Here is a 139,997-nt window from a genome sequence, read left to right as displayed (position 1 = left end):
AACAGCCTCCAGGGAGAGGACTAGAGAAGGGCCCCTCTCAGTCTTTCTTGTCCCCAAGGCTTTGCACCTGGAGTTTGGATGATGCCAGTGGGCAAATTGAATCTCCTTCAAGGATGATGATTTCTCCACTCCCCTGTGCCTATATTTATAAAGCCTACTTGCATAAAGCTCAGAGGGCCTTGTGAAACATGCACGTTCCCATCTCCCAGCTCTTTGCCCTGGGCCCCCAAAGTTCTTTGTGGGATCTGTGTCTCTATCAAAGATAGCTGTCATCACCTTGGATTAAGTACCATGCCCCTGAGACTGCCTTTGTATTCCCAGCATTCCAGTAAATGGAAAGAAGGAAGGGAGGAAAGAAAGGAGGAGAGGATTGAGGGCCCTGGCCAATGCCATCACCTTGGACTACAAGGCAGCAGTCTTACATTCAAGAAACCTGGCAATGAATCCTATTCTGTGATTGTGAACAAGTATTTCCACATTTTTGACCTTGGTTTCCTTAGCTACAGAATGGAGGTATTAATAGCCGCCCTACCCCACTCACAAAAGATGTTGCCAAGATCATGTAAGATAAAACAAGGTGAAGTGCCTTATTGCGAGCCTAGGACAGCCTTGCAGCTGTGACTGTCTATCGGTAGTTCCTGGTTTTGGTGTGGGCACTGGGAAAGGCAGGAGTGAAGCAGTGGGTTGGTCTTCAATCCAAGAAGACGGGCAGGCCTACGGAATAGGGATAGAGCAAAGCCTTACCTGGAAATCTGTGTCCCACTGTTTCATCTTTACTCTCTGCCTTGAGCTTTGACTCAAAGAGCTGTCACAACTATGATCTTGCTGGGCCACACAACAGCTCTGGGAGGAGAAAGCTTCTACCCACTGGAGCTACATGGGAACTAAGGGACAGGGCTGGGACTAAAACCCATGCCTCCTGGGGCCCATTCCTGCACCCTTCCTCTATGTCAGCCACCTGGTGGGGACAGAAATTTTGATCTGGGGATAGAGAAAGGAAGGGTGAGACTACTTTGGAGAATGAGTCACTTCAGAGAGGGCAGGTGTGGAGTGAGGGATGGCAGGTGGATATGTCTAAGAACCAGAGCCTAGGATGAAGGCCCTGGGTGCCTGAGCAGGAAGTAGGAGAGGAAGTTCAGAGAGTCATTCATTCATTCATTCTGATAGCCCTTCCAGACAAGTGGGAACTGAAATGATCAGACTCAGACTGGTAACTCAGGGGCTGAAGCAGGTCCCAGAGTTGGGTCGGGATCGAGGCAGGGATGGGCTGTCAGAGGCACCAGGGCGAGTCTGAAACAATAGTGAAAGCCAGGCAGGCAGGAAGCCAGTCCGTCACCCCAAGGGGACTGATCAGAGAAAGATCTAGTCCCCAGGGCTCAGGACTGAAACTGGGGGCTCCAGAGCAGGGAGCGAGAGTTTTAAAGGCTGGAGCTGGCTAGGGGTAGGCGGCCAGGGAAGCCCCCTGGGTTCAGGGTTGATGGGGAGAGGGAATCAGGCAAAAGGGGTAAGGACATGATGGGTTTGCATTTAGAAAGACACTCTGGCTGCGGCAGGGAGGATGACAGCCCAGTCCCTGTAGGGATGAGAGGTTAGGAGGCTGCTGAGAGCCTCATCCAGTGACAGCAGAGAGAAATGGGTGGCAAAATCCATTAGATTTGGTAATAAATTGAATAGGAAATGACTCGTGATGGGGAAGGAGACGCCAAGAATGACGTTCAGATTTTCTAAACTTGAGGCTAGAAAACTTAATTCAGGCTTTGCCATTATTTTCAAGCTTTCAGACCATGGGCCGTTGTCCCCTTTTAGGCCTTAGTTTCTACTGCTCAGAATAGGAGAGCTGGTGCAGAGCAGTGGTGTCCTCGTTACGGTCCGTGGCTGGGCCTCCGGGAAAGAGCGCCAGCCGGAGTCAGGAGATTGGCTCACGTCCCGCTCCGGCCTGCAGCATTAGGAGGACACAGCATTTCTACTGTGGAAGTGGAGAGGATTGTTCATTGATTCAAGAAATAAACATCTGGAGCAAAAGATAAAAAGAATGAAACGTGGTCTGCGCCTCATTGGAGCTCACAGCCGAGAAGAGAAGTAGACATATAAACACTGTATGTTTTTATATGGTTTTTATATGTTATGTAACTATGTGGTTGTGAAGGGGCTGGGTAAGTGCCATAATGAGGTTCACTACACAGAGGGAGGTGGCCCAGAGGAAAGAGGGACCAACAACTGCAGCAACTGCACAGACATAGGACAAGGTGTGGCCAGGAGGATCGGGAGAGCGGACTCAGGATTGGTAGGATTAGGTTGGGTCTTGCCTTGCCCACCCCACTCCACCTTCAATTGCCCTTTCTTGAGCCTTCCTTCTGCCCCGTCTTCTAAACAGCAGTCCTCTTCCTCACCTGCAGGTGTGGCCCTGTGGGATCCTTCAGCAAGACTTTCACCCCTTTTGTATTGTTAGTGTCCAGCCTGCCGAGAGATTGACTAGCTCAAAGTCAAGGGTGGACGTGTTGATACTGGACTTGGCCAGGTGGGGCCATGATGCTGTGCTGAGATATCCTGTCCCTTCTCTTGGGACACGCAGGTATCACAGAAGGACCTTCCTCCACCTTCTATAAACATGCATCTACCTAGGTAGACTATATATCATGTGTTCTGGCAAGCAGGGGCTGTATTTAGCTTATAGCTGTATCCCCAGTGCCTCACACAAAGCCTGGCATGTGGCCACAACTAATATTAATAATTGTGTGCTAAATGAATAAAGCTTCTAGAAATCTTCAAATTTCGAAGGGTCATTGCTTCACTTCCCGGGCTCGGGAGTGCAGCTCAGCCACCACACCCAGAGGATGTTCAGACTTAGGCAGATTTAATGGCACCCACCCCAGAAATGGGCAGAGAAGAATCAACACCTCCTACACTTTAACTTTCACTTATTAGACAGGTATACATGGAGCAGCTCCTCTGTGCCAGTCTCTGGGCACAGAGGAATGTGACCTCAATAATGTCACAGCCTAGTCCGGGGACAGACACTGCATTCATAATTGCCACATGGTAGAAGCCCACAGGGGACAGGGTTGGCTCTGGTGCAGGGATCTCGTGGGAGATGGTCGAGCTGTGTCTTGAAAAATGAGTAAGTGTTGGACAAGTGGCTAGGCTGGGAGGCTTGGAGGAGATGGGGGGAACCCGAGACAAGGGAATTTAAGGCAAGGGACGTCCATGTGTATAGTGTTTACAGCAGTGCTATTCAAAGTGCAGGTCCACAATGAGTAAGAAATTCACCCCAGCACTGCTTCCTTCAACCAGAAAGTCTAACTATAGAAAAACTGTCCCTTGAACTAAAGTGTGTTTAGTGACCGTGGATTTACATTCTGGCACAGGTTCCTCTGTGGGATTGGTGACATGGTTTGCAGACAGGCAGCTGGTCTTGGGACTACAGCACTGCTTTACAGTTTACCGCGTGTTCTCACACAGGTTTGAGTCTTTTGCCCCTCAAGAAATCCTCTGAGGTTGTCAGGGCAGGTGTCATGATCCTCACTGTATAGGATGGGAAGTGAAGCTCAGAGAGGTTATAAGGTGCACGTCACGCCGCTGGTGAGCAGTGAGGAGGGACTTGCAGCCAGAAGCACTCTCCCATCCCTGCACTCTTCTCGCTCATCTAATGGCTCGCGAAGGAAAATGAGGCTGTGTGGGGAAGCACCGCTGACTCTCGAGATGACTCCATCGCCAGCACGTCCCTAGAAACAGACGTCAGAGAGGTGTCTGGTATAAGTGTGTCACATGTGTGACCTCCCATGGCATTTCTCATGTTCCTCCATCTCATATTACCGTCACATCCTAAATGGAGGCAGGATGACTCTTCCTTTCCATCCACCCACTCTGGCGTCGCCCCCACCTGCCATCCCAGGGGAGCTTCCTCCAGCTCAGCTCCCGGCTCGACATTTCACCACCTGAAAGGACTTGGCCTCGGCCCCATGCAGGGAGATGGCCTCATGCCTCCTCAGAGACAGCAGGCCTCCGCTCAAAATAGACCTAACTTTTCCAGAGTCTAAAATAATGGGGTGTGTTGCTCTTGTCCTGGCCAGGTGGGGCCATGCTGCTGTGCTGAGCTATCCTGTCCCTTCTCTTGGAACATGCCTCCCTGGGCACAGCCTATTTTTTTTTGTGTTTTTTTTTTTCAGGCAAAGAAGCCAGGAGCATGTGGAAATAGCTACAGGGAGGGCCACATGGACCAGAAGAGATGGGGGCCTCCTGGCCTTAGGAACCATAAATCTTCAGCTGGGATCTGGCCATTTCTCCAGGCAGCAAGCCAGTGGGGAGAGCTTGAGTGGCTCAGCTCTGTGATTCCCATGGCATCTGACTGTGGGCACATTCTTTGAAAGTGGGGCGAGCTGCAGATGGTCCTCAGCTATAACACTTGGCTTCCTGGACCACAGCCATGCTGCCCATCATTGTCCTGGGTTGGGGGGGGTTCCTGCCTGGAAAGGGGCTCAGACAGGGCTCCTCACATCTGCAGACCCTCAGCTTGGGAGCAGTCTGGGTCTCCAGCCTTTTAGAAGCCGTGTTGGAAAAGGCAATGTAGATTCACAATGCCAGGGAGGGTAAGAAAACTATTTGGAGAGATTCTTGCTATATGTGTCTTTCCTTCACCTTGGCCTGGGGACTCATGTTCTCACATGGTACCCAGTGGAGGAGAAGGGGGAAGAACACTGAGGAGTGGCTGTCAGGACGCTGTCCTGGCCTCAATGCCAACTCCCCTTTGGACCAGAGAAAACCCCTCACCCTCCCTGGGCCTCTGTTTTCTGCCACATAAAACAGGGTAGCATTGACCATCACAGCTGCCCCAGGAATGGAAGATGACCCCAGCTAATGCCCAATGGCTTTGAGGAGGCATCAGACTCCAGTTGGCATCTCCCTGGCCATGCTGCCTGCTGTACTGTTTATCTCTCTGTTCTGTTTACTTAGACCCCTTGGTCCCTCCTACCGCTCCTCTGATCCTTCCTCTCCCTCTTTTCTTTAGAACAACCTTGTAGGATCCTCCCATGCTGAGCTATTTCTATCTTCATTCAACTGTGAGCATCTCGAAGCTGGGGTCCTCACCTATTCGTATTCATAGAACCTAGCACAGTGCCCAAATGACCCCGTAAGTGTCTGCTGAATGAACGGTTGCTCTTTCCCCCAACAGAACCCCTATGACTCCAAAATATTTCTTTTATAGTTAACAAGGACTGACATTAAGCTTACTATGCACCAGGCATTAATCTAAGCATTATAATAACTCATGTTGTAGGTATGATTGTTACACCTGTTGTATATATTAACCTCTACATCTCATAATTCCAACAGCTGGCTCTCCTGTCATTTCTCTTATCCTTCTTTCCCTTGATTTTGATCCTTTGTTCTTGATTCCTGGTATGTCTGATGATTTGGGCTTTTGGATGCCTGTAATTGTGTATGAAAAATGGTAGAGATATCTCAAGGCTCTGGATGATGTTGCCTTTCTCCAGAGAGGATTCCTCTGCTTCTGAAGGTCGTGAGGATGGAGATGGATCAAGTGACTCAGTTCTGGGGTGAAGCTGACTCAGGGCCGTGCCTGAGCCTTTGCGATGGCTGCCCTGTTTCCACTTCACCTTGGTCCTGGGCTGTTGCCCTTCAGTGGGTTCACCAGCATCCTTCCACCCTGTGGGCCCTTAACCCCAATTCTTAACTTCCCAAACATGAGTGAATCCTGAAAGCCCAGCTCAGCTGCTCAGCCCCTAGCCACCACTCGCTGCTCAGCTCTTGGGTCCCTTGGCTGCTGCTTACAAGTCAGAAAATAGCTGGAGAGGAAGCCTGGCTCTCAATGTTGGGCTAACATTTCCTTTCTCTTTGGGATTCTGATCATTCAGGTCCTTACTGCCTTGTTCCTGCCAAAACCCTTTAAAAATAATGTGTATCTATATTATATTTAAGGTCATACATATTTATTATGTGTTTATTTATTTATTTTAGACAGAGTCTCGCTCTGTTGCCTGGGCTAGAGTGCCGTGACGTCAACCTAGCTCACAGCAACCTCAAACTCCTGGGCTCAAGCGAACCTCCTGCCTCAGTCTCTTGAGTAGCTGGGACTACAGGCATGTACCACCATGTCCGGCTAATTTTTTCTATATATTTTTAGTTATCCAGCTAATTTCTTTCTACTTTTTTTTTAGTAGAGACGAGGTCTCACTCTTGCTCAGGTTGGTCTGAACTCCTGACCTCGAGGCATCCTCCCTCCTCGGCCTCCCAGAGTGCTAGGATTACAAGCATGTGAGCCACCGCGCCTGGCCTATACTTTTACAGTTCTCAGCAACATGCTTATTCTAATGCAAGTTAGTCCATCAAGCTGGAAAATAAAATACTTATTTCATAGATGAAGAAACTGAGGCATAAGAATGTTAAATACATGTTCAATTACTATTTTAAGTGAAATATACATATTTATTCAAACAATATTTACTAAGCAGCATCCTCCATGTGTTAGACACTGCCTTGGGCATTGCAGACACACAAATTAATAAGCCAGCCCTTGTCTCCCAAGCTGTGTGTCAAGCAGAAGTCACTCATAATTCAATGCAGGCAGTGCAATTGCCGAGGAAGGTTCCGGTGCTCCAGGAGCCCAAGGGAGGGTACCAGCCCAGGTTTATCATGCTGACCTGGACTTCTTTCTCTACATAAATATCTCCCCTGGGACATAGTGAACTTCTTGAGGTCAGAGTGTGTGGCTCATTCCTTTCTCCACCCCTAGGGCCCAGCACAATGCCTGGAACGAGGAACAAGACAGCTGCTCCATAGATACCTGTTGAATTCAGTTGCATTAATTCCCAAACTGGGAGAAGAAAACCAGGACAGGGGGAAAGTCATGAGATAACGGAGAGTACCTTACTTGCAAGTCAGGAACCCCTGGTCCTTCCCTCTGCCAGTACCTCGCTGTGTAAACAAAACAAGTCACCTCCCTATCTGGGCCTCAGTTTTCTCATTAGAAGATTGGGGAGGTTAGACTGTAAAGTGTCTAAGGCCCCTTTCAGATCTGTGTCCCTATAGCTAAGTGTGACCCCAGAGAGGACGAATGACCATCGCCCACCCCAGCGTGTCCCCACGTGCCTTCTCTGGGCTGCACTTGCAAGTCAGATGGTCTGTCACACAAAACCAGGAGGGCTATTCCTAAGCCTGTCTCTCCTGTTTTCTCCCATGGAGAAATGTGGAGTGAAAAGGTTTTCTCTGACAAATGCCAGAAACCTCCAGCAGGATAGGCCTGCCTGAGGCAGGAGGAGTGTGGGTGAACATTTTCCAGCTCCTCTTTCCCTGGGCCTGGCTCCAGCCAGCCTGCTCTGTCTCTCACTTTTCCCAGAACAGAATTGACTTTCCTGTTTGAGAAAATAGTGCTGTCTCTATGGCAGGCACAATGCTTGGGCAGGAAGCCAGTTCCCTCTCCTCGCTGGGCTGAGGCTGAGGGCTGTCTCTCCACCTCCCAGGGATCTGGACATTCTCACAGAGGCATCCGCAGAAACAAGCACACACAGGTTCACACTTGGCTGATTCGTGGGAGGGACCTGCACCCTGCCTCCCCGCCCCCACCCCCCCAGACAGCACCTGCCTCCGAGGGGCTCTGTGCAAGCAGAGAAATGTTGGCATTAAAGGAGCAAGGGGTGGCGACTGGTCCAGCCAGCTCTCCTCCTTTTATGGATAAAAACTTGAGCCCCAAGAGGGCCAATGGCTCTCCAGAGGCCACATAGTCGAGTTGCAGGGTAGAGGACAGAGTTTAATGTCACAATGATACAGCTCAGCTGGCTGGATTTTATTCTTGAGTCACATAATCTACTTGCAGTCCCCCTCTCATCACAGGTGCCATAGCCTTCCAGCACTGCTGGCTGGAGTTCTCCCCAGAACGCTGCCATCTGCCCGGGGAAGCGATAGGACCAGTTATATGTTTCCAAACACGCGACTCCGGAGGCGGGAGGAGGGAGAGGAGGCAGCCAGGGTTATGGATTTGTGGATTCTGCGTTTACTGACCTAAATTTCATATCGGGGTGGGGGGAAGGAAGAACTGCTACAGGTAACACCGACACGTTGGAGAAAGTGCTGAGGAGATGAAATGCTGACTGGGCTCTTTGAAACTGTTGTCGGTTTTAATTGGATGTGTCTCTTCAGAACAAGCTGGTGGCATGCCCGTCACTTGCTCCTTTTCATCAGTGGAATCCACTTTTCTCCACTGCAGCTTCGCAGGGGAGACAGCGAGGGGCAGGGCCAGGGAGGAGGATGGGCTTCCGACGTGAAATGTGGTAATTTGGGAGGAGGATTCTACTTCAAATGGAATTGCCAGGCTCCTGCTTCATGCCTTAGTAAGGAGATTTTTTTTTTGAAGGAGAAAGAAACTGTTGTTTTAGAGCAAGAGCCTGGAGTGATCTTCTGGCCCATTTTCTTCTCTTTTTCTAGAATGTGCATGTGTGTATGGGTGTCCTTTTCCAAGGTTTCCAGTAGTAGAGTCCACTGTCCCCCAGCCCAAGGGGCAATGCAGAGAGAACGGCACATGTGGCAAAGGAGGGAGGGGGCAGGGGGCAGGCAGGAGCTGGAGCAGCCAGAGGCCTGGGACCTCACCCCGGGGATCAGGAGAGAGAATCTCTGGCCAGGGTGAGCCCAAGATGGACCCCAGTGATCATTCATTCACTCAACAAGTGTTGGTTGAGCAGAGCTGCTGAAACTCTCACTTTAATAAGACTAAAGGGTCCCATTTCTGGCCTCAGTCAGGAGGCTACATCCCAAGCTCATGTTGGGACCATGCTGGAGCAGCTCCAAACACTTGGAAAGTTCTCAGGACCAACAGAGGTGCCTGAAGCTTAGATTCCAACCACAGGATAATATCAAAACCCTGGCAACCATTCCAGCCCTGTAGGCAGGCTCTAGGTTAGATCCACTGTCTTAGTCCACTCAGGTTGCTATAGCAGAATACCATACATTGGATGGTTCATAAACAACAGAGATTTGTTTCTTATAGTTCTGGATGCTAGGAAGTCCAAGATCAAGGCACTGGCCAGTTGAGTGCTTGCTTCGTGGTTCATAGATAGCCATCTTCTGGCTGTGTCCTCACCTGGCAGAAGGGGCAGGCATGCTCTCTGGGACTCCTTGAGTACTTATCCCATTCGCGAGGAGTCCATCCTCATGATCTAATCACTTCCTGAAGACCCCACCTACTAATAGCATCACATTGGGAGTTAGAATTTCAACATGTGAATTTTAGAGGGACATAAACATTCAATCTAAAGCACCCATATCCTCAGTACAGCATCAGAGCCAATCAAGATTGAGAGACAGAGGTAGGAAGAACTAAAAAGGGCGAGAGTTTGGGGTGGTTTGTTATGCCACAGTGGATAACCAAAACAGATGGGAAGCTACTCAAATTGTTGTTGTAGTCAAAAAGCAGCCAGCCTGCAGTGCAAGTGGGCACATGCAGTCAAGACTCCATCCACCCAGGACAGCTTTCCACAACCTTGGGGAACTAGCTTGTAATGAATCCTAGGCATTTATTGTCTCTTGCTGCGTATCCATAAATAATAAAGAAAGAAAACCAGCCATAGACTGTACATAAACCATTGGATGTGACTGTGTTCCAATAAAACTTTATTTATAAAAACACATGGAAGGCTAGATTCAGCCCAGCATAGGGAGTGTAGTTTGCCAGCCTGCAGCTGAAGGTATTAAGTGGCAGAGTGATAGGTGCTCATTCAGACGTATAAACTCCTTCTGAGAGCCACGTGGAGGATGGGCTAGAGGGGAACAAAAGCTCAGTGAGGCTGTCATCGGGTGAGAGGTGATAACTAGAAGTGGAATGATCTGCTTTGAAGTCTCTGTTGGAAGTGGTACTGCCAGGATTACTGAGAAAGCAAGGCAAACAACTGATTGATCGTTGCTTTGAGGGAAGAATGCAAAAGCCAGCCCTGGGAACTCAGAGAAGGGCAGCCAGGTTGCAGGAAGGAGGGCAGGCTTCATGGAAGAGGCAACTGCTGGGTGGGAATGAGCCAGGCAGAAGAACTGAAAGGATGATCTTCCCAGCAAGCAGAGTAGCACCTCACAGTGGCTAATTTTGGAGGAATCAAGAGTTCCGGAAATAAGAGGTGACAGAGGGTAAAGACTCCAGAGAGTGGCCAGGGACCGGATCTTGAGAGAACACGAGACCATTCCCTGCAAGGTCAAAGATATGCCAGCTTGCTGACAGTCACTGGTCCTTTCCCAAGGCTTATTCCCAAGGCTTCCTAGGACATCTTCCCCCTGTGAGTTCTGAAGCTTTCCCTTGTAAAGGAGCTCAGGTTTGTTACCAGGAGCCCTGACTGCACGTGAAGGCCCTGTCTATGACACTTGATAGATCCGAGCCATATCACAGGTCCCTCTGAGCCTCAGTTTCCTCATTAGTAAAATGGTGGTGATAAGGACTTCACAGAGTGATGGTGAGGACCAAATGGGAAAATGCGCATGAAAATGCCTTGCAAACACCACAGAAATACAAGGGTTTATTAGGATGACAATGGTGGTTATTAAAACTCAGAATCCTGCCTCTCCTACAGGTTTCTTTTATTGTTTCTTCATCCGACACCATCACAACTCTTTCTCCTAATGATTTTCTTTAGTCATGGGAGAGTCTATTTCTCCTTGCTCTGAGGTTCTATGGGGACATGGCCACCCTTCCCCTGCTGGGAAGAAAGCCCTGTCAGCTTTGCTCACTTCCCCAAGATGTCCAGGAAGCAGCTTGTATGTTTCCCAAGCAGACCTTGACTTGACCTTGAAGTCATCCGCTGCAAGCTGGCCAGCCCAAGGAGCAATCCTCCTGCAAAGTTCTCTCCAGCCTGCAGCCAGCTCACAACTCCTCCTGCTTTGCTCTCAGAGAATGCACTTTTCCCTGACATGAGTAAATGGCCTTGAGTAGCTCTGCAGAGCTTACTGTCCAGCCCTCTCCCTCCTGTTCTGTTTCACTCACGGAATTTCAGAGAGCTTTTTGGAAGGCCAGTGTTCCTGTGGCATTTCAGTTCAGTGACTCAATGCACAGTGTGGCTCAAGTGCCTACCTGAGATAATTTAACCTTCAATGTTGCTTCACCACATGCAGGTGTTCCAAGCTCAGCCCAGGGACACCGTCCTAGGCTCAGTGAGACCCCCCATGCCTGGCTACATGGCACCATAGTGTTCCTGGGGCAATATTCACATCGATGGCAATGTGAATGACACGTCCTCAGGTTGACAGTGTACAACCTCTGCAGCTGTCCATGATGATCCTGCTTACTCTTTCTTAACAATGTTCTTTTTTGTTGACTAGCAGAGCTCAGAATGTCACCGCTTTCTTGAACTGACCAGGCCTTCACAGCTTGACAATTTAATAGCTGTAATAGAGGAGAAAGCATGAGCTTTGAATCAGCCCGACCCAGGTGCTAATCCCAATACCAGCACTTATAAGCTAAAATACTTGAACAATCTCTTTTTGCACATGAGGGAATAATACTAACTTTATGGACTTGTGAGAACAACATCTCAAATATGGAGCAAATTTTACAAATAAAGAAAGTGAAGCCACAGAGGTTGAGAGCTAGCTTGAATTCAGGTGTTCTGACACCAAGTGGCACATGATGGGTACTCCATAAATGTTTGATCAATTGAGAAATCACACCAACAACAGGGCTACAAGTGGCAATTTTGTAGGAATTTTATTTTCTCTGTGTAATTGTGGATGCTTTCCAAATTTTCAATCATGAGTATGAATTACTTTTAAAATCAGAAAAAAATCTAATAAACATTATTAAATAAATGCAAGCAAAAGGGCAAGAGAATCTAATAATGGGCAGAGATGAATTTGACAATATGAATTACGCATGAATTAGGAAATGGCAAGTAATTTGGAGTCCTCCTTTGTTGAACTTGAGGAGTTCTCATGATTTTTTTCCCCACCTAGCTATTTCCTGCCCTAAAGGTGCTTACTGTCTAGTGGAGAGAAAGCCTGATAAGTCAGTCTGTGTGATAAGGACAGTCATTGTGGAAGCTAAGGGGACAGAGGGGATGCTGGGAGACAAGAGGTTCATGGGTCAGAAAAGGCCCCAAAGAGGAGTGGACAGTTGAGCTAACTCATGATGAATGACCAGGAATTGTCCAGGTGAAGAAGGAGGGGCAGGATGCTCTGGGGTCAGGGTGGCACATGCAGTGGCAGGGAGCCTGGCTCTTTGATCCGGCCAAGTCACTAACCTCCCTTGGCCTCAACACCCTCTTCTGTAAAATGACAGCATCGGACCTGCTCTCTGGTTCTCAATCCTGGCTACACAATAGAATCATCTGGGGCACTTAAAAAAAAAATACCAGAGCCCAAGCCCCACCTTGTATCAATTAAATCAGCATTGCCAGGGGTAGGATCCACATCATGGTATCTTAAAGGGCCCAGGTGATTGTAATGTGCAGCCAGATGTGGACCACTGGACTAAAGTTCGCCTGATATGCTTTCATTTTCTCTGAAAGTATGTCGTTCAGTCTGAGATAAGCCTCTTTAATGTTTTTCACTAATAAAAATTTAGCATCAAAAAACAAAAAAAAAAAAACCCTGCAAATTGCTTTCTTTAAACTCATTCACAATGAAATTGGAAAGAGAGTAGTGGGAGAAAAAAATGACCAAAGAGGGGAGCAAGACAGAAATCTCTTATTTCCATACTAGTTGTTACCTGTTGCTCTCAGTTGTTATGGAAACAAAAGATGGAAACTGGCTCATTCGGGAACATATATGAGTGAGACATTCACCCCAGACCACTTATTTCAAGGCTACGTTGGTCTTTTACCAGTCCTGTGGACTCGGCAGCTCACTGATCAAATTCAGAGAAATACGCCATGGTCTCCATCGTAGTAACCAGGCCTGCCTCAAATGGGCCGTGGGTAACTAACTGGGTGCATTAGTTTGCTAGAGCTGCTGTAACAAAGTACCATAAACTTGGTGGCTTAACACAGAAGTGTGTTCTGTCTTGCTCCTGGAGGCCAGAAGTCTAAATTCAAGATGTCAGCAGGGCCATGCTTTTTATGAGGCTCTAGGGAAAAATCTGCTCCATGCCTTTCTCTTAGCTTCTAGTGTTGCCAATACTTGGCATCCCTTGGATTGTGGACACATCCCTCCAATCTCTGTCTCTGTCACCACGTGGTGTTCCCCCTGTGTGTCTTCACGTCATCTTCCCCGTGTATGTGTATGTTTGTGTCTCTTCTCCACTTATAAGGACACCAGTCATATTGGATTAGGGCCAACCCTGATGACCTCAACTTAACTTGATTGTATCTGCAAAGACCCTATTTCTAAATAAGGTCACACTCTCAGGAACAGAGGGTTAGGACTTCTACATATCTTTTTGGAGAACACAGTTCAAGCCACAATACTGACAAGCATGAACAATTTGGTGAAGGCCTTGGGCAATTCAGAAAATCATCAGTCAAAGCAGTCGTTGACCTGAAATACCTGGTTCTTTGAATGAACTGATGAAGCAAAATGAGGAAGTGACTAGGCACAATTTCAATTTTCATAGCTGAAAGGGTGATTAAAGAACAAGAATGCAACAACAATAACAAAAATATGAGCCCGGTTAGCATGTGAAAATCCAAATTTACAAGGCGGAAAAATTATGGGAGGATTATTTCCATTACAGAGGAGGACTGTGATTTATGAAAATGTTTTGTTACTTAGTCACAGATCAATATGTAGACATCACTTTATATATCACTTTCATTTATATTGATCATCTCAGATAATCTTCTCAAAAACCCTATGAAGTAGATTCTATGAACCCCCCTTTTTTTTTTTGAGACGGAGTCTCGCTTTGTTGCCCAAGCTAGAGTGAGTGCCGTGGCATCAGCCTAGCTCACAGCAACCTCAAACTCCTGGGCTCAAGCCATCCTGCTGCCTCAGCCTCCCAAGTAGCTGGGACTACAGGCATGCGCCACCATGCCCAGCTAATTTTTTTTCTATATATATTAGTTGGCCAATTAATTTCTTTCTATTTGTAATAGGGATGGGGTCTTGCTCTTGCTCAGGCTGGTTTTGAACTCCTGACCTCGAGCAATCTGCCTACAGAGGGGCCAGGAAATAGGAGAACTAGGGCTCCTACAGCCTAGCACAGCAGGAGCTCTTTCCACCCCCAAACCCCATCTCAGGGTCTTGTTAAGAGTAAGCTCTCCTCATGCATTTCACATTAGTGAATTTATGGAATGTTGATCAGCAGCTTTGGGGGAACATAGCTACTATGTAAAACAAAACTTGTCTCTGCTTGTGGTCAACTGTAAAGCACTATAAAGAAGAATTGGATTCTTTTGAGAAAAAAAAAAAGCTTAAAAATGTTTATTAAGAGCTTGATGAATTTAGCTCATTCACCATCAACATTCTTGGTGACGGATGGGCAATATCCTTCCTCACCGCCATCTCATGCCAGTCCCTCGGGTGCCGAGGGGATTCCTTGTGCTGTTAAAGCAGCAGACCAGTGATTTGCTATTGACGTTTGACAGTAAAATTGGCATTGAGATGGTTTGTTTGCTCTAATTTAGAAAGATGTCACATTTGAAAAAAGGATTTCATTAAGAATGTCATCTCCAGTATCACAAACAAGAGCCTGTGACAATTATGCTGCTCTTAATCGATTTTCCATACTAAGTTGCACCTCACTGCCTTCCATGAGGGTATTCATCACACACGTGATACAGGCCCAGCATCACATGCACACTCTAAGGACCAGACTTCACGAGATCCCATCGCAGTATTAGGCAAATGCTTTTTGAGCACCCAATGTCCTCCAGATTCTCCCAGTGTTTCCTAGGTGGGAGATAGATGGTAAATAAAATAGAGCAAAATCCCTGTTCTCTGACGAAGGGGAAGAGAGATGATAAGCCCACTAAACAAATAAGTAATATACAATATGTTAGTAGGCAATGAAGTGAGGAGTGAAGACCACGTAGGGCCTTATAATCCAGTGTGAGGACTTGGCTTCTATTACGAGAAATTGGGGGGACTTTGAATAACAGAGGTCTAAAACAGTTTTTGAACAAAGAAGTAACATGTGAAACATGTTATTTATATGCTGAAACATCACTCTGCTGTTTTGAGAATGAACACTGGGGGCCGTGGGTCCGAGGCAAGGGTAGAAGAAAGAAAACCAGTTAAGAGGCTCTTGTATAATCCAGGAGAGACCTGAGGTTGGCGTGGGTCAGCGTGGCAATGGCGGAAGTGGCCGTATTCTGGGTCTATGTTGAAGTTAGAGCTGACAGAAGTTTCCTGATAGACTGGATGTGAGGCATAAGGGAAAGAAAGGAGTTGAGGATGGTTCCAGGATTTTGTCCTGAGCAACTGGAAGGATGGGGTTGTCATCAATGAAGCTGTGCAAGGCTGAAAATGAGCAAATGGAGATTTGGAGACATTTGGAAACATTTCCATTTGAGATGTCTGCTAGACATCCACAGGGATGTGTCTGGCAGATAGTGGGACATTGTCTGGTTCAGGGGAGTCACCAGCATGTAGGGAAGTGTAAGCCTGGGGACTGAGTAAGAGATCGTCTAGGAAGAGTGTAGACACTGAGAGCAAACCCAAGGGGCCCCTGGGCACTGGAATTGAAAGGCTGGAGAAACCAGGAGGAACCAGCAAAGGAGACAGAGAAGGAGTCGCCAGTGAGATGGGAGGAGAACAAAACAATCATGGTAGGTCAGAAAATGCTTCCAGAAAAAAATGGGTTCTGCTCTGCCCAATCCTTTGGAGTTTGTGGATTGTCCTTTGAATTTGTGCAGGCTGTAGTCGGAGAGATTGTCAGCATTTAGGGCTATGCCTAAAGATCTGTGTCCAGAAAATTTGTCAGGAGACCATCAAGAATTCGTGAATTTGCAAATTCTTTTCTATAGCATAATTCTCCCTACTGTTTAATTTGTTCAGCACCTTTTAAAAGCTACCTATAAACACATTTTAAAAATTTCTTCAGTTTTTATCCCTGTTTACAAACTTCAGAAATCACTGGTGCTAGTTCAGTTCCCTGTTCTCTGTTCCATTCTGTTAGCTTAGAACCTGTTTTTGATACCTGCTTTCACTTGCTAGCTGTGTAAATATGGGAAAATTACATCTCTTGTCTCAATTTCCTTAACTTGAAAATGGGGATTTTAATAAGCACGTGTGGAAATTTTATGAGGGTTAAATGAGAAGATATTTGTATGGCATTGATTAGGTGATATTGTTAGTAGGGGTAAACCAAGTGCTTCATCTCTCCGTGAGACCACTGCTTACATGACATGAGCACGGAGGACAAATCCCATTGAGAAGCAGATGCTGTATGGTTGACTAGGACCCCTTAAAATCTGTTAACTACCTCCTAGAAACCTGCCTCCCCATCCATGTAATCCAAGCTGGAGCCTCACAAAATTAGCAAATTTTTATGTCATGTATGTTCTAGTTGCTTGAGAATATTTAAACCCATAGAAATTAAACCCACAAGTACTAAGGATCAACCACATTGAGTATTGTGATTGCTTGAAGGAGCAGGTAGGGAAAGGGGTGCAGTACATAATTCTACTTGAGTGGATCTTCCCAGAAGACCCTTGAATTTAGTCTTGATGACTTAAAAAAAAAAAACAAAAAACTTTTTAAAGTATTCCAGGCCAAGTAAATAGTTCAGTAAGACCACAGCAAAGGGTAAAGGGGCCAGGGTGGGAGTGGGGGAGTGGGTGATGAGCAGGAGGAGGCAGGGATCCCATCAGTGAGGGCCCATGGCTTATCTGAGGGCTGGGCTCTTTCCTAAATGGAAGTGACTAGAGCCTCTGAATGGCTTTTTGCAGGAAGTGACGTGGTCGGGTTTGTATTTCAGGGCTATCACTCACAGAGCAGAATGTAAGATGGTCTATACAGGACAGGACAGTGGGACCAAAGGCTGCTGACATCATTCCTAGTTCCCCCTGTTTGACATATTACATTTCTCTTCAATCTCCATAGATATCATGCAAGTATTCTGCTGTTATGTACTTGAAAAATATCTCAGTTTCAAATGTCATCACTCTATTCTCTTTCCATTATGTTGTTTCTGCTCTTCCTTAGACACCCCTGAAATTATCCTGAGGAAGTTCCTTGACCTTCATTAGTATTCCAATGATTCCCCCTAAAGTTCTGGATAATGGTGGCAGTTTCTCCAACGTCAGTGACTCTGCCTAGAGTAGTAGATGCCATGATGGAAGCCCTCTCCCAGCTAGCTTCCCACCTTCTGGGCACAATTTGCCTGTCACTGGGGACCCCTGGGTGAACGCAGGCCACAGGGGCTGAGTGCTAGATTGGAAAATAAATACCTTCCAATTAAGGCATCCCCATACCATGAAGGAAGCCTAGGCCTCCAAAGAAACTCTCCTTGGGGTTCAGAGAGTATGATTATCTTGAGATAATTCTTCTCAGAACGAGCTTCTTTCTATGTAATGCAAACAGGAGCAGCTTTGGAGTCAAGTGTGTGCCTGCTCAGAGGCCTGCCCCATATTCTGGTGCCTTCTTTGGGTTCCAGAGAGAGGCAAAGCTGTTTCTCCCAGCCTGCACCTGCGGGCCCTTCCTCAGCACACCACCACTGAGAATAAAGACGCATTGTCCTTGGCCTACTAAATAATTTTAGATTCTCTGGACCTTCTATTGAAGATCAGCTCCCCTCATTCTTACCCTCACATTCTTCCTACCAAGTATCATGTATATTCTGATTCTTTCACAATTAGCCAAATGCATGGCCTTCTCCAGAGACATCTGCAGCCAGCTTGCAGTCTCTTCTTTGAGCTCCTCTCTGAAGTTTGCAACATTGCTAATGGCCACTTCTCAGACATGGTCAAGCTTTCTGAGATTCTGGGCTTCTTAAAGCTCATTTCTCCCAAGAATTTCAATAGTTGATTTTCACTGAATATCTTATGGAAATACTGCCTTGATTATGTACTTTTCCAATTCCCAGAACCTTCCGCAATTATATGGAGTAACAGAGTCGCCAGATTGCCTTCTAGAGGTCCTTCTGTTCTTTCTGCCTCTGGGCAGGAGAGTAAAGGTACAAAGTATTTTGCCAAGAACAATAGCACACAATACCGGGCAAGGCACAAAACGTGTGCTTGCATGGCTGAGAGAACGGCTTGGGAACTCACATATAATATAAGCAGTGAATAGAGACAGGCACACGGTCTCCTCTGAGGAGCTGTGGCTGAGCCACAGGACGGACTAGAGCACAATTTGTACGTTTCCAGGTGAATTTAATTTTTTAAAAAAGGGGGGAAGAAAGAAAATACAGTCCTTTTTTTTTTGATATTATTCTCAGAATGCTGTATCTGAAAGGAAAAAAAGAGATTATAGTATAGTTAAAGGTCAGCTTCTGGCTAATATTAAGATTAACTGATTCTTCTTGATATTTACCAGAAGTTCTTACTAATATATACTATGCAAATAATATATAATTGACAGCAAATAACATAGCAAAGTTAGCGCCATGAGAAACCAGCAGGTTAGTAAATTTTCAGATGTGTAAGTGATTAGTAGCTGGCCTTACTGAGCAATGGTTTTGAAGCTCATGGAAGTGAAGGAGGTAGCTAAACTTAACAGTCTTTCTGTTTAATAGCTGGGGCCTCAGACTGTCTTGCTCTTTAAATACCTAAAACCTCTTGATAAAGCACATAGAATTTAGCCTCATTCCAGTATAAATGCCGAGCAACGATCTAAAATATGTATCTGTTTTTGAACAAGGATCAAAACTAGCTAAAAGTAGACTCGCTGAATAATGGTGGGTGGGTATTTGGGACAGAGTGTGCCCTGTGCTCTCTAAATCAGAAAGCCAGAAAGGTTGGCTGTGGTTCTTTCCACCTCTGAGCTGGGTGGAGTGAGGCCCGTTGAGAGTTCCCAACTGCTTACAATTCCCTGAACACTGTTTCACCTTCCATGTCCCCTCATCCTTCTGCTGAATCCTACTGTTCCCCTACTTCAAACCCAGCTCAGACATTTCCCTCCCCCAGTCCCCCAGCATGGTTAATTAGTCACCCCTCCTCTGTGTGACCTCTCATCCCAGGACACACCTCTACTGCTGCACTCTGCAGGCTGTTTCGTGATTTGTCTGGTCACGTGCCTGTTCCTTCCACTAGCCCATGAGATCTTCAACAGGAGCGTTGGACCCTACAAGACTGCCACAGAGTAGATGTTCAGAAAATACCTGTGACCTCATACTGAATCAAAAATTGGTGGAGCCCTCAAATCTCTCACTGTAGGTCTACTCAGGCTGAGTTTTTCTGGCAGCTATTTCTTTTCTTTTCTTTTCTTTTTTTTGAGACAGAGTCTCGCTTTGTTGCCCAGGCTAGAGTGAGTGCCGTGGCGTCAGCCTAGCTCACAGCAACCTCAATCTCCTGGGCTCAAGCAATTCTACTGCCTCAGCCTCCCGAGTAGCTGGGACTACAACATGTGCTACCATGCCTGGCTAATTTTTTGTATATATATGTTTAGTTGGTCAATTAATTTCTTTCTATTTTTGGTAGAGACGGGGTCTCGCTCAGGCTAGTTTCAAACTCCTGACCTCGAGTGATCTGCCTGCTTCGGCCTCCCAGAGTGCTAGGATTACAGGGGTGAGCCACCATGCCTGGGCACCTGGAAGCTATTTCTAAAGCAGACTTGCTGTTGTTGTTGTTGTTGAAAACTCATTGAGTAATTCATCTTAGCTGTAGAACAAATGACTCCTGCTTTGCACAAGCCATATGAGCTGAGTGCTAGATTAGGTAGGAAAGAAAGTAAATGTCAGAGCAGTAATCTCACATGTCCTGAAGCTGCCATGTTTCATTCTGACTCATTTCAAACCAACTCTTAATTACTCTGAAAAGAAAAATGTTCCTCCATATTTTTTCTGAACTGGCCTTGAGGGATTGCATTTGGACAGGAGAAGAGTGGGTCTTATCACCTAGACCTTGCTGACTGTTTTCCCAGGGCTACAAGCTTTGCCAGGCTACAATTCTCGTTTAGGATAATAAGTACCTTCCCCAACCTCCCCTGCAACTCAGCCAGGCCTTACCTAAAGAGCTTCCCTCCTAGACCTTTGCTTTACGTCTCACCCTCTAGTCTGTGCGTTTGGATCTTATGCTTGTTTAAGTCCCCCACAGTCACTTTGGAAAATGACTAGTATATAGTAAGTGCTCGGTATTTCCTGATATTTTTTGAAAATCAAGTTACTTGTTTAATGAGCCTCCAATTTCAAATTGAAATTTCTTTCTCCATTATAATGAGAGTGAAGAATTTTCCATTCAGCACCAAAGAGTCAAAAAATACCTAAGAAACATGTTTTCCTTTGTGTATGAGCATATTGACAACATTGTCGCTGCTATCTGTTAAATGTTTACTCTGTGCCAGGTACTAGCTAGCTTTGAATGCATTGTTTTACTTTTCCTAATAACCTGTGAAATAGGGTTTTTAAAATCAGTTTTTATCGCCATTTGTGATACAGAAGAGGTGATTCAGACACTCAACTTCATGCAGCTACTAAATGAGAGAAGCAGGATCTGAACCCAGCTCAGATTCTACAGCCCAGGTTTTTTCCACTACACATTCCTCAGTGGACACAAACTACCTGCCACCTAACCCCTCTCTTTCCAGTCTGTCACTCTCAATTGTGCCCTGACTCTGTTTATTTGCAAACTCTCCCTCCCTCAGAATTTTGAGGAGAAAATTTATGGACAATTTTTTTAAAAAAATTCTAAATAATTCTGTTGTCACTGACTGTCAGAGCAGCAGGGACTGGGGTTTCAGAAAATGTGGTAAGACTAGTGGGCTTAACACCAAGACAGCAGTTTGAGCATTTTATGTAACATGGCCCTTTTGTGTAGTCTAACGAGTTATTTATTTTTCCTCGCTGGGGAGAAGTCGGATGTCTTCCTCAAAGAGTCTGACCATCAAGGTGAAATATTTCACCTGCTTTCCCGACGCTGTGTGCATCTGTAACAGTGGGATGTTTGAAGAGCTTTTCGGAGACTCTGTTGAGGCCTGGCTGGTTTTCCTTTGTGTTCTAGCTGCTGTGTAGACGGGCTTGGTTTTGTCTTTATTCTCTGGAAAGAAAAGCAAGCACAGGAAGCCTAGCCCGGGAGATAATAAACACCCATGGGAAAGGCAGAAGTCTTTGATCCCTCTGTCCCCTCACCACCGCACGCAGTCAGCCACGAGGCCCAGCTGCTGCCTGCATCCCGTCGCCATAGTACTCACCACTGTCCCTCGGTCGGACGGGCCCGGTAGTTCCTGGTTCATCTCCCTGTTTCCACCCTGGTCCTCCTCTACCTCCAGTATTTCCCACACAGCAGCTAGCACATTCTTTTAAAAATACAAATCTAAATAAGTGGCTGCTCTGGATAAAAACCTTCAAGAATCACATGTACCCTATAAAGACATACAACTATTATGTACCCATAATAATTTAAAAACAAAAATTTTCAAGGCTTCCCATCACTGTTTAAATCACAGCAAAAATCTTTAAGCGGAACCTGAAGGCCCTTTGTGGTCTGGCCCCCGCCCGCCTCCCTGGCCTCACCTTGCCCTACTTGCCCTTTTCCTACCCTATAACCATATACACAGATTTTTCTCTTCCACAAAAGTGTCAAGCTATTGCCTGCATCTGGAATGCTCTCCCTGCTGCCAGTGTGCTGGTTGACAGCTTTTGGCTTTCAGATCTTAGCTTACGTGCATGCGATTGCCTCATAAGAGACTTTCCTAACCCCCCGAACTAGGTTAGAGATCCTTCTACTGAGCTCTCGTACAGCCTTGTCTATCTCCTTCATAATCACATTTTAACTAAATATCTCCGTGGCTGCCTATTTCATGGTTGAGGACATGTGGCGGTGAGCCTGGCCTGCTCACCGCCACATCCCCAGGAGGCAGCACTGCATCTGACACCCGGAAGGCCCTCGGCAGTTCTTTGGGCAAGGCATGAAGGAGCCAGGACTTGGGACTCACCATAAGGAAGGACCCGACCTCCAGCCCTGGTTGTGCCCCTTACTGAGCTGTGTCATCTTGGGCAGGTCATTTACCTTCTCCATTTCCTCATTCATAAAACAGGGACGATGACAACTGCTTTGCTTCCAGGGCTGTTGAGAAAACCAAATGATAAATACAGCTTAAAGCAACCTGGAGGCTGCAGAACGTTATGCAGGTGCCACATATTCTATTATTACTCCTTTATATGTGGGTTGGTGACTAGCGGACTCACCAGCCCCAACACCCAAATCTCATGCCTCCTAGTCTTCATGGCTTCCAGAGAAGTTCTGAATAGCCAGGGGCCTGCCCGTGCCTGCAACTTGGCGGACTCCAGCCAACAGGGGGAGTGAGCTGGGGGAAGGGCTGTGGGCAGGGAGGCAGTGTCCTTCCTGCCAAAGCAGAGTCTCTGCGCGATTTCCCCATGAAAACCCCAAGTCCATGAAAAGATAAGGAGAATCACATCAGGAAGTCATGTGCGTGGGTTTTGTGTCAGGGCCGGTACAGGTTCCCATCTGCTTCCATCCTTGGCACCAGGCATTCCTAACACTTCTTTCTTCCACTTCTCACTGCTGCCAGTGGCTAAGGGATTCTCTCCGGCAAGCCATGGAGGCCACGGTTCCATGACAATTAGCTGAGGGATGATTCACATAAGATTTCAACAAAGGAAATGGCTTAAGTCACAGCTGAAGGATGGAAAGAAAGAAGTAGGAATAGAGCTAATCTGGCCTCTTAGGGTCCCTTTTGACAAGCAGATTGGAGTCATGACAGACCAGATCTGAAAGACAGTGCTGGTGGTCGTCCAAAGGAGAAAGGTGGCAAGAGGGTTATTGGAATAAGAAACAGCTCAGCCGTTCATTTGCTGCATAGCAAATCACCACAAACTTACCAGCAGTTTCCGTGGATCAGGGCTCCAGGCTCCCTGTCTCCCAGGCTGCTGTCAAAGTGTCAGTAGGGCTGAGTCTCATCTGAGGCTCACGTGGTCGTAGGCAGAATTCATTTTCCTGCAGCTATGGAACTCAAGCATCTCATCTCTGCAAGGCCAGCAGGAAGGAATGAGTCTCTGAATCTACACTCTCGTCTTTCTTACTTGACTTATTTCCAGGGCTCACCTCATTGGGCAAGGCCCACCCAGGGTCATCTCCTTATTGATTAATTTAAAGTCAACTGATTAGGGACTGCAAGATCCCCTCACCCGTACTATATTTGTCAGAAGGAGGTTACAAGTCCCTCCTATAACTGAGGGGGAGGGAATTGAATAAAAGTATGGATGCCAGAGATAGAAATCACAGAGGCCATTCAAAAATTCTATGCACCACACTCTCCCTTTGCTAAGCTGTGTGTGTGTGTGTGTGTGTGTGTGTGTGTGTGTGTGTGTGTGTGTGAAATCAACTTGCTCCAACTCAAAATCAGGGGAATTTGATTTAGGTAAACAAGGATGTCTTATGAATGGAGGGTAGTCATGCAGCTTGGCCTGAGGAAGGACAGGCATTAGGGTGTGCAATGCCACAGGAAAATCAGTGTCCCTGTGTGCATTTGCCCCGTCACTGTCTCTCTCTGTGGGTCAACTTTCTCTGCTCTCCAATTTATGCTTTATGGTTCCAGCAATGTCTTCAATAACCATGCCATCTTGTCTCATGTCTCAGGTAGACTCAGTCTCTCTCTCTCTCTCTTTCCTCTCCCCTCTCTCCCCAGTTCCAAATTTTCAGAGAAGGAATCTTGGACCACCTGCTCATCTCTAGTGTGGTCATCTGTGAGCAGAGCGGACATGACACACACTGCAAGCATGGCTGCTGAGAATCCATCTGTGGTGACCAGGCAGAGGGGGGGGATGGAGTCAATTCCCAGAGAAAGAGGCTCAAGTCCCATGAGACGTCCACTGCACCATGTCAGGCATTGCCATCAGTGGCCAATATGTGCATACTCAACATCATCCGGTACATAATTTAGCAGCAACACACTTTGGTTAACAGTGGAGGGAGCAGAACAGGACATGTTCCTTAGTGCCCCACAGGTAGTACCATGGGCTGCATAAACCAGGGACTTGTTTTCAGCCAGAAGTTACTCTTCCTGTCAAAAGGAGTTTGCCACAGCGTTCCCATCACCCCAGCACTTAGAAGAAGGCTGATCCCACAGAAAGGAACCAGCAGCTGCAGAGAATGCGGATCCAGGCACAGAGGGCCCAATTTAGAGACAGAGCCCAGCAGCATCTTACAAACCTTTTTTAGAAATGGCTGCAAAAGAGCCGCTTTGAGCAAGAACTGAAAGCAAAGAAGGACTGGGTAATCAAAAGCCCTGAGGGAGAAAGGGAATGTTCCAGCACAGACTGTACTGCTCATGTTCTGATAAAAAAGTGAGACACACAAAAGATAATCCAGATAAGGCCAGTACTTTAACCTCTGACATGCTGCTTCAGAGCTCTTACCAAATCTTACTTCTCAGAAACTGGTACCAGAATCCTTATGTAAATGCACACAGTGATGTGTGAATTGGGTGTGCTCCTCACCCCAGGGCGTGGGTGCTTACCAGTAAATCTTTCAGTGGCCTTCATATAGCTCGAAGCTAAAGGATGACATATTTGCATAAATATGCATACCGGGACCAGGTGGTCTCTACTGATGACCAGGGCTGGTCAAACGAGGTAAATACTCCCCAGCCCCAAGTACTTAAAGATTTTGGTTTCCTGGAGGCTTATTTATGTCTGGGTGTTCTATGTGTTACAAGAGGGTTCTCAAAAGGGGGGATTTGACGTGGCTGGCGTTACAATCCCACTAGATTATGGGTCCCTGGATGACAGGGGTCAGGGTCTAGTCATCTCTGTGTCATGGTGCCAGCACAGATTAGATCCTCAAAATACATCTGTTGAATGAACAGAAGATAACTTATGATTGCCATAGTGTGTAATTGCTGTAATTGGAATCTGCTGTCTGTCCCAGTAGATTGTGACCCTCTGAGAACTGTACTGTCCAATCTGATCTCCATTAGCCACATGTAGCTTTTTAAATTTAAATTAATTCAAATTCAAATTAAAAATCCGGTTCCTTTGTCACAACAGATACATTTCAAGGGCTCAATAAGCACAGGTGGCTAATGGTACCAAATAGAACTTTCCAGTCATCACAGTAAGTTCCATGGGACCGTACTCCTCTGGAATGTGGAAGCTTTGTCAGTATCCCTCACGGAACCTGTACCAGCGATCATATAACACTGTGCCCAACGACCATCTGTTGAGCTAATGACAGTTACTCTCTTCTGGTAAATCTCAGCCTAGTCTTCAGTTTTGCACAGAGACCTTGCTTGAGTTCCACCTACTCTATGCTCCTGAGACCTGGGCAAACGTCTGTCCTACCAGATTCTGCTGCATAATGAAATGGCCCGTCCTGCAGGCAAAATCCTGCAGCCGGGCAGCAAAGCCCATGACAGCAGGGACAGGCTGTGATAAATCTCTGCACCTCCAGTATCCAGCTGAATGGTTGGCAGAGTGAAGACCCTCAGTCACGGTCATTGAACAAAACCAAACAGGGAGAGTCCATTGCAGGGCCGTTACAAGTCCGTGACAGGGTAGGAGTGAATGCTCTGGGCTGTGTCTTGGTAGCAGGACTCCTACTGGGACATGACTCACATAAAATACAAGCATGAGGGCCTTCATTTTTAACTAAGGTCTAGTTTCTCCAGACATACATCCTAGGTTTAGGGAAAGTTTTCATACTTTTTGGCTTCTTCACTCCTTACATTTCTAATAATTTTTTTTCCTTTTATTGTAGTTTTAGAAATACAAAAATTGCAGAGAAATCCATAGCAAACATCTTAATATCTTTGTATTCAGAAGGGTCCTGACAGGAAATATATGGCAAAGGAGTAAGCAAGGAAAGGAAAACTACAAGAGATAGTGCTGTACCCCAAAGGTTGGAATAAATTATTGCAGTCATGCACTGCACAATGACGGTTTTTGTTTTTCTTTCTTTTTTTTTTTTTGAGACAGAGTCTCACTTTGTTGCCCGGATAGAGTGTGTGGCATCAGCCTAGCTCACAGCAACCTCAAACTCCTGGGCTCAAGCAATCCTCCTGCCTCAGCCTCCCGAGTAGCTGGGACTATAGCATGCGCTACCATGCCTGGCTAATTTTTTCTATATATTTTAAGTTGGCCAATTAATTCTTTCTATTTTTAGTAGAGACAGGGTCTCGCTCTTGCTCAGGCTGGTTTCGAACTCCTGACCTCGAGCAATCTGCCCGCCTCAGCCTCCCAGAGTGCTAGGATTACAGGCGTGAGCCACCGTGCCTGGCCTGCACAGCAACGTTTTGGCAGACGATGCACCACATATGCAATGGGGACCCACAAGATTATAATAGAGCTGAAGAATTCCTATTGCTTACTGATGTTGTAGCAGTTGTAAAGTCATGCAATACATCAATCACATGTTTGTGGTGATGCTAGTGTAAATAAACCTGCACTGTCAGTCATATAAAAGTCTAGCACATACAATTATGTACAGTATATAATACTTGATAATAAATATGTTACTGATTTATGTATTTATTATACTATATTTTCATTGTTATTTTTAATGTACTCCTTCTAGTTTTTTTTTAAAAGTTAACTGTAAAATGGCCTCAGGCAGGCCCTTCAGGAGGGATTCCAGAAGAAGTCATTGTTATCATAGGAGATGACAGCTCCATGCCTGTTACTGCCCCTGAAGACCTTCCAGTGGGACAAGATGTAGAGGTGGAAGACAGTGATATTGATGATCCTGACCCTGTGTAGGCCTAGGCTAATGTGTGTGTTTGTGTTTCCTTTTTTAACAACAACAAAAAAATTTTAATTTTAAATTTAAACTTAATTGTAAAATTAAAAATTTTTTAAGTAAAAAAAGCTTATAGAATAAGGATATAAAGAAAGAAAATATTTTTGGAGAGCTATACAAGGTGTTTGTGTTTTTATCGAAGCGTTTCTCTTTTCCCTTATGATTTGGAAGTCTTTGTATATGTAAAACGTGGCTTGCAACCTAAGACTCTTTAGCTAGCTTGGGAGGAGGTTTTGCAAATATCTGAGTCAAGAGCCTAAGGTGCAAATATCCTCAAAGGGAAAGAAAAGGCCAACCAAAGGCAAAGTGGTTATTTGCTCACATCACTTAAGGAATTTTCCCCCAAATATTGGGAATTACCAGGTAAGTCTATAACAATCAAAGGGAGCCCATTACATTAAAGTAGGGTTGGCATCTCTTCTCTGAGTTACTGTCCCCTTGTCCCCTGGCTCCAAATGCATTGCATAATGAGGGGAAATTTTCACTGTTTTCAGCATTGGCTGTTCTGATTTGAGGAAGTACTGCATGATGCATTGATGCTGTCAGGGAGACAGACACGTGCAGCATTTTAAGCTACTAAGGTGTGTGAACTAAATCCTCAAATCTCCTCTCAGGAACAACTGCATGAGGACAGGGCTCTTTCTGAAAACATGAGCTCTGGTGACAAATTTTACTCCACAGATTGCTACACCTTGTTCTAGAAAATGCTTCTAAACATAGCGAAATAATTTGCATGAGGATACAAGATACACTATAACTGGGGAGAGGTGAAAGAGATTGTGTCCACCTATCATTGTTCACTCATGCAAACTTTCTTGTACTTCTGCTATGTGGTCCAGTCACTGGACAAAGTCCTGGACGCACCTCATTAAATACAGTACCTGCTCTTGAAGAATTCACGGTCTAACAGGGGAGCAGTATGTATACACCAGTGGTTAATATCCCTGGCAGTGTTAGGTGCTGAGGAATGGGCAAAATGACACGAGATCATACAAGGAGCAACCAACCACCCAGCTCCTTCCAGACTAGCTGAGGAATCACCCCACCCCCATGTGTGTGCTCGCCCCTTCTCTCTCCACTCTCCACGGTTCATTGGCACCATCTGCTCCTGTGTCTTTCCCCTCAGCAAGGCTTTAAGCCTGTGTTTCTCAACTTCGGCGTTATTGACATTTGGGGGCAAATGAATTTTGACGGCAGGGAGAAGGAGCTGTCCTGTGCATTGTGGAATGTTTAGCAGCTTCCCTGATGTCTACCCCTCTGTGTGTGCTGCTGGCCTCTACGTCAGGAGCGCGTGCACACACACTAGTTATGACAACCAAAACCATCTCCAGAGTTGGCCAGATATCCCCTTGGCAACAAAATCACCCTGGTTGGAAATCCTTATTTTAAGGTCTTCCAGGGAAGCAACTGCATTTTCTTCATCTCTCAATTCTTGGTGCCCGGGACAAGCCTGGACTGGGAACCAAACAGAACTTTGCTTGGAGGGATGACAGAAGGTTCTACGTGAGTGGCGATCTGATTGGATATTGCAGGCCGAAGAGGAAGAATGTGTGCCAGCATTCCCCTGTAGAACTTTCTGTAATGATGGAAATGTTCTTTCTGTGTCTGCCCTTTCCAACACTGTGGCCTTTGAGCACTTGAAATATGTGACTGAGGGACTGAATTTTTTATTTCATTCGGTTTTAATTACTTTAAATTTAAACTTCAAAGGCCGCCCATGACTAGAGGGTCCATCGTGGATAGCACAGCTCTAAGCATTGAGTAGCCCGGCCCCGTACTTGGGTTTGGATGGTTTCCCCTATAATTCAAAAATATATTTACATTTTCAGTTTCTCCAACCATTATCCAAGCGTAAAGCAACACATTCTGGAATAAATTAAATATCACCATGCTTCACTATCTGGAGATGATAGGAGAGACAGATCACACCCATGACAAAGCAACCACAGATGCCATTACTGAGGAGCTTTAAGATAGATGCTGGTGAAATTCTCAGAATCACTCAGTTTATTTAAAAACAGCCCATCCATCTATTTATGCTTCTGCATTTATACAAATAATGCATATTGAGAGCCTTCCAGATGCCATTGTTCAATGAGATCACAAAATATATGCAAAACAACCAGAGAGAAAAATTTGTACACAACTAACTATGACACATTGACACAGAGCAACAATGGAGTGTGTGTGTAGTACAAGTAGGATACAGAAGAGGGAGATTCTATGTGGCTAAGAGGGGCAGAGATAGCTTCACAGCAGAGCTGACACGGAACTGAGTTTTAAAGCTTGAGTGAGAATTAGCGGAGTCAGTTTTCAAAACTTATTCAAACAACCACCACACAAAGAAAATCACTTGAAGCCTTGTTAAAATTGAATTCTCAAGCTTGTTCCCTGGAAACTCCTGGTATAGAACTTAGAGTTTTGCAGTTTTAGCAAGCATTGCTGGCAAATATTAGAAACGAGGGATAAGAGGATGAGGCCTGTAATTCCCAAGTGCTAATAGGAACAATATCAAGTTTTATTATAGTAAAGCTTCTGGTAGCTGGAATGTATCAATATATCACAGTTGCCATTTATTAGATGGCAGAAATTTGAAAAATAAAAGAATGAAAGAGCAAAGAAAGCAACCCATACACCCACCATTGAGACCTAATCATTGTCTGATATTTTTGATAAATATTCCATTCATCTTTTTCTCTGTGTACACCCACACACACTCTAACACAAAATTGGAATAATACCGTACTGATTCTGTTTTTAAATAAACTTTTTTATTTTAGAATAATTTTAGATTTAAAGAAAAGTTGCAAAGATAGGACAAAGAATTCTCATATATCCCACACCCATTTTCCCCCATTATTAACATCTCATATTAGTATGGTGTCTTTGTCACAATTAATGTACCAATATTGATACATTATTATTTTTTTTTTGAGACAGAGTCTCACTCTGTTGCCGCCTGGGCTAGAGTGCCATGGCATCAGCCTCACTCACAGCAACTTCAAACTCCTGGGCTCAAGCGATCCTCCTGCCTTAGCCTCACGAGTAGCTGAGACTACAGGCATGCACCACCATGCCTGCCTAATTTTTTCTATATATATTAGTTGGCCAATTAATTTCTTTCTATTTATAGTAGAGATGGGGTCTCACTCTTGCTCAGGCTGGTTTTGAACTCCTAACCTTGAGCGACCTCCTGCCTCAGCGTCCCAGAGAGCTAGGATTACAGGCATGAGCCACCACGCCCTGCCTTGATACATTATTGTTAATAAAAATCCATTCTTTATTCTGATTGCCTTAGTTATCATCCAGTGCTCTTTTTCTGTTCCAAGAGCAGATCTAGGACACCATAGTACGTTTGATTACCATGTCTCCTTAGGCTTCTCTTGGTTGTGACAGTTTTTCAGTTTCTTCTTGTTCTTGATGATCTTGACAGTTTTGGGGAGTACTGGCCATCCTTTGTGTAGAATTTCCTTTAATGGATATTTTTCTGCTGATTTTCTCATTATTAGACTTGGAGCTATCTGTTTTGGCTTGATTTATAATTTTAATTTTGGTAAAATCTTAAATTACAAAAAAGAACAAAGAATAATATGATAAATACGCATGTATCCTCAACCAAAGAATTGACAGTATTTATCATTTTTGTAATGTTTAATTCATTTTTTAAAACTAGTAGAATTGAAATAAAATTCTCTTTATTCAGCATCCCTAGCTATAATCTCACATCCCTCCCAGCCTCATAATTTAAGACATCTGTCTTAAATTTAGTGTGCAATCGTCCACTTCTACTTTTCCCTTTTATGTGTGTACATGCACACCTAAAACCCAGGAAAATATATGGTATTTATGTGTATTTTAAATTTTTTCCCCTGAATGTCATCATATACTCATCATTCTGAACTTGATTTTTTTCACTCAATGTTGTTTTTGAGACCAATTCATGCAGATCTACACAGTCCTAGCTAGTTTATTTCTTTCGATTGCTATATAGTATTCTATAACTATAATATAATATATTTACTCCCTTCTTGTACACAAGTGCAAGAGAGTCTCTAAATTATTATATAAAGATAAAGCTGCTGGCTTCTAGGAAATAGGCTTCCCATTATGATTGAACCAATTCACACTCCCAGCAGCAATATTTAAGAGTTTGTTGTTCTACATTCTCAACATTAATTGGCATTAATAGACTGTTTAATTTTATCCAAACTTATAAAAGTGAAATTAAATCTCATAGGTGTTTTATTTTGAATTTCCCTTATTACTGGTGAACTCAAACATTATCTCACATATTTATTAGTTATTTTGTTTCCTTTACTGTGAATTGCTTGTTCACTTTTTTCCGCCCATTTTTCAATGGGGTGCTTTTGTCTTTTTTTCTCATTAACTTAAAAGTGCTTTTTTAAAAAACATGTTTTGGGTAATAATCCTTTTCCTGTTGTATATGTCATAAACATACTGTTCTAGAGGGGGAACAGAGAGTAAAAAAAAGCCCACAAATATGCTGTTCCAGTTGGGAGTTTGTCTTTTAGCATTACTATTGCCTCATTTGTCATTCAGAAGTAGTTTACATTTGGACAGTGTCAAAGTTACCAGTCTTTTCCTGTATAATTTATGCATTTTGATATATTGCTTAAGAAGTTTTTCCTGACTTTAATATCTTAAAAGATATTTCCTATCTTTTCTTCTATTTATTACTTGTTTTTCATGTTTAAATCTTTTTTTTTTTTTTTCAGGTAATGACTTTATTTTTTCAGTTAACATAACCATCCCATGGCACAGCATACTAAATCACAAAGTACAAATCCAAGGAAGGTAATACCTTTACTAAGTCACAAAAATTTGGCAAATCAATACAGTACTCTTTAATACAATAAAATTTTATTTTTGTTGGAGTCATATATTACTTTAGAGGTAATTTTCACTCCAAAAATATTTAAGTACAAAACCAAAACACTGGTTTTTAAAGGTGGTTTATAGCAGAGCAAGTTATACAAATTAATATCTTTTAAAAGTATATAATTTCTCCTTTTAAAGTGAGTTCTCTCATGCAAGCTGTTGAAGTTACAGCAGCAGGGCAATCTCTGCTTTGTTTTGGGGTTGGTCCAAAGCCAGGTAGAGTTCCAATGCATGAAAAGCTTTAAAATTCTACCTTAAGGAGAGTCAATGTCAATGCCAATTTCCAAGTACTTTTAAGAAAACTTAAATTTTCATATAAATACTGGAAACCTTAAAATTAGCCATTTCAAACAACACTAATTTCAGATGATCCCTTTATTTAGAAGCCCTGTATCTCTGTTTTGATCAAGTCACATAGCCTAAATCAGCTTATTAAAAAAAAATTCTACCTAAAATATAGTTGTATTTTTTAAATAACAAATAAATATTGCCAGCTTGGAGAGACCTAGGGCACCCAACGTTATCTACCAACTGGTATTATCATTTTTCTACAAACGCTGCTGCTGCCATTGGAGTCCTTATGCTTCCTCTTGCTGAAGCCGTCAGTTCTTCAATCTCAGCATTTAATTTATGTATTACCCATTCCATTGCTTCTCGGCCTTTATTAGCATTTGAAGATATGGTACTTGCCATCAGTCCTTCAAGGTAACTGCTAAGGCTGACTCCTTTCACAATGATTATGGCTTCTTGAGTCAAAATAGTTTTTTCTGGGTCCTGGGGATGTGGTTTGTATATAAGTCTCTCATCTACTGAAACCATATTTGTAAATGAAATATTAGTAGATTTAAGTTCCATTGTTTTCTCTACAGGATCAACTACAGAATGTTCTTGCACATATGTTTTGGTTCTTGCTGCACCAATAAGAGACTTCACAATGGAAGGCAGTCCCCACTCTGTGCTCAGAAGTCTATGGTTGTGCAACTTTCCGGAGGGATCTGTATGTCTGTCCAAGACATCGACTCCCACCACACCAGGGTTCATAGGGTTTGGGTATTCCTGTATTGCAGCTGTGGTAACAGTTTCCCATGGGTGGTCAAAGACATGCTCCGAAGTCCAGATCTTCATGGTGCGGGCGGCTCACGCGATGCCCGGGTGGTGCTAAGGGACAAGGAAGCAAAGAGGCTACACCTGCCCCTGCCCCTCACCCAGCACCCCGGCGCCCCGGCCGGCCACGCTGCGCACCCATGTTTAAATCTTTAATCTACGTGAAATCTCTTTTTTTGTTTTTCATGTAAGATAGGGATCTAGTTTTCTTTCTATATATAGGAAGCCTAGCTATCCTGACACCATTTGTTGAATAGTTCATCCTTTCCTCTCCAGTCCGTAATGCCAGTTCCATTAAACAACATGTCTATATATGCAGTGATTTGTTTCTGGGATTTCTAATCTATTCAATTGATCTTTTATCTATGACTCAGCCAAAACCACACTGTTTTACTTAATTAGCTGTATGATACACTTTGATATCTGCTAGAATAAGCAATCCTTTCTTGTTATTCTTTTTCAGACCTGTATCATATATTTTTGGACTTTTTCAGCCACACGAATTTTAAAACAAGATTGTAAAGTTTGATGGGAAACTATGTTAGGATTTATAATGAAATTGCACTGAAATTATACATGCATTTGGGGGAGGATCACCATCTTTACTGTATCGAATCTTTCTATTCATGAGTACAGTTTAGTTATTAAGGCCTTTTTATATGTTCTTCAATATAGTTTTGAATTTTTCTCAGCTAAAATATTTACATATTTTTTGTTTTATTTGCTCTTAGATTTCAAATTATTCTTATTGCTAAATTAGAGTTTTTCAATTTTTTGTGTAAATACTGGCTTGTAGGAATACTATTGATTTTTTAAAGTAGTTTTAGATGATTTGTCTGTTGAATAATTTTATTAGGTCTGCAGGCTCTCTTAGACTTTATAGACAAACATACCATGAAGAAATAATGATAATTTTACCCCTAAATCTAGGGACCCTAGATCCCTAAATCTCCATTGCTTTATTGGCTAGAGCTTCTAGCATAGTATTGATAAAAGCTGTGGTAATAGATATCTTTATCTTATTCCTGACTTTAATGGAAAAGCTTCTAACCACTTATTTTATTACATATGATAAAATTTGTTATATAATATAGGTTTTTGTTAAACGCCTTTTTTCGCACTAAGCATATTCAAGTTTCCTTCTATTTATACTTTGTTAGGAATTGTCTTTTTAAATCACAAATGAGTATTGCATTTTTCCGAGTGCTCGGTCTCTACCTATTGCAGTGATCATGTGGATCATCTCTCTTAATCTGCTGTCTGGTAAATTGCATTGAGAGATTTTCTAAAGTCTTCTGTTTATTCCTAGGCTAAATCATGCTTGCTGTTATTTTTAGAACACATTCTTCTATACTGCTAAACTGGATTTGCTAATATTTTACTTAGATTTTTTTATATCTATGTTTACAAGTGAGGTTGGCATGTCATTTTCTTTTTTATATTGTCTTTGACTGGTTTTGGAATCAAATTATATTGTCTCATAAAATATGTGTCTTTGGCTATTATCTGGAACAGTTTGTATAAGATGGGAATTATCTGTTCTTTGGTAAAACTCAGCTGTAAATCTTTCTGGTTCTGTTTCCTTTTTAGGGTGGACATTTTTGACTACTGACAGAATCTCTTGTTATTTTGTTATTACCATATTCACAGTAGGTAACATTTATACAGTGCCAAGCTCCTTTATGATCTAAGCATTTCAACAATTAATACCCATTTAATCAACAAACAGTCTTATGAGCTAGGTGAAATTATTAGCATTTATCTGAGGAAACTGAGGAAAAGGGATTAGGTAGCTTGCTCAAGCTCACTGTAAGTAGCAGAGCCAAAATCTAACCCAGGGAATCAGGGTTATGGTTGTAGAATCTATGCTATTCACCACCACATTATAATAAGTTTTTCCATTTATTTCTTCTGTAAAATTTGTTAATTTACATACTCCTAGAAAATTATACCTTTATTTCAAATTTTTTAAATTATCGGATAATTCCTATCTTATACAAACTGTTCCAGATAATAGGCAAAGACAAATATTTTAGCAAATCCAGTATAGCAGTATAGAAGAAGAATTGGTGGATTGAAAAGATCATTTAGCTTCACATAAAGTTCTAGCTTCATTATTCTTTTCTCCCCGGACTTTAAAGATATGATCCCATTTTTTTCTCATCTGTGCTGATAATGTTAAGCCTACAGTGAGTGTAATTGCTTCTTTGCAGGAAGTTTGCAAGTCTGCATTTCTTTTTTGAAGTTTTAAGATTTTCCTGTTGTATTTGATGTTCTGCAATTTTAGCACAATGTATTAGATATAAAACTTTATTATTTATCCTACTTGTGATTCAGTAGTAAATTGGGAGACATAGCTACAGAAGAATGACAAAGAGTGACTTTTTTTTTTTTTTTTTTGAGACAGAGTCTCACTTTGTTGCCCAGGCTAGAGTGAGTCCCATGGCGACAGCCTAGCTCACAGCAACCTCAAACTCCTGGGCTTAAGCAATCCTGCTGCCTCAGCCTCGCGAGTAGCTGGGACTACAGGCATGCGCCACCACGCCCGGCTAATTTTTTTTCTATATATATTAGTTGGCCAATTAATTCATTTCTATTTTTAGTAGAGATGGGGTCTCACTCAGGCTGGTTTCGAACTCCTGACCAAGAGCAATCCTCCCGCCTCGGCCTCCCAGAGTGCTAGGATTACAGGCGTGAGCCACCATACCCGGCCAAGAGTGACTATTTTTAAAATACAAAAGCCTCACAGAAGGTGATTAAAAAACACAAAAGTTACAAATGACTACTAAACAGTATCATATTATTCCCCTTTACTAATAAATAAATACTAATAAAAACATTAAACTAGCATCTATAGATAGCAAAGATTTTTTTATTTTATCGGAATATGCAGTTTGCTAGGGTGCTACTGTGAAAACCTAAGATGAGTTTTTTTTTTTTTTAAATCAGCAATATACATAGCAAGCACTTTAAAATTATTCTAATTTTTTGACTCAGTAATTTCACTTTTAAGAATCTAACCCAAGGAACCAATCCCAAATACTTAGGGGAAAAAAAACTTTATGCCATACTTTTGTAGCACAGATAAATTGGGAACAGCCTAGAGAAACAATAAAGAGGGGAGAAAATAATTTGTTACATCTGTGCAGTAAAATATTGTCATTAAAACTTTCTAAATTTTTTTAATAAAATAGGAAAATATATATGTTATAATCATAAAAATAAAGTATATAAAACTATGTACATATGGTACAACTGAAGGACTAGAAGAAAAATATATATCAAAGTGTTAACAGCATATACTTCTGGGTAGTAGCGGTATTAGTGATTTTTTTTCCTATCTCTTTATATTTTTCTGTACCTTCCAAATACTCCATAATGTACATCTGTTATCTTTATAATTTTTAAATAAATGATTTTTAAAAATTCTCAATATAATTGGAAGGATCTTGACTCAGTCATAAATTCTTCAGTCCTTTTCATCTTCTCTGCCTTCAAAATAAGTCCTTTCCTCATCTTCTCAGTAGAGGCTGTTGGGTTATTCTTGACCAGCAGGCACTGGGTCAGACGAAAGCACAAAGCAGGCTAATCTGAGCAACAAAACGCAGGCATTTTGACAACAGCTCTCCAAAGCTGTTTACAAGATCTCATGTCTGAGATCTTGAAGTGTGTTAGAAAAGTTTAAAAGTAAATTTTTCCATGGGAAATTGCTAACTCAGAACCCAATATTTAAAAGGTTATGATATTTCTAGGTAAATAGCTTTCTTTTAAATTTTATGTTTTGGTCAATGGAAAGCTTAAGACTAAAATTAGACTTACTTTTATCAAAAATCAAAGAATGACTTAACGGTGAAGGAAATTGTGTCAATTTGGGTCCCCCAAGAATTAGACAAGACATAATTAGACATTCCAGGGATTTACTGGGAGAAACAGATAAGAGGAGGTAGGAGTTAATAGGGTGAGCCTTAAGACCTCGATGCCAGTCTGATGTACATGAAAGGAGAGAGGAAAGGAAGGACGGTTGGTACAAAGCTACAATGCAGCTCTGAGAAAGCCTTGGTCAGGTGCAGGAGGACCACCTATCAAGGACTGCCTGACGGTGCAGTCCCATCATGGGCAGCAACAACCCAAGTCTATCGCCCCTGCTGTGCTCAGTCAGGGGCTGGCAATAGCCTGGGGATGGCTTGGTCTCAACATCACCACTGGGGGGAGGGTCTTGAAGATGTAGCACTTAGAAGCTATCAGTTAAGGCCGGGCGCAGTGGCTCATGTCTGTAATCCTAGCACTCTGGAAGGCCGAGGCGGGCAGATTGCTCAAATGCTCAAAGTCAGGAGTTCAAAACCAGCCTGAGCAAGAGCGAGACACCCTGTCTCTACTATAAATAGAAAGAAATTAATTGGCCAACTAATATATATAGAAAAAATTAGCCAGGCATGGTGCCTCGTGCCTGTAGTCCCAGCTACTCGGGAGGCTGAGGCAAAAAGATTGCTTGAGCCCAGGAGTTTGAGGTTGCTGTGAGTTAGGCTGACGCCATGGCACTAACTCTAGCCTGGGTGACAAAGCGAGACTCTGTCTCAAAAAAAAAAAAAAAAAAAAAAAAAAAAAAAAAAAAGGAAGAAGCAGCTGTCAGTCAATACGCTCCTTGCAGAAGTTTCTTTTAAAGATCTGATTGAGGCACCTCCATGGTGGCCACAGAAGTGTATTTAAAATATACTTTCTTCCAGAGTTTCCTTCCCATCCCCCCCCCAATAAAAGCAAAACCAGAAATATTCTCTATAATAGAGCAAGTGGCAGTTTATACCTAGAGAAAATATTAAGCTTTCCTTTAAACAGAATTGTAGAATTCAGAATCCAGTGCAAGCCTTGGCATGCACCCATGAATATGTGTTAACTAAATTGTGTCATTTGATTCTTTTCCTCTCATCAGGTCTAATAATAAGATACTCTCCATTAAAGCCAGATAGTTTAGATTTATCTAATCTGACATTGTTAGGCATTTTTACAAGTAGATACAATAAGGCCCAGAGAGGTTAAGTAACTTGTCCACAGTCACACAACTACTAAGTGGCATTCTAGGGTTCAAATCCAGTACCTCCCTGAAGTCTGGAACGTGCACCCTCTCCTCTTTGTCCTTGGTAGCTTTAATAAGAAAAACTAGTTAATGTAGGTGCTAGGTGGCAATCACATAACGTGAGAGCTGAAATGGATTTTAGATAGCAAAACCAGTAGTTCTCAACCCTGGCTGAACATCAGAACCATCTGGAGAACTTGAAAAATAATTCAGATTATCAGGCCTCATCGCAGACCAGTTAAGTCACTATTTTAGGGGTTGGGCCCAAGTATCTGTATTCTTTTCTAAAGCTTTTTAATGTGGGAAGTTCTAATATTCCCAAGGTTGAGCACCACTGGTCTGGTCTAACCCCTTCTCATATTACAGATTGGGTAACTGAATCCCAAGGAGGGAAGTTATCACATCCAACAACTAAACATGTTGGAAAAGGAGCTCAGATGAAGATTTCTAAGTCCTATGGTGCCCTCTGGCAGTTTTCCTAAATTGACTCTTTTACTGTTTGTTGCTCATGGCCAAGGTGAAGGAGTCGGCTCATACGACAGTCCGTCAGTGCCCCCTTGTGGGTTAAAATAGTAAGGAGTCATCCGTTACCTCCGGTAGTACTTGGTAAACAAAACGGTGGGCAGCTCCACAGACCTTCGGATTGCCTAATCAAAATGGAGCACGTAGACTTATAGTGATGTTCTACATCACCCTTGCACCTTGATGGAAGAAAAACACCATCAACACAAAAACCAAAACCACCACCCTGAACTGGAGCCATGCCTTGCCTCCAAACACTTGCTATATAATGCCAACTTTAAATCATATAAGGTACTCCCTCATATTAGAACTCTGAGGGAAATTTTTTAAACTTTCAGAGTCTCTTTCATTAACGCATTAGGGTCTTGTGGTTCATCTCACAGGTTTTGCAAGTTGAACAAACTCAAGGACAAATTCTAGCTCCATAATTTATTAATCCCGTAAACTTTGGTGAATCACATGGCATCTTTAATCCTCAGTTTTACCATCTGTAAAAGGGTCATTAAAACCAAATTCAAGGCCGGGCGCTGTGGCTCACGCCTGTAATCCTAGCTCTTGGGAGGCCGAGGCAGGCGGATTGCTCAAGGTCAGGAGTTCAAAACCAGCCTGAGCAAGAGCGAGACCCCGTCTCTACTATAAATAGAAAGAAATTAATTGGCCAACTGATATATATATAAAAAATTAGCCGGGCATGGTGGCGCATGCCTGTAGTCCCAGCTACTCGGGAGGCTGAGGCAGAAGGATCACTCAAGCCCAGGAGTCTGAGGTTGCTGTGAGCTAGGCTGACGCCACGGCACTCACTCTAGCCTGGACAACAAAGCGAGACTCTGTCTAAAAAAAAAAAAAAAATACAAAAAAAAAAAAAAAAAAAAACCAAATTCATACCGTTGTTACGGAGATCAAGTGTGAAGTGCTTGCCTGGAGCTTATTAATGCCCCTGATCCCCTCGTCCCCACAGAGGACCCGCTGGGGTCCCCACCACCCTTTGCTGCAGCCTTCCACATCACCTTTCCTTCCCTCGGCAAGCAGAATTTGGAGCTCTGAACTTTCCGTCATCAAAACATCTTTTGCATGTAGCCGTATTCTCATTCCTGGGGCATTCCGACAGGAAAAAGGAGAAAAGACGAGGAGCCAGAAAGGGAGACTGAGGATGAGTGACCGATGCAGTAGGAGACAAACCAGGAGAGTATGTTATACTACACACCAAGGAAAGAGTGTCTCAGAAGGGGAAATGATCAACTGGGTTGAGTAGGATGAGGACTGAGAGCTGACTACCGGATTTAACAAAGTGGAGGTCATTGGTGGCCTGGACTAAGGCAGTTTTCATGTAGTGGTTGTGGTGAAATTCTAACTGGGGTAGAGAATTGGATACCTCAAGCATAGACTCTTCTTTTGAGATTTTTTTCTGTAAAGAGGAGCAAAGAAATCGGGTGGTAGCTGGAGGGGGAAATGGTTTCCTTTTTAAGATGGGAGAAACAACAGCATATTTATGGTGCCAATGGGAATGATCCTGCGGTGAGAGAAAAACTGATGATGCAGAAAGGAGAGGAGAGAACTGCTAGAGCAGCATCCTTCATAGGTCACAGGGACCGGGATTTCGTTCGGAGCCTGACAGGAGCACAGATGTGGTGTATTTACAGTAATGGGGAGGGGCCGGCAGGGTCTATGGGCACAGATGCCCCTAGGTGAAGAATGATCTAGAGCCTGTGAAAGTTCTCTTTTGATAGCTTCTTTGTGCTCGTGAGTAGAAAACAAGATCATCAGTAAGAGTAGTTGCTATTAAGTGAAATAAACTCCCATCAAGAGAACAAGTGTTAAGTTCAGATTCAGAACAGAACTCAAAGATTGGTGGTGATATGGTGTAATGGGTAAGAGTCTTTGCTGAAAATACTTAAATGATGAAGTTCACATGTAATGTCAACTTAAAATTAAAATAACAACAAGCACATATGTGATGCTCTAAACTTTATTTTCTAATAACTCTTTAAACGACTCTACAAAATGCTCTGTAACTTTATTTAAGAAAGCCTCTGCAAACTTTAGGGTGAGAATTAGACTCCGTTTATCTAACATCAAAATATCACACACTTTTCTTTTTTGTGTCTTTTTCTTTTTTTTTTTTAGTAGAACCCAACTACAACATGGTATAAACATTTATTTTCTTAGAGAATATTTAACTTTGTGTAATTCTTTATAGGTGATGGAATATTTTAATTCCATATACTACAATGAGAATGGACCTCCAGCACATAACTCTTTCAAATAAAATAACATACAATTGTTTTGAACGGTTTCAGATTAAGTTGTTTTGCTTTTTTCCCCCAATAGTTGAGAGACTAAAAGCTCAATCTCCTTTCCCCAGTCACAGCCTTGAGCTAGTGGTAGATTTGCACAAAGTATATCAACAATTCCTTGGATTCTTCGTTCATAGATGCCAGTGGTTCACGTCATCACAGGTAGAAGAGACAATTGGCTAATTGCAAATTTGGTTCTTTGTGGATGCTCTGTGCCACCAGAAAGGTCAGCTTGTGTGCATACAGACATGGTGCTGGGACACTGACCAAGCCCTGAGGAGGAGAAAGTATTGATAATAAGCAAGAAGATAACTTGTTCTTCAAAGTGATTTTTTTTTTCTGAGTTTTTTCATCTACCGGTCACATAGACAATAGAATGGGTTTCTGGGTAAACAACAACAAAACTCAACCAACAAAAGGCAACCTCACTCATTGGGAACTTAGGCTCACCGGGGAAGATGGAGTGGAGGGTCACTCCACCGGCTTTGTGGTGCTGGGAGTGGGGAGCCATCCAACTTAGGGCTATTCTGTTTCCCATGACCTCATGCTCCGAGGGGCTCAGGACAAACCTTGGCCTTAGATCTGAGAGCAGCTCTGGGTCTATAACACACAGGAACACGGGGCAGACCCATGCCTGTTAGCACTTTCCCACCGGGCACAACATGTGCGTTGGTTTCAACTTCCTCATCTTTACCACGTAAATAACAATACCCTGATTTCTTCCCAGACTTGCACAAGATAATGTACATAATAAAGTCCTCTGGAAACTATAAATATTGATCTATTGTAATAGTCGTTGCTATTTTATTTCTATGACAAACTGGGTTCTTCCCACTGTGGACTTAAGTAGCCATTCGTTCATTCATTCCTCCCGTGAGAAAGTCAGGTATTGTGTTAGTACCCAGAGATACACAGGTGAATTGCACACCAATTCCTAGGTGGGAATCCGGAGTATCACACTGACATAAGTAAACAGCTTTCACTCACCGGCCAGTTGTAGTACAGGTGGCACAGTTTGAATGTAAGTCTCTGCATGTGGTCGGGTTTCAAGCCATTGTCATCGTAGATAACGTTATAGTAGGTGGGGTTAACAGTGCCCCGATGAGCTGCCTGGCTGATCAAGTAAAAGTCATACCTGCAGGGGAAATGGCATGAATGTGGGAAAGGAGGCAAACACAGCAAGGACAAACCTAAGCAACACACAATGAATGTTCTGTTAAAAATGGATTTTCCAATGGCACTTGCCATTCCGGACGCGTTGCTTCTGAATCCACAACAGTGCCAAGCGGGGGATTCTGTACGGTGCGGTTCATTTCTGTGAAGAATCGTGGCATGCACTTCTTCCTGATCACAATCACTGACAGTCTGGAGCTTAGAATCAGACAGGCAAAAAATAAAAAGAGGAGAATAGAAACCAATCCATGCGGCTTTCTATTTTTTTTTGTAAGTTTAAAAATGAAATAAATAGAAAATCATTAGAAAAACACTGCAAAACAAATAAAATAAAAATCATCTACAATCCCTCCTTCCCTAGAGACACATGCAATTTTTAAACTTAGGAATGGTCCTCACTTATTGCGAAAGTGTGCTATGCCAAGTCATTTGCCTACTTTATATCATCTAAACGGGGTGGGAAGGAACGGTTAATAGGACTATGAGCTTCAATTAGCAATTTTGCAGAAAGATTTTCCAGAATTATCCATGGAGACCAGATTTATTATTTTCATTAGCAACAGTCACCCTATTTTCACCTTACTCATTCTCTTGATTTCATTTCTGAGTAGCAAAGGGAGAAGCACAAATTCCTTTTACTCCTCAAGGCATCCTTTCTGCATTACACAAAACTCATGCCTGGGGGGACAAATGGATCAAGCAAATATCCATTCTGGCCAAATGCTGAATGGCCAAGTGTTAAGTGTTTTGTAAAGCCAAGGCCAAATCCAAATATTCTTCGCCATCATGGAAGGAACCTCTGGGATGTAAGGACCACTGTGAAGTTTCATTTTAAGCATTATAGTTATTTTTTTTATGTTATGAATGTTTTGATCTTGAAGCTGATGTTATAGTGCAAGAAAAGTAACTCCTTAGCACTGCCAGCTGTTAAATTTGCTCCTGCATCCCTCAGTTGCACACTTGGGATTCTTAATAAAAAAAAATTCACCTGAGGTCAGTGGGGAGCAAGGTATTTTGGCTCCAACAGTGTGGACAAAGCTTCAGGTGATGTTGCCATGAAGCTATTAGGCTGTCCTCCCTCTCTAACAGTAAGACTCAGCTCCTTTGTGACTTACGACGCTTTGGATGATGGTGGTGACAATGGTGTCAACCTACAGATGGAGCTCTGTGTACAGCTTAGAATAAGATACTTTCCAGATATTTTTAGGAACCAATTTAGGATTAGTGTCCTTCCCCATTTACCATTTTTAATATTTTTTCTGCACTTGCCACTTCACATAATCACTGAGGCAGATTTTGTACTGACTCACCAAATTTTAAAATGTAACAACAGAGCAAGGTGCTTGGTGTTTAAGATGATCTGATTTCCATCTGCAGCTCAGCTTTCATGGTACTCAGACCCTTTTGAGAACCTTCCACAGACCTTAAGTGCACATCAATGCCTGGAGTTCAGAGGCTTCAGTTCTGTACGTCGACTGGGGCCTCAAATTTGAAACCACAGCTTGTTTTTTTCCATGGCATATTAGTATGTAAGAAGCATCTGCACTTGCCAGCAGCCCTGCAGGTTTCCTGCTGAATTTCAGTGTCAGATGCTCTGAAGCATGCCTTCCTTCCTTCCTTCCTTCCTTCCTTCCTTCCTTCCTTCCTTCCTTCCTTCCTTCCTTCCTTCCTTCCTCCCTCCCTCCCTCCCTCCCTCCCTCCCTCCCTCCCTCCCTTCCTTCCTTCCTGTTCCCCCACCAGGGCTCCCAAGGCTTACACCACCCAGGCTATTTGTGTTAGACCATCCCAACTACCCTCCAATTTTAGAGCAATTCATACAGCTCTACTGACATGATGCAGAGACAGAGCAAAACTTAATTGCATAAAAAATAAAAGTTATGCTCCCATACCTTGTGTATAATTGTTACACTGAATGTGCTGTAATCAGGAGTGTGGAGGAAAGAACAATAATTGAATACCTGGTATTTGAGCTGGCTTCTGTCACACTGGTCAGCAGCTGTGGGACTTCATATTCAACAAGTGTTTTCAGTTGGCCATCCCCGACACCATCACGGTACACAATTATCCGAGCCGGCAAATCATGATTGTACTTGTACCATTTGTTGAGTGCTCCTGCAGAATTTGGTGTTAGTAAGGAAAGCATGACGTATGCGATGCCAAGAAGAAATAGCATTCCCATATACTGCAATGTTTAAATAGGTTTGGTGTTTCAAACCACTGCAAAATAGGGTAATACACCTTATTTGGGTTATATTTGCAATAATATAAAATTGGGTAACCTTAGGGAGTATTCCTTTGTCTCTGCTATTTGGGGAACCATAATGGTTTCTATGGCATAATATATTCTTAAACTTGGCATATCTCTTTAGTAAAACTTTAATATTTAAGCAATAAATTAAAATGTAATTCATGCAATAGACATACAAATGCCTGAAACCAATTTAATACTAATTTACTGTCTTTAAGTCTTTAAATCATCTCAATAGTTATGAACTAGATAATTTTATGTCACTTTCTTCCCTAATGAGAATAAATACAAAAGCATAAGGGAATGACTTGGCCATTCCTCTGAAAACATCTCTTCACAAAGACTCACCCAACTGATTCCTGTTCTCACAGGAAGGATATGAACTCTGAAAACATTTCCACCCACTCTACCTAGAAAGTCTCTAAAGAGCAGAGAGACCAGACTATAACTTTCACCCAGCAGAAATTTGTAATGACAACTACTAAAAAAAATTACCAAGTTCCAAAGTGAGAGGAAACTGAAAGGATGTAATAATTCTTCTCATGTATATATTGCACAATTATTTTAGAAGAGTTTATTGTCTAGGAAATTCATTTTAATTTGATAGAAGGTAATCATACACATAAGTTCATTATCAACATGCATCACAGAATTTGCTTTTTTAGGAAAAAAAAATATTTCCAACCCCTCAAAGTTTACAGATGGGAAAAAGCAGATCAGAAGAGGGAGGTGCATGCACAAGTCACACTGCTAGAGGATAGCAAAGCCAGACCTGGGCCAGGGCTGGTGAGGAAGCAGAAACCCTAGATCTGTCTGGGTGACAGGTGACACAGACAGGCTTGGGGAGTTTGCTTCCACCTATCTGGTCTGCTATAAGCACGGGGACTTTGGGTCTGAAGCAACAGTCCTTGGAGCCCACCCACATTGCCATATTTTCAGTACCAGTCATGAAAACTCTTAAGCAATCTGCCACATCCGTTACTGTTCTCTGAACAATACAGCGGGAAAACCACCTAAAGTAAGCAAAGGACAAAAATAGAGTTCAACTTCAAAATTCCTGCTATAAACAGTCATTAATAGTAAATTTAAAAATAGACACGATTAAAAATCAACGTTCATAATTTTGTGTATGTTACGTGATCACAATTTATTAAAAAGAGACATATCTAGGTTCAAATCCTGGCCAGGATACTTACCAGCCATGTCACTTTGGTATGTAAACCTAAATCTCAGTTTCCTCATCTGTACCAAGGAGATTTATACGATAGTAAGGCAGTTACTACCTTATAGTGTTGTGGTAAAAATTAAGTTATGAATAGATGTAAAATACTTGGCACAGTACTAATAGTAAATACTAATAAGTAGAAGCCACTATAATATTTGTATGAAGGAATGTATTAATTTAGCAGATCTTCTAATTTCAAAATATTCAAAGATTTCTCAAGTATAAACTTCCGTTTCTATAGGTGAGCCTTTTAAATTTGAAATCTTAATTAAGTTATCTAGATTTCAGAAGAAAATTCTCTTGCTAAAACCATTATTTAATTAAAAGCACTTAGAAAATAAAGGTAATGACTTAGTGGCAAGTATGTGCCAAGATTATTACAGTTCTCTAAACACATGCAACAGTAGTAACACAGCCGGGTGCACATCTGTAGTCTCAGCTACTTGGGAGGCTGAGGCAGGAAGATAGTTTGAGCTCAGGAGTTCAAGGTGCTATGATCCATGCCTGTGACTAACCACTGCACTCCAGTCTAAGCAACATAATATGACTTTGTCTCTAAAAAAGTAAAAAAAAAAAAAAAAAAGACAGTAACATAATTATGATGCTAACAATTGGAAGTCCTGAATGATGTCAGCAAGATGGCAGAATAGGAGCTTTCTACCATCATCTCCTCTTCAGAGCATCAGTTTTGACAAATACTCATGGATAAGAGTACCTCTGTGGGAGTCCAAGAGCCCAATGGAGAAGTTCTAGTACACCACTGAAGTAAAATATCTAAGAATAAATGCACTAAAGAGGGTCACACAAACAGATTCACTTTACCTATGTCACCCCTTCCTGAGGGTGGCACAACTCAGTGCCAGGAGAGACCTCCCCATCTCAGCCCATGATTTTTGGATGAAAGTGAGAATGCAGTAATGAGCACCTAGCTCCCCCAGCCATACAGGCTGCAACCCAAGATGCCCACTTCTTTCTTGCCTCACTCACAACACCAAAGTAATCAGCACAGCTGAGAGGTTGGGAGAGTCTGGGAGCAGGGAAGAGAGGCTGCAGACCCTACTAACCACTCCATAAATGCCATCAAGAAGCTCACCAATAGGTGAGGGGCTTAGGATGCCTTGCCTACAGATGCCGCAGTTGATTCACAGGCACCCCAAATGTTCCATGCATCTCACCACCAACCTTGCCCATGCTGGCTGCCCAAACATGCTCCTGCAGACAGAAAGTGCAAGCATCTCACACAGACAGCTAGCTCAGTGCTGCAGGACTGGGAGAAGGCACACAAATTAGCATTTCAGGGAACTACCCTAGGGAAAAAAATAGGAGCCTCTCAAGAGCTGGCCTGCTTTGCAGGACTGAGAGAATACATGCAATTTTAAGAATTCCCTTCAAGAGGGAACAAGAAGTGTGGAATGGGTAGAAAAGTTGTGAGAGAATCTCAGAATTCCTATCTGGGCTGACTGGTGAAGGCTCTTCTCTCCCAAAGCTAGCCAGTAAAGACTAGAGAAAGTGACATTTTTCAAATGCAAAGACAGCAATGTAAGACTTCAAGGAACATGAAAAAAGTCAAGTAAATACGATGCTACCAAAGAAATACAATAATATTCCTGTAACCAACCACAAAGAAATGGAGATACATGAACTGCTTGACAAAAAATTCAAAATACTTGTTTTAAAGAAGTTCAGCAAGCTATACAGAAACAAAGACCAGTCAATGATTTTAGAAAAACAATATATAAGCAAAACAAAAACTTCAATAAAGAGCTAGAAAGTATAAAAAAGAACCAAACAGAAATTCTGGAGCTGAAGAATAAAATAAATTATATAAATGCAATAGAGAGCATCAATAGCACACTTGATCAAGTAAAAGAATCTGTGAACTTGAAGACAGGTCACTTGAAAATATCCAGTCATAGAAGAAAAGAATCAAAAGAAATGAAAAGAAAGCCTATGGAATTTCTAGGACACCATCAAGAGAGCTAACATTCCCATTATAGGAGTTTCAAAAGGAAAAAAGAGAGAGAAAGGGGCAGAAGGCTTATTTAAATAAATCATGGCTTCAAATTTCTTAAAATCCAAGGAGAGAAGGGGACATCCAGGTACCTGAAGCTCAAAAGTTCCCAAACAGATTCAACCTAAGGAAGAATTCACTTAGATACATTACAATCAAACTGTCAAAAATCAAAGACAAAATATTAAAGGCAGCAAGAAGAGGGGCTTATCATATACAAGGGAATCCCCACAGGCTCTCAGAAGAGTTCTCATCAGAAACTTTATAGGCCAGGAGAGTGGAATGATACATATTTTTTAATGTACTGAAAGAAAAAAACTGCCGAGAATGCTTTGCTTGGCAAAGCTGTCCTTTAGAAATAAAAAAGGTATAAAAACTTCCCCAGACAAACAAAAGTTGAGGAAGTTCATCACCACTAGGACTGCCTTACAAACAAACAAACAAAAAAAGTCCTTTAAGCTGAAATGAAAGGATGCTAATTAGTAACATGAAAACATATGAAAGTGTAAAACTCACTAGTAAAAGTAAGTATATAGTTAAATTCAGAATCCTCTAATACTAAAAGGTGGTGTCTAAATTATTTATAACTCTAGCATAAGGTTAAAAGACAAAAGCATTTAAAATAACTATAGCTACAATAATTTGTTAATAGATACATAATATAAGAAGATATAAATGTGACATCAAAACCATAAAATGTGGTGGGAGGAGTGCAAGTGAAGTTTTTGTATGTGATGGAAGTTAAACTATTATAGCTTAAAATAGACTATTATAACTGTAAGTTATTTCATGTAAGCCTTATGGTAATGACAAAGCAAAAACTTATAGTAATATCCAAAAGATAAAGAGAAAGGAATCAAGCACACCATTACAGAAAACCATCAAATCCAAAAAAGGACACCAAGAAAAAAAATAGACAAAATATCTACAAAAGATCCAGAAAACAATGAACAAAATGGCAATAGAAAGCTGTTATCTGTCAATAATTATTTTAAATATAAATAGATTAAATTCTCCAATCAGAGCACACAGAGTGGCTAAATGGATAAAAACAAAGACCCAACTATATGCTACCTACAAGAGACTCAGTTCAAATTTAAAAGCACAGATAGAAAAAGTGAAGGGATGGAAAAAATATTCCATGTAAATAAAAAACAAAAGAGAGTAGGGGTAACTAAACTTATACAAAATAGACTTTTGCTAAAAAAAACTTATAAAGACAAAGAATGTCAATGTACAACATAAAGTGGTCAATTCATCAAGATGATATATCAATTCTAACTATATTTATGCACCCAACATCAAAGCACCTAAATCAATAAATCAAATATTAAGAGATGAAGAAATAGACAGCAACACAATAATTGTAGAGGACTTAAATATACTACTTTCAACATTGGATAGATTGACCTGACAGAAAATCAGTAAAGACACACTGGACTTGAATGACACTTTAGACCAACTGAAGACTTAATCCAACAGCAGCAGAATACATATTCTGCTCAAGTAAACACAGAACATCCTCCAGGACAAATAATACCAAATCTTAACAAATTTAAGATGATTGAAATTATATCAAGCATCTTGTCTGACCACAATAGTATGAAACTAGAAATCAAATATGTGGAAATTAAACAATACACCCATGAATAACCAATGAATAAAAGAATAAAAAAAGAAAGTAAAAAGTACCTTAACACAAACAAAACTGGACACACAACATACCAAAACTTATGGGATGTACAAAAGCAGCTCGAATATGAAAGTATCTAGTGGTAAATGCCTATACGAACAAAAAAGAAAGCTCTCAAATAAACGATCTAAATTTATACCTCAAAAAACAGAAAAAGAATAACTAAGCTCAAAGTTAACAAAAGGAAGAAAAAAATAAAGATCCAAGCAGAAATAAAATAGAGGTTAGAAAAACAATAGAAAAAAATCAACAAAACTGAGAGATAGTGTTTTGGAAAGAAATAAAATTGACAAACCTTTAGCTAGACTAACTGCAGCTGGCCTTCTTTATCCATGGGCTCTACATTCAAGGATTCAAACAACAGTATTTTCAACAGTCTTTTTTGATGCATGGTTGCTTGAATCTCCAGGTGTGGAACTCATTTGGAAATATGGAGGAGGACTGACTGAAGAACTTGAGCATCTTTGGATTTTGATATCTACAGAGGGCCTGAAACCAATCCCCTGTGGATACTGGGGGACAACTATAATTTTTAAAATAAGAGAGAGACAAGACTCAAACAAACAAAATCAGAAATGAAAAAAATGAGACATTACAGTGAATATTACAAAAATACAAAAATCATAAGGACAACTATGAATAGTTATACAGCAACAAATTGGATAACCTAAAAGAAATGACTAAATTCCTGGAAACATTCAACCTACCAAGATTGAATCATAAAGAAATATAGAAAATTAGAACAGACCAATAATGAGCATGGAGATTGAATAAGTAATCAAAAATCTCCAAATGAAGAAAAGCCCAGAACCTGATAGCTTCACTGATGAAGTCAACCAAACATTTAAAGAAAAATTAGCATGAATCTGTTTCAAACTCATCTAAAAAACTGAAGAAGAGGGAACACTTCCAAAGTTATCTTATGAGGCCAACATTACCTGATACCAAAGCCAGACAAAGACGCTATATGAATAGGAAATTATAATATCTGTGATCAACACAGAAGTAAAAATCCTTGACAAAATACTAGCAAACAAAATTCAACAGCACCTTAAAAGGATCATACACCATAATCAAATAGCATTTATACCTGGGATCAAGAATGGTACAACATGCATAAATTAATAGATGTGAAACAGCATATTGACAGAATGAAGGAAAAAATCATATGATTATCTCAATAGATGCAGATAGAGCATCTGACAAAATTCAATATCCTTTCATGACAAAGACTTTCAACAAATTAGGTATAGAAGGAATGAACCTAAACACAATAAAGACCATATATGACAAGCCTGCAGCTAACATCATACTCAACAGTGAAAAGCTAAAGGTTTTTCTTCTAAGATCATTAACAAAACAAGGATGTACATTTTCCCACCTCTATTCAACAAAGTACTGGAAACTCTAGCCAGAGCAATTAGACAAGAAAAAGAAATAAAAGGTATCTAAATTGAAAAGGAAGAAGTAAAATTGTTTCTGTTTGTAGATAATATAATCTTATATATAGAAAACCCTAAAGACTCTACCAAAAAACTCTTAGAATAAATAAACAAATGAAGTTACAGGATATAAAATCAACATACAAAAATCAATTGTGTTTATATACACTAACAAAAAACTATCTGAAAAGAAATTAAGAAAACAATCTCATTTACAATAGCATCAAAAAGAATAAAACATTTAAAAATAAATTTAACCAGGGTGGTGAAAAATCTGTATACTAAAAACTATAAAACGTTGATAAAAGAAATCAAAGATGGCATAAATAAATGGAAAGATATCTCATGTTCATGACTTGGAAGAATTACTGTTGTTAATGTGACCATACTACAAAAAGTTATCTAAAACTTCAATGCAATTCTTACCAAAATTCCAATTGCATTTTTCACAGAAATAGAAAAAACAATCCTAACATTTTTATGACACAAAAAACCCAAATAACTAAAATTGGAATATGAGCAACAGCTTGCCCTACTGAATGAATAAAAGGTTTTGAATGAGGCTATATATCACCTCAATATTATCAATCACACTTTTTTTTTTTTTTTGGAGATAGAGTTTCACTCTGTTGCCTGGGCTAGAGTGCCATGGCATCAGCCTAGCTCACAGCAACCTCAAACTCCTGGGCTCAAGCCATCCTCCTGCCTCAGCCTCCCAAGTAGCCGGGACTACAAGCATGCGCCACCATTCCCGGCTAATTTTTTCTATATATTTTTAGTTGTCCAGCTAATTTCTTTCTATTTTTTTAGTAGAGACAGGGTCTCACTTTTGCTCAGGCTGGTCTCAAACTCCTGACCTCAAACAATCTGCCCGCCTCAACCTCCCAGAGTGCTAGGATTACAGGCGTGAGCCACTGCGCCAGGCCCAATCACACTTTTATATGTAAGTGTAATTTAGGACCATTAAGTGCTGGTGTTTAAAATATAAATAAAAATAACACAAACAATTCCTTGCTGTCATATTCTTTAGTGAAACCACAGTTAATTGCCAAACTAAGTGACAACGTGTTAGGGTAGTTTTAACAGTACCTGGTGATTCTGGGGTTCACACTGGCCACACATCCGACCACCGCTTCCTTGCTGAGTGCATCTCTACAGACATCAATACCGACCACCATCAGGGACTTTAACTGTAAGATTAAATTTGTCTTGATTTAATGGGGTGAGGAATAATTTCCCCAATGATTTAATACAAAGTTTTTTTGAAAAACTGTCTCCAGTTACTAAACTATTTAAATTAAGCTAAGTGTCAGGGAGATCAAGATCCAGATGAGGCAGATTATTAAGCCAGAAACCAGAGAGACTTAAAGAAAGAGGGGAAAATATGGTACATACTTTGCTTAAGAGACTCACTATAGTTGGAAATAGCCATCATCCTTTGTGGGGGTGGGCAAGGGGCTTGGTGGCTAAAGAGATTCTGGGAACCTGGTCAGTCCACTCCTCCCTCGCCTGGGGTCTGAGAAATCTGAGGAGGAATTCCATCTCCTGTCCTTCAGACCTCTAAGGAAGCTCACCTGGCCGTGCACCCCCACCTCTGGGGGTAACAGGGCGGTGTGGGGGGGGGGGGCGGGCAGTGCAGCTGGGGGTACCACGTTCATCCTGATTATGGACATATAAGGGAACGGGCAACCCTCCCTCGTTTCTCATTTTCCCCACTTCCTCCCATGGTGGCAACAGTCCATTCAGGAAAGAGCAGAGGATTTTCTAAGTTCCCACCACAGTTGGGAGGTTCAGATCACAGGCTAGGCCAGTCCCTCAAGCTATGGGGAGCAACCCCCCCACCCCCAGGGCACAAGGCTGCTCTGAGAATCAGCACCCTGCTGAAGGCAGGCAAAGCTGGGGACCATGAGACACAGAGTTTAAAATAGCGGCTGTGAGGAGCCACATCCAGTCCCTCTAAGTCTGCGGCAAACTCTATTCTCTTTGGTGAAATATTCTAAGTTAGCAGCTTAACTGAAGCGCCCTGAGAAGAGAGGCTGTGCCCCACCTGCTTCTGGGTGTCCACTGGCTTGTGTGACACCAGAACCCGGGGTAGAGGCTCAACAAACAAACCAGGTAATTCTGGGATCATGTGACAATACCTCCTACTTTGCTTTAATTTAAAACAATTGACTGATTGATTGATTGTTAAAAGGAAAAGCGTGACAGGGTCCTCACAGGAATCTCCACGGCCCACAGCTCGCCTCCGAGTTTACACGCCATCTGCATGGCGATCCTGGTGGCAATGCTCATCATCATTCCCTGTTTATTCAAGGTCCGGGCGAGCACGCACTGGCTCGGGACTGGGCAGTCCGAGCTCAAATATTTTTTAATAGAATCATAATAGTTTTTCTGATTAGAAGGCAGAATGCACATCACCTAAAAGCAGAAAACAGCAGAAGATTTTTTGGAAATTAATTTACTTGGGCTAGAAGTAGCTTTTTGAAACAATGAACACATAGAATTCTGCCAACATCTTTTGCCCCTACGTGCCCAGGAAGCAAATACTCAAATGGCCATGAAACCACTGATGAATGAATCAACGCCACCTGAAATGCCTTTTCACCAGCCATCCCCTCTGCAGAGCCCCACTCCATGCCTGTCCCGCCCTCTCCTTTTCTGTCCTCCACGTGTCCCTCTGAGCCCTTTCTCCAGCTGTCTCCACTCCCCCGGCCCCCACTCTGCAGCCGCTCCTTCCTGCGGCTTTGTAGCGTCCCTCCCCCAACCCCACTCACAAATAAGCAAAGTGAAGAATCAGCTTAAACTGTGGTGCTTTTCCCATCAGGTACAAGATAATCAAAATAAACAAAAAACGTTTTTTTTTTTTTTGTTTTTTTTTTACTGAAAGTTGAGAGTAGAAATATAAGGAGAGAAAAAATAAGAATAAAGAAGCCTCAGGTCCCTGGTATTTTTAATTCCACCCATCTGTGTCACTACCCCTACTTCTTATCAGGCGTTTCCCACATGGAAGAGCCTCTCCTGGCCTTCCTCCACCTCCTTCCCAGCCTCTACTCTCTACTTTCAAAAGCTCCCAAATTGTCGAAAAGATAGGCATTGGCCTGATTAGGAAAAGAAAACCATTTTCTTTTATCTCATAGAACTATTTAAAGTCATAATGTCAATGGCTAAAATTATTTACACTTAATTATATAAAGTGGAGAGAAACACTTCTTTATTATCAGCAAAATTATCTCAAGAGCCTTCCTTCCTTCCACCCTATGAGTCTGGGTCCAAGCAAGGAAGATGGCAGAACGAGGCAGTGGCCAGGTGGGGGCCAGGGCTGACAGCAGATAGGAGGCAAGTGAGATGGGTTATCCAACAGGGGCCAGAGGGGTACGCAGACACAGGGAGGGTGACAGGAGCCACATGACACACACATATTTCCCAGCTCTGCCCACTGAGGAAGCCTGGGAGCAGCAACACCCCAGTAGTAGCAAATGAGCCCAAATGTCAGTTTCTAAATGCTGTTCCTGCCAAAAGAAATCGGGACTCCTGAAAGAAATGTCTGATTCCAGGGTTGGGAAGCAAAACTACGAGTTGAGCCTGGAATGTCTTATTTTGCCAGATCGTAAGGAAGTGTTCCAAGAGAGGTGGGACCCTATGAAAATGACACAGAAGCCAGCTTGAACAGGGCTCCCACTGTGAAAATCAAGGACAATATGATGAGCATCAGAACAAATAATTAAGAGTAATGGCCTATAGCCCACTATATAAAATATAAATCCATGAGTCAATACTGATACAAACAAACAAACGGGGCATATTGTTACACCACCACATAAATGGAGAAGACAGATGGAATTAGAAAATCATTATTTGTCAGCCATCATAGTAATGACGGATTCAGGCAAGAATTATAATGGATGCTCAAACTAATGCATGAATGTTTGATGAGGAACGGGATATTTATATAGTCTCAAAGTATCTACACATGCACACACACGGTTGATTGAAAGGAGTAACTTTACAGTGCAGAAGTCTAGCAGATGTCACCTTAATCAATGGATACCACCTGGTGGGACACAGTAAGAACACAGGGTCATTGCTGTGATACTCTTGCCTACAGTGCACAGCCTGAATTTAACCATGAAAGAACGTCAGACAAACCCAGATTGAAGGGCATTATACAAAATAACTGGTCAGTCTGTACTTTGGACAGTCATAAAAATCTAGGCAAATGTAAGGAACTGCATCAGATTGAAGGAGAGACTAAAAAGACAGATCAACTAAGTACAACCCATTGGATCCTTTTCCTACAGAGCTGCAGGATTGAGGTTCCCACCACCCCCCAGGAAGCAAATGGGTGTAAGGAACTGGGCTGCATCATCGCCTGAGCTCTGCCTACCCCTCCCACCCTACTTCCATGGAAAAATTGTCTTCCATGAAGCTTAGGAACAGCCCTGCACAGCAAGAGGTGAGCAGCGAGGTGAGCAGCAGACAAGCAAGCAGAGCTTCATCTGTGTTTACAGCTGCTCCCCATCACTCGCATCACCGCCTGAGCTCCCCTCCCCCATGGGAGGGGAGCCATATTGCCTTCCATGAAACCAGTCCCTGGTGCTAAAAAGGTTGGGAACTGCTGCTATAGAGGACATTATTGGGACAGATGAAGAAATGGTTTACCAATTCTGATAGCCATCCTATGGTTCTGTACTAGAGGGACCTTCTTTACAAAAAATATGCACTAATGTATTCAAGGGCAATGGGGCATCATGTCTGTAACTTAACTCTGAAATGGTTCAAGGAAAATAAAAGATAGGAAATGATAAAGCAAATATGGCAAAATGTCAGTAATTAGGGATTCTGGGTGAAGGATTTATGAGAGTTCTTTGTACTATTCTTGCAACTTTTCTGTAAGTTTGATTTTCTTTAAGTAAAAAATAAATGTTCTTAAGTTGAGAACATCCTTTGAACTAAAAGAGAAACTAAATAAAAGACAAAGAAAGAGATGGCAATTACCTAATTTGTTTGCATGAGATAGGAACCAGAATGTTGGGGGTTGGGCTGAGAGAGCTAGGGAAGTCAGAAGAGGAGATGGAAGGCACAGGAAAAGCCCCGAGGCCTGGTGGAGGAGTAGCATTTCCAGGAAACACGAATGGTTGAGAGATTTTCAAGGATAGGGATGTCAATTTTAACTTGTCTGGAATGTTGGGATGGAATTTAATCATGCCCTGGTCCCAAAGAGTCTGCAAAGTCAGCTGTGCACGCGTGCACACACTGAGACAATTTCAAATGTCCCACAACGTGATGCAGTGCAGGAGGAAATGGCGTTCGTAAAACATGGAACACACAGAAGGTGGCAAGAATTCAGAGAAAGCAGGAACTTTGGGGCCATAGGTGACTCAGAAAATCCTAAACCCTCCAAGAATTCTCAGCAATATTGGCGAGAACACTGTATATCCCAACATTTATGGGATGAGGTGGGAGTCAATGTTTCTTAAATCTTAAGTCAGAGGTGACCCCCCCAACAAATTGGAAAATATGCAGACATCCAAGAGGCTGATACAGGGGTAACAAGAAGTGCTGTATTTTAAAATTAATGTTATAAATATAAAAGAGAAATAAAATATTGATTACATTACTAATATTAATACTTTGTTGGGTGCTTTGGGGAAAATGCATGGCAATTTACAAACATATTATGGGAAAGTATGTTCAAATCCCTTATTTTAAGACTGTAGATATAAAGTAAAAATAAAATTATACATCAAAACCTATACTGTACTTACCAACTATACTATCCTATAGTATCCTATACTTACCAACTGAACATCAGGATGAACATGTAGCTGTATAGCTCTAATGCAGCTGGATTTTCTTGTACTTTTATGCTACATAAAAAGAATAATTTTGAAGCTGTGTAATTCTATACTTACCAAGTGAACATCCTATACTTACCAATTGAACATCAGGATGAACATGTTGCTGTATAGCTCTAAGAAATGCAGCTGGATTTTCTTGTACTCTTATGCTACATAAAAAGATTAATTTTGAAGCTATGTAATTCTCTTCTTAGTAGTCATATGACATTCTAATAATCATATGGCATTAGAAATAGTACAAATAAATTTTCATAACAGAGTAATTTTAGGGAAAATTTCATTAGAGAAAAATAAAAACCTTTTGAGTCTAAAGTTGTTTCTCTTACTACAAGATATGCCAAAAGCATTTAATAATCATTTTTAAAGCATAAAAACAGTTTGGTGGAAAATGAAGTGTTCTCAATTGTACAGAACCCCTAAAATTAATAATTCTGTTCAAAATGGGGTTTGAAAATGAGCTTTTGAAATCACAAGTCTCATAACATCAAGTGTCTGAAACAGAGTTCAAGCTTAACCAGAATTAAGATTTCTCCAATACTGAATCTCCATGGGAATTTTAAAGTAAATATTTCAGGAAACATCAAGTTAATAAATCATCAAGATATTCAGCTAATCTACATGATTCAGACAAAAATATATTTTTTTCCCTTAGTGGCATCTTGTTTGGAACCTGGAATATTAATCAATGAGTCAGTAGCTACTGATCAATTATATATTCTGTACTTACATTATGTTAGGGGCAGGAGATTACATAAATAATTCCCACAAACAGGAATTTATGAATCTAGTTTCTTTATCTAGAATCAGGTTCTTTTATGTATATATGATTGAATTGTCCCAATGCCCAGTAGCCTTTTAAAACTTGCCCAGCAGGTGGCAGGACCACTAACCCCTGGCTGCTGATTCTAACGGAGCTATGTGAAAAGCCAGCAGCACCGTCACAGCAATTAAACGGTTCTAACTTTTCCAATTCATCTTGCACTCTGACTCAGCTGCTCTTTCTGTCCATTCCTTGTAAAATCATCAGGCAAATGTTTTAGATGAGAGAGGCTATGTATACAAATCTAACAGGTAAACAGATACGGCATGGGAAAGAAAAAGGATGGAATAAAATATAAGCTTTCAAATAAAACAAGCCAAGGACAGAACCCAACAGTAGGGTTATTCACAGAACGCATGTGCATAGAGCCTGTGACGCCAGCCCAGGGTCTGCAGACTGTGGCTTCTTTCATAATCTTCTCTTGCTTTATTAGCTCATGGTTAAGAGAAATTAGGGCAAGTGAAACTCGAACCAGGTGATTTGTCAACAGATTTGATAAGAAGAGAATTCTAAACAATGATGTAAAATGAGACTTACTATGGTTTTCAACAACACTCGTGCTACTGTCTTATAATTAATTATAATATTAACTACCTGTTTAAAGAGTAACTTTCCACCTTGCCAATTAGGACACTTGCACCTTCTTTATAACAAAGAAAACAAGTATCTGTTGCTCTTTTCTAAGCATATCAGGTTAAAGTGAGGCGTGATCAACTTTATGGCTTTTCTGAAGCAAAACAATATTCAATTTTGAGTGATTGTCTATGTATCTCTTACTAAAGTGAAAGCAACTTATTTATCTTTCTCATCTCCAGCAACTGGCATAGTATCCAGCACACAGTAGTACTCAATAAATATTCTATGAATAAATGAATGACCTTGGTTTTTATCAGAAAACTGACTAATCTTATGCTACAGTGACAGAATCATAAAAGCTTATTTTACCTCTATTTTTATGTTAAACTTTAAAGCACAAATCTATCAAATAAATCAGGGCATGCAACTTTTATTTTTAATATCCTGTTTGCTGTTAAGTAAATAACTGATATGATAAACTGATATGATCCATATCAGTAATAAATACTGATATGAAAGAAGAAAAAAAGTTGAGAAGGCAATATGTAGACTTCTTAAGGATTTATACCCCAACTAGTATTGAAAAGATTTTCAGGGAATGAGACTATCGTCTAAGAACTGTGAAAACAAAGCTGTAGAAAGACCAACATAAAATACATTTTAACTTTATAAAAATTTAGTCATTACAAAATCTCTTTACTTACAACTATTTTCTTGGCACTTTATATTAGGAAATTTTACTGAGATAAAGAGGCTTTTGTAGATATATCAGCCATTATTTCCTAACTTCTGACTAAACCAAATTAATACATGAGAAAAAAATTCAGTGTATTCTCACATTTTGGGGTAGTCCACATTAAATCCCATGACACTGCCCACTTTTCTCAAGCAGTTCACAAAGCTCTCGGTCACAATTTCCGTTCTGTTGCTACATAAAATCAACCATGCATTCAAAGACTGTGCACTTAAAATCTTGCAAGCTCGAATATCCTTGGACCAATCAGCAGAAGACACAGGTTGACACTGAGAAAAAAATGATGATAAACAGATTGAACAAATTTATTCAAATAGCAGCTAAATGAAGACAGGATGAAGATGGCCAACATTTGTCATTTAATATAGTTTGCTATTCAGTCTCAAAACACAGATGCAGGCGCCCTCCATGAAGAGTTCTATATGGTGCCAAAGTTCATTCCTGTCCCTTAAAGCCAGTATGAAGAGCCCCTCTCCCCCACAACACTTCTACCTGCTGTCATCTTTTGGGGGCTGTGGGAAGACCCAGGACAATGTGCCCAGGCACACCCTAAAGCCTACCAACCTTCAGTTTACTCGGCTCCTAGGACCTAATTTTGGAAAAGCAGAATTGGCCAAGAAGTAGATCACATGGTCACCCTAGCCATCTGCTACCTCTGGGGGGGGGTTCCCCTGTTTTAATGTCCTTTCTCCTATGGACATCAGTTTCCACACCAAAAAAAAAACTGCAAATAATACATAGATAAAAATAAAAAGCTCTGGTAAATATGATTTTACTTATACAGATGAGGAGATGGATCATTTTAAGTATTTTAAGTCCTTCTTCACATGTGGATCTGAAATTGAGCTTCTCTTTACTGGCCCCTGACCAAGATCCTAATGGGGTCCTACATTTTAGTACTTCACAAAGTTTTGTTTTGAAAAATAGTTTTTCCTCAGCTTCTCCAAAAAGGGTAATTTGAATAGATTATTAAAAAGAAATAATTAAAAAGTCCCCATTCTGCCAACATGACACATGTGTTGTTCAGTTATATGAGTTTATAATATCAAATAAAGGCAAAAAGATGGACTTTAAAAAATAAAATGAAATGTAACGTTTTTAAAATGGGTAAAACAGAGGGGAAAAGCAGAAAGATAATGCATAATTTTTGAATAAAATAGGTTCATTCCTTCAACTGAAGCCCAAAGTGACAATGATTTGCCTCTTGAGGTTTCAGAATGCCTCTCCCCAAGTACAATGTCTGGGGCTAGGTTCTATGCAAATTTTTTCATTTTTATGCCAATTGAGAAGCATTACTTTGAAAGATTAACAGATACAACTGACATGGCAACTATAAACCAATTCTGGTCTCAGGAAACATAACGTATTAGAATTAACGTTCACAAGACTTTTCTCGGGTAACTATGGCTTTTTTTAAATTTTTAATTTGAAGTCACATAAGAGTAGTACAACACCTAGTAAAAGGTACAACACCTAGTACTAGTAAAAGTACCTAGTAAACCTAGTAAAAGGTTAACCTAGTAAAAGGTTATGTTTTAAGCACAATGGTCTGAAATACTGTTTTCTTTTTTTTTTTTTTTCTATTTTTTTTTTTTTTTTTTTTCTTTGCTCTGGGAACAAGTAGGGAAGAAATACTGTTTTCTAATTAGCATAAATCGTGTCCACTGGGTGCCGCTAAGTCCACACAATTAAATTGAGATTGAAAAGGAAACCAGGGGTAATTGAAGTCTTAGGACAAAGTGAGAGCAGGATGTGGCCACGAAGAAACCAAACAAATATTGCAAGCCACTAGTCACTCTTGCAAATGATCACACTTGCACACATTCAAGTAAATATCTATAAATAAATAAAATCACAGCACTTACTATGTGGTCTTGCATTAATATTTTTTCTGAAGGCACAACCCTACCAGTCAGAGACATCTGGCTTCCAAAATGCAGTCCCCAGGTTTCTAACTCAAAACGAGCATCCTTGTTTCTGTGGATAGAGTTGTTTTAAATCATTAAAGTGCTTATTTCCTAAAGAGTTTTAATCATGAGAGATATAATTATAACTTGCTGAATTATTCAGGGGCTGATGTTCTGTGTCTTTAGGATTCCTCACTTCTATTTCTACTCACCATTTCCTTCCCCTGCTCAAAAGAATTATGGGACAATTGTGCCCATTTGGGATGTGCAGGCGAAAGGCTTCTGGTGGTGGCACATTGGTTAGAAAAATGAGCTTTGAAGCCAGACAGACTTTGGTTTAACTCCTAGCTCTAACATTTAATAATATGTGACCTTGAACAAACTATTACATCTTTTTAATGCCTTGGTTTCCTTACTGGAAAAGTGTAGGTTTAATAAAAGTAGCTACTTCATAGGGTTGATGTAAAGATTAAATATGACAATACACAGGAAGTGCTTACCACAATGTCTGGCCCATGCTATGTGTTAAAACATGTGTGATATTATCATTCCTGATAACAACATTGTTAATAAGGAGATATTTTGGAGCTGCTGGATGTGGGGAGATTATCTTCTGGGAATATCTCAATTTGTTGGCTTGGGAGTGGATGGAGGATGATAAAGGAAGGGAACATAAGGAATTAAATTCCAGAAGACTCCTAGGATACTCATAGAAAAAAATAAAGGAAAAGAAATGCTCCACCTCATTCTTTAGGGGATCTCAAACCCAAACCTCTTCACCACTGTCTCTACACAACAGCTCATTGTTCTCATCTATTAAGCTTATGTCTTCTCTGGTCACTAAATCCTTTGAATTAGCTATTGTGCTTCCAATACTGTCAGCCCAAGATGAGATGGGTGAGGCCCTCACTGGTCAGGAAACAGGATGAGGTCAGTGGCAATACCAAAGGCAGCAGGTAGATGCATGAGGAGGACTAATCCACAGCCCTCTATGAGGAAAATGAACCAGGAAACTCTTCTCATGTAAGGATAAGACTGGGCATGGTCCAGAATAAACCACAGAAAATGTGTCCATGAAGAAACCACTACTGTGATAATAGAGATGCACCTTCATCATATGGAAATGTTTGAGAAAAACCTTTGAGTGAAAAATGCAAGTTACAAAACAGGATGTATGGTACTATGCCATTTTCCTAAAAAGAACAGGATTATATGCATTTGCAAATATCTGAATGAATATACACCATTCATTTCATTGTGATTCTTTCATTTCTCAAATATTTACTGACACACAGACACACACACACTGTCTCTTTCTTTTTGCTTACATAAATTTCCAAAGCCCTCCCATGAGCTCATATGACTTTAAAAAAAAGTTTTAAAGAAAAATGACCATTCCACAACAATATAATTCAAGAGAAATATAAAACAAGCCACATAAGTAATTTTAAATGTTCTAGTAGCTACCTTTAAAAAAAGTAAAAAGTAATTAAGTGAAGTTATTTTAAAAACGTATATTATTTAACCCAATAAACCTAAAAAGTTATCACTTGAAGTTATCACTTCAAGATGTGTCATCAGACACATTTTGAGTACCTGGCAGCCATGTGATGCCACAGTACTAGACAGTGCAGTTTTAGGAGGTCACAAGGGAGAAACTCGATTTTCCCATCACAGGTTACAGCAAACTGTCATAAATGTGGGCAGGAACACAGTCTGAGAATCGGGTGACTGAACCAAAGGGCACAAAGGTTTCTCAAGTTTAAAGAATACATAGTGGGGTTTTCCCAACGTTCAGTCTGTGGAGGCCACTCTATTAAGATCTGAACATTCTTGATCCTGAATACTGGGGGCCTGGTGTTTTGTTTGTTTGTTCATTTGTCTGGAGGTTTTTATTGTTCTATTTAGATTAATAACCCCTTTCTTCATTCAAAATTTTAGCCAGCCCTCACTTCATGAAACAGATGAAAGTGGGGCTGTCTAGGTGAAGGCAGGTGGATTCCTACCAGCGTGGGTCCCTCGAGACTTCCCCTCAACCCGCTGGTCCTGAGGCATCTAGGATGAAGCTCTGGGCTCTGGACAGCACAATTCAAAAGCTCTTTGCTCTGAATCGGTAAGAATGAGACATTTCCAGCAAGGAATGGAGTGTTACATAGATTATCCAATTCTACGAGCTCGGCCATGGGAAGGGGGCAGGCGGTCTCAGCAAAGTGATCCAGTACCTCTGGATGTTGTCCACGAGCCTGGCCAGGCGCTGCTGCCGGCCCAAGGGACCGAGACGCATCTCTTCGGCTACAGCCTTCATCAGCTGAAAATCAGAGGTTGCCTGGTCAGTCAGCCCTGCAAAGTGTAAACGGAAACAAAGTGAAAAAATGAACCTATGCAACCCCAGCTCGTCTCAGGCACAGTTTAAACATTTCCACTTGAACTGCATCAGGCTCGCCATATCTGTATAGCACTGTCCAGTAGAAATTAAAACCACAGACGGTATTTTAAATTTTCTAGTAGCCGCATCAAGAAAAGCCAAAAAGAAACAGATGAAATTATTTTAAATAGTATACATTATTTAACCCAATGTACCTAACATATTATCATTTCAACATGTAATCAACATAAAAAAATTGATGAGATGGTGGTGGTTTGCTTTTTTTTTTCATACTAAGTCTTTGAAATCTGGTCTGTTTTCTATGCTCACAGCCCATCTCCTCCCAGTCTTTTAGTCGAGCTAGTCATATTTCAAGTGTTCACCAAGCTCATGTGGCCAGTGGCTGCCATATTTCGCTGCGCATATCTCCAATATCTAAATACCACTGAGAATGATCACCCCTTTCTTCAAGGATTATAACCTTATTAATGTTTCTAATTGCAAAATAAGCAGATATACATCATACCTGATTCAAGCAGTATAGAAATGTAAAAAGTAGAATGTCCTCCCTTTCTAGCCCCACCCTGTTAGTCGAATGGACATTACTAAAGGTGCTCAAGCCAGTTATTCACATTCTACTGTGTGGTGAGGATTATCTTCTGGGAGCTCATGCAAAAAGAAAATAAGGATCATGTTGGCACCACTGAACAATATAACCCAAAGAAAGCCAAAGTCATATCGCTTCTTGTATTAGTGAAGTTGAAATAATTGCAAAGAGCAGCTCAATAGTAAGAATATCAGGGGGCCTATTTTACATCAAAGGAACACAAGGAATATATGAGATAAAGAAACAGATCCCAAAGGGTACTCTATTCCTCCCACTTGTCTCTACTGTTGAATAATTACTTAAAAGGCTGATCCTCCATGGGTTAAATTAATGATCCAGCCTTCATATAACTCAAGGAGCTTCCTCCCACTGCCTGGTATCCACAATCTGTGCCCAGGAGCCTGAGGGCTACAACTCACAAGCATTACCTGTTAGAAAGCAGAACTCAGGTACCAGGTGCACAAGCTGAGTCTCAGTGTTGTTATTTCTCTTGCTCTTCAACAGACTAACAAGCATTGGCTGATTTAGGTCAGATAAAGTAATATCATATTGCTATAAAATGCAAAATTAATGAGGGAAAAGTTAATGTGGAAACACTGCAAGATGAGCATCTTTGCTTATAAGCAACAAGGTAATCCCAAAATGAATATACAAGCACATCTTTTCAATGGAGAAAAAAAATCCATGGTTACCTATTCATTTCTACCTTCTTCCCAGTACCTATCTTTTATATGAGAGCCAGTTTTTATTATTTTAATTATTTTCTTTCATCATGCAACACCATTAAAAAAAAAATCATTTCCCTGCTGTCTCTGGGTTTCAGCCAGATTCAGAACAGTCTCCAGCTGGTTCCATGCAAAGTTCACTGACCCCACTAGAGCTGACTCAAAGCCAGCATTTCCACTACTGATGACGGAGGCAGACTGCTCATGCTTAATTCACTGTTCCGAACACCTGTGTTCATTTGGAAACTGTCTATGTGCAAGTTGGAGGCAAGGGTTTTATTGAGCCAACTTCAGATTTCCCAAAACAGCATGACGATCCTTAACTTCCAAGATAGTAGGATGTCATAGGGAAGCAGCTCTGAAGTCTGACAAATGTGACTTTGGTCCCCAGCCCTTGCACTTGCTTGGACTGTGACACTAGGGGAGTTACTTGCCTTTCCTCATCTATGGAACAAGGATAACAGCAACTCACAGATACACCGTGTAAACCACTAGCCGGGTGTCCAGTCTATAAGGAGTCCTCGGCAGTTGTTAGTTCATACCCTGCTCCCTTTCCCTTCCTGGACTCAAATTCCAATGTTCTCACCTTGCCAAAAGTTCGCTTACCTTCCAACAGCAAAGGTTACAATTAACACTGGTTTCCAGTATAATTTACTCAACACCAACGACAGAACAACTGGCATTATCATTTACAAAATGCTTGGGCACTATGTGATGCTGACATCAATGATTATTATTAATATAACTAAGGAAGTAAGATGTGAGCATTTTCTATTTCAAAGGACTTCTAGTCATTCAAATAAAAAACATTTCAGGAATCTCATTTTAAAGAGGCAAGTGCAACTAACGCTATGGCTAAAAAGCTTGGAGAAGCCTTCTATCAAAAGAGAGCTTTCATACATGACTTCATTAATTCAGCACACATGGCGTGCTTACTGCATTCCAGGAAGTGCAGGGGACACGAAGATAAAAGAGGCACGGTCCCTGCCTTTACACGTAAACACATTAATTACAAAGGGAGGCAGATGAGAAGCACAAACAATGAGATGCTAAGCACTTATATTTGTCTCCATTTAATCTTAACGACAAACTTATGCAATAGATACTATTATCATCCTCTTCATAGGTGAAGAAACACTGTGAGAAATTAAATAACTTTCCCAAGTCCCCATAACTGGAAATTAGCTGGCCCAGGATTTACCTCGTCAGACTCTGCTTGTTACACAATTTAGGATGGGATCCCTGGGCTGGCAAGAAGGGGGTGGTAGTGAAACCGTTTATGGCTGGTAAATCAAGGAAGGCTTCACGGAGGCAGAGGCCAAGAGAAAACCTCGAAGAACATAGGGCAGCACAGAGAGTCTCAGGTAACAGCACAAACAAAACCAAGGCCTGTTCCAGGATGAGGGTGTTCTATTTAGCTGGAGCATGGCCAAGAAGCCGCTATCATAATGTGACTCCAACCCTCTTCCTTGCCCTACTCTTCTTAGCATTCAAAAATATGTTTCATGATAAGATAAAACAGAGAAATACAAAGGTCAAAAGTAAGATTTCTTTCACTTTGAAGACTAACGACGTAATAATTCAGCCTTCCCTTCATGGGACAGAGAGGAGGACATACTAGACGTTGCCACAATTTTCTTTCTTTTTCTCCCTAATGACAATATACGTGCAGTGAGCCACAGCTCATTACAAAAAAGTGAGTGGGATTTTTACCATGATTCCCTTTTCAGAATGTCACAGGTCCTAAAATACATCTGCTCAAATAGGAACACATTTAATCATGCAGGAAAGAAACCCAAATGTTTAACACACTGTGGGTTTAATAAATAAACACAGAGCATATTTTGTGCACAAGATGCTTCACCAGGTACTATGCATCAAAGATTAGCCAAACGCCATCCCTGTTCTACAAGGAACATGTGTTCTAGAAGCAAATGTGATCCATGGCACAGGTGCTTGGAGAAGAGAACAGGAAGCTCTTCCGTGTGTGACAGGAAGCAAAGTCAGAGAAGACGTCACACGTGACCTTGAAGCTAGGATTTGACCTAGTGGTGAAGGAGAGAGGCACAGTGTGGCTTTGTGCAGAAGTCTAGTTAACACGTGCAAATGCGGAGGAGCGTGCAGTGACTAGTGAGTGTGGATGGGGGTGATGACGGCATGGGGTGCACGAGGGGTGGGGGGAAGATGCCCAGGGAGATGAGGCTGCAAGGGGGATGGGGTCCAACTGTGCGATGCTAGAGCAGAAAAAGAGAGGATGGGAAGGAGGAGAAGGGTCTCCACTATTCGCCCAGTGCTCACAATATGCCGGCACCTGCGAAACGCTCACGCTCCACGTGCACGATTATCTCGTCCAGTGCTCACGCTGCACCATGAAAGCAGAGGGAGAACTTCCCTTTACAGTGACCCTCTAGGTTTAGTGATTTACCCAAGGTTATTCCAGAGCTTATGCTCTTAGCCACATTTCTGGACAGCACTTCAGAAAGATCTCTCTGGTGACCATGAGGATGACGGATCACAGTGAGGAGAGAGCTGGGCAAGGCGACCACAAAGGGGTGACTGCAGTACCTGCCCCAGAGGGGATCCGTGAGAGGTCCTGCAGTCATGCAGTGGGCACAGGGCTGGAGAGGAAGGATGGGTTCCAGAGACAATTCAAGGACAAATGACACAGAACTTGTCTTGGTGACAAGTGAAGAAGAGGAAGAAAGCAAAATGATTCCAAAATGAGCTGCAACATTCCCAAGGAGAAACAGAAATAGGAAAGACAATGAACTCAGTGTGAACCATGTTAGTTCGAGATGCCTGCAGGATACACATGCAAATATGTTCTGGAAATGGAGATGAATATATCATTTGGGAATGAGGGCAATGCAAAACACTCTATGTGAGCCATCTCAAAATACAAAGAAAAGGGTTTATACGAGGGAACCATTTGTTAACGGTTCCTTTTAGGGGGAAGTAAAAAGGAAAACATCAAAGGAGACTGAACTAGAACAACCTGAAACTGAGCAGAAAACCACAGGGTTGTGTCCCAGGAGTCAAGGAAGGGAGAGATTAATTCCTTCAGGTGGGCAGGCGTGGTGGCTCACACCTGCAATCCTAGCACTCTGGGAAGCGAAGGCAGGAGGATGGTTTGAGCTCAGGTGTTCAAGACCAGCCTGAGCAAGAGTGAAACCCCATCTCTACTAAAAAAATATAGAAAGAAATTAGCCAAACCACCAAAAATGTATATAGAAAAAATTAGCCGGTCATGGTGGCACACGCCTGTAGTTCCAGCTACTCAGGAGGCTGAGGTGGGAGGATTGCTTGAGCCCAAGAGGCTGAGGTTGCTGTGAGCTAGGCTGATGCCAAAGCACTCTAGCCTGGGCAACAGAGTGAGACTCTGTCTCAAAAAAATAAATAAATGAAATAAAATAAAAGGATAAAACAGCAACTTAACCTCAGTTCAAAATTTAACTGAAAATATAAAACCCAAATGCTTTCTATATAGTAAATCGAACTGTAAAGGTAACTTGTATGTGATTCTGAATACATAGATAAAATGTTTTTATTCCTAAAAAAAAAAAAAAAAGAACTGAATTTGACCTTTTCAGAGCTATTTCTATAGCAGCAGAACCAGGTGCCAGACTGCTGAGGTTTCAGGAAAGAAGAACTGAAAATGTGGTTGAAGCTAGGGTGGGTGACTTTCTAAAAATCCAGGAAGGGTTTTTGGTTTTTGTTTGTTGTTTTTTAAAGCATCCATGAGATTCGGGGACCTGAATATGACTATACACTACAGAGAAGGCGCCTCTGCCTCTGGAAGGCACCGAGCACGAAAGCGAAAGCGGGGTCAGGCGTAACTGTGATAACCGTGAACGGGCCTTCCAGAGGCAGCAGGAGCCTCCACCCACAAACGCCTCTTGAGGATCTGCTCTGTGCAGAGCACTGTGCTAGCCCTGGGGGTCCGGAAATGAAGAGCTCAAGGTAACCCCCTGAGAGCTCAAGGTCCAGAAGGGGGGGTCAGACCATTTGTGTGGTGCCTGTGATGACCGGATGCAGCTAAGTGCAGGGAGGAGCTCCTGGGAGGAGCACCGTGGGGCTCCCATGAGAGCTGATGGGCAGGGGGAGCTGAGCGTGGAAGGGAGTTTAGTGTTTGGCTGGGAAAGGGTATGCAGGAAGAGGAAGCAATGTTGTGAAAATGCACAGGGGAGAAACTGAGTCACGGAACCCCAAAAGGCAAGTCCAGCCAAGCACAGAGAGGGATGAGGGGAGTGGCAAGAGATAAGGCTGGAGAGGCAGGGTGTGGACGCATCATAAAAGGTCATAGCGACTCTGCTAAGGAGCTTATATGTGGATCCTAAGGAGGTAGGCAACGTGGAAACGCTTTAACCTTGGAAGTGACATGATCAGAGATGCTTTTAAGGGAGATCACTGAGATTACAGGAGGAAGGAGACAGGATGAGGGTCACCAGGAGACAGGGGTGGTGGGGACAGAGGACATTCTTGACACTGCAAGAATCAAGTCGGAGGCAGACTCGGCCTGACCACCCGGGCACTGTCGGACGTGGAACAGAACAGGAGCTAAGAGGAAAGGAGCTGAGGACGAAGGAAGAAGATGTCCTACCTGCTTGTAGTAATCCACGTAGGTGATCTCAGTGCCATCCCGCTTCTGAAAGGTGTGCGTGGGCCTCACGGACCAGTCGATGTCATCAATGCGATAGGTTTTGTTATTATATCTGGTAAATCCAAGAAGTCTCTTTAAAAAACTTTCCAAATCATCTAAGATGAGCAGCTATTATACTTAACCACACTTTTAATTCAAAGGATAAGATAGACTCCAGAATGTCAAAAATTGCAAAAGTTTCTAAGACAAGAATATTCCCTTTTTTTTTTGCAATTATCAGCTCTTATCAGAGTATGACTTAATTCTTCAGTATATAGGAGGACCTCTGTCAGTATTCCAACAAAACCTATGGGAAAGTCATTAGCCCACAGGTTATTTTTGTCACTGACAGACACTTTAACTTCAGGTAAATCATTCTTAAATGTGCAAAGGCCAGACCATCGCTCAAAACTCTCCCATCAGCTTCTGGTGTCACTGGGAGTTCCTGAGCCCCCAGGTGTTCCTTTTGAGAAAAGCACCAAAGGACCTGATCAACCACACCTGCTTAACCTCCCAGCTAGGGCTGGCCCTCGGCAAAACTATAAAACAAGTCGGCTAAGATTATTCTAAGCTCCGTCCCCCTCCAGCACTGTGTGGCCTGGAATGTCCTTATAGGCTGCCCGGCTTTGGGACAGAAACCTCCACAGCAGGCTTCTCCAGAGCTCTTGGTCCTTGCAAGGTGACTTTGAAATACGATGAGCTAATCCATCAAGATCATGACAGGAGCATAAGAGGGTGGCCTTCTCATCCCAGGTAGTGGGGATTCAGCTAGTCCCACATCTCTGCTATATAACCCAGAAAAACTATTTTAAGTGGAGATTCTAAGCCAGACCAGAATGCTAACATGTCCCCTCAAAGAAGTAGTCTTAGATTAGCAGCAGTAGAGGGTGGGCGTCTTAGTACTCAGACGTCATCTAATCTGCCCGTGTTTCATTTGGTCAAATTTGTGCAGTGAGGGCAAATTTTATATAGGCAATCCTAGAGGTCTGCAAAGAAGTAAAAATGGTCTCAGACTAGAAGACCTCAGACTCTTATGGAGGAGGCGAGACAAGGACCTAACGTTCTGCCCCATGAGATAATAACATGAAATAAAATGGCCATACAGAGGTGGCTATAAGCAAAGTGCTACGGGAGCAGCCCGGGGAGGGAAGTGAATAATTCCAACTGGGCAGGCAAGTGGAGGCTTTGGAAAGGGGTGACATTAGAGCTGAGCTTTGGGGAAGTCAAAATTTAAAAGGCAGAATTGGGGGTGGGGAATCCAGGCAACTGAACTGAACTGAACGGAACTGAATTGAAGCAGCAAAGTGCAGGCTGTTGGTGGGCAGACTAGAGAGTGGGGTGGTGGAGGGGAGGGTACCCCAAGAGAGAATCTGGGACCATGGCAGCTGGTGGACTGTCCATAATGCCACACAAGCATGTCTGGACTCCAGACAACTGAGAACAGCCAGGCCTTCTAAACAGATGAGTAAACAGATCAGATCTGTGGTCAGGCCAATGCTCCAACCTATCCCTGTTCCCGAATACCATAAATAATTGATTGGAGAAAAGTTTATTCGGATTCAGGCTTTTACCTTGTGAGGACAATGAGCCCTATCAGCTGTTTCTCACAGGACTCGCTGAAGCAGGACGGGCCAGTTTTGTGGCAGAGAGCAGTCATGAATTCCAGAACCGTCTCATTCCGGAGGACTTTATAACTCACGTCAGCACTGAACAGGAGCCTACTTTCAAACTGGGATACAGAAATGGCAAACCCAGGCCAAAGGGATAATCTTCAAAAACAAAACAAAAATAAAATTAGAAAACAAAAATAATGAATATTTTACATGTTATACCAGAAAAACAATAAAGATTTTTAAATGGTGATTTTTCATTCTAATTCTCTAGATCTTATCATTTTTTTTCTTTAGTCTGATTTCCTCCAGTTGCTAACTAAAAACTTTATTTTCAGCTGGAGTGTCTTCAAACATTCATTTAGGATAAGATATATTACTATAAAGCAGATTTTCTCAACCTTAGCACTACTGACCTTTTGGAGCAGACTACATTATTCTTTGCCAGGGGCTGTTTTTTGCACTGTTGGATGTTTAGCAGCATCCCTGGCTTCTACCCACTAGATGCCAGCAGCAGCCCCCAGCCGTGACAACCAAAAATGTCTCCAGACAACACGAAATGTTTGGGGAGGGGGGCAAAAATGCCCCTGGTTGGAAACAACCACTGGAGGAATACATGCATGGAGTGAGCTGACCCAGCATGAAAACATCTACGTTCAGAAAAGCACCCAGACCCCCAGGGTGGGGGCAGTGAACAGACTTAATAATGAGATGAAGAAATATAGAAGTGACACCAGGAACAGATATACAAGAGGAACTGGAGCACAGGCAACAGTTTCTTCCCACACAGACTGAAAAGTCTTAAGAAGTTACAGTAATGGCATGAAAGAATAGGCAAATCATTTTTTAAAAATCACTCCAGTTTGTCTTTTGTGGACCTAATTCACTGTGACACTAAGCCAGCCTTCAGGACAAGCACGTGCATTGAGCACCCACTGCAGTTCAGCACAACCCCAGACTATGAGAATTTCGAATCCCGGTGGAGAAGTAAGTGGCAAGGACAAATAACAGGACACTGTAGAGAGACCACTCTGGCACTTTGAATGAACATATGGAAAACCCATCATTCTTCCTCCACCAGGCAGAAGCCCAAACACCCCCCTTTCACTTTCCATCTTTTATGCACTTCTTTCCCTTTATGTGTCTGTCTTTGGGCTACCAGTTGCTTCTCCATCTTTAATTTGACCACAGTATTTTAAGAGGTAAGTAACAACCAGTTCAAGATATGGTTGACCACTTTGTCTGCAGCGTCCAATTCCCAGTTTAGGGTGGAAATTCCACGAGCGCTCATAAGAGTTCTATCCCTCACTAGGGTAGTTTGGTTGGCTTCTGTGTCTGACCTCAGTTTACCCAGTGATTTCATGTCAACCACCCTGCCTCTGCTAACTTACTTTCAACAAGAAAACAGAGTCTTAACTATCTATTATAACATAAAACAGCTTATTCTGCTTTCATTATTACTTGTTATACACAGAGAATTCAGTTTCTCAATTCCTTCTAGGATTTATGATAATGATCTAGCACACTAATATAAGAAAACAGGCTGCTAGCGAGCTTCATGTTCACATTCACCGTTCTACAAAAAGGAAACGTGAAAATTAAAAAAAAATCCATTACATTTCATAACACAGAGTCCCTCATAGGAGGCATAATGGTATAATAATACTGCATCAAAAATTATGTTGCACACATCATAACAATTTCAGAGTAACAGAAAATAGAAATAAACCTACTTGTGCTGGGGAATTTCCACTGGCTCTGAGGGATTATAGAAGTTCCGTCCAATTTGGTACATGGACAACTTTTTTAAGATCCTGCAAGGATATTTTTTTGAAGTTTTGGTAAATATCAGTCAACAACAGTGTACTTCTAAGTTTGCACCCTTGCTGAACATAATAAGACTATATAGAAAGTACAGAATGCTCACTCTCATAGCACTGGAAGGTTTAGTTACTAAATATATGTATGAGTGTACACATAAGAACTTCTACTTCCTCATAGTTGAGAATGGTACAACTGAAACTATTTCTATCCATGTGATCTTAACTGATGATAAATATGTGGTCAATTACCAATGATGACCGTGGCTGTAATGTTCTGGTGAGACTGGATGGGGTGAGACAAGCCAGGTCTGAAGCCTCTTCTGGACTCTTCCCTATTTTGAGACGAGGAGGATGGGAAACCCCAGCGAAGCTGCTCAGTCTCCCCAGTGCTGGCAGGTAACCAAGGCTGCCTCTCCAGCAACTGATCTCGGCCACTTTAGGAATCTGAGATGTCACCAATGTGAGGGTGCCCAGTGCAATCTGAGGAGTTCTGAGTTGGAAAACAGGGTTCCAACTGTGACTTTTGGCTACCAAATGCCACTGAGCCTCAGCCTCCTTACCTGTAAAATGGGGATTTGGATGGTACCTGCCTCCGGGTGCTCTAGTGAGGATCGAGTAAGATAGAACACAAGTGAAAGAGCTTTGTTGCTGAAAGGCATCTTCCGAATGCCAGCTGGTTTAACAGTCTCCTCTCAGGAGGGCACAGGCGAGACTGGCTTCTAAAGAGCTATTACACAGCACTCGAACCAGACATCTGACTGGTATTAGGAAAGGTTCGTCTATGTGGGGAAAGTTCCTTTATGTGCCCCAACTACTCAGCAAATCCCCAAACTTCCCTGTCCTCAGCCTCTCCAGCAGCCACTGTTGAGCAAAGGGCTGGCCTTGAAGGTTTGTCACCAGATCATCCTAATGTTGCACACTAGCAGCATGTAAAACAGGGGTTCTCGATCTTTAGTGTACCCTAAAAATGTGGATTTTCAGACCCTGCCTGTGCAATTCTGTTTACTAACTACGATCAGTGAGGAGCCAGGGAATCTGTGTTTTATGGAATTCTGCTCCACCCCCAAGACGACTTTGGAGCACGTGATCTTTGGACCAGTCTGAAGAACACTGAAAGGCCCAGTTACAACCATGTGCCCGTGGGGAAGGGAAAGGACAGAGGGCACAGCCAAGGCCAAAAGCAGACAGTGATGGTCTTTTACATCCCCAAATCAATCAGCCAGGAGAAAAACAAATCCTTTGGCTTGCTAAGTCAAACACAGTGAACTTTTTAAAGTCTGGGGGTGAAGGGTAGGAGGGGGCATAGAAAAAGAAGAAGAGGAAAAAGGAAAAGGGCACCCTCCCTGTTACCAGTGAGACACGAAAAATATGTCCTTCCTCTACCTGGATAATGCTGGACAATATCGGTTTGTGTCACTGACAGGCTGTGACGGACTGTGTCTCACCTTATCACGCAAGTAGGTGAGAAAAAGTGCCCTAAAGATGCTGGCATGCTGCTTACAAAATGGTTGATATTTTAATGCCCAGGCGCTAGGCTGAAAGGTGGTATCATTAGCTCCTGTGAAATTCACATTGCCAGGGCCTTACTTTTTGAAGATGATATTGAAGACTTGGATGCACACAGGGGAACTGGATGGCAGCTCGCTCGTCAGAGTGATGGTCATCTTCACAGTCTCACCTCTTTTAGTCTCACTTGACAGCTCTGTGACCTGGGAAAAGAGGTACTTAATACGCACACCACAAATTATCCCCAAAGCGGGCAGAATGTAGACATTATACAGCCATCACAATCTATATGCGTTAACAAAAACAGAACTGCAGGTGTTAGTATATAAGTAATAATCTAATCATTGCATTGTGTTTGGAGGGTTTTTTTCCCTCTGTATCTTGCTAATCCTAAAAGAGAAACATAGCTTTCACCATCTGTAAAGCCTGGGAGGTCCCAGCCCGGCCGAAGACGTTGGATCTCACTGTCCTATACCCTTCTTTACTCCCTGTTCCCAGTTCTCCTCAATAAAGTGGTTTGATCCCCCCCAAAAAAATTTAAAATAAAAGATAAATAAATAACACAACTCTCTACTCTCTAACTTCTTAATGGAGAACTACAGCCAGACTCATGGTTCAAAGATTTGATTCAAAGAAAATTCCAGAGCAAGTGATTCCTGATCTTTTTGGGGGGGGGGTAGGAGGGAGATGGGTCCTGAATTACTCTGAGAGTCTGATAAAAGTCACAGACATTCTCCTAAGAAAGTTTTACACATGTATATACCACAACAGTGTACATAATGTACCATTTTCAGGGGGGTCATGGAAGCCCAGAAGTCTATTAATGGGCTACCTTGCCCATCCCAACTTCATGGATTCCAGAGGACAGTCTCTCAAAAGTTTATTCATAATGCAGAAGAGCAGAGCAGGGAGGAGAAAAGCAACAGAGTGGTGACAGAAAGGAGGGAAAGTAAACGTGGGGAGAGAGAGGAGAAAGTGGTAGAAGTTAGAAGACAGAAAATCTGATTTCATAAATATTTGAAAGGTCTAGAGAAATCCCAGAATTCTTATACGGGAACAATTTTCTAGTAATATAATAAATGCATAAGTAGGCTTCTGTAACAGCTCTCCAACTAAAAACTTCTTGGACCAGACAGGACTTACTATAAGCTTTTGAAATAAAAGAATGCACATATCAGTAAATAAATATCAATCAGTGATCAGAGATTTTTCAAAAGAATAAGGAATTAGAAGGAGTCAGTTAATTAACAAGCATTTATGTATTTTTCCCCTACTATGGTCTATCTTCTCACCTGCTTCATTAGACTGCATTCCCCAGCACCAAAAAGGTGTTGGGTACATATTACACACTCATTTTGGATAAGAATGAGTACTATTAACTTACTCCTAGCATCAGTAGAGTAAAATTTCTCCATTCTGGATAGGCACAATTAAAGTAAGCTGTACTGTTCAAGGGTGGTATATAATAATTTTAACATGTCTAAATTTCTAAACTATTGCTACGAATGTATCCACAAGATGATCTTTAATGATAACAATACACTTAAAATATATCAGTTAAGTATGAGAAGCCAATATTTAACACACTATCCACACTTGGTCACAGGACAAAATAGCGAAAGATTAATAAGGATTTATAGTGAATAAAAATGTTTCTAAAATTACATATTTTCTAAGCCATTAAGTTTAGCCATATGGTATGATTTTAAAGTTCCATATCCAGATGAAATCATCGCTCAAGTAGCTCCTACAAATCTCAGAGTCTCCTGAAAGAATAAAGGCCCCCAGAGTGCTCAGAAACACATTTCCTGAGGAAATTCACAAAAACTTGCCTAGAGTCTAAAAATTTAAATCTATGCTATTGGTATCATACTGTCCAAAAATGTTGAATGAGAGGACTAAGCTTCCCAAGGGATAGAAGCATAAAGTTTTAATCCAATGCTCTCTTTTAATTTTTCATGAAGAAAATGGGTTTTTTCTTATAGTAAGTTTAATATTATTTTAGAACAAAGCATATGATAAAAACATCAATACCAACATCTTTAATATTGAAAATACTGAAGGTGCAAAAACAACGGATAAAGGAATGTGAAACATCCAATTGCCATTTCCAATGGTCACATTTAAAATGCTTTTAAAATGGATATAAAGAACTCGTATTTCATATGATGGAGCAAGTCATGAAAGAAATGACAGTTCTTAAATCAGAGATTGGTGTAAAATCCTTTAGCTACACAGGCACAAGTATGCAGGAGCAAAAAAAGCAGAATTTAAAGCTTTGAAGCCATAGGCTTAATGGTGTTTCTTGAAGTCTTGCCTATTTGAGGAGCAGTTTTTAAAAGACACCTACTTCAAGGACTCTTATGGCTCTTATTTTTTAAAATACCAGACCATCAGCTCCTTAATCAAGAAAGCAATTACTGGTAATGTCTTAATTAGGAAGTCCTGTAGCTCCTAGGCAAGGGAACAGGGAACAGGAAAGGAGTCAAACACTTGCTCCAACTGTCATGAAGATCAACTAATCTTTTAAATACCAATATATATGTATAAGTATGTGCGTGTATATATATATATATATGTATATGTATTCACAAGCACATAGTGAAAAAATTAACCACACTATACCTTTTCGTTTAGCTTTTGTGAGAGAAAAAGGACGGCGCCATCAAATGCTTTTGCTTTGTTGGAAAGTTCACTGTGACTATAAAGCAAAGCAATTCTCAGCCTTCTAGATGCTAAATCTGGAATATACGTCACATGGTACTGGTATAGCTGCCAGTCCTGGGGCAAATCTAAACTAAAGAGATTTGTCACCAGTTTCACAGGTATTCCACTAGAACCTGAGGAAGACAAATAAAAAACAATTTTTTAACCAAAAAACATATCACACTATGTTAATATTAATCCCATCATTTAAAAAAATGTATTGGCATATGTATAGTAGTTGCTGTAAAGCAAAGATTTTTGCACAGTGACATAAGAGAAACTCTAGAACTTGCAGGCTGATAGCATTATTGGGAGTTAAGACAGGACCACATGTGAAGCAGGCCCCATAAGAAATTAAGAGCAGACACTGATATTCTCATCCTTGGGAGAAGACATGCATCCAAACTCAACTACCCTGGGACTCCTTCCAAAGCTTGCCTTCCAGCTCTCATTCTCTGCAATTCAAATCAACTAGTTGGAATAATATTTTCCGATGTTGCTCTGAAATTATGCTGCTCTCATATTATAAAGAAACTGTCCAGGCTGGGCATAGTGGCTCACACCTGTAATTCCTAGCACTCTGGGAGGCCAAGGCAGGAGGATTGCTTGAGCTCAGAAGTTCAAGACCAACCTGAGCAAGAGCGAGACCCCGTCTCTCCAAAAAATAAAAACATTAGCTGGGCATGATGGTGAGTGCCTATAGTCCCAGCTACTTGGGAGACTGAGGCAGGAGGATTGCTTGAACCCAGAAGTTGGAGGCTGCAGTGAGCTGTGATGAGGCCACTGCACTCTAGCTGGGGCAACAGAGCAAGACTCTCTCTCTCTCTCTCTCTCTCTCTCAAAAAAAAAGAACCGTCCAGTTTTTACCAGAAATACAACCCCCAGCCTCTGGGAAATCCGGATAATCAAAAGTTAATCATACTTCTAAAAATTCTGAAAAAGTTCAATCAGTGGTTAGACCACTGTACGATCCCAGAGAAGACCCTCAGAGGTTGAGGAGACAGCTGGGGAGAGAGGAAGGAATTGCATCTTTCCTGTAAGAAAACAGCCTGGGCCTCTGGGCTTCTATTTCCTGCAGGCACAAGGAGGCCATGTGTGTTTCTGGGAATTCCAGCCGCGTACAGAAATTTTTATTCACATCCTAAATATTGTCACCTACAGGACAAAATCAGAGATGGCCACAATATAGTGCTCAGTACTTCTCACTTCTCCTTACAGGGAATCATCCAGTTTTTATCTTACAGAAAAGAATGATATCTAATAGGCACTATTTAGCTTTTCTCATGGAGGAAGTGGAAACAGGAGCCCCCGAGGTGGTGAGGAAGAAGAGGTATCATGTGTGCCTTACTATTTCCTCAGCTTCACCCTGGGGTATACATCTGGTAGGAACAAGATATCACTGTGCTGTTTCAGTTAAGAAAAAGCTGTCTTTTGTTCTCCCAAATGCAGAGGAAACAGAAACACATTTTAGCTGCTCATAAAAATGGACAAAAAGAAGTCAGCCTAGAATGTCAGAGCTGGAGAGACCCTTTAAGATCATCTCCATTAGTGTTTTCAAATTGCATTCGTGCTGCAGTGATGAAACTAACTGAGGTCAATCGCATGTTTAATGAAAAAACCAGACTGCAACAGAAAGGAACAGAATGCCTGGCATAGAGTAAGGGCAAGCACTGTTTCACGAAACTTTTGCTCTGACCATGTGTGTGCAGTGTGTGTACATTGGATAATGATATATTGATTTCTCATTCTGCTGCCTGGTTTTGAAAAAGTTTGAAAGACACTGATATCCATCAGTGAGTCTTAACTTTTGAGAGGGAACCACAAAGCCTTTTGAGAATTCAGTGAAAACAAGAGACTTACTTCCCAGAAAATAAATATACCTACAATTGTACATGCAATTTTAAAGGTGAACCTGGAATCTGGGTAAAGAATTCCCCAAATAGCTGCTGTCTTTCTCTTTAAAGCTCAAGTCCAGAAAGGGTATTATTCCCCACATAGCGTAAAGTTTGGGAAAGAGAAGCAGCATCTTTTTAATTCCCACCCCAGGTATAAGGAGAAAATCTTTTCCAAAATGTGACACGTAGTTTTGGGGAAGATGCCATTATTTCTATTAATAAAAGAGAACATTAATGTTAAAAGGTGGAAAGTGTCTAACAATGTCTTGAACACAGAGGATGTTCAATTAATATTTGTTAAGTGAACATATGAACTTGTTTATTTTGCACCTAGAAATTGAAATTCCTTAAGCAAGATTTAGTGACATTAAACAAGTAGTTAACATGAAGTCTGGATACCTGTTTTAGAGTCTCTCACATGTGCCAATTTCTGTCTGGTACAGATTTCCAGATCTACGAAGTTCCGACTGATTGCCACACCTCTTTCCGGGAAGGTACTTCCAACATTACCAGAAGATACGCCATCTTTACCTAAAACATGAAGACAACACAGTAATACCTCACATTTCATTCTGGTTATACTGTTTACAACTACCATATCACAAATGCATCTACAATCAATACTTGGGGTTCTTAATAAAACATGCCCAAACTGTGAAAATATTCATGACTCTACTGAAGTCTTCAGCCTAAAGATTGGAAATTGTGAAGGAAGCATGAAACGTTTTGTTAGAAATAGCAGATCTTGAGTCAGTCCTCACCCTTATACTGTTGTAGACTTTCTCTTCTTGGCTAAGGAAAAAGCCCTATCTCCCCATCTCCCTATTCCTCACTCCCCACCTATTTATGGAGGGCAGCTCTCCCTCCATTAGCTCTTGTGTAACGCTCTGAAAAGTCACAGACTAACTTCTGTCTACATTAACTTCTGCACAGAAAGAGGCTGAATCTTTCACCTTTCCCAGTGAGGGGAAAAAAAAACAAAACAGAAATTGCCTAGAACATTGCCATCAGTTTTTATTCTAGATCATTCTCCATGAGAATGAAAGCCAGTGTTTTATCTTGGAGCATATTATTTACTGTTAGCTTCTAGGAAACAGGAATTTAAAATTAGTTTCCAAATGAATGCAGGAGATGCTGACTTTTGGGGACTTAAGTAGGGCTGGAAACTCCCCAGTGAGGAACGGGAGAGTCAGTCATGAGATGGGTGAAGGGTCCAGACTCTCAGAGTCTGAGAACCTAAATGCTCACACAATTACTAGAAATCAATCACTTAACTTTATGATCAGAACATGGGAGATGGCCAACAGGTTTCATCAGGGTTACTGGCTAAATTGTTTCCCCCCTCCTCAAATTCATTAGCTGAAGTCCTAACCCTCAATACCTCAGAATGTGACCTTATTTAGAAAGAAGGTCTTTAAAGAGGTGATTAAGTTAAAATGAGAGTCATTAAGGTGGTCCCTAATCCAATATGACTGATGTCATAAGAAGAGGAATTAGGACACAGAGATGCACAAAGGAAAGATAATGTGAACACAGGGAGAAGATGGCCATCAGAGCCAGGTGTGGAGGCCTCAGAAGAACCCAACCCTAATGACACCTTATCTCAGATTTTAAGCCTTCAGGATTGTGAGAAAATAAATTTCTCTTATTGAAGCCACTTAGTGTGTGCAATACTGATATGGCAGCCGAGCAGACTAATACACTGGACATGCCAACTCGCACTGTGTGACAGTGGCTACTTGGAGCAGCATGTTGACAAGTATCCTGAGATCAAACCTAGCTTTGTAGGGAAGAGAGCTACCCCCAAATGTTGATGTCTACCACGGGTGGGAAAGAAGAAGAGACCATGCGTGCCAGGTTTCTACCATCCCTGCAAGGTGATGGTGTTGGTATTTATATAGTATAAAGATTTTCAAAATATTTTTTCAAAATTCTTCAGTGAACAGAAAGAATCAGAAAACTGGCTTCCTAATGTCTGTGAATTCCCATTCGTACCAAGCACTGTCAGGAAATATAGCAGCTGATGCTGTGTTAGAGTCCCAAAGGAACATGACAAATGGGGGATTCTTCCCGAAAAGGAAACTGAGATGCACAAGAAGTGAGCCAGCTGCAGCAAAGTGCAGTAGTGTCCCTCCTGCTTCATTCACATTGGAACTAAATGGAACAGACTCCGTTGCACTTACAGTTCGATGAAATCCTGCTTGTCTCCACGAAGTCACTGCTAGATGAAGCTTCATTGTCACTAAGAGCAACAGATGTAGGCTAAAATGGGCAAAAAAAAAAAAAAAAAATTTTTTTTTTGTTCAGGTTTAAGATGATAATTCACAAACCAAAAAGTTGTCACAAGAACAACACCACATCATTAGATCATCGTGAACTAGAAAAACAAAATGTTAACAGGTGAAAATGAGAAGAAAGTGCCCATTCTAGAAAAAAGGATAAGGACAAGCCATAGTTTTCCCCACTCATCAAACTTTGACTTTAGTACCAACTGTAAGCCAGATACAGTGTTAGACCCCAGGGGTGGAAAGAGATGTGATCCTTGTGCTCAGGGAGCTCATCAGATGGAATATGGCACCGATGGGCACAGACCTCATGCTTCTATGGCTCATGGACATGACAGTAAATTGAGCCCAGACCACCTGGTCACCAGCTCAGACGATGACTCTCCGTGAATAAACCAGGCCAAAATTAGTTCACAACACAGGCAGAGAGAGCCATTAGCATGTTCTCTTCTCACAATAACTACTTCTCTTCATTCAAGAAGTTACTCTATCTTGGCCTGAGAAAAAAATGAACAATATCCAGAGAAGTGACCACTTCACAAGCATTAAGGCATAATGACCACAAACTACTCATTTGAATACTTTTTGGTCTAAGAGAGATTGCTCCAAATTCCAAAATTCCAAAAATATGTAATTGCAACTTTTCACTCCAAAGTTGTTTATTTGCAGGTCAAGTCTCTAGTTGCCTAAGCCCAGCAAGGAGCCTAGTGGTTGCTCCTGAAACAGTAGTTGACTCTAAACCAGCTCCGTGTTTGAGATTGCTTATTTTTATATACTAATTAGCGAGACAAATCACATTAGATTATTCACCGTATAACGGTGGGAAGGTACCTCACTTTTTACCAGGCGACTTAAAACTAAATGAAGGCATTAAAACTTCGAAAGTAGAAGAGCATGACACACTTCCCTGCAATCCTCGGTCCTCTTTACTGGCTAATATACCTACGTTAACATCTTACTCAGTTAAGATCCCTAGAAGGAAAAAAAAAAAATAGCAGAAACCCTGGAAAGACTCAAAATAGAGAGAAAAGATAATGCACTACACTTCCCAAAACAGAGAGGAGGATAACGCATGCAGAGGAAGGCACCGTCCAGGTGGGGAAAGAGGTGGGAGAGAATGAACCCGTGGCTCCAAGCTTGCACACACCGAGGGCGAGAGCTGGGCGCGCCCCCCCTGCGCGGCGCTGGGGCTGCGGGCGAGGCCTCGCGCCCTCACGCGGGCCCGTCCGCTCATGCTCCCGCGAGCCCAGGGCGCCTGCAAAGGCTCAAGTAGGGTATTTTTTCTTCGGCTACAGATGGCGAGGGTGTGACAGGGAAGCGGTGGGTGATCAGCCTCCCCCTTTCTGTGCATGGGCTGGAAACTGAGCCCCGAGTCGCGTGGGCGGAGGGGGCGATTAGGGGCGGAGCGGGGGGCGGGGCACTTGGCCCAGGCACGTGACCGTTTTCTTCCAACCACCGCCCACCCCCGAATTTGCCATTATCCAACTTTCTAGGTGTTGTCAATCTTCTATGTGCCACACTTATTTTTTCAGCTTGTAGTTTCTGCTCACTAGTGTGGGTAAGCACTTCTTCATTCATACACACACACACAGACATACACACACATATATGATAGTTTTGTAGTTTTCCACTCTGTCAATTGCCTATTTACAACCATTGCTCATTTTAAAAATTAAGGTTCTTATCTTTTTCTTTGTGATTTGGAAGAACCTTTTTTTTTCTTAAGTATTGCAAATAGTCATTTCCAATCTATCACCTGTTAATTTAATTATAATATAATTAATTCATCTAACTAAAATCCTAAATGATGTCCTCAGTCCAGCAATTTTTTTTTAATTTTATGATTTTTACTTTTTGAGTCTTTTTTAAAGAAAACTTTCCCTGCCCTAAGTTTACAAGGATAAAGACATTAATTATATGACATTTTCTCTTACTAACTTTGTAAGTTTACTGTTCACATTAAATATCTTCTATACTTCAGGAGTTTACACACATAAAATACATATGGATTTATGTGTATAGGAGATTGGGGATCCAACTTTATCTCCATATAGGGAGCCATTTTTCCCTAGCATTATCTGTTAAATAGTATGCACTTTCTCTAATGTTTGTGAAGCCACCTCCAGAAAATGATAGGTTCTTATATATATATATATATATATATATATATATATATAGAGAGAGAGAGAGAGAGAGAGAGAGAGAGAGAAAGAGACCATGCCTTCAATTCTAATCTCCTTATATATGTCTTTTCTACAATAAGACTTTGCCACTTTTATTATTATTTCTTTGTATTATCCATAAAATCTGGTGGGACGAGTCTTTACTCTTTTATTTTTTCCCAGTTGATATATATTTACAAACTTTATTCTTCCATATAAATTTTAAAATAAGTCTTTCAAGTTTCTTTAAAAATTCTCCTTAAATTTCAATAGCATTGTATTGAATATATAAGTCAATTTAGGAAGAACTTTCATCTTCCTAATGTTAGATTTTTCCATTTATCCAACTTTCTCTTTGTATCCTTTAACAGAGTATTAATTTTTTTAATAAAAGTCTCATGTGTTGTTTAATTTTTGAAAATTGTATAGTTTTTGTTACTAAGATTTTTCCATTTATTTAAGTTTCTCTTTGTATCCTTTAACAGAGTATTGATTTTTTTATAAAAGTCTCATGTGTTGTTTAATTTTTGAAATGTTATAGTTTTTGTTACTATTGTGAACTGTATCTTGTTTTCATTATATTTCATAATTAGTTGTTATTAGTAATTGGTAACTATTAGTGTAGACACATGATGTTAGTTTTTGTAAAGTTGTTATTGTTTATCAAGTTTGCTGAACTCCTTGGTTTTTATAGGTTGTCTTTTTGTTTCATTGAATTTGTATGTAGGTAATCATGTCATCTACAAACAATGACAGTTTTTTCTCATTCTTTCTTATTCTTCTTATTTGTTTTTCTTACTATGTTGGTCTATTTTTTCAGAACTATGTTGAAGGTGACTATGATAGTTGGAATTCTTGTTTTCTTCCTGATTTTAAAGGGTCTATTCCTGAAATGTCTCCATTTTGTTTGATGTTTGCTCTCAGTATCAGGTTTACAGTGTGTATCATTTTAAGGAAGCTTCCTTCTATTCCTAGTTTTCAAAGATTGTTATAATCATAAATGTGTGTAGAACCTTAAATACTACTCTGGAGCTACTGAAAAGCTTGTGCTGAGGTTATATGGACACACCTACAGACTGCTCATCAAAGGATTACTTGAGGTAGCAGGTAGTTGTAGGTAGCCTATGTGTCTACCAGAAGGGGCAATGGGTAGGTAAAATGTCATAGAATTCCACATAGAGTAGAATACTAGGCTAACAGTCAGGAATAATGACTAGACATACATTTAGCAACATGAATAGATCTTAAACACATTGTGTTGAATGAAAAAGTAAAAACAAAAAGAGATCTATGCTTTGGCAAAATATCACATGTTAATTTTCAAAACATTAGAGACACTCATATATGGATATGTACTAATTTTTCAAATAAACGTATACTAATATATCCAAGAATATACAACAGACACCATAGATTGAGCACCTATATAAGGGAAGAGAACAGGACTGTGAGTTGGGACAGGAAATGAAAGAGAAAGACAATACAATACAATACAATATAGAACTTGCACAGATCCATGAAAATCACATACAATGAACTGAAGAATATGATTAATTCAACTTTCTATACTTGAAACCCTAAAATTAAATAAATATAATAGCTCATGCTTATTGAATGCCTACAGTATGCCAGGCTTTGTGGAAGACATTATCATCTCAGATTTATAAATAAGGAAATTGAAGCTTAGAAAAACGGACTCTCTCAGGTTTTGTGGCAGAGCTGGGATTCCAGTCCAAGCCTGTCTAGCTGTAAAGCCCCCACTAGATCCATTCCTCTCCTACCCTCCTGTCTCCAAGCAGGTGATCTTCCTTACTTTAGATACAGCCCTTAGTGGAGGAAAAAAGCCCAAATCCTGTGTATTATGCCATGCTCTGCCTTTGTTTATTCTGCATCAGGATACCCTTTTGTCAGGTTCTCTTGGGAAACCATTAATCCTGACTGCTGGCAAGTGCAAGAGGTAATGATAGCCTTGGGCAGAGATAGCCAGCCTTGAACTTGGTTCAGCAAAGCCACTCTGATAATTAATAATACATTACTTTGAAAATGAATGAGTCTAAATTGGCATTAATGGATCGACACCTCAGTGGACACATAAGAATAACATTTATCAGGTGTCGGGCAGGTGGGAAGGGGGAGGAGAGGATGAGTATATACAAACACAATGAGTGAGATGTGCAACATTTGGGGGATGGTCACGCTTGAGTCTCTGACTCGAGGGGGGTCATGGGCAATATACATAACCTTAACACTTGTACCTTCATAATACGCTAAAATAAAAAATAAAAAGAAAATGAACGAGACTGAAAGTTGTGGGTGATAATAAACTGCTGTGTTAAAAAGGAGGGACAAGTGGAAGATAAAATCTGGACAAGGAATCTACTTTTGAAAATCTGTGCTTTTTTTCTGAATATAAGATGAATTTTTATCCTATGTTTTCTAAATCTACCATCTCTTGGTACTATTATACATTCCTTTCTATGTGACTTGCATTCATGTGATAGCATGACAGAGTGACATGAAAGGCTGAGAATACCTGTAAATGACTTCAAACAGTCAAAACCTTTCAATTTTCCAAATCCTGACATGTTATAAAATCAGGAATATCAATGATTTCCAATAATTATTTGCATTTTTCAACTCTCTGCCATGATTACCATAATAACTGATGTACAAATAATCAGTCACATTGTGCCCTCCACAAATGACTTTTTAAATGCACTTCTCTTTTCCTTGCAGTGGAGAGGCAGTGCAGTGTGGTTGCAATACTCAAGGGCTTGAGTGTCAAACAGACCAGAGTTTGCATGCCAACTCTATTGCTTACTAGCTTTCTGATCCAGGGAAACTTACTTAATCTCATTTAGCCTCAGTTTCTTTAACTACAAAATGGAAATGAAGACAGGCTGGGATGTATCAACCTCAGAACTATCCACATTTTGGGCTGGATAATTCTCTATTGTGTGGGACTGTCCAATGCGTTATAGGAGGTTTAGCAGCATCTCTGACCTACTCACTAAATGCCAGTAACACTCCCTCTAATTGTGACAGCTAAAAATGTCTCTAGATGGCCTGTAATCCTAGCACTCTGGGAGGCCGAGGTGGGCGGATTGCTTGAGGTCAGGAGTTCAAAACCAGCCTGAGCAAGATCGAGACCCCATCTCAACTATAAATAGAAAGAAATTAATTGGCCAACTAATATATATAGAAAAAATTAGCCGGGCATGGTGGTGCATGCCTGTAGTCCCAGCTACTCGGGAGGCTGAGGCAGGAGGATTGCTTGAGCCCAGGAGTTTGAGGTTGCTGTGAGCTAGGCTGACGCCATGGCACTCACTCTAGCCTGGGCAACAAAGTGAGACTCTGTCTCAAAAAAAAAAAAAAAAAAAAAAAAAAGTCTCTAGACGTGGCCAAATGTGCCCTGGAGGGCAATCACCCCTGGTTGAAAACCACTTATATATGACTATCCCCCAGGGTCGTTTTGAGAATTAAATGAAATACCAACAACTGTGCTTAGTGCAGTGTTTGCCATACAATAAAAATTATTAAGAATATGTGATGGACAAATTTTAATTATAAGATTATTATAAGAATATGTGATGGACAAATTTTATAAAAAACAAATTTGATGCAATTTTTGCAATGTGTCGTATTTTTGAACTTGCATCAAATCACTTCGTGAGCATGTACTGACTCATGATACTGTTATTCATGGATGCATCTTGTGTTGTGCTATGCTTCACATTTTCCTTGGTCCACCTTTTAACTCCAGCCATTGCTATGGCAATCAACTGTGCACAGTGTAACCTGATAGCACCCACCTCACCTGAGCCCTACATCTCTCACTTCTATCCCAGGGCTTCTCTGCTGCCACAGGAATCCACTGGGCCATTCTGACACAAGAGCAAACATCAGAAGTGTGAGGGTTAACACCTCATGGGGCAACCCTTGGCCAAAGCAGTGGGAGATTGTGGATAAATACTCCCTCTTCCATCCCTGGGGAAGACAATTCTGTGGTGCCTTCTATGACTTCACATAAGTTCCCTGATGGGATCAAGTATCAGACACCACATTGACAACGGGCTTAATAATGCATCCTTGGGTTGACTTTCATCCTTCCCTATTTCATTCTTCCCAGTACTTCTCTCCTGTTCTTTGCAAACACTTCCCAAAATAAACTACCTGCATGCCAGCCCTTATGTCAGGTTCTGTTTTGGAAGAAACATAGGCTAGCATAGTTCAGCAAGAGAATATACATTATTCACTCAAAAACATATTTTATGCCTGCTGTGGAATAATGCCCAAGCATTAATATCAATTAATTATCAATGAATTTTATCAATGAGAATAAGCACAACTCAAAGATTTGCATAAACCCATGCTACAAGTCAGCTGTAAAAATCAGTTTTTCAGTTATTCAGTGCAGTGGCTGTAACTTAATTTTTTTGATTATTTTTATTAGGAAAACCCTGTACATAATGATAACCTACAAGTGCAGACATGTTCACATCAGCTAATTTGTTTATTTGATACCCATGGTTCCTGCTAATACAAAATTAATTCCCTCGGCACAGGTGTAGATGGTTGAACATCTGTAGAATTTGTGTACCAAATCTTCATCGGGACTTATTTCAGCAATAATTACTGGATTAATCTTGAATAGTCTCATTTTTGAACTTTTTATTTTGAATTATATCACATTTACAGAAAAGTTGCAAGAATAGCTCAAAGAATGCCCATAAACCTTTTACTAAGATTCATCAGTTAACAGTTTGCCATATTTACCTTATTATTTTCTCTTTATATGTGTATATATATACATTTTCTGATCCATTTACAAAGAAATTGTAGACATCATGTCCTTTGACCCCTAAATATTTTAGTGTGAACAGCAGATCCTCAAATAATGTCATTTCATTTTGATGTTGATGAGAAAAGACATCAATTCTCAGACTAGGCCACTGGAGTTTGCACATCCGCCCCATGTCTGCATGGGTTTTCTCCCACATCCGAAAGCTGTGCATGTTGAGTTCATTGGCATGTCTAAATGGTCCCAGTCTGAGCGACTGTGGGTATTTGTGTGAGAGCGTCCTGAGAGGGAATGGCGTCCTGTGCAGGGTGAGTTCCCACCGTGGCCCTGAGCTGCCGGGAGAGGCTCTGGCCACCCTTGACCCTGAACTGGAATAATTGGTTAAATAATTATCATAGTTGTTTTTATTAATATTTCTTAAATATATGTATAGTTCACATTTCAATGTTTAATATTAGAAGTGTTTGGGGTCTTTATTTAGAAGTTTGGTGATGTTTCTGTGACCAGAAATATGCCATAGGAACTTAATTCTTGTTTGTATCAATTAGCCTATAGTAAAATTGATTTCATTATATGTCATTTTGCTTAAAGTCCCAATTTCCAAGAACCTATCAAGGCAGTTCATGAGGATTTATCGTATTTTTTTTTTTGAGACACAGTCTCGCTTCGTTGCCCCGGCTAGAGTGCCATGACGTCAGCCTAGCTCACAGCAACCTCAAATTCCTGGGCTCAATCAATCCTCTTGCCTCAGTCTCCTAAGTAGCTGGGACTACAGGAGCGAGCCACCACACCTGGCTAATTTTTTGTTTCAGTTTTAGTTGACTGGCTAATTTTTTCTATTTTTAGTAGGAACGGGGTCTCGCTCTTCCTCAGGCTGGTCTTGAACTCCTGAGCTCAAGCAATCCTCCCACCTTGGCCTCCCAGAGTGCTAGGATTACAGGTGTGAGCCACCGCGCCCAGCCTACTATATTTTTTAAGAACAAGAATATTTTTCCATTCTTTTATACAACAATGGCACAATTATCTAAATTGGGAGATTTAACGTGGATAAAATACTACTAACAGTTAAATTTTAACAGTTGTCCTTAAATGTTCTATAAAGCAAATTTTTTTCTAATCCAGAATATGGGTAGATCAGGATAATGCATTGCATTTAGTTGTCATGGCTTTTTTGTCTTCTTTAATTTGTAACATGAACAGCTTCTTTTTTTCCCCAACAAATTGTGAGAAATACATTACTGATATGTCCAGAGAAATAAAAATTCCCATTAAGCATTAGATGTTAAACTGCTTAACCACTGTGATGAAAATCTTTCCAAAATACATCATCTGCACCCTTGACCCATTGTGCTCCAGAAAGGATTCAAGATGCTACATATGTATAAGATAAAATAAAAGGAAGATGATTACGCTGGAGAGCTTTTCTATTCCCTAGTTCCTCTCCTGGTTCCCTAGCCAGTAAGTTTATACTTTCCTCATGCAAGTACTCTCTTTCCCTGAGAAAATCTCATCTACCTCCAGCGGGAAGCCCCACAGCAATAACCCCAGGGTGGCATTTTGACTCTTCTGGGCTGTAAGCATTTCCCTTTGCAGCCTCCTTCTTCCATGACAAGAAAAAAATTTTAGTTTTATCTTACAACTTATGTAACAGACTCTAGGAACAAATTTCAGAGACCCCTGTATGTTATTTTTTTTAATACTTTCCCTTTCATGTTTTAGAGTCTAAGGCCAATAGGGCTTAATGACCTTTCTGAATTGTTTCTCAGAAATGACAGAGTTTCCGGAAGACAAAGGAGTAGAGATTCTGAAGACCCTGGGCAGACTTCCTGAGGCCATAACTCACCACCCCTCAAAAGCTGTCCCCAATGCAGTGGCCCCTAGTTGGTTACACCACGACCTGCAGCAAAGCGCAGTGGCCCCTCCTTAGAAAGCCCATGGTCTCCATTAGTCAGGGACAGGCGTCCTCAAACTACGGCCCAGCCCAAGGGCCACATGCAGGTGTTTTTGCCCGTTTGTTTTTTTTACTTCAAAATAAGATATGTGCAGCGTGCATAGGAATCTGTCCATAGCTTTTTTAAAACTATAGTCTGGCCCTCCAACAGTCTGAGGGACAGTGAACTGGCCCCCTGTTTAAAAAGTTTGAGGACCCCTGGTCAGGGAGATGGATTTGAGACCCGAATCCCAGTTCTCCTGACAGATATCTTTGGTAATAAAGAAATCCTTTTCTTCCTTGGTGTCCCCATTGTCTCAATAATTGGATCTTTGTATGGTGAGCAACTGGACCTAGGCCAAAACCCCCCTGCAGCTTCAATAACACTTAGATGGTGCAAAGATGAATATATTAATATTATATACTAAAACATTTTCTTCTACCTAAAAATTTTTTTTCCTCTATTGATTTTTAAAGAAATTAAAACATTTTCATGGACCCCTAAAACATTGTGGACCCTATGCATTGTGTCTATGGTGCCTAACTGATACGTTGGTCCTTCTCTCACCCCCATACACATTTCTCCAGCGTGCAGAAGGTGGGGTGTGGGAGGACCCTTGGCCCTATAACATCAGTGATCAATGGTAGACATGGTTCCTTTGCAGGTCCCTTAAGCTTGAGCTGCAAACATATCCACTTATTCTATTTAATTATGGAAGTTGTTAGAGTAGTACATGTACCTCTCCCAAGGACAAGCAACTTATAAGGGGGGGTAGGGCTCAGTACTGCCTAAACTCACACTGGCAAATGAAATACTTCATTAATGAGCAACGTTCCTCCCCTTGCCCTCCAAGTCAGCACTTCCCTCATTGTTTAGAGTTTCTTTTGGTGTCTTTCCAGCTCTACCTGGGGGCCTACCAAAATAAAAAACAACGTTATATTCTCTCAGCATTCGCAGCTTACTTTGTTACCCCAAGGAAATGATCTAAATTTATGACTATAGTAAGGACTTAATTAGAGCTTTTGATTTTCTCAGTCCTGGGTGGGGGGATGGAGGAATACCATTCATCAGCAACCATATAACATAAGGGAGTATTACCAGGAGTCTATAACAAACTGGCCTAATATCTACAAATTTAAAAGCTATTGATCTCAATGTGAAAAATTGGGGACAGTACTCTTGCTGTGTGTCCACTGGACTCAGCCCTACTAATTCCCTGTTGAACTCCTGCCTCAAATACGGTAACTATGACCCCAATGTGCCCTGTTGTCAGGCTTGATGGCCAAAGTCAAGTCTTCCCAAATGGAGTTATAATAGCTGAGATTTCTCAAGGTAATAAAATTTAAATTTGGTAAGATCCTAAGTAACTGGTTCTGACCTTGTTTTAGCTTAAAAGAATGCTAATACATGTGGCTTAATCATTGAAGGGAAAATTCCTGAGAGGTGTAGGTGAGAGGAGTCAGTGAGTGACTCAGCTCCAACAGGACTGCTCTGTTCTACTCTGCTTCACATACTGGAGTTCTACATAAACTTTTGTTTGAAAATTAGGTTCTTTCCTAAAAAAAACAAAAACAAAAACACATCAGAGGTTTGAAAGCCACCAATGTAGTCTTTTTTTCTTACTTTTAGGCAAGAAACTACCTAGACAACTCTAAACAGAAGCGTAAAGATTTAGAATGGCAGTATTCCATCCCATCTGAACTCAAGGTAGTGTTCAGTGGGGAAAAGTAGCCTTGGAGTCCAAGAGACGTAGAATCAACCTTAGGTCTGCAGCAACGACCTTAGCTCTAAAATGGGGATAATGCCTGCGTTATCTATTGCTGCATAGCATAACCCCAAACCCTAAAACAATAAACATTTATTATCTCACAGATTCTGTGAGTCAGGAATCCAGGTATGGTTCAGCTGGGGGCCTCTGGCTTAAGGTCCGTCATGAGTTTGCAGTTAAGATGTCAGCCAGGACTGGGGTCTCATCTGAAGGCTCAAACTGAGGAGAATCGCCTCCAAGCTCACTTGTTTGGTTGGCAGGACTCAGTTCTCAGCACATTGTTGGACTCAGGGCTTCAGAGGCCTCCCTCAGTTTCCTCCCACAGGGCAGGTCACTCACATCAGTTGGCTTCTTTCAGAGTGAGAAAGCTAGAGGGTGAGAAAGGATCCTCTAAGACAGAAAGGTGGTCTTTCTGTAACCTAATCTCAGGAGCTTCAGCCTTTCACTTCTCCCATATTCGATTAATTACAAGTGAGTCCCTAAATCAAAACCTAACTTGAGGGGAGGAGATTCCAGGACAGCATGGATACCAGCAGGCAGGGACCATTGGCTGCCTATCACAACACCTTTAAACGAAGAGTAAAAAATAGAAAACATACATGTAGAGCATCCTGCTTATAGCAGGTGCTTAACAAATAACACATATTAGTGAACTAAAACTTCTGGCAAAGAATCCTAATTTAAAAGCCACAAATATGCATCTCTCTAAGAAAGTTTGATAAAACATAAGGTATCTAAAGTTATCTAAAGGTAGCACTCTGTGATCCCCAAGGTGGTTGTGCCTACTTAATATTTCAGAACAAGTTTCAGCTAATGGAACAGAGATTTCTAAAATGTTTACTTAACATATGAGACCAAGAAAATCATAGCGTAAGGGCAGGTGTTCCTAGTTGCTAGGAGAGCATAATCCCTATAGAGATTAGTCATTTTGAAGGTGATGCTGAATAATGACATTTATTTTTAACTGTAGTAATTGTGAAAACAGGTAAAGTATTGAGACCAGAATCTGCAACACTTGCATATTTCAGAAATGAAGAACGTTAAGAAGACTTAGTTCGTGATGTTCATTCCTAACATGTAATCCTCTGACTACTCTGAAGCTCCTACTTAGAGTTTAAATTCTGGATTCTACATATGATCTAATACATTTATCTTGTGTTAGGATTATTTGTCCACAAGTCTGTTTCCCCAACAAGGGAATCACTTGTCCAACAGAAGATAAACTTTTGAGTGCAGAGTCCTTGTCTTAGTTCTATTTTCATCCCCAAGTCCCAGCAAAGTGCCTGCATATATAAGCCACTCAAGAAATGTTTGTTGAATGTTGATGATTAGTCCACCTCCTCACCCTCCTAAAAATAATTCAGATTAAGATGCTTAGTACTCATGATCTAATGGGGCATTTTTTAAATATATTAGTTGAGATTCAGTAATTTTTAAAAACATTAATTCAAAGATCTCAAAATGGATCCACTATAAAAATTTAAATATTTAAAATTTACTGAAATAGTTTTATAATAAAGTTGTACAGGAAACTAGTAAGTATATGAAATTACTGAGTCCTTTACATTTTTTCCTCTGTTCTCCTTTCTTTAGAAGAGTAAGTTGGTGATTATTGCTACATGACAAAACAGATTTGTTTAGAAGTAGATATTGAATACAGATGAAATATGCTGACCAGGAATGAAAAAACCATCAATAAATGTGATTTTTTTCAAGATGAAAATAGAAGTATTCAGAAGAGCTCGGGAATCTTTTGTAATGAATCAAAGGACAGTTTTATATTTGTGCTGAAATGTTAGTTTATTCCTTAAGTTCCTGACTTTCCTTGTTAGTGAGTTCAGACTTCCTGATTTCACTCCCTATTTGCCAACAGACGCTGCATTTCAAGCTGGAACAAAGGTTTCTTTTCAGCAAAGTGGGAGAGAATGGTGAATATGTTCCTCATTTATCCTACCTCTTTTGTTATCCTTTAACCCTTATCTTCCCTCTACTTTCTTTGGTCTCCTTCCCTCCTCTCCTTCTCTGTCTGAACTTCTTACTTTCTCTTCAAACACTTTGTACTCATTGACTCCCATGTCTTTCCTGTTTCTTTTTTCTCTTCACACCCCATCTATGTTCACCACCTGCTCTGTTTTGTAATACACTTTTCTTCTCACTCATTCATTATTGAATCCTCTCTTTTCTTGCCAGTCCTGCTCCTATCCTCAGCTGACCATCATCATTTTTCAGTCTGTACTTAAATGGGCATGTCAGTGTGTGTGTGTATGTGTGTGTTGGGGGAGGGCAGAAAGGAAAGAAGATAGTGCTTATTACAACTTCCTATCTTCCCCTTTCAATAATCGGACCATCAGCTGTTAAGAGCACTTGCCTCCTCTGCCATCTGCCCACCAGCATGTTCCCAGCCTTGATTCTGTGTCTTTTTAAAATGGCATTATTTGATTTAGTGAAGAGGATCAAGAGACAGTACACAGAGAGCATCAGAGCACTCGAGAAAATAAGCCAGACTGAGAGAAAGGAGTATACACTATAATACTTATGCCCTTGGAGATGAATCACCAGGGGAAAGCAGAGAAGCCAGACACGAAAGAGCAAAAGGACAGGCTGAACTGAACCTGCTGCAACACAGAAGAGGCAAAACCATCACATTGCAATTCCCAATCTAGAACTAACCAACGTCCAGAAACTGCCCCCAGCAAGGAAATATCCTGTGTCATAGGTTATGGTTGAATACATCAGGACACGGAGGGTATAAATTACAAACAAGGAATCATTTTCCATCTCATTACTTTAATCAGTTTGTCAAAAAATCAGAACACATGTACATAAATACTTGATTTGTTAAAAGAATGTGTAGCACAAAAGCCCCTGAGACACATCCAAGAATGACTTGAAATGTATATACAATGCAATTATTTACCAAACTAATTACTAAGGATTTGGCTCCTCCCCCTCATATCTGAGGCATGTGATGCTTTAAGAAAATATATATGTATACTGTATATGTGTGTACATCTATTTTTAAAGCTAAATCAGATTCCTTCTCTGGTGCCTGGATTTCTGCTAGTTTACTGCTCCTGTGTATTAGGTCGGTTCCAGACGGTAAGGAAGGCACATTGGGAAGTGAATTAGCTCTTTAAGCCCTAGGGTGCCACTTAGTAGAAAGACAGCAAGTGGAACAAGAAGGTCCCAAGAGATGATTTTGCCCAACCCCTTCATTTTGCAGTACAAGTGACAGAGACTCGAAGGTGTTGTGGTTTGCACAAGCTTGGCTGGTCCTCCCACTACTTCTGTAAGCTCAGGCAAGTCCTTCAGTGGGTCTGGACCTTGGCTCCTTCCTGTGTAATATGGACTGGTAGAAATCACAGCTAACATTCTCAAGGTGCTGAGTACTTTCGGCGTCTTGTCTAATCCTCTCAACACCTCCATAAATTATATATGATTACCTTTAATGAGAGATGAGACTATTAAAACACAAAAAGCTAAAATAATTTTCCCAAGATCAAAACGATTAGGAAATGTTGCAAAGCTGGTCTAGGAACCCAGGAATATCTGTCTTTAGAATTCTTAAATCCCAATGCTTTAATCCCCTCTAAGAAACCCCCACCAGGTCATTTCCCAAATTCCTTACATCTCTAAAAGTCTAGAGCAGAGTTGGCAAACTATGGCTCTTGGGCCAAATCCAGCCATCCCAGTTGTTTATGCATGATCTGTGTGAGCTTTTGCTTTCCAACAGTGGAGCTGAGTTGGGGGCCACAGACTGCATGGCCTGAAAAGCCTGAAATATTTACTCTCTGGCCCTACACAGAAAACGTTTGCCAACTCCTGGTCTAGTGCCCTGAAAATTTAGAGCATCCTGTAATCGTATAGCAATTTACAATGTACAAAGCACCTTGGCATACATCATCACATTTAATCCTAGTTTTGCAGGGGCATTCATGCATTATAAAGGAGGAAGCTAAAACTCAGAGAGTTTAAGTAACTTGCCTAATCGAGGCCACAGAGGCAGAAAGTGGAAGAGCCACATGCCTAAGTTCTGATTCTAAACTGCATGCTCTTTCCAGGAAGCTACCCTGTCTCCCTGAAATTACTACCAGGGAAGAATCTGGAAAGTGGAGAAAGAACCTCCACTGTGGTTCTTTCACCTGCATTCACATTACTCACCTCCACTAAGGTGAATAATGAAAGAAAGTCAGACTGTCTTCTGATGCAAATATCATTCCAGGGACACTCACGTAATTAGAGTTATCAGGTACTAAAAATTAAATTAAATTTGTAATAAATTTGAAAGAAAAGCTTATGCCTTCAAAGACAGCATGACAGTCACAGGAAATACATTTTGAAATATAAACGATGCATTCATATGCACTTCTGTATTATGTTAAATTTGAACCTACTCAATTTAGAATATGAGAAATAACATAAATGAGTAGTTGCCACATTTCTCTTGCTCTTTGATGAGATTAACCTAAAAGTGTTTTTCCATACTAAAAACTTGCACATGAATAAAAATGCAATTACACTTTCTCATGCTAACTATTTAATAAATATATGGTTAGATTTAAATGGACTTAACTATACAGCTTTACCAAAGCAAAAAAAAAAATCTTTTCAAAGAAAGTATAGTTGCTTCTTTCTACTCTGCAAATTCAAGCTTAATCTAAATGGTAATGATGATTCTTGAAATATGACTTAGCTTTAGGGATTCATCCGAAATACACAATATGAGGCACCTTCCTTTTTATTTCAGATTTATCCTATAATACTCCTTGAGATTTAATTTTAGGCATATAAATGGATATGAGGACATTCTGAAATCACTGCAAAGAAGGAAAAAATATGTATGTCCATCTCATCAATTGGGTGCCTGCTAGGTGTTAGTGACTGTCACTTATTTCCTGAAACGCTCACAATGAACTGTGAAGTATTTTCCTCCCTCATTTTACAGATGAGGAAGCAGAAGCTCAGGGTTATTACCAATAATGCAGCTGGAATTCAAATCTAAACTAGATTACCTTCACAACCTAAACTCTCTCACTGCCCCATGCAGATTCCCAATAAGACCAAGATCTCATAAAAAACCATTCTAAGAACAGAATTTTCTTTGATCTTAATTGGATAGCTGGGATTTTGTAATTATAATTCTGCTCACACTGTAACACTTTAACGAAGAAATTTTATCCACAGCTTTCATTTATAAATTCTCCTTTTAAGGGAGAGAGAAAATTGAAGCATCTAGATTTAAGTGAGTTTTTCAAGTGCGTCTGCAACAATGCACACAGAGTTAAAACTTGCTTTATGACTTAGCTAACTGTACTGATCAAATGTAAAATTGCGTCTACAGCAGAACCCTGCATAAAACTAATCTCGGACCCTACCCACAATAACTAGTCACTGTGGACCCCTATAATAAATCGAGGAGAAAACTCCTGTTATTTCAGGCTTTGCATCAACTGGCTTAATCATTGTTTTGTGGCATCACTAAGAATTGTCACTTTAATCAAATTGCCAATTGTTTCATCGGTCACTATTTACTTCTTGGCAGTGGCAGATTGTAAGAGCCCTAAAGAGAAGGACCTTGTCTTATACATTTTTCTGTCTTCCCCAGGGCCCCAAGCCACATGTTTGGCACAGAGGAGGCACACAGTGACACCTATTGAATGTGTTGCTCATTCAACAACTTGTCAAGTCAATGCATATATCTTCAAGATCAGTCCCACAGCACAGTCTCGGGCGCTAGAAATGTGAGGACATGCTGCACTGCTATGTGGGAGGGGAACCTGCAGGCACCAGAGAGAACTGCAGATTTAGCTTTTACCAAGAGATGAGTAAGTTAACTGTAGGCACTAATTTAGTTTTATTCCCTAAGATCTAAACATTTAACTAAAAAGTGACAGAGAGACAAATATTGCCACTAACAGACACCATGAAACTTTTTTTTTCCTTTTACATGATTCCACAATGCAGTATGACCTATTTCACTGTTCTGCAGACAGGTAATGCCAGCAGCCCTGAAGGACTGATATTCCAGTCTAAATTTTGGGTCCATGTAATAGATAATTTTGTGGAAGTGACCTTGTGGCTTCCTTCTTCTGTTTGTAAACACATGTTGGTTTTCTGGCAAGAGGGGAGAAGTTTGCTTCTGCTTTATTTTCATATCTGTAAGTTTAATGTGCTTTAAAAAAAAAATCCAGGCTACAGAAAAACATAAAGTCAGAAGAAATAAATTAGGAGATGAGTATTCACATTGTAAAGGGAATCTCCATAGGGTTTCATTAAATACTGAATGTCCCAGGTCACGGAATTTGGGATTTGATTTAAATGCAGTTTTGCAGGGACAGAGTTATGTGTAAGTGAGGTACACCCATATATTCATCTGAACTCTCCTCCAAGGACAATCCAGCATCTTGTTCCATTCATAGGGCAGGGGAACAAATTGTACTTGTTAAAGAAGTCAATGGCTTTTTGGACCGCCCTCCTCACCTTTCTCAGGAGCCAAGGCTTTGAGAAATCCAAACAACAGAAAAAGACCCATTTGTGGGCACAGTCCTTCAACTACCGGCAGGCAACAAGGCTCTTTCTAAAACCAAGGTTTGCCTCACCTTGGTCCAGGGAAACGTGAGTCGAGGAGCAGTGTGTTTGAGATTTGGAGGCTGCTGCGCAGGCCAGAAATACGACCTGTGGCAAACAAGGAAATTAAAAAAAAAAAAAAAACGCCTCAAATGGCTTCTTGTAGCTAAGCTATTTCTTCATCTCTGCACTGGGTACAAGGTGCACAAGGGCCACGTTCTTCACTTCTGAACACTGATGGCCATCAACAGCAGAGGGAACCCAACTGCTTGTCATGCAAAACCAAATATTAATTGGTAATTCACCTTCTTCCTATAGAGCAAAAATGGGTGTTTGGAGAGCTTAGTCCCATTACTCGGCAGTCAAGGAGATGCACAGTAAAATAAAAGAAAAGAAAAAGCCCACATCTTGGCCTCCCTGGGTCATTGCCGGAGAAGGGTGGCTTCACCGTTCAAACCAGCTGGCCAGGTTGCGTATGCTCTTGGGCCGGTCCCCAGCCACCTGCACGGCCTGGCAGGCCCGGCACCAAGGCTCATCCCAGAAAGAGGTGATGTGCACTGCGTAGCTCCGGCGCCAGCTGAAGTAGCGGCGGTAGACTGCAGGGTTGCGGTCCAGGAAGAGCAGGTAGGCGGCCAGGGAAGCGGCACTAGGGAAGTCGTCCACGTGGATGAAGGCGCTGCGGGGCACGAAGCGCTCGTAGTTGGCACGGTCTGGGCCCAGCACCACTGGCACCGCCCCGGCGAGCAACGAGTTGCGCCAGAGCTTTTCCGTGATATAATCCAGGTGCTGAGAGTTCTCAAAAGCCAGGTAGAATTTGTAGCGGGCCACTGTGTGCAGGAGCCCGCTGTCAGGCACCGGCTGTCCTGGCCCGCCCCGGCCGAACACGTCCACAGGTATGTGCTGGCTCAGCTGGTGGTAGTAGCGCACCCGGGCCTGGCGCTCGTCCCAGTGGCTCACCACCCAGGCCACCAGCCCGCGTTTCCGGGCCAGCGGTGGGGCCAGACCTAATGGCTGGTCGCTGGGGTGGCTCCTGGGGTAGAGGTAGCCATAAGGCACGAAGACATCCGAGTCGGCCCGGTAGGAGAGCGTCCAGTTGAAGAGGTCACTTGCCAGGTTGTGCAGTCCCGGGGAGTAGGAGGGTGACTCAAAGTTCATCCACACCCAACGTTGGCCCGGGGGTCTGGGGCTCGAGATCGCCAGGGCTTTGGCCGCCGCCGCCGCTTCCTCCTCGTCGTTTAAAACGCGCAGCTCCAGCTCCTCCGCGATGCGCACCCGGGCACCCCAGGGCGGGGGCCAGTCGGGTGGTCCCCTCACGAGGTCACGGTGGTGGAAGAGCACAGCCTGAGCCTCCCCATAGGCCGCGCGGTCGGTGAGCAGGCGGCAGCCGCTGATGTTGAAGCGCAGCCGGCAGTCGGGGGGCTGCCTCGCGGCACCGCCGCGCCCCCCGAAGGGCTCCCACCACAGCAGCACGCCCACCGGCCGCGACGGGGCGGGGGATCCCCAGGGCAGCGGCGGCAGCTGCTCCCAGCAGGCGTAGGCGGCCAGCGCGGTACACAGCAGGCCGGCAGCCGCCAGCGCCGAGGCGGTCCACCGCGGCCCCCGGCCCGTGCGCCGCCCGCGCCGCCGCCAGCCCGCCACCGAGCCCCACGGCGCCCCCATGGCGCGCGCAGGCAGAGCCGCCGCCGCTCGCCGCGCGTCCGCTGGCGTGGAGGAACGGCACCGGCTTTCATGCTGCTGCTGCGGCTCCCGCCGTCGCTGCCACCCGCCGCGGGCCCGGGAGCCGGAGGGGGCGGTCTCGGAATCCAGAGGCCGCGGGCCGGCTCCCCTCCTCCTGAGTCCCGGGCGGGGCGCGCCGCCAGAGCGAGGTGAGCCGGCCAGGCAGCGCAGCCTGGCGCCGCCCGCCCCGCCCCGCCCCGATGCCCCTGGCCAGCTCGGGTCGGCCCCGGGCGTCTCTTGCTGCGTCCCCGCCCGCTCCCCACCCCAGCCGGTGCTCCTGGGCTCCCGGGCCGCGCCCCACAGGCGCCTCATCCGCTGCTCAGGACCCCGTCTCAGAGGTCCGGGGCATCTCCGCGCGCGCCCCGCGCCGGCTCTAGCTCACGGTGGCCCGAGCCTTCTCCTTACGCAGTGAAGGCCCAGTTCATCCCTGGGCGCGCGCAGGGGACGCGGGGCCCTCCCAAAGCCGCTGTGGCGCGGGAGCAGGCGCAGGCACGGACGGAGGGCGCACCAGGGGCCCGGCAGAGCCGCCCCGCAGGACCGAGGATCCGAGTCCGCTTCCGGCCGCACGGCCCTGCTACCCGCCAGCGACGCCCGCCGGAGGGAGGGAGTCCGAGAGGCGGCGGGAACGTGCGGGCAGGGGCGCGGCCACCACGTCGCTGGCCAGGACCCCGTGGCCCGCTGAGACCCGCCCGTTGTGGAAGCATCCCACCGCCGCGTGGCCGACGGAGGCTGTGCATTGTGTGAGAAACTAAGTTTTCGGTGTGAATAGTCATAAGAACATTCCCTTTGCCTGCCGCCCCAGCAGAGGATAGAGAAGAACAAAGTGTCTTCTGAGCAATGGTAACTCACACGTCCTTTCCTTTGCCCCCTGCGGAGGATTTCAGACTGCCGCCCGGTGGCATTCCTTGTACTAAGGCGCCGAGGACTCATAAACCAAAGATAAAGATGTGGTGCCCGAGGCACTTGTCTTCAAGGAATTTACTGCCTATTTAGTGAGATTAATGAACATCACTATTAATTTTACAGTTTTACCAAGCACTTAAGAAACAATTTCTGCACTCTTGCAGGCTACGCAAAATACTCTGGGCTAGAAAATGATGACTAAGATAAATATCATAGCACCCAAGATTAGGGTATAGAGACTGAGTGTCACACCGGCCTCTTCAGGTTTACCAATGAGACAACACTAAGCATCCACATCTACAGTCCCTTGAGAAATTTTTTACCTCCAGCTTGATTTTGAATTTCTGGGTTTGCTGTTCATGTGTGATATTCAACTTTTTTTTTTTTCAGCAGAGTTATAACTAGGCTGAGGAGTGGGAGGCTGCTGACCTAGGGAGAGGAGGCAGTTTTGAGAGACTTTCTAGTAGATCACAGCTGTGCATGGGTGAGGTCCCAGGCTAGTGTGATATAAGTTACAGGGTGTTAGAGGAGATATAGACATTGCTGGGAAGATGGCCAACCTGCCAAGTGTTTTATATGTTATACTTACGGGAAATAAACTTGGGTGTGCCATTTGGATTTATTGTTAAGAATGTTTTCATCAAAAATCACGTACAGGGTGTAAAAACTTCTATAAAAGTGGTTTCAGGTAGCACTGCCTGCTGGCCCATGGCCTCAGCCTGAGAGCTGATGGAGAGCATTAAGTGGTCTGGTTAGGCTCATCAACCTGGTGACATTTCCTGCTACACACTAAAGCCTTTTATAATGTTTCTAGGTTTTTTTTTTTTTTTTTCAATTTGAAAAATAGAAATGGAAATTTAAATGTTTTATTTTAAAAATCTGAAATGAGAAATGTCAGTAATTTTCCACCGTGATTTTTAATTAAAAGAAAAAGCTATAAATGCACAAATAACTTGTTTTGACCAAATAAAGGGAAAAATGTATTGGCTTTTCTTTTTGTGCAGTTGAAAAATCTATACATTTATGCACATTCCTCTTCTACTTCAGTTAAATAAGGCATCATAATGAGAACTACAAATAAAATTGTAAGCCCCCCAGCCAACTGAATGGACCCTTTTTTGGCTAAGGGGACCCCAGAAAAACCTTAAAAACTGAGTTTCTGGCCTGGAGGGTGCAGGAGGTCAGAGGCATGACCCTTTCCCTTTGTGGTTTAGACACAACCACTGACCAGCATTAGTGTTAAAATAGAGATCAGAAGACTGACGGAATGGACTCCTGTGACAATAAGATACCAAATAAGGCCGAGTGTGGTGGCTCACGCCTGTAATCCTAGCCCTCTCAGAGGCCGAGTCAGGAGGATTGCTCGAGGTCAGGAGTTTGAAACCAGCCTGAGGGAGACCCATCTCTACTAAAAATAGAAAGAAATTAATTGACCAACTAAAAATATATATATACAAAAAATTAGCTGGGCATGCCTGAAGGCCCAGCTACTCGGGAGACTGAGGCAGTAGGATCGCTTGAGCCCAAGAGATTGAGGTTGCTGTGAGCGAGGCTGATGCCACGGCACTCACTCTAGCCTGGACAACAAAGTGAGACTCTGTCTCAAAAAAAAAAAAAGATACCAAATTATAATCAAGACCTAAGGCCATGCCAGGCAAGGATTAAGTCATGCACCCCAACATTTAAAGACTAAACTCTTTTCTAACTGCCACAGGGCTTTTTTTCTCCAACAGCTAAACACAGCCTGGCCTTGAAATGAGCAATATTAAAACAGTTGCAGCTCAATGATCCCCAGGGGCTGACTGACCAACCTACCTGTTTCACTAGTCATAACTACAGCTTTGGACAAGAGACTGATTTCAGTAACTTTCTCTTAATAAGGCCCCCAACTGGTTCTGGTTGGTTTACAGAGGCTGCACGATTGAGTGCCTTCATGTCCCTGCATCACCTTTTGACATATAGGGCCTGATTGTGGTACATTTACATGTTAAGTCTCCACCTCAAAGTGAGCATGGGCTGTATATAACATGCATCTTTATTCAATACACAGATCCCTTCATGAATATTCATAGCTCCTCCTATAACCTGTTGAATATGTATATTTGGCCTACTCCTTCAGCATTGATTCCTGTTCCACCTCCCTCTTCCTCAAAGTGTCTGCCTTTCAGTCTCTGCCAGAGGCTGTGCTTCCCAGCCTGTCAGGATGGCCACTTTGCAAGCTGTAACCCTTTGTAAGAAATAGTCTTCTTTCCAAATTCATAAAGTGTGTGATTTCTAAGTTGGCAATAGATAGAGCCTAACATGTGTCTTACACATGGTAGGTAGACATTTGGTGTTCACTGGCCTGTTTACTTCCTTTCCTCACTCCCATTTTCCCTTAAGCCTCTAGATGTTCCAATGAAACCAACTTTTTGTGTGAAGAATGGCTCCGCTCTTGTGAGTATAAATTTTCATTTTGTCCACTTACCTTGGTAGGGTTCAGGACCACAAGCTGCTCCTGCATTGGTCTTATCTTGGAGTGGGGGAGAGGACACTAGGCAGGAGGGTGTGGCTGGGTCAGTGGAAACCAGTCATGACTTCTCCACAAACTACTGATCGAGGGCCATGCGTACTGATTTATTCACGGGGCAATGGATTGTTCTTATTTTAAAAGAGACAAGGAAGGGGGAGGAAAGAAGTTATGGGAAAATAATAAAGCCAGGTGTTCTCACTTATTCATTTAGCAAATTGGGAAACATGAAAAACGCCGTTTCTACCCTCAAAAACCTATGAGAGAAACAGATAGTGGGGGAGGCAGGCACCGTGGAAGGCTTTGAGAAGGTGGCCCCTGGAACAATTAGGAATCGTTCAAATGGAGAGGCTAAGGACTGAGATGCTAGTCCAAACAGGAAGAGCAGCACCGCAAAGGCCAGGCAGGGAGGACAGGGACAGTAGATTAAGAATAATTAGTGTTTAGTTTGGCGAAGGAGATGGGATTTTATCCTGAAGATTGTAGGGAGTCCTTGGGAGGTTTTAGCAAAGCAAGGGATCAGTATAATGAGATTCATATTTTTTAAATGAATTATTTTTTTTTTTTTTTTTTTTTTTTGAGACAGAGTGTCACTTGTTGACCAGGCTAGAGTGAGTGCCGTGGCATCAGCCTAGCTCACAGCAACCTCAAACTCCTGGGCTCAAGCGATCCTGCTGCCTCAGCCTCCCGAGTAGCTGGGACTACAGGCATGTGCCACCATGCCCGGCTAATTTTATATATATATTAGTTGGCCAATTAATTTTTTTCTATTTATAGTAGAGACGGGGTCTCGCTCTTGCTCAGGCTGGTTTCGAACTCCTGACCTCGAGCAATCCGCCCGCCTCAGCCTCCCAGAGTGCTAGGATTACAGGCGTGAGCCACCGCGCCCGGCTTAAATGAATTATTTTTATCGTATATAGGGTGAGGATATGGACAGGGGCATGAGAAGGGCCTCTGGTATGCTGGCCATATTTATTGTAGGTACTGGTCGATGGGTATGTTTGGTTGAGGAAATTCATCAAGCTGTATGTTTACATATGTGCTTTTATATGTATGTACTTTATATGTATGTTTACATATGTACTTTTATGTATGTGTTATTTATAAGGCCAACCCTTTCCTCCAGGAAACCTTTCTGGATACCCACGAACATACATCCAGGGTAGTTTACACAGCCCTCCTGTGTGCTCCCATATATACGTCTTACAGAACATCATGAGGCATCCAAGGATCATGACTGTTTTATTCACAACTCCATCCTCAGAACCTAGCACAGAACCAGGCATTTAGCAATGTTCATCCTCTCAGTGAATACTCACTGAATGAATGCTCTTAATGTATTACCAAATTATCTCTCTGTCTCTGTTCTCCATTAGAAAGTGGGATGGTAGCAAGGGATCGTGGCTATGTGAATGGTTTGCTGTGACCTTGAGACACTTTTTAAGCTTTCAGTGGCAATTGTTGTATTAATCAGCACACTGGTGCCAAGTGCCAGAATTGCTGTCAAATTACACTGCTCCAATTGGCCCATCCTGGACCAAGTGCTCATTCTTGAAGCAATCACTGTGGTCAGGAGATGTGGACTCTCTAGACCCTCGTCTGAAGCTAGAATCAGGCCCATCTAAACCTTCTGGAATAACAATGGGGTGGGAGGGTAGTTTCCCAAAGAAAAAAATGAGGTATTGTTACCCAAAGATGAGGGAAGGGATGCTGGGCAGGGAAAATCATATCTACTACCCATATGTAAGGAATTATTACTGTACTTAAAATGAAAAGGCTGGCCGGGCGCGGTGGCTCACGCCTGTAATCCTAGCACTCTGGGAGGCTGAGGCGGGCGGATTGCTCAAGGTCAGGAGTTCGAAACCAGCCTGAGCAAGAGTGAGACCCCGTCTCTACTATAAATAGAAAGAAATTAATTGGCCAACTAATATATATATAAAATTAGCCGGGCATGGTGGCACATGCCTGTAGTCCCAGCTACTCGGGAGGCTGAGGCAGAAGGATTGCTTGAGCCCAGGAGTTTGAGGTTGCTGTGAGCTAGGCTGACGCCACGGCACTCACTCTAGCCTGGTCAACAAGCGAGACTCTGTCTCAAAAAAAAAAAAAAAAAATGAAAAGGCTGGACTAAATGAACTCCAAATCACCTTAGAACTTTGAACATTCTCTGATTCTTTTTAATTGGGTAATAATAAGTGATTGATTTCTTATGCATTTAAAGGCCTCTCAGTTTCTACAAAATATTGCACAGGAAGAATGGGCTTTCAGTTGCAAGCATGAAAACAAGGTCAGGTATAGAGAAGGGTCTTTGGACCCTTGAGGGTTGCTAAGGTAGGGTAGAAGAAAGCTCCATAATTCAAGGCTCAGTTTATCAAGGTGAATGAGCAATCAACTCACAACATACCAGAAGTGACCTATTTGGTTCCAAACTTTTATATGGGACAGAATTCTGTAGGAGCAAAAACCAGGCCAACTATGGTTCCTAACGTTCTAACTCATTCTTTATTCTTTCTCAAGGAAATAGTTGATTTGATAGTAAGATCACCGCAGTTTGTTTTAAGCCTCCCCTAGGGCTACTCACCAGGGAGAGCTTTGAGATTTCCTATGAAAGTCCTGGAATATATTCTGACTGTCTAGGTTTCCAGGCAGAACCAACCTCTGTCAGCATGAGCTCCATGAGAACCAGGCTGTCCTCGAATGAATTGTTTGGAACTGAGATTTTTATGACTGAACATTGATCTGCCAAGCATACTTTAAAATTTTTTCCTTGAAGAGAGAAAAAGGGGTCAGTGAACAGGTGTGGTTGGATTGGCTAATCCATGTGCAAACAGGTGGATATTGTTTCCTTTGTCAGGTACAAATTTTTAACTGTGTGTAATGGGACAAATGAGTATGGAAAGGACTGTTGGTTAAAGATTAAGAATTGTACTAAATCCTTGATAGAAAAATAAAACCTAACTCAAATTTATAAGCACTTTTCTTTTTATCCAAGTGCAAAAATTTACTGGCCATAAAAGAAATCATTATAGAAAGTCAATATGGGAAATTATTATATTTACTTTAGCATTTTATTCTTTATACACTTAGGTTCTTCCTGGACATTTACTTGGCTGAACAGGTAATGCAATAATTTTTTTTTTTTTTTTTTTTTGAGACAGAGTCGCACTTTGTTGCCCAGGCTAGAGTGCCATGGCATCAGCCTAGCTCACAGCAACCTCAAACTCCTGGGCTCAACTGGTCTTCTTGCCTTAGCCTCCTGAGTAGCTGAGACTACAGGCACGTGCCACCATGCCCAGCTAATTTTTTCTATATATATTTTTAGTTGTCCAATTAATTTATTTATATTTTTAGTAGAGACAGGGTCTCACTCTTGCTCAGGCTGGTTTTGAACTCCTGACCTTGAGCGATCCGCCCGCCTTGGCCTCCCAGAGTGCTAGGATTACAGGCATGAGCCACCACACCTGGCCCATTGCAAGAATTATGGATGTTCAGGAAAATGCATATAGTGAAACTTTCTGGTTAAAGTCAGAAGTACAGTCATCCTTCCATATCTCTGGTTTTCAAGGACTCCCCACAGATACCAAAATCCACAGTCATTTAAGTCTCTTATATAAAATGGCATAATATTTGCATATAACCTATGTACAACCTCCAGTATACTTAAATCATCACTATAAGTAAGTATTATAAGTATTACATATAATACTTAATACAATATAAATGCTATGTAAATGGTCATTATACTGTATCGTTTAGAGCAGTCTTCCCCAACTTTTTGGCATCAGGGACCAGTTTCATGGAAGACAGTTTTTCCATGGACTGAGGATGAGGGTGGGGTGTTGTGGGGAGCAAGGAGGTGGTATGGAGCTCAGGTGATGATATATGGCCTGTTTCCTAACAGGCCATGGACCTATACTGGGCCATGGCCCAGGGAATGGGGATCGCAGGTTTAGGGGATAATGACAAGAAAAGAAAGTCTGTGTTCGGTGTAGATGCAACCATCCATTTTTTCTAATATTTTTGATCTGTGGTTGGTTGAATCCACAGTTACAGAACCCACAGATAACAGAGGGCCAACTGTATTTACGTGATATTTTAAATATTTTATCTCTGTATTCTTCTTATTAAACTACTTTTTCCTAAAATAGAGATTATTTTCAGTCACATGTAAAAGTTATGGAATATAGGGCTTACAGAAGATAAAATTATTTTGACATTGAGATAAGCATGTTAATATCATGCAGTGGAATGCCAGGCACATGCCTGATGAATATTTAATAAATATTTATAAAATAAATTAGTAGGTGAATGAACGAATTAACATCACTGTTAATTTTACATTTCATGAGGCACTAATGAAATAATTCAATTTCTGCACTTACAAAGATTATGCAAAAGACTGAACTATATAATAATGACTAAGATAAATATTATAAAACCCAAGTGTTGGGTAAAAATGATAAATATCACACTGACCTCCCCGAATCTAATTCAGGTTCACCAGAACTATTCCACCACCCCAAGTCTACTTGAGTTTTCAGTCAAATGAGGTAGCAGAAATCCTGTACAATTTAAGAAACTCAAACATATGTGGTCTGGGCTTACCATGGTAGCTGCCCCTCATCAGTACTTCTGCATGGCTACACCCTGACTCAAGGCAACCAGACCCTCACTCAGACAGACAGCCCAACTCTCTGCCGATGAAGGAAGGAATGCTGACTACCCTCCTTCTCCACCTGTCTAACCCCATTTCTCACACAGACCCAGGGCATGCTTCAGGAAAGGAGATGGAAAGAAGGTGTGTTTTCCCCACAGGCCAAGTAATTCTGCCTTGACCAGATCAAGCAGGTGATCAGTACAGAACAGTGAGTCTAACTGGGCTCCTTTGCACTCATTCCTGTGATTCTTGCTCTAAAAGGGACTTGGGGGCACTTGCAATATTATGAAATACTTGTTGGGTCAAAGTGAACAAAATTAGGGACATATAGATGATTTTTGACAAGTGTGGAAAATGGAAGGGTAAATGCATCTTTCTTATGTGACAAGCAAAAAAAATTCTTGAAGAAGTAGAACAGCCAAATTTTATAGTTCCAGGTCAAACTTTCTATAGCCAAATAAACCACAGTCCAGAAGTCTTGCATCATGTATAAGGGTGAAATCACATTAATGATGCTGGCTGTAAGATTATTTTTAACCACTCCAAAGAGAATCTTTGGTCTGTATTTAATCTGAGTAATGGTTAGTGCAATGCAACAAACTTTTTGATCTTGGAGAAGAAGAAACAGAGAGACAGAGAGACAGACAGAGAAATGAATAAATACTGCCCCAGCTATCTATCTGCATTGCAGGAACTTCTGTCTCTGCAGCACCACTGGGCACTGCATAAAAAGAAAGTCTCTTTCTTGCGTGAGCTCACCTTTCAAACACTTATTTTCCTGGATCATCCAAGGCAGCAGTGAAGAACCAGCAACTCGTCAATGAAAGATGAAGATGCAGTCTGACCACCCATTCACAGAGCCCAGTGTTCGTCATTTCCACCACTGAATGGCTGTTTCGCCTCTTTGGCTACCTTGAAGCTCCAAAGCTACCTTGAAGCTTTCCTGGGCCCCATTTCCCAATTTACAGTTTGAGAAATATCGCCAAGGATTTTTAATAGATTTTGATATGATGACTCCAGGATCTGCTGAGTTCCCTTAAAAGATGATATACTTAGTTTTTCTTTACTTTTATGTGTAACACGGCATGACTCCTTTGCCATTATCAGGATTGTAGTGCTATTTCTCAAGTGTTCCCAGGCAATACAGGACTGAGAATTGTTCTCTGTTGATATTTGCAGAGCTATATCAGTGCCAGATTGTGTTTGGATTTACAAACCTTCGAAAGCTGTAACTCCATTCAGTAACATTTATTGAATGACAATTACGTGCCAGGAACATGGGTGTAATTGCACAAATAGACAAAAATCTTTGCCTTTGTGGGACCTGCTAGCTGTCACACTTAACCCACCCATTTGTATTATAGCTTCTTAGTTTTTTTTTTTTTTTTTTTTTTTTTTTTTTAACTAAAAGAGTACAAAGGTTGATGTCAGAAGCTGTGAATGTATTTGGCCTTCAGAAACCCTGCCCACTTGTACTTTGCAGCAACATTTCCTTGATTGCCTTGTCACTTTGTTCTGTGTCACTTCTGTATTGATCAAGTGCCATTGTCAGAATAGAAAATTCATTTAGACATATACCTTTGCCACTTTCTTATCTCCATTTACCACTTGTTAGGCAAAGTTTGCCAGATCATCAAAAATGTTTTTCAACTTAAAGAGAAGCAAGTTTTGGCCGGGCGAGGTGGCTCACGCTTGTAATCCTAGCACTCTGGGAGGCCGAGGCGGGCGGATTGCTCAAGGTCAGGAGTTCAAAACCAGCCTGAGCGAGACCCCGTCTCTACTATAAAAAATAGAAAGAAATTAATTGGCCAACTAATATATATATATAAATTAGCCGGGCATGGTGGCTCGTGCTGTAGTCCCAGCAACTCGGGAGGCTGAGGCAGTAGGATTGCTTAAGCCCAGGAGTTTGAGGTTGCTGTGAGCTAGGCTGACGCCACGGCACTCACTCTAACCTAGGCAAGAAAGCGAGACTCTGTCTCAAAAAAAAAAAAAAAAAAAAAGAGAAGCAAGTTTCCCCTGGAGCAGGGGAGGAGACTTGAGTCCCTCCACATGGTAGTTTCCACTCTCTCTCCTTTAGTTATAGAGATGAGATGCGGAACTACAAATTAGAAGCCGACTATTTAGCCCACAAACATGTGCTCCAAGAAGAACTGTAATTATGCCTGATAAAACTGAAAGCAGCTGTATCAGTAAGGATTCTTTTGGTTGCGAAAATATAGCTTGCATAGAGAAAACCACCAGTCCATCAGCTCTGCTCATGCACACACAGTTTTAATCAGCATTTTAGTCCCTTACCTTTTTTTTTCAATTTTATTGTGGTAAGAACAGTTAACATGAGCTCCAGTCTCATAACAGATTTGTAAGTGTACAATAAAGTATTGTTACCTGTAGACACAATGTTCAGCAGATGTCTAGAATTTATTCACCTTGCATAACTGAGATTTTATACTCATTGACTAGCAACGCCCCCGGTCTCCCTCCCCCCAGCCCCTGGCCACCGCCATTCTACTCTCTGCTTCTATGTGTTTGACTACCTTAGATGCCTAATGTAAGTAGAGTCATGCGGTATTTGTCCTTCTGTTAACTGGCTTATTTCACTTAGCATAATGTCCTCCAAGTTCATCCATGTTAACCTCCAGCCCCCTGTTCTCTCCGTGCGTGTGTGTGTGTGTGTTGTGTTTTGACAGGAGTATAAATCTGGCTCAAACGTTCTGGGAACGAAGGGAGGTGGAGTTCTTGAAATGGACAGTGTTGACTGCAAACTTGATCACGTTATTTTCATCCAAAGTGCTTCTGGTTTATTTCTTCCTGAGTGTAAACTTGCAGATTTCTATCCAGATGAGGGAGAGAATCATCTAGGCTATGAGGAAAACCTAAGGGGTTTCCTATTTGTTGTATCAGAAGAGGTGGAAATAATCCTTAAAATGCCAAGTATAGGAACATTGGATGCTAAATGAATGCCCATCAATAAGGACAAGGTTAAATAAACTGTGGTACAGCCATATCATGACATATTACATAACCTATACAATCATGATTTAGACAAGCATATATTACATAGAAATATTGTCATAATGTATGGCTAAATGAAAAAGCATGGGCTATAAAATATGTGTAGTATGATAGTACTTTTATTAAAACAAAGCCCAAAACTCCTTCGTTGTATAATTTCTACCTCTATAAATATTTTAGTCATTATAAAAAGAATGTTTTAATAAGATAAACCAGGAGATAGAGCTCTTTAAAAATAAGACTAAAAAGTTGTATTTTAAAAAATTGTACATCTAATGCAGCTATAAGGAAATAATTTTCCCAATAATTTCGTTTTTTTCTTTTCTTTCTTTCTTTTTTTTTGAGACAGAGTCTCGCTTTGTTGCCCAGGCTAGAGTGAGTGCCATGGCGTCAGCCTAACTCACAGCATCCTCAAACTCCTGGGCTCAAGTGATCCTTCTGCCTCAGCCTCCCAAGTAGCTGGGACTATAGGCATGTGCCACCATGCCCAGCTAATTTTTTCTATATATATTAGTTGGCCAATTAATTTCTTTCTATTTATAGTAGAGACGGGGGTCTCACTCTTGCTCAGGCTGGTTTTGAACTCCTGACCTCAAGCAATCCACCCGCCTCAGCCTCCCAGAGTGCTAGGATTACAGGCGTGAGCCACCGTGCCTGGCCTGTTTTTTTATTTTCTACTTCTAATCTTTTAACCTGTGTGGCTCACAGGTGCTTTTGCTATGACTATTTGGCCAAATTAGGAAGTGGGGTAGAAGAACTTCTGACACCAAGTTATGCAGTACCTGCAGTAACTATCTCTGGCAAGAACTGAGGAAACTCAAGGATGCTGGAGTCAGGTGGTCTATAAAATGAAGAGTGAAAGTGAGCAAGGTACAAACGTATTTGGGAAAAATAGCATTTTCCTTTTATTCCAGACCTCAGTTGGAGTGCTTCTAATGTATTTCATCATTAAGTATGAAAATGGCTGTTCGTTTGATTGCTATATATTTTTATCATTTTAAAGAAGTGTCCTTATAATTCTGTATTTAAAAAAAAATCCTTCTTGAATTAAAAAGCAAAACAAAACAGTTTCATCATGCTATATAGTAACTTTTAAAATCATCTCCTACATTGGGCATTTAGGTGGTTTTTAGTTATTTACTATTATAAATAATGCTGACATGAAAGTCCCTGTACATGAATCCAGTTGGGAAAATATGCAATGGGGCAATGAAGAACAGAATTGAACTGCAAAAGGAACCAGGTTTCCAGAGTGGAACAAGGACAGAAACTTTAGGAAGGAAACAGTGCCATGAGATTTAGCCATAGTTAGTATTAGAGGCTGGTCAGAAAGGAAGAGACAATTTCAGAGCACCCAGCCCCAGCAGAAAGGCTGAAAATAAACAGGGGGGAAAACTTGTCTCTTGGCAGGAGTAGAGGAAGTTAGAAAGGAAATCCCTGAGCATGTTTTTAAAGTCACACTTGGAACTCAAGTGAGAACAGGATATCATCTCTAATGGACAAATCAAAGTCAATGCTCCCCACCCCATTGCACTTTTTCTGTGACATCCTAACACATGCAAGAAAGGTTGGTGGTAAGAATTGTTAGAAACTGAAGATTTCAGATTTGTAGGAACAGTACCTACCCTAACTACCCTAACCTACCCTAACAGTACCTACCCTAACTCTCGGCAGTTTTGGGTGTTGTATTTCTTGACTAATTTAAGATGTAATACTTCAAGTTTAGCCATTGGCCTGTGACACTGTTTTTGAAGGAGCCAGTGATGAAAGAGTTCCATAAACAAGGTGGTGGCTGGAACTGGCTTGCCTGGAGCATCTCATCTAGCATGTATTAACTAAATGGAAATTTTTGTATTAAATCTGGAAAGGTTTGCATCTTGACTCTAGAGATTATTGACTGTTTCACAGTGTAAATGTTTTTAAGTAGGGAAGAGACATACCAGTCAACAAGTCTGTTGACTGGACTTGATTTGTTACAGTAAAAACAGTAATGACCTTAAGAATAGTGAATGGGAGGAAGTTTTAAGATGAGCTTAGCCTGAAGAAAAAGGAGAATGAAAGGTGTATAACCAAAATACTAGGAAAAAGAACTTAGTAACGAGGGTCAGTGGGAGTGTAAGGAGATCACAGCAGTTATGTAAAATATGAAAAATCAGAAAAACCTAAATATAAAAAAAACAGAGTAATAAATGAACAAATTTAGTACAGATATATAAAGAATATATGTAATTATTTAAAATGATATTTTAGTGAATGGGAAATTCTGTATTATCAATAGTTGTTTCTGGAAATTGAATTACAGATGAGTTTTTTTCTTGCTATTTCTTTATTTTCCAAGTGTTCCATACAGCATATATATTATTAAATACTTTGACAATTGGAGAAAAGGAAGGGTTTTTTTCCCCTTCTTTTAAACTTCTTTTTAACCCTACAGTACTATTAAAATCTCCCCCCACCTTTGTTTTTTAGATCCCACCATAAATTTCCTGGCTCCTTACTATTTAGTGAACAAATTCTAAAGACAAGAGCTCTATCAAGGCTAGTATAAAAATGGTTGTCACCGAGTCAAAGACTTTTCATCTATGTCATTCATTTACTAACCATTATCCATCCATACCTGAATTTATTTGTTTTTCTATTAAAGAAATGGGTGAACACATTATACTGTAGTGAAAGGTTAAGGTTTATAATGTTTATCTTAAAGACTCAGCAAATGTGCCTTTGTTTCATTATTGTTCTACATATTGAATAGAATGAACTGTGACAACTAAAAACAAATATAAAATTTTCTTTCTTCGTTTTCAGGTGCTTAGCACACCTTACCAATCATCTTTCATTACTTTGGATTAATTTATAGATAGGTATTAATGCCAATAATAGGAGTTACAAACTAATACATATTTTTTACACATCATAAATCCTGAAACGAGCTTGAGTTTCTTCTCTGTTCTTCAGACGTCAGGAGAAAGAGGTGTTTTTTTTTCTCAATGGAAAATTGTATTCATCTTATCCTAGAGTAAAAATAAATATGTGAACAAATAAGTATTTGACTTAATGTTCCCAACAGTGCTTCATTTGGTAGAGCAGAATATAAGAGCCACACCCATGTGTTCCCAGGAACCAGAAAGACTGCTGCTCTGTTTCCCAGCCCCTCGATACTAGAGCATAGTTTCTGGACAAGATGTATCAGTATGGCTTGGGAGCTGGATAGAAATGCAGAATCTCAGACCCCACCCCAGACCTACTATATCAGAATCTGAATTTTAGTACTAATAAAATACCCATGTGATTTGTAGGCACATTCAAGCTTAGCATGGGCCAGACAGCTTTTTTGTTTGTTTGTTATATGGCACAGAATAAGAAGGAAATAATAAAAGTAAATGAATAATAAAATTTGTATGATGAAAGCAGGAGATGCATTGTAGTCTCTAACCAAAACGTGCTTTACAACTACAAATGTATGATCGTGAGTCTAAATTTAAACTTTAAATGATGTATATTAGATGTTGGTAGGGTTACAACTACCATGGTCATGTTGTTCATGAGAAAGAGGAAAAAGACACAGGTGAGTAGGGAAAAAAATGACAGTGAGGTTTGACCGAACTATCTAACTGAAGGATCCTTTGTGGAAGAAGTTCCTGGAAATCTCATTGTAATCCACAGAAAACTTCTCTTTCAAAGTGTTAGTTCCAAGATGTATTTAAAATATGTGTAACTTTTCATGATTCACGTACTGAAGACTGTAGAGGTTGCCTTGCTTTTCTGTCTGTTGCTTGCATTCTGTTTAACTTAGCTGTCTCAAGTAGGTAAAACCATATACTTTTGTGGAAGAGGGAACATATGTGGGTTAGCAGCAAGGAGATTCTGAACATAAAGCAGGTGTTCAGCGTACACTTGCTGGTTCATTCATCCATTGGTCTTTTCTGTGACAAATAGCAATTGAGTACCAGCTGTGCTAGGCACTGTGCTAAGTGCCAGATATACAGTGGAGTGAAGGAGATGTCCCTGCCTTTATGGAGCTTTTGATGATGTGTGAATTACTACTGATAATTTTTGAAAATTATCTGTAGATGTTGTTCATCTGTGATATTTCTGTGCCTAGCATCTTCCTTTTTCCATTGAAAATGAGAAATGTCTAATTCTTGGTTATCAGTCTGACTTATATAGACTGATCAGTTGTGATTGTATAGCAGATAATAGCAGTTCATATCATATGGCAAAAATGCAGCTAGCAATGTACATAGATGAGGCTGAGATATATGTCAATAATATTACAATAGTTACATATTGTAATGTGATCACTGTAAGAGCTTGGCATGGGTTGGGGAGAAAGGGTTAGAGACCACTAGGAAGGTAGTGTGGGTGAGTGACAATGAGCAGGAGCCATGAACAAGTCTCTTATAAATTGCATGGATGAAATTAATACAATTATGATAAAAATCAAACATATATTTTTATCATATACCTTCAATTGATAAATTGGGTAATGTATTGGACTTGTATGACTTCAAATAAAGGTAATTTGTTCTTCATTTTTGTAACATGTATATAATATGCATTTAGAAAACCATTAATCATTAAAATAAATTGTGAGTTTTCTTGGAATGATGGATTTATCCAATATAAATGGAACCTAACAAAGTTAGTGGAAAGGTGAGATAAATAGTCCTGAATAGGCAAGTGGACCAGCCATGGGTTGAATCAATCTAACTCCAGGACACTGATGTCTTTGTGGATTGTGAGTATGGTTGCCTCCCAGGTTCCTAAAACCCTGCATTCCCAAAGCCCTGGCATTTGTGCCTATTTAAGCACAACCCTACAACTGTCACTTGTTGCCTGGTGACTAGGTTCTCTGCCCTGATGGCTCAGTGGTCTTGGAACTAAGACTTAGAACACAGTCTGGGAACTAGGGGCATAGTCTTAGAAGCCAGATGGACACAGGTTTGAAGTTCTGGCCCCACTACCTTCTGGACCTAGGATGTTAGATAATGTCTGTAATGTCTCTATGCCTTAATTTTCATACCTGGAAAATGGAGACTATAATACTCAACTCATGTGTTTGTGTGGATTACATAACTTACAGAACACTTACTGCCATGCCTGGCACATGGTAAATGGTGGCTACTACTACTGTATTATCATTAAACCCATGTCTCCATAACTGATTCCTGTTTGCTACATGAATCCCCTTTGGTAACAAGTTTTGGGTTTTTTTTTTTAATCTCCTGTCTCAGTTTCTTAGTGGCTGTATTTCCCCACACTGAATCCATATCCCAGAGGCTGCATCCCTGGCCTCCTGGGGCCCTTCCTCCTGTGTGCCACTTTTGCTGAGCTCTCATCTCACTCCAGGTTCAATAGACACCCTAGCTCTGGGGTCTGTTTGGCTCAGAGACACAGTAATACCCATCAGTGCCTCTGGAGATAGGCTGCCGGTGTTCAAATCTCAGCACTTCCACTTACTAGCTGAGTGACCTTGGGTACATTATTCAACCTCTCTGTGCCTCAGTTTTCTTATCTGTAAAATGAATTATACTTGTTTTGCATGATTGTTATAAAAATTAAACACAATATTAGATATTGTTGTATATATTAAGAATCTAGAATAAGCAGTACTATATAGCATTGGTATTATGATTTACATCTTGGTTAAGAGTACCCAAGCTTGGTTTTTACTCACTTCTCTTTTCTCATCCAGGGTTATCTCCCAATTTCAGGTCACTTTTCAGGACTCACATAGCTAGCTGCATGCACCTAGATTATCCAGACACCATGCTTCCATGGCAAGATATCTACCTTCCCCACATCCTGACACAAAAGTTCCTGGCAGACTCTGGCTGTGACAGCGAGGAATGAGTAACATTTTATTCCAAAGTTTATGTCTACTTAGGAATAACAGTATACTGGGCCCTGCCCAGTGGCCTCTTTCCTAGAACAGGATGAAAATAAAACAGCCAAGCCAAGCCGTTGCCTTGTTCTTCCTTAATTCCCTCATCTCCCTTCCCTCATTCCCACTGGTAGACAGAGATCATCCATCTAGAAGAAAGGACAGTGCAGGATTCCTCCCCACAGAGGTTGAATATTTCATACACTGGGGAAATAAAGCCCTATTCAGTAAGTGGTGCTGGGAAAACTGGATAGCCACATGCAGAAGAATGAAACAGGACCCTTCTCTCACCATGTACAAAAATTAATTCAAGATGGACAAAAGATTTAAACGTAAGGCATGATATCATCATAAAAGTTCTAAAAGAAAAGGAAAAACTCTTTCTAGACATCAGCCTAGGCAAAGAATTTATAACTAAGACCCCAAAGGCAAATACAGCAACAACAACAAAAATAAATACATGGGACTTAATTAAATTAAAAGGCTTCTGTATAGAAAAGGAAATAATCAACAGAATAAATAGATAACCTATAGAATGGAAGAAAATATTCACAAACTATATGTTCTCTAAAGGAATAATATCCGAAATCTACAAAGAACTTAAAGGAATCAGCAGGAAAAAAACAAATTCCATTAAAAAGTGGGCAAAAGCAATAGATGCTGCTGTGGATGCAGAGAGAAAGGAACACTTATACACTGTTGGTGAGCCGCAAATTAGTGCAACCTCTATGCAAAACCATGTGGAGATTCCACAAAGAAATAGACGTAGACTTACCATTTGACCCAGCAGTCCCACTACTAGGTATCTACCCAAGGGAAAAGAAATCCTTTTATCAAAAAGACACCTGTGCTTGAATGTGTATTGGAGGACAATTCACCATTGCAAAAGTGTGCAGTCAACTTAAATGCCCATCAATTCATGAGTAGATTAAGAAAATGTGGTATATATATATATATATATATATATATATATATATATATATATTATAGAGTACTACTCAGCCATAGAAAGGAATGAAATAATGTCTTTTACGGCAACGTGGATGGAACTGGAGACCACTATTCTAAGTGAATAAAATGAAAAAAAATGAAAAACAAACACACCACATGTACTCTCTAATAATTGTGAGCTAAATGATGGGCGCACGTAGGCACAAAGAGATGTAAAAGCTACTGGAAATCAAGAAAGGGGGGTGTAGGGGGGAGGACTTGCCTATTGGGTACAATGAACACTGTTCTGGTGATGGGCACACTGGAGGCCTCGACCTAAGTGTTGTGCAAGATATCCATGTAACAGAAACATTTGTACCCTTTAATATTTTGAAATTAAAAAAAAAAAAAGCAAAGAGATTGGGCACAGTGGTTCACATCTGTAATCCTAGCGCTGTGGGAGGCCAAGGCAGGAGGATCCCTTGAAGCCAGGAGTTCAAGACCAGCCTGGGCAACAGCGAGACCCCGTCTGAGGTTGCAGTGAGCTATGAGGATGCCACTGCACTCCAGCCAGGCAACAGAGTGAGACCCTGTCTCAAACAAAACAAAGCAAAGCAAAGCAAAACAAAACAAAGTTAAGAAAAAAGTCTGGAGTGTAACTCAGAATACAAACTTCTATTGTATCCACCAGGGTAAACTGTTGGCTAAACTGTTACTATTTGAGTTCCATAATGACATAATGTGGTTAAGGTAAAAATAACCCCAGAGAAACAAGTAAAAGGAAGGTTTAGTTTTGATTGACATTTTCAAACAAAGCATATACCACTGGTTTGTAAACTGCATGTACCCTCAGGGGCTTCAGTGGGAGTCAAGGGTATCAGGGTCTTACTTCTCAGCCCTCCGTGCCTGGAATAGTACTTGGCTTGCGGCAATAAACTGTTTCTGCTCGGCAGTCCTGGCTTCAAGCCTCCCACAGGGAGATTCCTTTTAATGCTCCAGATCCCTTCCAAGGCCACTGTCAATATTTTCAAAAGCAAGACGATGATTATTAGCATATTCTCTTTTTAGCACAAAGTGTGTTTTTAAAATATTTACTTAGTGTTTATTTTTTCAGTTATTTGGGTGGAGGTTTATTTGGCTTGAGTTATCAAACAACCCAAGATCTTTATCATTTGTTTAACCTTTTATTCCATTTCATTCATTCAGTTATTCTCTATGCAATTAAATGTCTACAGTGCTCCCAGATAATTTAACTTGCCCCTAAACAAATAGAAGAAAAGTCAGTTTAGAAACATACGTAATAAAATACAGAAGGATCAGGAATAAATAACAGTTAATACATAGAATTTATTCAGTCAGCCTTATCTCATTCTGATTTAATTCTTACATTAAGTAGAAATATTTCCAAAGATAATAGAACCAAAAGGTACCTCATTAAGTCATCCAGTAGATCCAAGAGTCTCCTAAAACCCACAAACTAGATGCTTTTGAAACTCTCCTTGAAGGAAGCAACAACAAACTCACTGCATCTTACATTTAAAACATCTCGATATCTGGAAATATGATATCTGCCCATGAGACACAGCAAATTATAGGTCTTGAATCTTGACACCATTCAATAAGATTTATCAATTATTTGCACTGGGCTATCCTCCATATCCTAAAATCACTTGTTTAGATTTTGAGCATTAGTCAACAAACACTGGGTGAATGTCTGCTGTGTAGAAAACTGTAGTCGAAGTCAAGTAAGGTGGTGAATTCAAGTTAGTTGCCATACGCTTTTTGTTTTTGCTTTTTAATTTCTGAGGCTGCACATTTTATGACATAATATTCTCTACAGATCTAAGGCTGCCCATTGACATCCTCACTACATTTGATCCTTCTCTAAAGGATTCCATACCAAGTGATGACTCGGAGCACAGTCTTTGGGTTCAGAGGAGATCTGGGTTTCAGTTTCAGTTCTACCACCTAGCAGTTGTCTGAGTTTGGGCAGGCTATTTAACCTACTATGTCTCAGTTTCCCCATCTTTGAAATGGGAATAATGATATCTACCTATAAGGATTACTGTAGGATTTAGATGAGACGGATACAAAGTGCTTTGTACTCAATGAATGGTAGCTATTATTTTTACCGGGACACTGGTTTTATTGTCCAAGCATGGACTCGGATGCCATTTCTAGAGGTATAGTTGTTGAACTGACTCGCCAAGCTGAATGTCAATACTTGCTTCTGCCTTCCCACGCCTGAGTGGAGTAGCTGAAGCTATCTGTCAAGATTAGTTTCTTCCTTCCTCAAAGACCTTCAAGGAAGACTCCACAATCTCCTTGTGTCAAGACTTTATAAAGTTTAAGTTGTTTCTTCTATCTAACCTAAATCTTCCCTGCTATTCAACCCAGTTTCCTCTTCTATGCTTTCCAGAGATAGAAAAGGGCTGCTCCCCAGCCTCTGAGTACTAGACTCTCAAATTTAGGAGCCCGTAAACATTTACTAACCTGTGCATGACACCCTGTAGGAGACCAGGAAAATAGATTTAGGTTTGTTCCATACTGTGGGAAGATCCAGTAAACAGAAAGCAGTTCAAAATTAGGAAGCAGGCCGGGCGCTGTGGCTCACGCCTGTAATCCTAGCTCTTGGGAGGCCGAGGCGGGCAGATTGCTCAAGGTCAGGAGTTCAAAACCAGCCTGAGCGAGACCCCGTCTCTACTATAAATAGAAAGAAATTAATTGGCCAACTGATATATATATATAAAAAAAAAAAATTAGCCGGGCATGGTGGCACATGCCTGTAGTCCCAGCTACCCGGGAGGCTGAGGCAGAAGGATCACTCGAGCCCAGGAGTTTGAGGTTGCTGTGAGCTAGGCTGACGCCACGGCACTCACTCTAGCCTGGGCAACAAAGTGAGACTCTGTCTCAAAAAAAAAAAAAAAAAAACAAAATTAGGAAGCAGAACTATGCAGACAAACCTCATCAAATTAGATAGAAGACTTGTACTCATCAAATTTAATTGTGCTCTTTCGGATGCAATCACAGGAATAGCTAGAAGTTTTGACCTTAATAAGGAAAATACCTAAAATATAAATGCAAAGGCTCAGAAATGCACAAAAAACCCCAAAGCAAAATGTAAGTATTTACTATATTCAGGGATAGAGGTTGCTGGAACAAACAGCCCTACTTGCATTTGATATGATGTTTGGGTGAAGAAGTTATAGAAGGTAATATATATTCAACTGGAGAAAAAGACATCTAGAAAGAAACATGGATGTTCTTTTAGGCAGCTGCTTCTTTCTTTTAAGAGAAACAACTTCCTCAGCTCTGGCATGTGCATTCCAGGAGGAAGAAGGAAGGAAGACAAAGGAGGCGCAGAGCTATTAATAGAAAGACTTCAATGTCGGCATCCCTCACCTGGAAAGGAAAAGGGCAGCAGGCACAAGGAGAGAACTAAAAGAATCAAATCTTTTCTCAAGGCTCAGAATCTTCTAGAGATTCTTCTTCTCTCTGTCCTTCTCATGCCCTCATCCCCTTCTACTCAGAAATCTTTTTAGGAGTATTTTTAAAATCCTGAATTTAAAAATTACTAAACCATGCCTTTATTCCAAAAATTTTAACCAGTAGGACCTGTCCTGGTGTTACAGGGAAGGTAAGCACACCCTTTAAAAATATTTCAGCTGTCCCTGGACTATGAATAACAAACATTAGAGCTCAAAAGGCCAGTTTAGAGCCATATTGTCTATGCTTCCCTTGTATAAACACAGAGATTTGGTTAAAGGAAGACAAATTTAAGTAATTTTAATTTGTTTTTAACTCCTAAGCTCTATAATTATCTTGACTTGGCTTTGGTGTCTAGTAAATTCCTCATGTTTTGTAGGTGCACAGAACATTTTTGTTGAATGAAATAATGAAGAACAAACATACCCACACTTGCTTAGCAACATCTTGTATTTTGTGAATTTGTGCTAAACATAGTAAATAAACCAGACTAAAAATTAGGTTTCCATCATTAAGGCACATATAGACATAAATTAATGGATTTGGCAGTACACTTTTATAATTCACTGGAAAAAGAAGTGTTGTGTAAAAGGAATACTAGTAAATTTTATTAATCCAATTTTTCATGACTACTATAACCTCTGTATTTTAGCCAGAAAAATACAAAGCCCTTGCAATATGGAATCATTAAATTATGCACTAATTTATTTCTGCAAAGTCCTCTATAGAAGTTCTTAGAAATGTAGAAATAGCATTTAAATGAACAATAAAATGAATGCACTAGTTCCATAATGAATGTCCCACAAACCTATGTTTTTCTTTTTAAGAAGTTGTAAGGAAAGGAAAATCTTTAGAGAATCACTGAGAGTGTCTGAATGATGGACATTAGCTAAATTCTTCCTTATCCAGCAAGTTCTATAAATTGCCCTAAATTCCATTTTTATCTGATTAGAAGATATGATCAGAAAATTGCACTTCTTTTTTTTTTCAGGATGATGATAATTTTTTCCAGTAGATCCAGGCCTCTGTCTTTATCTGATAGATCTGATAGACACGTGTAAAGTCTCTGAAACTTGTTTTACCTCCGGTTTGAACCTGGAGGCAGAACTGAAGCTGACCCTGGAAAGACTAGCAACACTTTTTTTTAACTGAAGATAATACTATTTGCTACTAAATCAATTTTGAATCTTTTGTCCTCTCAGAAAACATACTCTTATGCTTTATTTTTTTAATTTTAAAATATAAAAAAAATAAATAAATAGGAGAGTCTTAACTTTTGCTCTTTTTTTTTTTTTAAACAGAGTCTCATTCTGTTGCCTGGGCTAGAGTGCTGTGGCATCAACCTAGCTTGCAGCAACCTCAAACTCCTGGGCTCAAGTGATCCTCCTGCCTCCTCAGCCTCCTAAGTAGCTGGGACTACTGGTGCACCACCATGCCTGGCTAATTTTTTCTATTTTTAGTAGAGACGGGGTCTCGCTCTTGCTAAGGCTGGTCTCCAATTCCCAAACTCCATCAATCCTCCCATCTCAGCCTCCCAGAGTGCTAGGATTACAGGCATGAGCCACCACGCCCAGCCCATAATCTTGTGTTTTAAAGAGAGACATAAGAACCCAATGGCTGAGAGCAAGGACATCAGCTTCTGACAAGCCTTAATCCAAGTATCAGGGAGTCTACTTGCTAGCTGTGTGACACTGGGCAAGTCCCTGTATTCCCACCCCAAGCCTTAGCTTCCAGTTCTGCAAAATGTGAATAAAAAGAGCATATACCTCACAGGGTCATTGCAAGATTTAAAAGAGAGAATTTGTAAAAAGTTTTCATGCGGGGCCGGGCGTGGTGGCTCACGCCTGTAATCCTAGCACTCTGGGAGGCCAAGGCGGGTGGATTGCTCAAGGTCAGGAGTTCGAAACCAGCCTGAGCGAGACCCCCGTCTCTACTATAAGTAGAAAGAAATTAATTGGCCAACTAATATATATAGAAAAAATTAGCCGGACATGGTGGCACATGCCTGTAGTCCCAGCTACTTGGGAGGCTGAGGCAGAAGGATTGCTTGAGCCCAGGAGTTTGAGGTTGCTGTGAGCTAGGCTGACGCCATGGCACTCACTCTAGCCTGGGCAACAAAGCGAGACTCTGTCTCAAAAAAAAAAAAAAAAGTTTTCATGCGTAGAAGACCCTCTATAAATGACAGCCATTATTACCATTATTATTGTCACCAACATCATTATATAGAGAGCTGTTCCTACTCCTCACCCCAGCATCCAGTGCTTCTGACCAAGCCCACACATCTCTGCATCAGGAGCCTACAGGGAATCAAAAGCCCAGAAAAGGGAGGGTTTAGAGTCTGGTAGCCCATTTTTTCTGTTGTCACTGATAGCATTCCCTGTTATGGAGTGCACAGTGACAACCACTTGAAACACTTTGGCCATTTCAATGTCTTCACAGCTTTTTATTAACTGTTGCCACAACGTGACCACAAGAATGAGCAGGATAGCCCATTCATCTGAAAGCCCCAGTCTCTTCTCTGGAGTCCTCTATGGCTACACAAACAACAATATCTCAAAAGAAATATAGTGTTCACTCTATTAAACAGCCATAAAACCTAATTTCTGGATCTTTTGATCTTTTACCAATTTCATTCAACCAAAAGAAAAAGGATAAAAAAAGCACAGAAATAACTCCACAGCTTCTGGGTAGTTCCATAATTGTCATTATTATCTCAGTCACAAATAAAACATGCTATAATTGAAGTTTCTTACCTCAAGGACAAATCCCCCTCTTAATAGATGGTATAAACTCTTCAGCAAGTTCACCCATATTTTGCCTAGTATTGATTGTAGTGCTTTATCTATGGTTGAGGGCAAGATTAGTCTGGACTCTTCAGACTCTTCAAATCTCACCTTCATTAATCCATTAGATTGTTGTGAAGGTATGTGGAGTTGATTGTTTAAAAATTCAAACAAACCCAACCAATGCATATATAGCTACACAGATATGCTTGGGTTCCTGCACAGACCTTGAGATCCCTAGAATGTAGACAGACTTGGGCATATTGACAATAGAGTATATAGTGTTTATCTAAAGTCACAAATTCAAATATATGGAGGGAGAGGCCAGGCAGGTGTTATTAAAGGTAGGAGAGGCCAGGCAGGTAATATAATAAGTAAAGCAGGCCATGGGTAAGAAATAATTGGTTCTCCTGGTCTTTTCCCTGCCCCTACCACCATTGATGGAAGCATGGACACCAGAGAAAGACTTTTTTCCTATTTCTACCATGGGAAGGGAAATCCTGCAGTGGGCATGTGAACACAAGTAACTTGAGGTATCTCCCGCTTGAGTGGGGAACTTGGCACACGATGGCAAACAGTGGAGTGGGCAGGTCAGCGGGGGGCACGTCAACCCAGCCCCAGACACTGTTGCCAGTTCTGAAGGCTGATTCAGTATTGTCACTTCATCCTTTACCCTTCTCCCTTCCTCTCCACCCAAAGACAATCTAGAAATCTAGATGTTTATATAAAAGTTTCTGATTTTTGAATATTAACAACTGGCTCCGGTATATAATATTTAAAGAATACACTGCAGAGCAAATAAGTATGTCTGCAAGGCAAACCTGGCAGATAGGTCAACAGTTTGGCTAACCTAAGGTGCCCCTCACAGGCGCTCTGGTTTTGGACTTGAACCTTAAGCCACGTCATTCATTGGGATGGGTGATATAGGGGAGGAACAAGTTGGGGAGGGGTATGAGTTTTGTTCTGGACTTGTTGATCCTGAGTACTCATGGGACATCCAGGAGAAGAAATTTAGGCTGGAGACACAGATTTCATCTGTGGCTTCTTAGTGAGGCAGTGGTGGAAAGTGTGAGATAATCCAGAGAGAGCTAGTGGGATGAGATTAGAAGACTATGGCTAACACCCTGGTAAACATCCATATTTGGAGAGTGCAATGAGTAAAAAGGATTCTCAAAGGAGGATGATAAGGAGTATCCAAAGAAGTAAGAGGAGAACCAAGACAGTTTAGTATCATGGGATGTGAGGAAGGAATAAGAATCAAGGAGACAGCCATCCTCCATGTCAAATGTTGCAGAAATCTCAAGCCAGCTAAAGGCAGAATAGTCTCCACTGGACTTTGCCGTAACGTGTTACCAGAGACACCACAGTTAGTAGAAAGTCAATGACATTTGGGGTCAGACCTGAATTTGGAATCTGGTTCTGCCACTTACTTAATGTATAACCCTGAACAAGTTAAACACCTTTCAAAATCTCAGTTTTCTCATGCTAAAATGAGAATCCTAATACCTATGTCATATAGCTTTTGCGAGCATTTGTGGTAAGGAAAATAAAGTCCCTATCCTCAGGTAGCTTGTGTTCTAGTGGGAGAGATAGTCAATAAGGATGTATATAAATAAATACAGATGCTTCTCGACTTACGATGGGGTTACATCCTAATAAACCCATTATAAATTGAAAATGCATGTAATATACTTAATCTACCAAACATCATAGTTTGGCCCATCCTACTTTAAATGTGCTCAGGATACCTACATTGGCATATCTGACCAGAAACAGCTGCTGCTGGTGCCAGCATGGCAAGAGAATATTAGACGGCATATCACTAGCCCGGGGAAAAGATCAAAATTCAAAATTGGAAATGTGGCTTCTAGTGAAGCATATTGCTTTTGCACCAGCCTAAAGTTGAAAATGTTAAGTCAAACCATCGTAAGCCAGTGATCGTCTATATATAATTTAAGGTAGTGATGGGGAAAAGGCAGAAAGAAGAAAGTAGTCTAAGTGATTAGAGGGTGACTTGGGGCAGGGCAGTTGCTATTTTAACCTGGTCAAGAAGAAAGACCTCTGTAAGAAGGTGACATATAAATTGAAACATGAATGAAGAGGGAGGACGACATTTGAAGGTCTGGGTGAAGTGTAAAGGTGGAAATGGGTTTAGCATGTTCCAGAATATCAAGAAAGGCTGTGTAGTTAACAAGGAGTGGGAAAGTATAGGGATGATATCAGAGAGGTGAGCAGGCTATAGAAGCAGAATGAAATGTAGTCTCGGAATAAGAAGGAGCCACTGGAGAGCTTTAAGCATGGAGGCGACATGTAATGATTTACATTTGTACAATATCCGTCTGGTTTGTGTGTGGAGAATGGGCTGTGGGGGGCAACAGTAGGGGCTGTTATGGGAGGCTATTGCTGGGCCTGCAAGAGACGATGGGGGCTTGGCAAGGGTGCAGCTGGGGAGATTTAGGATACATTTTGTACGTAGATTCAACAGGATTAGCTGATGGTGGATATGGAGGACCTAGATATGGAGTTTGAAGGCTTGACTTCTAGGTGTCTGGCCTAATCAATTGAGTGAATGTAGATTCCATCTCTTGATATGGGGAAGACTTGTTGAAGAGAGGGGTTTTAAAAGCCTGGGATACAGAGGAAGAGTCATGTTCTTCATGTATTAAATTTGAAAGGCCTATTAGGCATCCAAGTGGAGAATCAAGTAGCCTTTGGGGATTTGAGAGGAACAGTAGAGGCTAGAAACAATAGGGCTAGATGTGATCACCTAAGGGATGAGTGTAGATTCAGGAAAGGGCCTGTGACTGGGTTCTCCAAATTACGCAGGACAGGAAGAGGGAGAGCCAGCAAAGGAGATGGAGAAAGAGTAGCCAAAGAGGTGGGAGTGAAACCAGGAGACTGGAGCATTATGACACAGAGGCCAAGTGGAGAAAGTGTTTTCAGAAGGGAAGGAGCAAACCATTACGGCAGACGCTACACAGAGGTTGAGTATGGAGGAGTCATTGAGGGGTTTGACCCTCGAGAGGAGGCTATTTTCAATCTGGAAAAGAACAGTTTCCATGGACCCATCAGAACAAAAGCCAGATTAGAATAGGGGAAGGAGCAAAGGGTAAGTACAGAAGTAGAGATGACGATGGGTCAAGTGTACTTACCCTCGGCATCTAGGAGTAGCCACACAAGTCCCTAGAAGTTGCATGCAGAATTCAGGGTGTATGTGGTGAGTTATGTTCTCCAGGAAGAGAAGCCATAGCTTTCATCAGATATTTAAAGAAGTGTGTCAGCACAAACCCTGAGCTCGAAGGTCTAATGGCTGGCCTCAGGGTTCTGAGGTAAGGCTAGAAGAATGTGGCACCCTCTTTAGGTGCTAGTTCCCTGTCCTGGCCAAAGGTATGGGGCTTCTAGCCATTATTAAAAATGCAGGTTTCTTTTCCATATATAGAGCCCTTTAAATCCCGAATTCACAGAATATATTCTCAACTTTGAAGATTTTTCTAGGCTAAAATAGTACCTCTGTGCGACCTCTGGTGGACGTTATAGAAATGCAGCCCAGACAGTCTCCATTTTATATGAAGGATATTTGAAAAGATTGCTTAGAGAAATACATTTTTATAAACCAAATGACAGTTCTCACAAATTTATCCAACAGGAATAACAAAATATACAACCAAAGCATAAACTAGCTTCTATGTAGTCTTTGAAAATAGCGAAGATAAACTTAAAATATAATCGTACACACTTGTAAAAAAAATTTTTTTTTTTTTTTTTTTGAGACAGAGTCTCACTTTGCTGTCCAGGCTAGAGTGAGTGCCGTGGCGTCAGCCTAGCTCACAGCAACCTCAAACTCCTGGGCTCAAGAGATCCTACTGCCTCAGCCTCCCGAGTAGCTGGGACTACAGGCATGTGCCACCATGCCCGGCTAATTTTTTACATATATATATCAGTTGGCCAATTAATTTCTTTCTATTAATTGTAGAGACGGGGTCTTGCTCTTGCTCAGGCTGGTTTTGAACTCCTGACCTCGAGCAATCCGCCCGCCTCGGCCTCCCAGAGAGCTAGGATTACAGGCGTGAGCCACCGCGCCCGGCCGGAAAAAAATTTTTAACCACCAGGGAAATAGTAAATTTAAGCTAGTTTTCACAGCAGAAATTTAGTAGGTCATTATGCATCCATTCATAGAGTTCAAAATCGACTTTAAAACTTTCCTTGAAAATATTAGATGAGCAAATTTGGCCATTTTACTGGTCTCTTCTTTTGTAAGAATAAGTGATATGAGAAGGCCCAACAGGTGTTTCTGTGTCTGGTTTAGAAATAAAAAGTGGGCATATGGTTATGGAGTCTGAAATGACGCCCCTCTAGGCCTACAGCATCTCTCTTAGGGATCCTTAGTGAATTGGGGCCCCACCTGCAGGTTGTCCAACCATCCTCCACAGAAAATGTCAAGTTCTCTGAGCACAGGAGTCCTGTCTTATGGTGCTTTTATTTCTTCTAGCAACTGCTGATACCCAAAAGCATTGTAATAAAAATTTGATGAGTTAAAGAGCATGGAATATGCACCTAGTAATCATTGAGGAGCAATTTTTTTTTTTTTTTTTTTTTTGAGACAGAGTCTCACTTTGTTGCCCAGGGTAGAGTGAGTGCCGTGGCGTCAGCCTGGCTCACAGCAACCTCAATCTCCGGGGCTCAGCGATCCTACTGCCTCAGCCTCCCGAGTAGCTGGGACTACAGGCATGCGCCACCATGCCTGGCTAATTTTTTTTGTATATATATTTTTTAGTTGGTCAATTAATTTATTTCTATTTTTGGTAGAGACGGGGTCTCACTCAGGCTGGTTTCGAACTCCTGACCTTGAGCAATCCGCCTGCCTCGGCCTCCCAAAGTGCTAGGATTACAGGCGTTAGCCACCACGCCCAGCCATTGAGGAGCAATTTTCACATGAACCATCAATGAGAGTTATCAATGCCCAGACCACATAATTCATACACTATAGTTTTTGGGTAAATCCTTGATGACTTGACCTATTTAAATGAATTAGATTCTGCTGGGTCAGTGATTTGCAAAGTGGGTCCCCAGACCAGCATCATCAATATCACTTGGGAACTTGGTAGAAATGCAAATTCTTGGGCCCCACCCCAGCCTTACTGAGCCAGATACACCAGGGGTGGGCCTAGCAATCTGCTTTTAACAAGCTTCCAGGTAGTTCTGATACAATCTAAAGTTTGGGAGCCACTGTTATTGGTCACACGTATATTGATAAAAATGGAAGATATTGTGTTTTTCAGGCACTTGGAAAAAATTCTACTTGTTTTTAAATAGAAATAACTCCACCAAAAAAAAGTAGGACGGCAAAGTACATTGTGATAACTAGTTCATAGCCCATTTTTTCTAAATATAAAGGTTTATAAGACATAGACAAAATAATTATAGAACAGCTCATGAATTGTCCATGAACTCATTTTTCTTTTACAAATTTTACAAATTGTACAAAAGTTATAATTTTGTAATAAATAAAATAATCACCCTGTAATCAAATAGGCAATTTCATTTTCATTTCACAAATATACTTCATTTGTCACTGAAATTACCTGCAGGTGGATTTTTAATGTGGCATTCATCTCTCTTAATATAAAGTTCTTCTTCCAGTACTTCCTTAATTCTCTTATGTGGCTCACAATATAAAAATTGCTTCCCTAAAAAGGCATTAACAAAATTGGTTACTTATCATAAATCCTGCCCAACTTTCTATAATACCTACTTGGATAACTCTTTTTAAAAAATAAGACATATTATTCCATACAAATATCGGACAATTTGTCCTGCAGGTTCTCTCTTGCAGATTAGAGCCTACCATTAGAACTTTTATTAGAACTTTTGGTTCTTTTGGGACTTCACACTTTCATGTAGTTTCTGAACCTGTGGAGTAAGTTTCAGGTACCTCTTTTGTATATTATGAAGAAATACATGGATTTTTGTCATTTGCTTCAAAAAAACTTTCACTCACTTATCTGATAAGTTCTTATTGAAGACTTTCTGTGTATCAGGCATTTGACCGGGGATTGAGGGCAGAGCAATGAATAAGACAGATGTGTGCATGGGCTTGGCTTGCAATTCAGATACAGAACAGAAAAAAAAAAAAACTTCAGCATTTTTTTTTCTGTTATTTTTCCTCGGCATTTTAAAATCATCATTTTGGGAGATTGAACCTGAATTGTAGCAGTGAACCATTGGCCTCTAATTTTGGCCCTTGAGGACATTACTGCTACAAGCAAGGACTGAATGATTTGTTCTCAACAGCTTAGCTACATTTCTTCTGCTCACCCCAGAGGTCAGCACTCTGGAGAAACAAAGAGCTGTGTTGTCTGGCCCTGCCTGTCTCCCCAGTCTCTCCAGCCAGCCTCTCCCTCTTGCTCACTGAGCTCCAGACACGTGGCTCTTCTGTTCATTCCCATGGTTGTACATGCTATTTTCGCTGCCTGGACTGCCTTCCTCCTAAGTTTTTGCATGTAAAACTTCTACTCAAATTTTAGGTATTGGCTTAAATGTCAGTTTTTTAGGGAAACTTGGCCTGTCTCCACAATCTGGAAATGTCTTTTTCTCATAGTACCCTCCTTTTTTTTTTTTTTTCTGTTTCATGTATTGCAATTTGAATACAGCTTCCTTTCATTTATAGACAATTATTTGTGTAGCTATTAGTTTAATGTCTTCTTTACCAGACCATAAACACTATAAGGGCAGGGATATTGTGTTTTCAGTTCATTAGAGTCCAAGAATAGAGCTTGGCATAATAATAGATGCTCAACAAATGTGTGTTTAGGTAAAAGTAAAGACTATTCTATGTGCACATCTGCCAGTGCAAGCTTATGAATGTCAGAGAGTAAGTAGTTCTTGTCTTAGTACCAAAAGTTCAATTCAAGGAAACTTGAAAAATGTAAACCAAATACTTTAGTTACTTAAGGTTTTTTTTTAGACTAACAAAGATATGGCAGGTGTCTCATCTTTTACAGACTAACCAATAAAGAACACAAGTGAGTCAATTTGACAAGGATGCAGACTGGCCCAAGGGGCAAGAGACCTGCTGCTTCTGGCAGTGATCCTGGGTCATTTCTGGTCACGAAGACCCAAACACACCCTCAGATAAGGATGAGGTAGAATTAGATACTTTAGAGTCTGATTCTTGTTTGCCAAAAGTTGGGAGTCATGGATAAAAGATGAGATAAACATTACTCAAACCTAACTTTGATTTAATCTTTTTCTGTCAAATCATGATCTTCAAGTAAAAAAGGGCTTAACAAACTTGGTTAAAAAGGAAGCAAACCCTATAACAGCACAGCAGAGAGGAACAGATCACTTGCTGTAAGTTCAGACCTCCTGTCAAATTTCAGCCCTGTTGCTAAGAAAATTGACAGAGGAAACCACTAAAAGTAGTTGGAGGACTGTGAAAATTGGGAGAGTAGTAGGGAGCTACCATGGGCAAATATAGAAAGGAAGGGAGGGAGGGAGGGAAGGAGAGTGAGAGAGAAAGAAGGAAGAGAGGAAATTCTACGAACTATAACATAGCAGCTTGATGTTGACCTTCACCAACACTTTGAGTGGATTGGTCAACAGATGGCTTGATGATGAGCAGCGATCACTAAGAAAGACTGCTAAGAATGGCATTATTCCAGACTTTCTTTTGGAACAATATTATTTCAGGTTTTCTTTTGTTGAGAGTTAGTAACAATTGCTACAATATACTGAGTGCTACCATGCCCTAGACATCTTACACATATTATTATTTCTCTTTATTATTATTGGTCCACAGTGACCTATGGGCAAGTATAATTATTTCTATTTTGTAGTTGAGAAAGCTTCCTGATGTCATAAAACTAAAGTCATAAGAATGAAAAGCCATACTAACCTGACTCTCCCAAGCCTCAAGGGTTACTGAAAGTAGTTTGCAGTTTACTATAATCCGTAGTTAAAGTTCCACCATACCATGCTAATCGGAGCATACCTAGAGTACAGTGATGTAAATGACTGGAGCATGTTGGGAGGCCAGCCAGCACGGGGAGAGTACAAATGATTTCAAAGGTGATATTAATTCTATGGAAGGTTTGGTTGGTGCTCAAATAGCTGCCTTTATATAATTCAAGGACGTTTACATGGGAAAGGACCACACTTTATGTTTTTTTTAAGAGCAGTTCTGTGATTACAGAGTAGAAGCTATAGAAAGACCGAAGATCTTTCCAATAATCAGAGACATCTGAAAATTGAATGAGTACTTTGTGTGGGTGTGAACAGCCTGTCTCTACTTAGGCTGAGGCCCTATAAGGAGATTCTTGGGGATGCTGAGGCAGAAACTCTTTGCATACCCTCACTAGACTTTGTGAGCGCATGAAAGTTTGGACATCTGCCTTAATTCATTACACCTTTCTCTGCAACTTGCCAAATGCCTGGCATGTAGGAAGCACTCGATATATGTCGAATTGATGTGTGAGTGATGAATTCTACCTTTTAATCCTGGAGCAACAGGACTAAAGAACCTTTAGATACTAGCATCTTTAATGGGACAGTTCCCCAGTAGAATTTTAAGTAGGAGTAAGAAATCTCCATTGCCTAAACATACTGAATTTAGTTGCTCTAAGTAAGGCCTCTGCATGCTGTTGATAATAATAACACAAGGAATGAGGTATCCTAGTCAAATGGGGGCCCTTTCACCAGGGAAGCAGTGGTTCTGAGACTGACTCCTTGATGAGGTCTCTGGGGAGGAGGGTGTGTGGTCCACTGAAGCACAAGCACTGAGGCACTTCAGCCTGACCCTCCCTCCTGGGGCCCGCCAGCCAGGCAGAGGAAGCCAAAGGAACCCCAGGCTGCTCTCCAGAGAGGCAATCAAGGAGGTGCTGCAGGAGGGCTGGAAATTGCTCCATTCCTCTTTGGCCTATTATTTTCACCATCATTCCTTAGCACCTACTGAAGACCCGTGGGGCACAAGAGGCTGTGAAATACCTGTAAATTCATGAAACAATGCTGATGAGCAAGTAACGACCAGGTCAGCTGTGACTGTGGACCAGAACTGTCTTTACTTATTTGAATATTGTTGGTGTGACTGGCAACATAGGGAGGAAACAACAGTGTGTCAAAATGTGGCCCATAACTGTGAGATTCTGAAGGGATCACGTAATAATTTAGGGACTGAGAGTCCAAGAGATGGGATCTGAAAGTATTTCTCCAGCACTGACTGAGAGACAGTAGCAAGTCACTTCTGTTCCTCTGGTCTAGACTTCAGTTTTCTGAAGTATAAAATGAAGGAATTGACAAAATGATCTGCATGTTTCCATGTGTGTCTACATACATATATGCACATATACATGCACACATGTATACCTATATAAATGCGTGTGTATATACGAAGGCTGTCTGGAAAGCATCCAGCCATTGTTAAAACAATGAGAACGGCTTGGAGCTCTTACTCGAGGGGGGAAGGGGACATGGGCAATATATGTAACCTTAACACATGTACCCCCATAACACGCTAAAATAAATAAATATATATATATATATATATAATGAGAACGGTTACATGGCTGCATGCTTTCCGGACAGCCCTTGTCATACATACAAATACGTGTGTGTGTCAATCCCTCCCAGTATAATGCCACTACCTGTTAAGTTGGAGGTGATGCTTGGACCCTGGGCTCAGGAAGCCTGTCATGAAGGAGCACCTGGAGAAATGGACCAGGTGCTTTCTGCCACAGTGCCATCACCTCCGCCTCTGCCGAAATAGCAGCTCCACCCTTCTCCCCGCCAGCTCTCGCGCTCCCAGCCTGTCCCGCTCCCGTTTGCCACAGCGCCCCTCTCACTCCCGGTCCACGCCTACCGGCTCCCCGCAGAGTCCGCGGCGGGGGCTGAACTCACACTGTTTGCCGGGCTCCTGGGGGCCACCGCGGCCGGGCTCCCCGCGCGCCCTGCTCCCCAGCCCCGCCGGCGGCTGCCGAGGCTGCTCCCCGTCGCGGCCCGCCTCGGGCGTCACCGCCGCGGTCACCATCACCGCCTCCTGTCCCCTCATGCCGCGGGGTCTCCTGCCCGGCTCCGAGCAGCTGGCCTGCTGAGCTCCGCCGCGGGCATCCGGGTACCGCGAGGCGTCTCGGGTTGCCATAGTGACCGCGGAGCCTCCCCGCCCGCAGCCGCCCTCTGCGGGCGGCCTTGTGGCCCCAGGTGTCCTGCGCACCCAAGGAGTTAAGCGGCTGCAATTGGACTTCCGGTTAAGTTTTCCCTTTTTTTCCCTCCCTCCAGCTCCGCTAAAGAGTCTTTGCTGTTCCCAGATAGAGAAACCGAGATTCAGAGGAGCTAAGGGGATTGCCTGAGGCCACACCGCTAGGAAGTGGCACTGTCGGAATGTGAACTCTGAAAGAAATCTGGCCCCACGGCCCGAAGAATCGTCCCCACCCCGCAACAGAAGGCGAGTTCAAGGCAGGGGCGCTGGTTTCAGGCCTTACGGCTGCAAAGTCCCGCCCCCTGCCACACACACACAATGTGAGTGAGTAAATACTGAGGATTCCCAACTTTTGGATCGTAAGTTATTATTATTGCTAAGCAGTGGCTGTAGTTTCCAATCACTTTTGGATTCACAATTTATTTCAATCCATAGGATAATTTTACAGATGAGGAAATCAGATTCAGAAAAGTTTGATTTGAAGAGCAAGTAGGATAATCCAGAGTTTTAGTTGGACAATGAGGTTGCTTTTGTTTTGTTTTTGTTTTTGCAGTCATTTGAAAAAGTGAATTATGTTGTGGTGTTAATCTTATGAAAGTTAAATGTGTATACTTTTATAGAGTTAAACAGTTCTGCAAAGCTTGTAACCAAACACAGAAGACCCCATCAGCCTACACTGCACCCCAGAGGCAAACCACTGTTCTTGTGGCTGATAATTTAGTGTTGACAACTATTTCATTTATATTATTTTATGGTTTTTTTTTCCCTTCAGTTTAGGTGTCATGTCGATTTCCTACTCTGGAAGATGTGATTGATCCCTCTTGCTTGCTCCTTACATCATATATACTTACTGCTCCCTCATGCTACCATTACAGATAAATTGAAATTTTGGCTAGAACTGTTAGGTAGATAGCGGGAGATTCCGGGTCTCCCAGGGAGGAAAGTGGGTGCTGTTGCCCCATCTTGGTCCTGCCCAATCCTAATTCTGTATACCTGGGGGGAGGAGGGAATACGCTATGAATCTGCCAATCAGAACTTAGTGTGTCATAATGGTAGGGTTCAAAAATCAAGAAATAAAAAACAAAACAAAAACAACAACAACAAAAGAACTTAGTGTGCCAGCTGCAAAAGGATGCAGAGGACTTTCTAGCCCACTGGCCAAGCAGCATAGGTACCATAGAGTCCAAAATTGACCTAGAATAACCGACATGTGTAGTTAAGACTCAGTTTATGTGACTCCCACTGTCCAATCAAACTGGTTCCATGGTGACCTCTGGACCATGAGGGAGGTCCCTATCTGGGCACTATAAAATAAGATGCAGTAATTCTAGCACTCTGGGAGGCTGAGCTGGTAGGATTGTTTGAGGTCAGGAGTTTGAGACCAGCCTGAGCAAGAGCGAGACTCCCATCTCTACTAAAAAAATAGAAAATAATTATCTGGATAACTAAAAATATATAGAACAAATTAGCTGAGCATGGTGGTGCATGCCTATAGTCTCAGCTACTTGGGAGGCTGAGGCAGGAGGATTTCTTGAGTCCAGGAGTTTGAGGTTGCTGTGAGCTAGGCTGACGCCATGGCGCTCTAGCCTAGGCAACAGAGTGAGACTCTGTCTCAAATAATAATAATAATAAGATGCAGACCATAGCCGACCTCTCTCTTTGACCTTCCTTTGACTCTCCCTTTGCTGTGACACTGGGCCCAGTTGCATGTATTACACTCTGTAAACTTGTATCTTTCTTTTGCCCTATAATCCTATTTTTCTTTCCTCAATAAACCTCATTTTCATAGTTGCATAATTTGGGCATGTCTGGTCATTCTTCAACCAAGAACACGCCAAGATCCGACATTTCAGACTAAGACCTGAGAAAGCAATATTTAATGTTTACATTATTATGACTATGTAAAGGTGTATCGCGGCTGAGCTATACAGTTATATCCTATGGTCATTTTCCCTTTCTGTACAACCTTTTAGTTGCCTGAAGTTAATAATTGTCTTGTTTTTTAATTTGCTTGGTTGTTAATATCCTTATCTTTAATTTCCAAACTCTTCTTCCTGGTGTAAATCTCTTAATATGTGCAAACACATGAGGAATTCTATCAATTTCATCTTTTGGAAAAAGCCCCTCTCACAAGGACTTCTGATCTGCCCCAGTCTGTACTGGCTACTCTCTAGGCCTGTCGTTGCATAGCTATTGTCCAAAGATGACCCTTTACCATCCTGCCTCTCTCTGCATTGGATCCTTTATTTTGTGGATCTCATCTTTTTCTCTTTTTTCATTTAGTCACTTATTTGGTGGAGGATATGTTCAGTAGCTTTTTGAGAAATGGTGTGTGGGAGGTAAAATGTCCAAGTTTTCACAGATCTGAAAATGTCTTTATAAAATAAAATGTCTTCTTTTTATCTCTCCTAAAGTGGAGGTTTGTCTAGGTAAAGAGCTAAATCCAAAATGATTTTCCTCAGATTTTTTAAGTCATTGCATCATTGTATCCTGGCATCCAGTGTTGCCATGGAGAATTTTGCTGTCATTCTATTCCTGATCTCTTGGATAGGACCTGTTTTTTTCTTTCTAGGAATGTGGAGGATCATCTCTTTGTCCTCATTGTTCTGAAATTTCATGATGATACACCTTGATAAGAGTAGATTTTTCATACATTTTGCTGGGCACTCAGTAAATCATTTCAGTCTAGAAACTATATCCCTCATTTGAGAGAATTTTTCTTGAATTATTTTATTGTACTTTCTTTAATTTCTCTGTTCTCTCTGGAACTCCTGTTATCTGTGTGTTGGATCTTCTGGTTTGTCCTTTAATTTTCCAACCTATTTTTCCTTTTTTTATATCTCTGTATTTTCACAGTATTTTCTGAGAGATTTCCTTAACATGATTTTCTAAATATTCTGTTTTTCACTTCTATCATATTTTTAATTTTTCAGAGCTCTCTAAATATTCCTTTTTCTAGTTTTCCCTGTATGTGCAGTTGTTTTTAAATGTCTTTGCAATGTATGATTTCCAAAAGGGGACAAAGAGAACAATGAAGGAGATGGGTAAAGGGTGCCAGCCTTTTTTTCCTTCCATTTCTTTTTTTCAGAGACAGAGTCTTGCTCAGACTTGAGTATGGAGTGCAGTGGCACAATCACAGCTCACCACATCCTCATACTCTTGGGCTCAAGAGGTCCTCCTGCCTCAGCCTCCCAAGTAGCCGGCACTATAGGTGTGAGCCACCACACCTGGCTAATTTTTTTTTTTAACATTTTTGTACAGATGAAGTCTCACTATGTTGCCCAGGCTGGAGTTGAACTCCTGGCCTCAAGCAGTCCTCCCATCTCAGCCTCCTGAAGTGTGGGATTACAGACATGAATCACCATACATCCAACCAATGCCAGCCTTTTAAATCCCCTAGAAGTCACTTCAGCCAAAAGGCGAGGGGCTTTCAACATAACAGGCAGGTAAAACAACAATGGCTCCCTTCCTCTTTGTCTGGATTTCTGTGATCAGAAATAGCAACCAGCAATCAGAGAACAGATTCTAGATATATGGAGAATAGGGTCCTTTTTGCCCACCCTGGCTCCTGTAAGCTATATGCAAGTTGCTTTTGGAATAGAGGCACAGCTGTCTGCAGATGGGTAGCTGCTACTGTGCTAAGAGCTAAATTTTGCTGAAATTAAATTCACTTTAAATCTAAGCCTTCCCCTGGGAGTTGCAAGTCTTCAGTAGACCCAGAGTTTCAAAATAATTACATCAGACAGATTTTGTCAGTGCAATTATTGTCTAGTCAGGAAGAGAGATTCCTGTTGCATCCTATCCTACCATTTTCCCAGAAATTCTCTCCTCTCAATTATCTTTTAAAGAGAGTTGAGTAATAAAAAAATTTTTTTAAAGATATTTTCCCTTATAGCATTTCTGACACTATTTCTTTGTGTAGATTCATATTTCAATCTGGTGTAATTTTTCTTCTGCCTGAAGAACTTCGTTTAATACTTGTTATAGTGATTATTAGGGAAATTTTTTTCAGGTTTTGTGTGAGAAAGTCTTTATTTTTCCCTTTGCTTTTTTTTTTTTTTTTTTTTGAGACAGAGTCTCGCTTTGTTGTCCAGACTAGAGTGAGTGCCGTGGCGTCAGGCTAGCTCACAGCAACCTCAAACTCCTGGGCTCAAGCGATCCTCCTGCCTCAGCCTCCCGAGTAGCTGGGACTACAGGCATGTGCCACCATGCCCGGCTAATTTTTTCTATGTATATTAGTTGGCCAATTAATTTCTTTCTATTTATAGTAGAGACGGGGTCTCGCTCTTGCTCAGGCTGGTTTCGAACTTCTGAACTCGAGCAATCCGCCCGCCTCGGCCTCCCAGAGTGCTAGGATTACAGGCGTGAGCCACCGAGCCCGGCCTCCCTTTGCTTTTGAAAGATAATTTTGCTGGTTATGGACTTTTAGGTTGATGATTTTTTTCTTTATGTAATTTAAAATTGCTGCTTCACTGTCTTCTCATTTGCATACGTTTTGTTGAGAATTCTGTTGTTAGCTTTGTCTTTTTTCTTTGCATATAACATGTCCTTGCTCTAGCTGCATTTAAAAATTTCTCTTTTTCACTGGTTTTGGACAATTTGATTATGATGTCTCTTGGTATTGTTTTCTTCATTTCTTGTATTTTGAGTTTGTTGTGTTCCTTGGGTCTATGGGTTTACAGCTTTCAACAAATTAGGAAATGTTTCAGCCATTACATCTTCAAATATTTTTTCCTGTCTCCTTCATCCCCTTTCAGAGACTTTAGTTACCTGTATGTTGGGCTGTCTGAAGTTGCCCCACAGCTCACTGATGCTCTTTTCATTGTTTACTCTTTATCTTTCTTTGTTTAATTTTTGTATAGTTTCTATTGTTATGTGGTTGAGGTCACTAATGTTTTCTTTTGAAATTTTAATCTGCCATTAATCCAATCCAGTGTATTTTGCACATATAGGATATAGTTATAATAACTGTTTTAATGTCCTTTTCTGCTAATTCTGACATGTATGTAAGTTCTGGATCAGTTTCAATTGATTGATTTTTCTCATTATAGTTGGTATTTTTCTGCTCTTTTGCATGCCTGGAAATTTTTGATTGGATGTTAGTGCCTTGAAAACTGTTGTTAACCATATTTTATACATTTCTTATTGGCTATTTCAGGTGAGAGGGATCCATTCTGTTACACGGAAGCCTGTGACACATTAAAGGATTTGGGGAGAAAGAATGATAATGGTCAGCTAAGTGATTTAGAAAGATTACAGTGATTTAGAAAGATTAAAGATTTAGAAGAGAGGATTAGGATGAAGATGGGAAATATTACCAATAAGGGACTATTATAATGCTGTTTTTCCCACTGGTCTGTCCTCTTCTTGCATCCATGGGCCCTAGCTGAGTTCTAAGCACATAGAATGGGTCTAGGTGAAATGAACTGAATAAATGAAAGATGTACTCTATCCTCTAAGATCTTCATTAGAATCTCGGAAAGGGAGGCAGGAAAAAGTAGAAGAAAATTCTCTATTTCTGAATCATGGATAAGATATTGAATTAATTGGTTAAGAACAAATTCTTTATCTTATAGAGACTGTTTCCCTATTTGCCACTTGAAGATGATAATAACTGCTTCATGGAAGTGACGTAAGTATTAAATGACACTATGTGTAAAACACACAGTATAACTGAGTGTACTCTTTAAAAGAATGAATTTTATGGTATGTAAATTATATCTCAATAAAGCTGTTAATACATAGCATAGTATCTGGCATATGGTAGGGATTCAGTACAAGGGAATTAATATTATTATTAATCCGACTTTACAAATGAGGAACCAGATTCAGAGGGGACATGAATCAGATCTGGCTTATAGGTCTTAGCATCCTGTACAACCACAGGCTTTTGTCCAGTCTCTGTGCTTACTCACATTTTCTTAAAGTACAAGTGAAAAGTCAGTAAAAAGGTACAATTTTTTTTCTGCATTTGTTTATTTCAAGATTTTTACAAAGTGCTTAAGAAGTTCACTTTGCTGCTCTTATTTCACTCTTGTCCCCAAAGATTGTTGTTTTTCATAGAACCTGTCCCATAGAATTCTAAACTCTTGAAATTAGAAGGACTCTTACAGATTGTCTCATTAGCTTATGAGGAAATTGAAGAGCAGAGTGATGACAGTTCTCTG

The 139,997-nt window shown here is 41.4% G+C and overlaps 4 protein-coding genes across 4 annotated transcripts; all 4 read right to left on the bottom strand.

Annotated features, from left to right (window-relative positions):
* Positions 1 to 31,636: 31,636 nt before the first annotated feature.
* Positions 31,637 to 32,798, bottom strand: LOC105857334 (PRELI domain containing protein 3B-like). Its single transcript, XM_076001302.1, has 2 exons — positions 32,599 to 32,798; positions 31,637 to 32,508 (listed from the first exon to the last, which is right to left on the bottom strand). The coding sequence occupies exons 1-2, from the start codon at positions 32,796 to 32,798 to the stop codon at positions 32,214 to 32,216; spliced, it is 495 nt and encodes a 164-aa protein (XP_075857417.1). The 3' UTR covers positions 31,637 to 32,213.
* Positions 32,799 to 40,356: 7,558 nt separating this feature from the next.
* On the bottom strand, positions 40,357 to 81,766 carry PIWIL4 (piwi like RNA-mediated gene silencing 4). The gene is made up of 20 exons (XM_076001300.1): positions 81,680 to 81,766; positions 80,425 to 80,509; positions 78,647 to 78,772; positions 76,272 to 76,486; positions 73,728 to 73,849; positions 72,051 to 72,131; positions 70,279 to 70,476; positions 68,669 to 68,780; positions 63,772 to 63,895; positions 62,594 to 62,711; positions 60,330 to 60,441; positions 58,549 to 58,733; positions 56,391 to 56,463; positions 52,674 to 52,874; positions 51,546 to 51,646; positions 45,028 to 45,098; positions 43,796 to 43,949; positions 41,910 to 42,035; positions 41,652 to 41,799; positions 40,357 to 40,937 (listed from the first exon to the last, which is right to left on the bottom strand). The coding sequence occupies exons 1-20, from the start codon at positions 81,764 to 81,766 to the stop codon at positions 40,821 to 40,823; spliced, it is 2,556 nt and encodes an 851-aa protein (XP_075857415.1). The 3' UTR covers positions 40,357 to 40,820.
* Positions 81,767 to 93,961: 12,195 nt separating this feature from the next.
* FUT4 (fucosyltransferase 4) lies at positions 93,962 to 99,789 on the bottom strand. The gene is given in 3 exon segments (XM_012739675.3): positions 93,962 to 99,587; positions 99,590 to 99,699; positions 99,701 to 99,789. Coding segments are annotated over 3 exon segments (1,581 nt in total). The 3' UTR covers positions 93,962 to 98,205.
* Positions 99,790 to 112,853: 13,064 nt separating this feature from the next.
* C4H11orf97 (chromosome 4 C11orf97 homolog) lies at positions 112,854 to 133,794 on the bottom strand. Its single transcript, XM_012739674.3, has 4 exons — positions 133,533 to 133,794; positions 129,224 to 129,328; positions 118,262 to 118,387; positions 112,854 to 113,569 (listed from the first exon to the last, which is right to left on the bottom strand). The coding sequence occupies exons 1-4, from the start codon at positions 133,771 to 133,773 to the stop codon at positions 113,565 to 113,567; spliced, it is 477 nt and encodes a 158-aa protein (XP_012595128.1). The 5' UTR covers positions 133,774 to 133,794; the 3' UTR covers positions 112,854 to 113,564.
* Positions 133,795 to 139,997: the final 6,203 nt, after the last annotated feature.

Source organism: Microcebus murinus, chromosome 4, assembly GCF_040939455.1.
Source record: "Microcebus murinus isolate Inina chromosome 4, M.murinus_Inina_mat1.0, whole genome shotgun sequence".
Lineage (NCBI taxonomy): Eukaryota > Metazoa > Chordata > Mammalia > Primates > Cheirogaleidae > Microcebus > Microcebus murinus.
This window is presented reverse-complemented; position numbering and strand designations above follow the sequence as displayed.

Coding starts and splice junctions, on each gene's coding strand:
- LOC105857334 (XM_076001302.1), bottom strand. CDS start 32,798: ATGAAGATCTGGACTTCGGAGCATGTCTTTGACCACCCATGGGAAACT. Junction 32,509..32,598: donor CTGCCTTCCATTGTGAAGTC/TCTTATTGGTGC, acceptor TAAATCTACTAA/TATTTCATTTACAAATATGG.
- C4H11orf97 (XM_012739674.3), bottom strand. CDS start 133,773: ATGGCAACCCGAGACGCCTCGCGGTACCCGGATGCCCGCGGCGGAGCT. Junction 129,329..133,532: donor CCAGGAGCCCGGCAAACAGT/GTGAGTTCAGCC, acceptor ATGCCTTTTTAG/GGAAGCAATTTTTATATTGT. Junction 118,388..129,223: donor CATTAAAAATCCACCTGCAG/GTAATTTCAGTG, acceptor AAATATTGACAG/TGGCCTTGGAAGGGATCTGG.
- PIWIL4 (XM_076001300.1), bottom strand. CDS start 81,766: ATGAGCGGACGGGCCCGCGTGAGGGCGCGAGGCCTCGCCCGCAGCCCC. Junction 80,510..81,679: donor GCGCCCAGCTCTCGCCCTCG/GTGTGTGCAAGC, acceptor TGCCCATTTTAG/CCTACATCTGTTGCTCTTAG. Junction 76,487..78,646: donor TGTGAGAGACTCTAAAACAG/GTATCCAGACTT, acceptor TGTCTTCCTCAG/GTTCTAGTGGAATACCTGTG.